Below are 124,385 nucleotides of genomic sequence, written 5' to 3'. Positions count from 1 at the left end.
CTGCTTTTGGAGAGGAGAATATGTGGTAATTTATTATGACACACAACATGGGATTTGTTTCTTTTGTCTTTTAAGATTTATTTACTCTAAAACTCTTACAAGATAAAATGCTAATAAGTTAAATCAGACAAGTGCCTTTACTAAATTAAATGTGTGGATTTTAATAAAATATATGACAAAAATAAACTATATTGAAAGATTCGACAAAATATATTGTTTGAGAGTTCAAAAAATGAATCATTTTAGTAATGAAAAATATTGGAAGAGTGAAATCCGATTTTTAATGATCTAAATTTATATATAAAATTCTAAATATATTGAAAGAATCGACAAAATATATTGTTTGAGAGTTCAAAAAATGAATCGTTTTAGTAATGAAAAATATTGGAAGAGTGAAATCCGATTTTTAATGATCTAAATTTATATATAAAATTTTAAAATAATATTTATTTTCAAATATAACAAATGAATTTTAATTCTATTCTAAATTTATAGATAGATAAATTTAATTAAATCTAAAAATAATTTTTAATTAGTTTTTACAAATACGAGGCTTATCAGCCTTCTTTTATCATATGTAATACCATTGTTTTATCCTCTCTCTTTCTCTTTTTTGTTTGTTCTTGTTTACACTTTAAAACTGCTGGAAGATGAAAAACTGGGCCCAATCTATTCCTGGTTGCAGAATCAAATTTGTTTCGGAAGCTCTGTATTCATGCATTCATGTATTTGGCATTTGGTAAGCTTTTTCTTCACTTTTTATTCCCAATTTTTGGCTTTGAGTGAATATAAACTCAGGTGGTGTAAACAAATATTGAACTAGGGTCCAAAAGTAATCGGAGGAAAAACTTACGTGTACTTATCAAAAGTAGAACGTTAACCTGACATGCGTTTACATTTCCGGATATATGGCAATAACCACTCATACTTTTCTTTCTTGTGAGAGTCAATTAGCACTTTCGTTACATTAGCTCTCCAAAAATTAAGGTAAAGGGAGCCAGAAAAGGAACATGTGTATTGCTAAGTAGAGATTGACTACAAGAAAACTATCATTGGGTGAACAAGCGACGCGTTAGCGCAATTTGAAAGGGCCGTGACTCTCCTCCATATCATGGTAATAAATAGCTCCTGAATATAGTTGATATTGATAGGCATGTATAGATTAAATGATAACAATTCAAGTCGACCAGAAAACTGAGAACTCTTTAAAAAGATCACAATGTTAAGGAGGAAAGTGGATTAGATGTTCCATGTCATGTCTGGACAACATTCGATTCCATAGTAGTACAGTGGTTGGAACAAAATATGACACTTTTCTAAGAAAGGGCCAACAAAATATGACACGTACAATTTTATATATACAAAATTATATTTTATCTTGGAAAATAGAGTGATTATTCTACTTGGATTCATATTTGAAAGGAATACTAATATATATCACTGTTAATAAAATTTTAAAATTATATAATTGTAAATATAGTAAAATTAGATTTTCCCTTGTTAATCTAAGATAAATGAGATGTCAAAAAAAAAAAATCTAAGATAAATGATAAATTACGATTAATAAATGTGTATGAGTTTCTTCCATCAATAGGCCTATTGGGTTTTGAACTTTTGACCCATTATCAAAACCCAATTTACAAATCTTGAGAAGTATTTGAACCACAACTACTCATGAGGTTATCCAGCGATTATTCTCCTCTCAGAATTGTACACAGGGAAATAATACTCCTATTGAACATCTACTAAGGAGTCCATTAATGTGATCTAATTTGTTCTTATTACAAACTAACAGATTATGATATGTAATTTAATCAAAAAGATGTCTTAACCCATTCACTTTATACGTTTTGAGCAATTACACATGTCGACCCAATGCGAAATCACTCACCAGGAGTCATGATAGTAACGAATAATGTTGCTTCTATAACCGATGTATTTAATTTCGTAATATGAACTTTTAAGTATTATCATTCATGACAGGAAACTCGCTGGTCAAGCTGGGGCCATGTGTACCGACTGGTAGGAACAATAGATGAAGAATACAAACATTGTAATTAGATCGTTATACTTAACTCCTAATGAAACTCCCATGTTCTCTAGCTAAAGGAGTGGGACACAGCTCAAATGAAATGACAACATTCATAACCATCGGTTTTGAAAAAAAAAAAACATTTATAACATTAAACATCTTGATATCATATACAAAAACATAACAAAGAGAGAATAATAGGGAAACTGAAAAAAAAGGAACAACATAAAAGCCAACAAACTTAAAACAACACAAAAGCAAAAGGATGATCACCACTCATCACAAAAACACACCATCATCATTAATCAGATTCCTTTTCCTTCTTCACCTCATCTACGGTCTTGGGATGGTACCCTGGGAGCTTCTCCTTGATCTTCTCCAAGATCCCCTTCTTCTCAGCCGGATGCGCTTCCTCCACCGGAGGAGCAACAACCGGTGCGGCAGGGGCGGCGGGTGAGGCATCTTCAGGCTTCTTTCCATGACCTGGAAGCTTCTCCTTCAGCTTGTCCATAAACCCTTTCTTCTCCTCGTCAGTTTTCACCTCTCCTTCAACAGTTGTAGAAGTAGTAGTCTTCTTCTTGTCCTTCTTGATCTTCTTCCTCTTCACACCATCTTCACCTTCTTCCTCGCTTGACTGTCATCAAAAGATAAGATCATAAACAACATATAAATACTTTTTATGAACCCTTTCAATATATTAATCAGATATAAAACTTACGGAGCTAGAAGAGCTGTCGCTTCGGTGAAGCTTCTCGAGGAGACTATGCTTCTTCTCTTCTTCCTCGTGTTTGACCTCAGGCACCACCGGCTCTGAGATATGAACCTTATGTTCAAACTCAGAGTCAATGGTCTCCTCTGGTTTTGTTTCCTCCTTCTTCTTCCCCAAGAAATCAAACAGTCCACGATCCGTAACCTCGGCTGATGATTCCTCGGTCGTTACCTTTGGCACATCTTGCTCATGAACTACGTTCTTGGTTTCTTCGGCCATAGTTATTATCAAGAAAACGTTTGCTAGGTTTTATGAGAATGTGAAATGATCAAAGTAATACTCTGAGATGAATGAGAAGAGAGATGAGAGAAAGTGTGGTTTTATAGTGTGAGGAACTGAGGACTATGGAGGGGTCCGATACAACGCGGATTTAACGCTCTCTATGATCATTTTTTAATTTTATTAAAATATTTGCAGATTTTAGATATATTACAAAATGGCCCCACTTATTTATTTTTCCTTTTTATAACTTCTTATCTTCTCCACCACGTAACTAACATTCTCTTAAAGAATACATTAGTTAATTATAAATAGATTGCTTACGTTACCAGAGACTAATCTATGTTAAATAATTTAAATGGATAATTGCAATGATTAACATAATTTTGGATGAGACTGGTAACTAGATAGAGTTGCCAAATAACAAAAAGAATTGAGAACTTATAAGTGGTTTAGGCATAGTAATTTAATCTATACTATTTATAAGTTTAGTAGTTATCAAATCCAGATAGCTTAAAGAAGGATATATCCCAATTTCTTTTAAGTTCTTTATATATATAACATATAGAGGGATGTAATTGTAAATCTCAGAAAATGGGTTAAAGAAAGAAGGGAGTTAGTACTAACTACTAACTATTTAACTCACCATAGATGGGAAGACACGCGTCGACCATCAATGAAAACTGGACGGCGAACAAACGTTCAGAAAAATAGAAAGACGACATAAAAGTGGGACAGAGAGAAAGTGGTAATAAGCAATTAAAATTCGACACGTGTCAGTATAGTATGGGATTTCTCTAATGTTGGACCCACAAGCGTGTACTGATTGGCGTAAAAGAAGTAATGTCGGTGTTGTCGGTCCATTTGATTTATTGACTACTGCTGACTTGTGCCACGCTGGACGAAGCTTAAGAGCATCCTTAACGCAGGACGCTAAAAAAGAGACGCTTAAATTTTTAGTTTTTTTTTCTTTTTTTTTTCTGTGTGATTTAAAAAAAAAAAAAAAATTAAAAAGGACCAATCGCGGGCCACCACGTGTCGGTGGGGCCCGCGAAAACACCAAACAACGCTGCTTAAACTAGCAACAAATCGTGTGTGGCTTGTGTTTTTTGTGGGGCCCACTCATTTATTTAATATTTTTGTTCTAAGCACCCTTTCTAAACAACTTGCGTTGATGATGCTCTAATAACGTTACTCTATATTAACGTTACAAAAGGAAAACAATAACATCCTCTAATGCTTATCCCGTGAAGTTAATAGTCTAGGGGTGGTGGCATGACCTTTGAAATTGTGTTAATAAATTTCAACGTAAAAAGGATATGTTCAAATGAATTTTCGAAAGATAACCTTAAATGTAATAATAAGTAACAGGAAGATAACCTTTAACCGGGCTTCGTAGCCTGGTGGTAATGGAACCTCGGCTGAGGTGCCCGCCACCCAGCTTCGAAACCCGGCCACAGCGATTTAACATCCTTACTGCTGGGGCGCTGGACCCCTTCGGGAGATATTTGGGAAAGTGGCTGCCCAGACACCAGAGATACCAAAAAAAAAAAAAAAAGTAACAGGAAGATATTTTAACATTTCCACCAAAAAAAAAGTAACAGGAAGATACATATATGAGTAGCATAACTTGAATTGCTTTTCACCAAAAAAAAAACTTGAATTGATACAATGAGATACGTACGTTAATATTTGAGAGAGGAAATGATAAGAATATTAAAATGGACCGATGGTGATCGGGAAGCATCGTCGTTCATCTCCTTTACGTAACAATGAACCGTGTTCCCATATCATTCGTAGTCTCTGGTCTCAAATTCGAATCGAGACGCAACACGAATACCAACACATCCCTCAAAACAAACCAGTATTTTTCATTTGGTCGTCTTTTTCGTTCATATTATATGAATTATGATATCAGTGATGGCGAAACAGACAACTTGTAACCGACATTCTCGCGATAATACATTGTGATTACTTTTTTTTAGCAACACAAAGTGAGTACTATAATTTGTATTTTTTAGTATATTTACATTAGAGGAATTGGTGAACATTTTAAAATATTGCAACGATGGTCGGTTTAAGGCTTTTAAATTAATGTAGTGTGTTATTATATAAAGAAACCCAATACAATCTTTACATTAAATTTTATACTTTTTTTACATAACTATTATAGCTTCTTAATGTTTTAAAGGTGGTTCTTACTATATTTCTGAGTGGAAAAAAAAAGAAAATGATTAAGAGCATCATTCCATTTGTTATAGTTATCTGTCTATACTTTGCTTTTCAGTTTTCACCGCTCCTCCACGTTAATGTGGACGTGATATTTGCCTCATTGTTGTCAAATCGTGAATATTCAACGATATTTACCACTCACTTTATTTGGTGGGACACGAGAATCGACCAGTGCATTGGTTAATATTTTCTCTAAGTTGATTTTATTTTTTAATCATTAAATTAACCGCTCGAAGAAAAGACTTTTCAATCATATAGTATAAGTTTTGTCATGATTTTTAGTTGGATATCAACTTACTAATGAAAAGGGCTAACAAGTAGAGGGCCCAATACACATCACATGGGCCTATATGAATTGGGTGATATGTAATTCAATTGGAATTTTGAAAAAATTCAATCTTGTAGCTGCTTGAAAATGAATAGTTACTACTTATGCTTATTTATCATTCAGGATGGATGTGGTACTGGATGTGGTAGTGTTTGTTATCTGGGAACTAGTGATCTTAGCGTTCCTGGTATTTTCAGCTGTCTCTTTGTACTTCAAGCAGTTGGAACTCGCATTCATCTTGGGTTGTGTCTGTGTACTGTTGCTTGTTTGTTTAAAAATCACGAAGCAAGTGAGAATAGCTAGGAAGAAGAAGCGGAGGATGCTTCTTCCTCTCTGTATGTTAAATGACTTTAAGATTCTTATACAACCAAACTCAACTGGTGAGCTCAGAATTGTCTCTGGTACGAATTACTTCTGGAACTTTGTAGAGTAGATTTGACCTGATATAGGTTATAAGTAGATGGACATGTGCAACTTCAGGGGGAATCAGAGCAGTCTACTGGAAACCGAAACTAAAGTGTCTGAAAAAGATTTTGTTTTTTTCTGTATTTAGGTGGTTTTGGAAACCTTTAAAACACATTATATCATCTGTGTGAAGTTAATTTGATTTTGTTGGCTGTTGAAGAAGTTTATAAAGAATGGTTTCATGTGACTAGAAAGGAGAACACACTCATGAAAGTAAAAGTACTTACATAAAAATAAAAGTATTAATCAACTTTCTCGAAAACCTCTCATAGTGTCTGCAACCATTAGTTTTGTTTTAAAACATTGGTTAAAGAGTGTGGTAAACATCTTGTATTAGACATAGTATAATGATCTCTTAATATATTAGCTTTGCTAGATTTGTTTCACTAGTACCAACCAATGAGACTTGGTCCCTCATTGCTTGGTCATGGTAAAAGAAAGTCTTAACCAAGTTAATAAGAAGGTTAAACCAAAGTATTAACCAATAAAACTGCAGTTTAAATGCGGTTTTAACTAATCAAAACCGAAAATAGTTAATGACCATGATTGTACTGTTTTCTTTTTCAGCTTCATATGTCGAAATAAAGAGATTTGTAAAAGAAGACTGTGAATTGCTTTTGTCACAACTTTGTAAGACTTGCTGCTTCTGTTCTAAGTTGCTACTTACATTACACTTCATTGATGTTATTTTGCTTTCTACAAATAAAGTAACTCGCAAGATTCATGTTAGAGTTCAAAGTACATACGAGTTACGCAGAAAATAATCATATATTTTATGCCTCATGGTTTAGTAAATTGTTAAAATTTACAAGCTTACTTATATTATAATGGTTTAGTAAACTGGTAAGAAAATGAATATAATGTACTAATGTTAATTCAACATGTCTGTTTTCTTGACATCAAATATAAATATCTAGCTGGTAAGAATATTAAGAAGCTTCTGAAACATGTTCGGTCCATTTCTCTTGTCCTTGTTGAGAAAAATATTCTCTTGTTTTTGGACAGTGGTCGAGGAGAGTTTGCGCAGTCGTGTAGCTCTCTCTAGCCCTCAAGGCTAATCTGTGTCATAATGATCTTATGTTCTTTGAGTTAAACTAACTGAGATATTTTTTGAATGTTTTGAGATGTTTAAAACGAAGATTAGTGATATGAGGCATAAAATATATGCCATACGTCCAACGGCCCTTATGTACGGACGTATGATATCTGGGGAACAGCTCATTTTGGATGTATTATAAAAAATTAATGATTTATATTATTCTTTTTTTTTGATCAAATGATTTATATATTATTAAAGAGAACCTTCTATATAGGTAAGACACAAAGTTGTGAATTTGTACGGATATTTTTTTGTATTAGTGCCGCAGCCGGTCCTAATACACCTGGCACCTAAAGCTGACTGAAAAAAATATGCCCCTTTAATTTAATGGCTCATACTTGGAATCCACCACCCTCAAACCAAACAGTCACTACTCAAACTATTAGACTAAAGAGCTCAGTTGTTTTGAACGTAATCTATTAAACAAACTCGTGCCTAGAGCTCTTGCTTTGTGAGCTTTAGGTCAGGCCGGGTTGTATAATATATAGTTTTATAGAATTCCCTGTATTATGTGATTTGAAGTTATAAGGTTTAAGTATATAGCATGCATGAGTTGTTCAAAAAAAAAAGCATGCATGCACGAGCTACGATTCCAGGCTGTATCGGGAAACTGAAATAATTTGGAATCGACACGATAATGCATCGTTGAATATCATGGCAATCTGTGATTTCAATATGCTATTCACATATATATGGAATGGAGCACCAGGATCTTGTCATGATACAGCCGTTCTTACAATGGCACAACAAAGCGATCCTGAATTTCCTTTGCTTCCAATGGAAAAGTATTATGTCGTTGACTCAGAGTATCCAAACATGCAAGGATTTTTGGCTCCATATAAGTCATACGAAACAATGTTGTCAGATATCATATGTCTCATTTCAATGTTTAATCAATATCATGCGTCTCTACGTTCAGTTATAGAATGACTTTTGGAGTTTGTAAGAAAAAATGGAGAATTCTTTGTGATTTTCCAAGATATAGTATTAAGATACAAAAGAGAGTGGTAATGGCTACAATGGGATTGCATAATTTTATCAAGATTTCAATTTTTTCTAATGCTGATTTTGCTGAAGTCATGTCAACGACATGAGGATTCAACACACATGGAAAAACTGATTTTCATACCGATTTAGATGATGTGGAAACAATTGAGGAAATAGATGGAGGACATATATCTCAAATAATAGATAATATTGCAAATCTTTTATGGGAAAATCAATAAATTAATTTTATTTTCTGAACGTAATTTATTTGTGCTTTATAAAAAATGTAAAATATATTTATAATATACAGTAAAATATTATTTTATATTTTCCTGCACTTTTTAGTTTATAATCACCATTCAAACATTTGTTCCGCGCTATCTATTACTTTGGTCACCATTTACATATTGTTTTGAACCGCTTCTTTTAGACGAACTGCATTTATCCCGCAGTATGCGTTTTGTTAACGTAAACCGTAGTTAAGCCGCACCGCACTACCCTAACCGCTTGTCTCGCACCGCTATCACCGTTCGGAGCCTAAATGATACATGAAATGTTTAGATTTAAGTTGCATCAGATTTTTAATATTGTACTACACGTTCTAGCACTTGACAGATGTTTTTTTTTTTGTATAAAAAACTATATATTTATTATCATTGTTAGATTGATGAAACCACACAGAAATACATATCAGCTGGTCTCGATGTTACTTCGAGATTGAAAAAGAGTGAATTACATCACTTAACTTGCATCACAAAAACAAGTGATATTACTTTAAATTACTTAATATAGAAATGATACAATTAAACATAATTTAAAATCAGTTATAATAATTGATGTTATTGTTAATTAAATTAACATCAGATTAATAAAATGATATAATTTCTATTAATTTGGTATCACTTTAACAAAATTGATACTATTATATAAATTTATATCATTTAAATAACTGATACATTAACATTTTTTGGTTAACATGTTATTCTAAATTGATAATAATCTTGTATCAATAATAAATTGATACTAACAAATTTGTATAACTATAATATACATTGGCATCAATTTAATAAAATGATATTGGTTTTTAGAAACTGCGCCACTTAAACATTTGTTTTAATATGAAAATTATTAAAAAGATTTAGCTGGATTCACGAGATGTAGTTACTATTTTTAGCTTTAATTAATTTTTGTGGTTTTAATTTAATTTAATTTCATGTAGAGAAGTCTTTCCAGATTCAGTTGACCAGCTGGTCTCAAAAATTATCCATCCACTTCTGGATAATCTCTCTGTTTCTCACCTCTTTCCCTTTCAAATCTTGAGCTTTATTATGAAACAATTACACTCAAAGACAGTTTTCAAGTTTCTATTACATTATAGAGCAGTTTATGCTACTAGGGTAGGTTTTACTAACCAATCTTACTTTCCACCTCAAAACTAACTAAATGAATTTTAATTAACTAAAGACAATTTACTAACAATATTTAATATGTATTTTTTTTTCTGACAAGATTTAACCACAAATGGGCCCATGTATCTCTCTTCATCTTTTTTCTCTCCCTAAGCTTTGAATCTTTTCTATAAAATGAAATTTGTTGTTTTCAGTTTATACTTTCCAAAAATTATATTTATTTATTATTTACATAATTTTGCGTATCTTTTAAGATTTGTCAAGCTATACCTTTGATAGTGTTTTATAATCGATGTACATCCAATTCACACACACCCTTTTGTACATATGGATATGTAAAGTGATGTACACATATAAAGCACTAAAACATTTAAACCTTTGCGATATGCAAATTAATACACAAATGCAATTTATACACCTAGAATGTAACTTAAAATGATTAAACTGAACTAACAAAAAATATTCAAAATCATTAAAATCATAAATTATTGGTGATTTGGTGATTTTGATTCTGTAAACACATTGGTGATTTTTATTATCATTGATATTTATGTACACATTGGTGATCTTGACGATCATTTCTATGTATGTACACATTGATGATTTTGACTATCATTCCGATCATTGTTATGCATTCTTGATTATCATATGTAAATATCATTGCAATAAATTTAAAATATTATCTGGTGTCTATGTATTATTATACAAGTTAGTTGATGTAAATGTGAATCATTGTACATGTCGATATTATAATTTGTGTACATGGTATAGTGTACACGCCAAATGTCTTTTAAATTTACGGTTTCATTTTTTAATTTTGGACAGAACTGAACGGTTTCATATTATAATTTGTGTACATAGTATTGTGTACATGGCATAGCGTACATGTAGATATATTCATTATTGAGCTACTTGTAATATTTCAAGATGTAATGCATTTCAAAATGTTTTCTACATTTTTAAAACCACATTTGTATTTCTTTTCTAAAATTTGTCCACCTTACATAATTTTATGTGTACACTATCATCAAAGTGTACATTATACATCACAATGTACATGTGTACATTATCATTATAGTGTACATGTGTACACTATTTATCCAAATGTACATGAATACTCGATGTTCCGCATCTATACAATTTTACTTGTACATGATACATAAATTGAGTGATATTGCATGATTTTAATGTCATTGTACATGTAGATAATAAAATCACATGTACACACTCTACAATGATATTTGCGTGATTTTTTTATTATCCACTCGGAGGAGACAAAGAGAGAGAGAAGAAATGGTTTTGAATGAGTTTGAAATGTTGGAATAATGGGCATTATATTTTATACACATGCAAAATATGGTGAGTGTGGGGTTTAGACAATGAAATTAGAGATGAAATATCGTGTTACAAAAAAAGACAATGAAATTAGAGATGAGGTGCACGTGGGATAAATTTTGCTACTTTTTGAGAATAATTACAGAAAGTTACGCACCCATTAGACGTTTTTTATAACCTAACGTTGTAATGTTAGAACATGTTTTTGTATCTGAATCCACAAAGAAACGATCCAGTTCATCAAGATACACAATGACTATTGTATCCATATAATCTTGCATTTTTTGACAAATCTAATATCTTTCATTATTCTAAGTGGTTATTCTCTTTAGGGTAAGGAAATGCCTTTTGTTCTCAATTCTTGGATTCAAGAATTCCTATATAATATAAATGATACAATTAAAACTTTTTCGATTCTTTTATTAACTGACTTATGTATTGAATTCCATTCGCTACTATGTTTACAGAAGCAATGACATAGACCCGGATAATTAGGAAATATTCATGTTCCTAAAAGACCCAGCTATATCAGAGTAATTATGATAGAACTGAGTCGTATAGCTTCTCATCTGTTATGTTTTGGCCCTTTTATGGCATATATTGGAGCACATACTCCATTTGTCTATATTTTCAGAGAATGAAAATTTTTTATATGATCTATTCGAAGCTGCCACCGGTATGAGAATGATGCATAATTGTTTTGTATTGGAGGAATAGCGGCGGATTTACGTTATGGTTGGGTAGACAAATTCTTGGATTTTGTGATTATTTTCTAACAGAGGTTGTTGAATATCAAAAACTTCTTACACGTAATCCTATTTTTTTAGAACGAGTTGAAGGCGTTGAGATTATAGGTGGGGAAGAAGCAATAAATTGAGGTTTATCCGAACCAATGTTACGGACATCCAAAATACCGTGGGATCTTCGTAAAGTTGATCGTTATGAGTCTTACGATGAATTTGAATGGGAAATTCAGTTACAAAAACAAGGAGATTTATTAGCTTGTTATTTAGTACGACTTAGGGAAATGACAGAATCCATCAAAATTCAACAGTCTCTGGAAGGACTTTGGGAGGCCCTATAAAATTTAGAAAGTAGAAGCTTCGATACAAAAAAGAATCCAGAGTGGAATGATTTTGAATATCGATTCGTTAGTAAAAAACCTTCCCCTACTTTTGAATTATTGAAACAAGAACTTTATGTAAGAGTTGAAGCTCCAAAAGAGGAATTGAGAATTTTCTCATAAGAGATCAAAGTGGTTTTCCTTGGAGATCGAAAATTCGACCACCGGGTTTTGTTAATTTGCAATTCTTCCTGAACTAGTGAAAGTGGTTTTCCTTGGAGATGGAAAAGTGGTTCAAACTTGTTCATCATACTAAAATCTCGTTCATACAATGTACATATATGATACTATTAACTTGCCGCTTTTTAAGCGAACTAGTTATTTTCTCTATTAACAACACTGTTACACTAGAGATTGTGTCTAGTAATAAAAAGCACGAGGGTGTAAGCTGGGACAGTGGGACATGCCAGTGAACGGCAGCTCCAACTATGCATTAAAGGATCAAAATCACTGTTTCTTGTTCACGAAACTTCCCTTTTGTCATACCACGATCACGGAAAAAATATTTGAGAATGAATAAAGTTGAGAGATAATTCCGAATTGAGAAAGCAAAAAAAGTATTTGAGAAACTCTTAGTGAAGATACTGCCCAATATGATGCTCTAATGAGTTTGTTCGTTTAAGAAGGAATATATTATTTCTCTATAATAAAATCCTTAGTCTTTTAAGTTTTGGTAACAAAATAAACTTGTTTGTAATGAATTGATATATGTTTTTTTTTGCTCGTGAATCAGGTCGATCTATTCTACGCAACGAACAATCCATACCAAGTGAGTAGACCAAGAGGTTTCACCGAGTTTAAGTTTATGGAAGAGACAACATATCTGTTCGTGAGGATTTATTTCTGAGGAGTCACCAAAGAGAGTGTTCAAATCTATCTTGAGCTAGCCATCAAAGAAGGCTGTTTCATGTTTGAAGATGCACTCAAAGATCTAAAATACGATGCTTCTTGCCGTAAATTCAGGACTGCCACTGGACTTGCTTGTGATTGTGATTTTTGTAAAATCAGTAATGTAAAATGCTTTTTCTGGGAGATGGTGTTCTCATGCTCATCCTTTCCAATGAGAGGATAAATTTTCATGTAGCTTAAATTCTTGTTCTAGTAATTTTGTAACTCTAAACCCTTTTTTTTCCATTGCATAGTATGCTAATTTTGTCACTTAAAACAAAATGAATTATCTTTTTTTTTGGTATTGTCCCAGCTGAAGCAAGAATGTTTGTTGTAGCTTTGTCTGGCCTAAGCATGCAGAACAAGCACATTGACCTCCTCTATCAATCTTAAGGTATATCTTCTAAATCCCTGCATACGTATTTCCATCTTTTCATTAGTTTTTTTTTGAATTTATCTTTTTCTAAAATTTTATGAATTGATTATTTTTTGCTTTCGGTTTCCTTTTATTTTTCTAAAATTCTGGTGCCAATAGGTGATATCTTTATTGAAAGATTTAGAGTTTTTCGGACCTTTATATAATTGTTCTTATACAAATGTTACGACTAAGAATCTTCATCATCATAACTTTTAAGTTTGGCTGTTAAATATTCAACTATGTTTCTTAAAACTATTTGTTCCACCATTTGATATACCTTAACATTACTTTTAATAGGTCATGTAACTGAAAAATTAGAGTTGAAAATTGCTTATTAGTAGAGAGACAAAATCTCAATCACAATTTATCAAGGTAGCTGTAAAACTAAAGTAGTCTACATTCTTGTACTTCTTAAATAATTGCGGTTTGAGTAATTGTCCAGCTTTTCATATACTTTTTTCTTTTACTAAATAATTTGAAAAACATTGTGATGATAATTGAAAAAAACTGAACAAAATATTGCATTTACATTTGAAGTTTAAATTCGAGAATGATTTGGATATAATCAAAATATGGAATGAAATTTCAAACATTAAGAGTACCAAAATTAAACAGAAACTAAAAATGAAGCACTTAGTTGAATTATGACAATTGACATTGTTTTCAAGGTAAATTTAATGGTTTTGATATTTTCATTTGTGATATTTAGAATTTAAGATTTATACTACTGCCACCAAAAAAAGATTTATACTACTTTAGCAATTTCTTATACACTATATATGAATATTTAATTTTATGGATTCATGTTATAAAATATAAAAGTAATGTTAGAATTCTGATCTAGATTTTATGTTTAGAATTTTAATTATTCCTCCTTGCTTTTACAAATGACTCCAACTTGAATATGAGTTTCCTATAATCTAAGTTTGTTATAAAATTAAATGTGCTTGATTGTTTCCAATCTTATATCATGATAAGTAATCATTTAAGTTTCCAAAACATTTTGTGAATGACAGCATTTTTACCTCTAGATATTTCTATTTGTATTGTTGTTAGTTTTTATTTTATTTTTTCCTCCTGGTTTCAAGTTTGCATTGTGTTTTGTGTTTTGGTTACAATCTCTTTAGCTAAACTTTTTTGATAGTTTATATAACTAGTTTTACATACATATCTGGTAAATTAGAATATTTATTATTTTCATATAAAATGTGAGTATAAAGGAAATCATTCATAAAACAATTTTGTGAATGAAAGCATTTTTTCCTCTAGATAGTTCTATTTGTATTGTTGTTACTATTGTTTTATTTTGTTCCTTTTGGTTTCAAGTTTGAATTGTGTTTTGTGTTTTTGGTTATGATCTCTCTAGCTAAACTCTTTGATAGTTTAGGCAACTAGTTTTACATACATATCTGGTAAATTAAAATATTTATTATTTTCATATAAAAATATGAGTATAAAAGAAACATGATTCATAACTTGTATAGTGATTAGTTTTGTTGGTTGACATAATTATTTTGATAAGAACTAACAATATCTCATAAATAGACTACATACATATGAAATGCTTAATAAGTTTATTAGTGAGGACAATGACTAATAATTTGGAGAAAAACGGAATTGAATAATTAGTGTACAAGTTAGTGAGGATTGATTTTCGAGGAGTCATAAAAAATAGTGTTAAGATTGAACTCGAGCGATCAAAGAATTTTTGGTCCGGGACGCTCCAAAAGAACTGGAATATGATGCTTCTTTCCGTAAGTTCGGATTGGCCACTGGCCTTCTGTGTGATTGCTGTAAAATCAGCGCTTATTTGGGAGATGGTGTTATGAGACTCATCATTTCCAAGGAATTGATCAATTTTCGTTGAACCTCTCCCTTCGTCAGTTCAAGAGGGACCAAAAATAGATTTCGTTGAACCTCTCCCTTAATTCCAAGGTAACAATGTGATTATACGTCGTTTGTGACTGTTCAGTGTATTATAATATTCATATTGCATATGTGAGTGTTCTTTGTATATTTTGAAACGAAAACGATCTTATTTAAATAAAATACCATTAACATACACATTATAGTTTATACAAACCATATATGTATAAAACATAACAAACTGCATATGTTTGAGAAAAGTTAAACCAATTATACATAATTGATGGCCAATTTTCAAAAAAATAATAGTGGTCAATAGTTGGGAAAAATATTAGTATTTAGCATTAAGAATCTAATAAGTCATAAATTAATGCTAATCAAGCAATTAACATTCTAAACATTCACTTAATCACTCTAATATATCTAGCCCATAGATAACAAGTTGACTACTCACTAATCTTCATGAGAATCCTTAAACAAATGTTAAGTTAAAGGCTAATCATAATAATAAGCAAGATAAACAAAAATTGAATTAAGTAATTCTTTAAAAGATCTAAAAGCTTCAAGATTATATGTGTTTTAAAGGCATTTATATATATATATATATATATATATATATATATATATATATATATATATATATATATATATGCTAAAAGATCCAAAAGATTCAAGCCTATATACTAATGTTATTCAAATTCTTAATCATTATGATATATAGATATAATTAACTGTAAGTGTACTAGTAATTAACTGTAAGTGTGCGCAATCGATGGTTTCTCCGTAAAAACTCTAAATTGTTATGCATTGATTATTTTTTACTTTTGTTTTCCTTTTATTTTTCTAAAGTTATGGTGCCGATATTTGATATCTTTATTGAAAAATTTGGAGTTTTTCAGACCTTTATATAACTTATCTTATGCAAATATTACGATTGAGAATCTTCATCATTATAGCTTTTAAGTTGGCTGTTAAATATTCAACTATGTTTCTTACAACTATTCATTCTGCCATCTGATATATCTTTACATGAATTTTTTATAGGTCAAATAACTGAAAATTTAGAGTTGAAAATTGCTTTTATTAGTGAGAGAAAAGCTCAATCACAAAGAGAAAATGTTAAAAGAGACAGCTGAAATACTTTTCACTCTCTCTTTATCTTCTCCTAGCGATTCTATGTCAAGCAAAACAATATTGTTTCTTTCCATGTATTGGGATATCGATCAAAATTATGGAAACACGAAGATTAAGAAGAATCTGGAAATATCAAGAAGAATAAGTTACAATATGCCTTAGTTTATATAGTGAATGATCTAACCTTCTTGATCTTTCCAGATTCTTCTTGATCTTCATGTTACCATAATCTTGATATGGTCGATCTTCTCCGCAATCTCCCAATACCATGAGTTACCATCTCTTTCGATTCAAATGATCACCTTTTATTTTGTTTTCATCTTGATTGGAACATCTTGATTGGAACTTATTTCTGTAGTTTAGGCCTTAATTTATGGGCAGAGATCGGAATCAGATTGTTGGCAGAATACAAAGAACACTTGCTTGTTTTGCTTCCAAGTTCTTACTATGTAGTACAACCTCCAACATGTTTAACAGTCCTGTGATAAAGAATCATGATTAGAAGATTCAGTCGTTATGAACATTCACAAAAAACAAAACGGTGGCACCATGTAAGCTCTGGTTGATCAACTCTTGAAGGTACAACTCCTGAAGGTGAAGAAGACTCACAATGTGGATTATGGATACATATAGATGAATAATAATATTCAGAACATGTGTCTCAATGATTCCTTGAGCTACACACTCCATTGAACTTTTTTCTTCAGTTCTTATACAACCTTCTACACAACAGACACTGATACTAATCAATCTCACCAGAAAAATCTAATAACTTTCAATTGAAACAAGAAAAGGTATCCCCAACAGACCATATCTGATACCATGTGAACCTTGTCCTCACCATCGAGAAACAGAATTATAGATATGTGCTTAACAAGATATCCTATCAGTTACGTTGGTTAGAGTGTCATGCTGATAATGCTAAGGTCACATGTTCGAGACCTGTATTGGCAATTTTTTTTTGTGTGGATCTTCCTGTGTCTCAAGAGGATCACCAAGCAATATCCCACCAAGTCTTGTGGATATTCTCGAAATGGTTTTTATTTTATTATTGACGTGTTATTTTTGTTATGTGATTGTGGAAACAAAGATGAAGACATTTTAATAGTAGCTGTGTTGGATTAATAAAGGCATTATATCATCTTAAGATACTTGAGAGAGAAGACAAACATTTAATATAACTTCAACATAGACCGGTTGTAGCAATGTAGTCCAATTTTAACGCAGAGCAGTGGCTCCGCATGCAAAGCATCGTTACATCAACAGTGCGATCCCGATCAGTAAATACACTGATGATCTGTGTTTTAATTTTCATACATAAACTAATAAAATTAGGCTAAATCATACATTGACCTCTTTTCTGTTAGTCAAATGTTTATAGATAATGACATGTCATTAACGGAAGCTGAGGTAACTATTACGATTTTAAATAATAATTATTACATTTTTTTGTCAATTACTCTTATGGATGGGAGGATTCGAACCTGGTTGGACATGTTACTACAATTATGCTCAACTACTGTGACAAACCGATTCATTTGTTGATATATTCTATGGTTCTAAATATATTTAATAAATTTTTAATTTTGACGTTTATCCCTTTCTTTCCATTTGACTTCTACTCGTCTTTTCAATTACATTTTTTTTAACGTGAACCCAATTCTTCTTTATTACTTTCTTAATCATTACAATTGATAGTAAAACTCAAATTAATATATAAAAGGAGCATCAAAGAAGAAAAAGATTCAATTTTTATAATCATGTGTTTAAAAAAATATAAATATATACTAGACCACGGTAAAAACAACCGTTGCCATCTATTGTTTTAAAGGAATTTACCAAAATTTGTAAAAAAGTATCATATTTTTATTATAAAATAAAAAATTTATGTGTGTTATTTAATTAATAATAGTAAAATAAAGATATACATCGTTTTAGCTAAAACAATTTAATCGGAATTGTCGTAAAAAACAGAAGATTCGAGTTTTCTGTCAAAACTATAAAAACAAAATTCACAAATATATAAAATAATTTAATCTTGTCAAGTTAAAAAATGATTTCTCAATATAACTGGAAATCATATGTGAAAACTTAATTTATACACTATATATTTTAGTGAACTATTAACTTTTTTTGAACATTGTTTAAACTAAAATATGAAAATATTCAGATATAATAATTATTCTGGTACAAGTAAAAATTTTAAGCGTATTTTTCGAAGATTATAATTAATTAATTAAAATAAAGTATGTTTTTAAACTATTAGATGTAATTATAAAAAAAAAACTAGGTATAACGAACGACACAAAGGAATAAATATGTTCATTAGGACCAATTGTTATTTAAAAAAAACATTTTCTCTCTCTTTCTTCGCGAGGCGATTCTAGACATCTCTAGGAGAACTTTTCAATTTCAATCTGATCTTCGATTCTAAACCAAATAAATCGAAATTCCAAGATGCAATCAGAAGATCAACAACAGGAACAAGAACATAATCACCAAATCTACCAACAAGCAGACCCTGTTAAGGTGATTTGGAAAGCGTTACAAAATCTGAAGATTGGAGCTGATAATTGAGATGGTCGGGTGCTTGAAGAAGCTCAAGAGAAGTTCGTTAAAGATCATCGACTCTGTCTTGTGGCAAAAGGTCTTAATATGTATCATCAAAATTCGCCTGGAATCAAGATAGCGCTTACTATGACCTTCCTGAAGCATATCCCTTTCAAAGTTCATATTCTCAACCAACCTTCCGGATGTTTACAGACGTCATAGTATTGGTTCGAAGCTGGGTCACGTGGAAGAAGTTACGATTGTGGAGCCTTGTACAGTCAAAGAAGCTGAGGTTACTGTCAACGTTCACTTCGATGTAGATGACCAACTTACCTTCACAAGGGAAGTGGAGCTTGAATTTCGATATGACGGTCTGCAGAAATTCCGTGCTCTATGTGGAAGCCTCAGGCATGACTTTGACGTCTGTAGTGAGAGCCCGAAGATGAAACAACGTCAGTTTGAGCTTCTGGATATTGGAAAAAACCCGTATGTTACAGCTCAAGAGAGGAATGCTGCTATTAAGGAGTATATATCATCTACAAAGGAGACTGGTGAATCGTCCGGAACTGTTATCCCTATGGAGACAGAACATACTGATATAATAGCAGTATCAAGGCAGAGACCACAACAAAGAACTCAAGGAATAGCCATCAGACAAGAAGGATCAACTTCTCTACAGGAAGAACAAGGAACCAGAGGAAGGAAACAGAGATGATCCTGCAGCTAAGAGAATTGAGACAAACCAAGCAAGTTTTCAACATCAACAAGGAACGGTGGCTCGGAGGGAGGAAGAGGAAGAGCCACCTAGCGCTCCATGAGGATACTGCACTGGAATTGTCAAGGGTTAGGGAGTACCCTACCCTGACAATTCCACATCTAAAGGATATCAGGAAAGCTCATAATCCTGATATCATACTCCTAGTTGAAACTAAGCATGACGATACTTATATGTTAATAACTTAGCTAAGGACTTAGAATATGACCACTGTATTATAGTATCTGCTAAGGGAAGTAGCGGAGGGGTAGCTATAATGTGGAAAGATGGGGTTAAGATTCATTTTTTGGGGAACCCATCTATGAATAAGACAGATATGGATGTGGAAGTGGAAGATGGAAGTAAACTCTTTTGTTTGTATTATATATATATGGAAATCCGGATGTTAAATACAGGAAAATCTTATAGGAGATTTTGCTGCAGGATTTTATCAACAAAGACCCGAGACTTATGCTTGGGGACTTTAATGATATTAAAAGTAATGAAGAAAAAAGAGGGAGGTATCATACGATCAGAAGCTTCTTTCTCTCTTTTCAGCTCTATGATCTCTATCTCTGGAATGCATGATTTAAAAACAATAGGGGGATACTTTACATGGATAGGAAATAGAGCTCACTATCATATTAAGTCACGAATAGATAGAGCAATGGCTAATTGTGATTGGCTTGATATGTATCCGACTGCTCATGTTAAATTATTGCCCTGGATAGGATCAGATCACAGACCCTTACTAGTATGCACTGAGGATATTAAGGTTAATAAGCATAGTCTTTTTAGATATGATAACAGATGGAGGTTTAACCCTGAAGTCAAAAAAGTTATTAAAGATGTTTGGGCTACAGAATGTACTAATATTCCTCCTAAAGAGTTCCATAGGATCATTGAGAAATGCAGAAGGGCTTTGTCGAGATGGAGGAGCAAGAACCAGACTAACACGGCAAAGAGAATAAACCAACTGAAGGATCAAATTCAGCAAATATATCAAAGCCCTACAATAGACTATGCTACTCTTAATATCCTTAAGGCTGAGCTTAATCTACAATATAGAATGGAGGAAGAATATTGGAGAACTAAAAGCAGAATCCAATGGCTTAATGCAGGAGATAGAAACAGCAAATTCTTCCATTTTAAAACCAAGCAAAGGCGAAGTCGAAACAGGATCATTTATCTAAGAGATGATCAAGGAAACACCAAGACAACGCCAGGTGATATTAAAAAGCAGATCATGAAATATTTTCAAACCTTATATACTAGTGAAGGGACTGTAATTAATGAAGATCTTTTACGAGGTATCCCTGTGACCATTACGGAGGAGATAAATGCAAAGTTAACTGCTCAAGTCACAGAGAAGGAGATAGAAGCTGCTGCCTTTTCTATAAATCCTGATAAATCACCAGGACCTGATGGTATGAATGCAGGATTTTATAGACATCATTGGGAGATCATCAAACAAGGTGTTATTCCTTATGTCAAAACCTTTTTTGATCAGAATCACCTTGACCCCAAGCTAAATCAAACTCATGTGTGCCTTATCCCTAAAATAGATTCTCCTTCTAGTATTAGGGATTATAGGCCAATTAGTCTCTCTAATGTTGCTTACAAGATTATATCTAAGATTCTAGCTGAGAGACTAAAACCCCATCTAAAAATGGAGCCATATCTGAGAATCAAACAGCTTTTATTCCTGGAAGATTGATAACAGATAATGTGCTCATTGCCCATGAGTTGATGCATTCTCTGCATACCAAGAAGCTTAAAACTAAGTTTATGGCTCTTAAGCTAGATATTTCTAAAGCTTTTGATAAGGTGGAATGGAAATTTATAGATCAGATCATGAGACGAATGGGATTTTGCGATACTTGGTGCCAATGGATTTATAAATGTTTGTCAACAGTATCGTATTCCATACTCATCAATGGAGAGCCTACTGATATAATCAAGCCTCAGCCTGGAATACGCCAAGGAGATCCCATCTCACCTTATTTATATATTTTATGTACAGAAGGATTATCTCAGCTTATAAAAGGAGCCATTAATCAGCATAAACTTCATGGATATAAAGCTTCTCGTGGAGGTCCGGCAATATCGCATTTATTTTTTGCTGATGATTCTCTTCTCTTCTGTAGAGCAACGGTGGAGGAGTGTAGATCTCTAAAGGAAATTCTCAACCTTTACCAAAAAGCTTCAGGGCAGGAGGTAAACTATGAGAAATCAGCAATTGCTTTTTCAAAAGGTATTTCCTCAACTGATCAGCAGCAATTAAAAGATGTAATGAGAATAAGCAAAATAGGAGGATTTGGAAGGTATTTAGGATTGCCTGAGCGTATAGGGCATAGAAGAAAAGAAGCTTTTGAATATTTGAAACAGAGGATAAAGAATAAATTAGATAGTTGGTACAATAGGTTTTTATCCCAAGCTGGCAAGGAAGTTCTCCTAAAAGCTGTCATTACGGCTCTCCCTACCTATGCAATGTCTTGTTTCCTACTGCCAAAAGGTTTACTAAAAGAAATAACTTCTTATATGAGGAACTTTTGGTGGTCATCTATAAAAGACAAGCATAACATTCCCTGGATAGGATGGAATTAAATTACTAAGTCTAAAAGGGATGGAGGATTAGGAATAAGAGATATGGAGAATTTTAATATTGCTTTGCTGGCTAAACAGGGCTGGAGATTGATAAAACATCCTCAATCCCTGCTGGCTAGAGTTTTCAAAGCAAAATACTATCGTCATTCAAGTTTTTTACAAGCTAAGAGTTACACTACATCAAGTTATGGATGGCGTAGTATTATTCAAACTCAAAAATTGCTAAAGCAAGGGAGTAAATGGATTGTAGGTGATGGTAAAGACATCAGAGTATGGGAAGATAACTGGATCAAAGCCAAGCCATCATCTCCGGCCTCAGGACCCGGATTAAATAGTCACCCTGGCCTCAAAGTTAATGACCTGCTTATAGAAAGAGATCGTCAATGGAATATCCAGCTACTTAAAAATCTACTCAATGAAAATGACGCCAACTATGCGATGGGTATACGACCAAGCAGAACAGGTAATCCTGATATTCTTGTCTGGTCATACACTAAGGATGGAAATTATAGTGTAAAGACAGGGTATCATTTACAATGCCAAATGGAGGAGCAGAATTCTTCTTTAAATCAAGTAACAATACCGGAGGAAGTAAGAAAATGCTGCTCAAACCTATGGAAGTTAAAAATTCCTCCAAAGCTAAAAACCTTTTGGTGGAGAGTAGCACACAATAGCCTTGCTGTGATGGATAATATAAGGAAGAGAGGAATCACAATAGATAATACATGCCAAACATGTGGAGAGAACATTGAAACACTCAATCATATGATGTTTGAATGCAGGGTTGCCAAAGAAATTTGGGAAATGATTCCTACTTCCTTTTCGGTGTCTACTAACTCCTCGGAAAATTTGATTGGAAATGTTAATTACTTGCTGGATAGAGTTAAACTTGATAAGAGAGAGGTTTTGAATTTCTTTGCAGGGTGGAATATTTGGAAAATGAGAAACAACATCTCATTTCAACACAAGAGAGATCACATCCTCAAAGTTATTCATGCAGCAATAAGAGAGTATCAATTCTGGAATGAAGCAATGGAAGCTGAAAATTCTCAAGAACAGAGTACTGGAGTACAGAACAATCAAGTTAAAACCATTCATGAGGTACTCCCGCCATTAACAGAATCATATTGTCTTGTTGATGCTTCCTGGAAGAGTGACCAAGAGCTGGCAGGAATAGGATGGTCCTTCCATATTAAAGAAGGCATCCAGAAGTTAAAGGGCTCCTCTTCTATCAAGCCAACAAACACATCCATAGAAGCAGAGGCAATGGCAATGTTAATGGCAGTTCAACAAATTAAAAACTTAGGATATGAGAATGTCGCTTTTATTAGCGACTGTAAGCAACTAATAGATGAATTAAATCAGTTCTATACTGAAAAAAACATCACCAGTATGCGTGTCACGGAGGCTTCCTCTATGATACGAGATATATACAGTATGTCAAAGCTATGTAATTTTACTTTTCACTTTTATGTATCGATCTCTTTTAACTGAAGTGGATGTATTAGCTAAGGAAGCGAGAACAAAAAATCAAAGCTATGTAATATCTTGGCTTTCTTAGTAAGAAAATGAAATATGTTGACAAAAAAAAAAATGTTCACTAGGACCGGCATTGGGCTTTTTGAAATTTAGAGAAGCCCAAGGCTATGTCGGTTAGTAGGGATCTATATATAAAGAAAGTGTGAGAAGTCTGGGGAGAGTTTATTCATTTTGTTTCTGGGAAAAGAGAGAGTGAAGGTAAGGTTTCTTTCGATCTACATTCTCGTTCATTCTTTCTGCTATTTTTCTTTTCTTTCTTTCTCTGCTTTCATGAATTATAATAAGTATTGTTTAGCCAGAATCAGTATCGGTGGAGTTAATTTTGTTAGTTTGATAAATATTAGTTATAGGGCTGGGTGAGAATGTCTGACGTGGTGATGAAGGAAGAAGACAGTGACACATTGAGTGTTAAGGTAAAACCTGGTGATGCACGTCATGTCCTTCTTTGTTTGAAGGAACTCGTTGCTAATCTACCGCCGCCGTACAAGCACGATGAGTTTATTCCACCACCATTAGAACATCCTTACACTCATTGTAGTTGGAAACCAGTGTACTTAGGCTTTCCCCGGACTCCCGTCTATCCGGATTACTTGGGTGCTATTCTACCGGTATTCCCCTTCTCAAGTTGTTATTATTATTACTTAAAAAAAAAAAGTATTAACTCAGTTTTGATGTTTATTCTCTGAAGGAACTCTTTGCCAATGCTCCAGAATCCGACATGCAGGAGGAACCTCCTTTAATATCACCAAATATGCTTGATTACGTACCTCCATCTCAGATTGAATATATACCTTTCATTAGTCCTCCCTTCATTCCTTGTCCATCTTATAGCCCCACTGCCCCTGGCGGCTTTGATTTCTCTCAATCTCTGGATGCTATCCATGCCGAGCCACTCCTCTTTGCTAAAATCGGTCTCCATTGCTACAATCTCGAAAATGTATCTCTCTTTTTTTTTTCCCTCTTACCATACATAATAATATACATTGATGACGTGTCTGATTTTGTAGGGGACACACTTTGAACGTTTGGGTCTGCCTCGGTCGTATGACCAGACCATAGAGGCAAGGGATCCAGTACGCAATAATTACACTTGCAGGTTTGAAACAAATGTTCGGCTTGCCACTGAGAATAAAGATTGCTTCCATGTTATCACAACCCGCTCCAGGCCCTCCTTGCCCCCACCTCCCCCTCCCCCTCCAGGTAATATAATTGCAAACTTGGTCTTATATCTTTTTTTTTTAAAACCCACCTTCTATGCCTCGCTCTTATATTGTATACTTTGTTGGTCATTTCTACCACAGGGGAAGATGGATTCCAATGTGGATTTGACACACTTTCTGTGGATGAGCTTTTCAAAGGCAACATGCCCGATTGGTTGCCTGATGACTATGCCACTAGCACGCTGCTGATGCAATACTACGAGGTCATTAACCCCTTCCTCCTTTTTTTCTCTTTAATTCCCAGCTTTTTGCTTTTTTTTTTTGTTTTCTGCTGACATTGTAAATTATTTATTCTCCAGATGAAAGCATCAGAGGTGGAACAAGCCAAAGAATGGCTTCATCTTTACGCTGAACTAGCCTTGTACACCAAGAAGCAGAAGGACACGGTGAGTACCCAGAACAAAAGACTTTGGAGGCAATTTTTTTTTTGTGTGTATAATATGTTAAATCTCTTGTTGGTGTTGTGTTGTGTTCCAGTTCATGTTTGAGCGTGCAAAGCCCCTGGAGCTGGGAAAGGTTGTTGTGCAAACCAGAGACTCTATGGAAGATGTCAAGCTATTGGATAATGCAGTCTTCTTCATAACCTTCAAAACAAGTGGCGGTGATGTCTGCAAAGGTATCATCAGGAGGACAAGGGATGGGATTCCAGAGCATCTATCCCTTGAAGCCAAGTGCTTCATGTGATGTGAACAGTCTCTGAGGTTGACTATGAGAGAGAGTAATTAAAAAACGATCTGAGTAAAAAAAGTCTGTAGTTCTATACCAAGTATATTTTAAATTGAAACTTCAAAGTCTGGATTTGTCTTTTTGGACATCAAACATACAAACTAGGAAGTAGGAGAGTCACATTCATGTGAAAAGATTTCAGACTCTCAATTTTAGAATATTACATTCTAGCCCAAATTTGATTTCAGTAGGCTAAAAAAATCCAGTCTCCACCCATTTAATCAGATGGGCCTCAAAAGAGTCCAAACTCAAACCATTTAGGGCCTGACTGGTGTAACCGCAGCGGTTGCGGGAGTTTGCGGGTGCGGGTGGTTGCGGTTTTAAGCATTTTTTAGAGATTTGTACGACTGGTATAATTGTTAGAAATTGTTGCGTTTGCGGGACTCTTATGACTGGTAAACTACCAAACGCAACATCTGTTAAATAATAATTTAACAATATTTACATTTTATGTAATTATAAAAATATTAAAAATCATAATAATATGATAAGTATAAAAATTATATTTATAAAATCATATTATTCAATTTTAAAAATTTATAGAAAATATTTTAGTTTTGAATTTTAAATATAAATTGAAATATAATATGAATACATTTTATAATTTCTATTATTTCAATTGAAAATTTTTATTGAATATTTTTAGTATTATTTTTATTTATTCTGTTTTTAAAGAAAAAAAATTTACCCTCCCGCAACCGCCCGCAACCGCAAACGCTAGCTGGAACCAGCTTTTGATTTTAAGAGGTTCGGAGCGATTTGTAGCGTTTTCTGTGATTGTTTTGAAACGCCAACAACCGCTATAAACCGCAAAAGCTGCGTTTGCGGGTGGTAGCGGGAAAACCAGTCAGCACCTTAGTTTCACTGGCGAGTCGTGGCAAAGAGAAGGACGACTTTGAACGACAACATGAATGGTCATATGTTGCTTTTGTTTCTCCTCACAAGAAGAGAGGTTTAACTGTACCAAGTAAACCTATCAAAACAGCAACCAACTCAATGTAACAACATCTTAGTAAACCTAAAACACAGAACTAGTCTCGCTCATTCTCTTGTTTAGTTGTTTGAGAAAGAAAATTGGTTAGTACCCACTACCCAGTATCATAAATACACACACCGATATTCAAGGTCGAGCAATTAATAGTCACAGAAGGAAGGAGACAACGTGACAATTATACTAGTACTATTAGTCCTAGGGACGGAGCCGATACCCAGACAACTTGCAGTATCTGTGATCCGGCCCAAACGAATATTTAGATTTGCAATTCGTTTAATCCAGAGAAATACAAAAATTCGGGTATATATATATTTTTAAGTAGAGTTAATTTGTTAAATATACATGAAAATGAATCAAATTAGGTAACTACCCTATGTGCTTGGAAACTCCTCTTTACTGTTCAATATTTGGTCTGCTCTACCGATATTGGCCCTACTCTCTTCTTTCTCATTCATTTCTTCCTATATTTTTCTTTTTCGTTGAAATCTTCCACCTCAAATTCTTACAAGTTTTTTGTACAACTCTCTCCAATCCTTACACTAATTCATCAAACTCTTTTTTCATTTCGTTGAGGTTTCTTTTCATTTCATGTCCCCAATGCAAAATATGTTTGCAACACCAATCTTCTGTAATTTACTTCTCTTTCTCATCTGGTTCTTGCCACCATGATTCAGTTTGGGAATATTTTATTATGATTCAAGAATCAAAATCAAAGGAAGGAATAAGGGATTGCGACTACAGTATCTCAATAAATTGGAAATCTACAATTTTTATAAGTTTTGATTTTAAACAGTATATAGATTGTTAGCTGATAATTTTTATTAAAAATATATTTATCAAGTTATAAAATGAAGTAACCTCTGAGCTTTTTACTTATATGGTAAACAATGTGTTAACGGGTCTCCAATATCATATCGTCATAGATGATATATGTTCTTTAACTATTACATGGTTTGTTAGATGACACATTGATAGTTAGCTGATACACAATTTGATATATGATTTGTTAAATGATACATTTTTTTGATAAATAATTGGTTAGTTGTTACATGATTTGTTGTTTGATACATGTTTTTGTTAATTGATATATAGTTCGATATCAAATAATAAATATTTACTAGTATGTAGAATAACACTTCATTTAACTCTCTATGAAAATAATTATGATTAATTTGTAAAGTGTCTAAATAATCAATGGTCAATAGCACAAAAAAAAAGAGTATTCATTGTTTGAAATCAAACAATATATCAACTAACAAAACACATAGCAGGTAACAAATCATGTATCATTTAACAAACGTGTTTCCAAATAACTATATAAAATTAAGATTCTAATCAGCATTAATAATATCCGGTAACTAGAAAAAAGCCGACTAACATTAATGTTATCCAAAATAAAAAAAAAAACAATTTTACGCACTCGCTCTCGCCTTCTTGACCTTGGTAGGTGTGTCACCATTTCTTTCTCTTCACCTATCTCAGATTTCACCGTTTTGACATCCGGTCTCCTGCTCGTTCTTCTTTGGCACAATTGAGCAAAAACTTATATCAATCACTCGATAAACCAGAGAATTTATGGGATAGTTTTTGTGATCGATGGAGGAGATAATGAAGACTTGCTGTGATTATAAGATTAGTTGGTAAATATGAACAAAAAGGGAAGATATGGCTCAATTTTTAGTAAATAGTATATTGACAGAAACAATAAAATCTGACAAAGAAAAAAAATTGCAGAAAAGAAGAGAACGAAGAGATGGTGGAGAAGTAAGAGAGGAGAGAGATACAGGAGAGTAGGGGTATCAGTGGAATTTAAAAAAATGAATAGTGGACATGGTATTTACCTAATATTGATCATTTCTATGTATATGGAGCCTAAATACTCTTTTAAGTATTACAGATTATTCGATTCGATCTGTCAATTATATTAAAAATAAAATAAAATAATATATATTTAAAATTAAATAAAAATACATTCATAATATCATAATTAAATAAAAATAAAATAATATCATACTAACAAAGATACATTTTTAGTGGAAATTGTAAAGTAAAACAATAAAAATAATATTAATAAACCTAATAAGAAATTTTATATTTTAATATTTGGCTCAACATAAAAATTAAATTGGATACATAATAACTCAAAATAAAATTTGAAAAACAAATTAAAATAAAATGTTACCAAATTTATATGGTAATATGTATATATATATATTGTATATACAATTGTATCCGTGCATGATCACATGAGAATCACCTAGTATATATAAGATAATAGGTGTTTTACTCCACCATGTGCAGTGATAAATTTTTTAAAATTAAAATTATATTGACAAATGAAATTTATTAATATTATATATTTTATTATTTTTGACCAATATTTAATATATGTTTATTTATGAAACATAAATCGAAGAGATAAATATTTTTTTTTATTTTAAATTATATTTAATAATATATATGTATATATTTAAAATTATAATCTTAGATAAAATAATTTATCTATTTCTTTTGTTTAAATATATTAAATTAACTTGTATAAAATTACTAAAATAAAATTCATATAAAAATTTTATAGTTATTAAAAATTAAAAATAAACAATATTTATAAAATTTCTAGATATATCTAAAAGATGTTGGACAAATATATAAATCCAAAGATCTCAGATTTTTTGGTTGGCTATGTTCTTTTCAAAGGACACACCATAAGATTGGCTATGATCTTTTCAAAGGACGCAACATAAGATATCACACAAAAGAATGGAGGAACTTGGTAAAAAAACAATTAATCTCTTAAGCTTTTAATCAAAATATAAAAAATATCTTACTCCTTCAATGTTCATTATGCAGAGGATACATGGCCCCAAATTATTCCTTGGAAAGGGTTACCTAAACTACCAAAAATATTTAGCTAAAAAGACTAATCAAAAACACAAAATACAGTAAGAACTTGAAACCATAGATGAACAAAATAAAAAATAATTATGCACAGGTAAGAGAAACTCTCATTCACAAAAAAATTTAATACTTAAATGGTAACTTATCATAACATAAGATTGGAACCACTTGATCTCATTTATTTTCATAACGAACATAGATTATAGGAAACTCACTAGTCAAGGTGGATTCTGTTTTGAAGACTAAGAGCAATAACTAAAGATTATAAACATAAAATCTAGATCATTGTTCTTATCTAACTTTCATATTCGATAACATGAATCCATAAAACTATACTAACACTGTTTGAGTAACATAAAGAATCTCCAAATCTAAATATCTCAAATGAATACTCAAACAACTAACAATACCTTGAAAACAATGTCAATTGTTATAGCTCAAAGAAGTATTTCTTTTTTAGTTTTATTTGAATTTGTGTACTCCTAGTTTTGGAGATTATGCTTTATATTTTGGATCCGGTCCACATCATCCTCGGGTTTGAGACTTCAAAAGTGGATATAGTCCAACTTTTGTGCACTCGCTATATATTTGCTATTTTAAAGTTTACAGTAAAATAAATCTAAAAGATAGACAATTACTCAAAACCAATTTTTTGTTGTTGTCAGCTAAATCCACTAAATCCAGAAGTTATCAGCCAATAACCTTTTAAGCAAATGTTATGTTGTTGTCTCTTCAAATTGCTTGCATTTTGGATTATGCTCATCAATAGTTCTGTTCTAAACACTTGCTACAAGATTAACATGAATGAATTGTTATGAGCAAGAAAAAAGAATTAAGACACAAAAGAAAGAACTGAAATTATACACTTACGTCACTAATACAGCTGTAGTCTGGTTCAAAGATGGGAATGCATCCGGCAACATGGTGTTTTTGTAGTGTATGCAGATGTGTCTCATGGCGCTCACAAGCTCAGCGGTGACAAATGCCCAGCAAATATCTATTGAATACAAAGGATGTTAAAAGAGTAAAGATACATAGAACTCTTAATTGGAAATTAAGAGAATTACCGTGTTCAAGTTGTTTTTTCACGGGTCCCATGATTTCACCCATTCATTTTCTGTTACCATTGAAAGAAAAACATTTTCCTCTTCTAATTTCTCTATGGTAGTGTGAAACAAACTAGAACCATCCCACTTTAATCATGGAACCTCTTCTATAAAGTGATAGGATTTGTTAAGAGCAAGAAGCTTCGGCTTCTGCTAGCTGCCCAACCAGTATCTGATATCACTATTGTCGAGTACCACAATCAAGTTCAGTATGCATATTTAACAATGGCCGAGGTATGTGTAAGTTTAAATTTTGCATCTTATTTCTAATACTAATAGGGTGAAGATATGGTTGGGGTGGAAGATCAATGGGTAGCAATCACGGCACCTGTGAAAAACCCAATTGAAGCACTGTAATTCAATTAATTTTACAATAAGGGTTCTGAATACCAAAATTTTGTATCATTTAACACTTTATCTTTAAGGTGATATCTTGAAGACCCATTTTTGCTACCTGGCCAGTACGTATACCCCGAAGGTGTTATATAAGGAAGAAGAGGAAAAGGAGAAAATAAAATGAAACTAGATAGATCTCTTGGTATGACAGAGTTCTTATCTCACTTCTTACTTTGAAGAATTCTTAGTTTCACTCAGATTTATCTTTCTTCTTTGGACTTTCAGGAGGGTGATTTGGCAGCCAGACAACTCATCCTACGAATTGAGTATTCTGTGGGAGTGAGACCACAGTTATGGATCATAAGCTCTTTTAATTATTGTTATGTTTTTCTACTCTGACCTGATCAACGCTTATTGTTTGTCTGGATTTGAAAAATGATTTTCTATGTTTATTGTATTGCAGATTTTTAAAACCTTGTTCTGAGTAACGACCTTTTATTCGCAAGTGAGAACAGAGAAGCTATTACCTAAATATAACATAGGTCTCTGAATCCTGAGATTCAAGGATTAGAAGATCTAACAACTTTACTTTGTTGGTCATGTCTACCACAGGGGAAGATGGATTCCAATGTGGATTTGACACACTTTCCGTGGATGAGCTTTTCAAGGGCAACTTGCCCGATTGGTTGCCTGATGACTATGCCACTAGTACGCAGCTGATGCAATACTACGAGGTCATTAACCCCTTCCTCCCTTTTGCTCTTTAATTCCCAGCTTCTCTTTTTTTGCTGACATTGTATATTATTTATTCTCCAGATGAAAGCATCAGAGGTGGAACAAGCCAAAGAATGGCTTCATCTTTACGCTGAACTAGCCTTGTACACTAAGAAGCAGACGGACCCGGTGAGTATCCAAAACAAAAAGGCTTAGAAAAAAAGAGAAGGGAATCTGTTAGGTTATAATGAATCTCTTCTTGGTGTTGTGTTATGTTGCAGTTCATGTTTGAGCATTCAAAGCCACTGGAGCTGGGGAATGTTATTATTCAAACCAGAGGAGTTGTCGACTCAATGAAAGAGGTCAAGCTGTTGGATAATGCAGTCTTCTTCATAAGCTTCAAAACAAGTTGCGGTGATGTCTGCAAAGGTATCATAAGGAGAACAAGAGATGGGAGGCCAGAGCATTTATCCCTTGAAGCCAAGTGTTTCATGTCATGTTAGAGTCGTTAAGAGTAATCAAGTAACGTTTGTCATTCTGTCTAGCAAGTATTTAAAGTTAATTTAACGCCTTGTCGAATCATCGTAGTTGTTTCTAATTAAGATATGATAAGCTTTTTTGTGTCCATTTTTATCCCCAAAGATTCTGTAATTGTGTCTCTAGACTTCGTATCATATGGTTAGCTCTCTATCTGGTTTAGCACAGAAGGATTAACGTTAAAATCTTATGTATGCATGTGATGTGTGCACATAACATGTATGTTTAGTGGTTACTTTTTGTCTCACAAGAAATCAAAGGCCAATAAGGTCGCCCCTTTACAAACTCGAAGACACATGCGATGACAAAAGTTTGAAAGCCTACTGAGCAATAATATAGAACTTTGAAGGGCTAATTAGCAATAATAGAAGTTTGAGAGGTTTATTACCAAGAAAGGGAAAATTCAGACAAAATCTAAAATAATGTGCATGCAAATTCTTTCTTCTAGTTCTTCCCCAAGTCTTGGAGAGGCTCTTATGTTGAGATTATCCACAATCTTTGAGATTGGTGCATTCTCTTTGATGTCAGACTTTTAGATTTCACGTGTGTTCTGAAACCATCGTTGGTTTTGGTCTTACTTGCTCCGCAGACTGCTACTTCTATTTTTTTCTTTTGGAAAGGCTACTCGTTGTTTAAGCTTCTTAGCTAACAATTGTTGAATTTAAGAAGCAGAAGATTTGTATGAACTATGAACTTCTTCTTTCCTCTCTTGCTGCCTTGTGAAGCAAGTAACCACTAGCTTTTGCCTTTTCTTTTCATCTTCTTTTATTGCTAAAATTTTCTTTTCATATTGAACAATGAAACTAAGTTAAGGTTTGCACATGTTTTTTTCTTCTTTTTTTTTCTTTTGTTCCAATATAAGAAGTGAACAATCATTGGCACAAAAGAAAAACATAATACAAAACAAGAAAAATGTATGTATCAACTTTAACTAGGGTCATCGTTTTGGTTCAGTTATTTCCTCTGTTTTTTCATCTTCTTGCTCTGTTTTTCCTCTGTTTCTTCCTCTTCCTCAATATTTAAACCAGAAATCCCCTTACCAGTTACCTTTCTTGGGCATTGTAACTGTTAGAGTCACATCTTCCATTGTAGATGTGCATTGAAAATGACTATAAGAGAAGGAATAAGTTTAGTTTTTTTATTTTTCTTTTTGAGCAAAGAAGGAACATTTATATGATGAACCTTTTGAGATGAAGACTGAGGAGTGAGGAGGAACATCCAATCAGTATCTCGAGAAAGCGAGACCTGACCAAAAGAATCTATGCAAACCCTGAAGTGGACTGTAAAAAAATTTAGGACTTTGAGGACTTTAAATTTTAAAAATGTGATTGGAAAAAAATAGACTTTGAAGATTTTAGCCAAAAGATTTTGCTCGATCATTAGTCCAGGAGGCGTCCACCTGACATCTCCATCTTCCCAGGTCTTGCTGCTGAACTCGGTATTAGTACTCTCCGGGTGATCAACTTCAACGTCGAGCTCGGTTACTTCTGCTTCACACTGTGCCAACTTCCAGCTCTCCGCTTCCTGCAAAACTAATTGGCCTTTTCCCCTATTCCATTCTGTCTGGTCTAGGGGGATATTGTTTTTCTCATAGGGTCTTTTGTTAATTCGTATTTGGTCTGATCGATTTTTTATATACCACTTCGTAACCAACTAAAGTTTTTGGGCTTTTTATTTTTTTTGAAAAGTCCAATACCGGTCCAAATTGAACAAATTTACGGGGAATCAGTTTTTATAAACGTTGTATGTTGTTATCTACGATTCACGTCTCTCTTCGAAATTAGGGTTCAGTTGAATCTAGCCCTGTAAAATTGCGAGAATGTCTTACGTGGTGATGAAGGAAGCAGACAGTGACACCTCGCGTGTTAAGGTGATCGGATTGTTTCTTTAGTTGTCCTTTTCTCTCTTTCAGTATTTTTGTATTTAATGGGTGGATATTATTATCATTTGAAGGAACTCGATGTTGTTCTACCAAGTTACAAGCCGATTAAGGGATATACAACACCCTTCGAATTTATTTTACCACCGCACAAACAGTTTCCTGGATCATTAAACTCTGTTAGAGGTATTTTTTTTTTGCAATTAAATCCCTATATATATATATATATATATATATATATGTTCTTTGAAGGACTAAAGTTTGTGTTTGGCTTTGCACTTTCACAGTTTGTAAACCTCCTCCGCAACAACAAGAGCCAATTCCCATTAAGGAGGCCGAGGCAGAGCTTGAAAACTTGCACCTTCCTAGTTCTGAAGAGGTATTAGTATATCCCTTACAATCCGGTAAATGGATTACTTTATGTTAGTAATTGGATTCTTTCTTTTTTTTTAATGAAGGAGGATATTGTTGCTGTTATATCACCGGATTTAATGATATCACCATCATATACTCCGATGATCTCTACACCAGATTTAGACTTGTCCAGTCATCCTCCGTTTATTCCTCCTCCTTGTCCAGTAACTTATACTCCCACTCCTCCCGGCGGTCACTTGGTTTTGCCTTACAGCAGCCGTAGAGATGCTGTGTATGCGGAGCCACTGCTCTGCGCTAAAATTGGACTTCATTGCTACAATCTCGAAAACGTAATGTTTGTTACTCCTTCTTGCCTACCAAATATATATATTTTGTTGATTTATTTATTGTGAAAATATTAAATTTTTTTTTTTTTTTGGTAGGGGACTGAGTTTGAACGTTTGCATGTGCCTCAAGTAGCTGAGCACACCGGAGTGTTGACATTAGATGCATGTGATCCAGCCAGAAAATGCCTTTGCAAGTTTGAAACAAAAGTTTGGTATCCCTCTGAATACAAAGATTGCTTCCATGTTATTACATCCCGCTGCAGACCCTTGCCCCCACCTACTCCAGGTAAACTAACTAATTGCGAGAGTGGTCTTATACTTGTTTATGGTTCCTTTTTTTTTTTAAAAAAAAAAAATCTAAAAAAGCCTCTATTTTTTTTTTTTTTATTATGTTACCTCAGAGGAGGAGGAAAGTGGATTTGACATACTCTCCGTGGATGAACTATTCAAAGGTAACATGCCTGATTGGTTGTCTGGTGACAGTAAGCTGCAGTACTACGAGGTCTCATGAGCCCCTCCCTTTTGCTCTTTATTTCCCAGCTTCTTCTTCTTTTTTTTTTTTTTGCTGAAATTGGTCATTTTTTCTCAGATGAAAGAATCAGAGGTGGAACAAGCCAAAGAATGGCTTCATCTTTACGCTGAACTAGCCTGGTACACCAAGAAGCGGACGAACCCTGTGAGTTTTTTTTTTCCTTTTTCAAAAAGACTTAAACGTGTGGAATTTGTGTATATTAAGGCTATAATGGGTCTCTTCTTGGTGTTGTCCTGTTTTGCAGTTCATGTTTGAGTATGGAAAGCCATTTGAGCTGCTAAAGATAACTGTTCAAACCAAAGAAGTTGTCGTCGACTCGATGAAAAACTTGTGGCTGGATAATGCAGTCTTCTACATCACCTTCAGAACAAGGTGCGGTGTTGTCTGCAAAGGTGTCATCAGGAGAACAAGGGATGGGAGGCCTGAGCATTTATCCCTTGAAGCCAAGTGTTTCATGTGATGTGAGAGTCACTGTATGAGAATAGTTAAAATCGGTCTAAACATTTTTATTGATTGTTTGTCTTCATTTAGCAAGTACCTATTGGCTGAGCAAGTCTCCTAAGATGATTTGACGCCTTATGAATCCAACACAATTCATATCAAACTTCTTTGTTCCTTATATCTAGCTAGGTGAATCACATAACATTATAACAAAATAACACGTGAATAAGAAAGAAAATACAATATCGAGAATATGCAAAAAAATCGTAAATGCCTTGATTTATATATATAATTTATATATATATATATATATATATATAAGTATATGTTTTTGCTGTTTATATAACGGGTAATTCTACTCTTCTTTTAATTAATACGGAGACATACAGATGCCGACTAACTCCGCCGCTTCACAGGGTCAGACGCCGCCGGCCTTGATTGATTACCTTTTTTTTTTGGAACACAAATATATATATTTGATCGTATAATTTGTGTTTTTAGCTCAGCTCTCTCTCTTGCCCCTTCTCGTGGACTCCATCGTCGAAGCAAACCTCTCAGCTCTCTCTCTCTTGCCAAGCAAGCAAAGCTAAGATTTTTTCCTGAGTTACTATCTCCTTGGATTGAAAGGGATCAAGCGTCTTGTGCTTTTTACCCATCTTCCTGATTCTCAAAAGGATCACGACACTATGCTTTTCAGTCTACCAAGTCTTGTCTACCTTGACTACTCTTCTTTTGTCTTTGAATACCATGACTGTGATGGTTTGGATTTGCTCGTCGAAGCCAGGCTCAATCTCAAGTTATGGGAGGAGTCAACTAGCCATTATGATTATTCTGATGATGATGATGATGATGATTATATCATTGATGATGATGAACAAAAGATGCCTATCTATGGTGATGTTACAAAGCTAGTTGCGGGTATAACCAACATTACCCACCCTTTACTTGTCTGCTCATTCCCTTGAGGTTTGTTTCCCTTCTTTTGCTTCTTGCTATTGATTCCCATTTTCCCTCTCCCACACTTTTATATATATGAATGTTTGTTTGTTTGTTGTTGTGATCATATTATTATAAATCAGACGTTTCACTTCTGTTGCAAATCCATGCCGGTGCTCAACAACCTCCTCAATTTGTCTATTGAGAGTGACAAAGAAAAAGGTTGGCAAGTAATGCCAGCTTTGCTCAAGAGTTGTCCACGTCTACACACTTTTGCTATCAAGGTATTATATGTTATCAACCCTCATTCTTTCCTTCCTGTTGTTGTTGTTGCTGCCCATATCAAAAATTAATTGGTCTATGGTTTCAGGGACTTGTGCACAGAGTAACAAATAAGTGTGGAGATGCATGCGCTTGCACTCCTGTAAAGCATAAAAAGGAGGAGGAGGAAGTGGTATGTTGTCTGTTGACATGTCAAGTGAAGGTGCTTTAGATATCTGATTACAGAGCTTCTTCAGAAGAGGTGAAGCAGATGAGACATTTTTTGGGAAAGTTGAAATGTCTTGAATCTGTGAAAGTGAGTGTTGACGCACAAGACGACAATAGTCAGGTCTTGAAAGATAATCTACTGGCTCTCCCAAGAATTTCATCAAAGTGCAACATCCAATTCGTCTGATGTTTCTTTCCTTACTTGTTTTTTTCTCAGCTGTAAAATACATTTCAGTCAGTAGTTTCAGCACTGCTTTTTGCTTTCTATTTATTTACTCTCGTTTCTATTTAAAAAAAAAAGGTGGAAGTGTTTCCAAAACTTCTAGTAGAGTTCCTCTGAAACAGTCAAAAGGAACACTACTCTTGGCACTTGGTTTTTGATGGTTATGTATCAAAACATATTTCATGCACATTTTTAGTGGAACTATGAACTCAGTTTGATCAAAGAGCATTTGCCATGAACACGGTGTGTTTGTAGTTAATGCTCAAATCTGGTAGAGGAAGTTGCATCCTCAAATGAGTGGAATAGGATAGCATAGATATGTGTATGAGTGTGTATCATAGTTATCATAGTGTTCTCTCCAGAAGAAATCAGGTTAGAGCTTTGGTATATGGCAGTGGTGTTTAATACATATGTAGCCTCTGATGAATTATATGGAAGAGAAAATCCTTGGATCTTCTGAAAGCATTCTTAACCCTTCCTTTATTTTTTCATTGTAATTATTCCTTTTTTTTGTTCCAAAAGGAATATAGTAGCTTCGTACTGTAACTTAATAATATCACATCTGATTCATTCATCTGCTTTAAGCAGATTAAGAACCATTTATATAGAGTTGAAACTATATTATATATAGAGTTGAAACTCACCACATTATGCAACAGTGTTAATCTATTTACAACAGTCTACTTGGGATAGCATGCCGCATTCACATTAACCCAATTGTGAAAACTTGGACAGCACGGTTGATCCAGTAGGAAAAGTAACTGAAACTCAGAGTGACTGTATAAATTAACGGAAGAGAAATAATCTACACAAGATGGACACAGACAACAACTCAACTCATATTGACAAGACCGAAACTTTTCTTGTGTAGAAAGATAGAACAGAACAGTAGCCTATATTTCTATGGCATCTAGTTACAACTTTATGTACTAGAAGAATAAACAAACACCGAATGGGTCTTTTCCACAATCCTACACTCCAAATACAGAAGATGGCACATGAAACAGCTCTTGAAAAGGCACTACTGAAGTAAAAATATGTCATTGACTTAACTTTTAGAAGTGCTGCATATGTTACCCAATGCCGAGTCGTGGCATAATTATGGCAATTACATAATTATGGCAATTACTACCGGGGTGGCAGACATTCTTCCCAACTCTCCGTTGATCCATCAGTTCCAGACATATCTACTAGCGTAATAACCATTTCTAGTTTTACACAGACTCCATCAAATTAATTTATACACTGGCAGAAGAGGAGAGAGATACACTATCATTCTTACAACAACATGATCTGCTGTCCAAACTGATTTCAGAGTACAAGCTTACATATAAGACCTATCCAAGCTTATTTTATGTGGTCAAATACTCGAGAGACGATTTCTACAAGAGGCCATACATACCAACTATACTAGTTAAAACGACGACCATAAACCGGCTACACAATCAATCTATAACTGAGAATCGATTAAAACTATCATCCTGAGAGAGTGACACAAGTAAAGGTCCATTCCTCATTTCTAACTTGAAGGTCTTTCAAATCTCAGACAGTAAAGGGTCATTCCTCATTTCTAAGCAAGAAGAACTTCGCTCTTGGATACGGAGGAGCATAATTTCAAAAGATATATGTTTGTGGAACTCCTTACTCTTTATGTCATCATGCTCTCTTCTTCCACATCAAACAGCTTAGCCAGCCGTGTTTGGCTTCTTCATCACCTTTCACCTCTCAAGCTCCTCCTGACCATCTCCACAGGGTATTGAACAGTCTCTATTTAAACAATCACACACAGCTTATTAGCTTACTGTTATTATCTAGATCAAAGTACAGATCCAAGTGCAAGAATGAAAAGAGCGGTTTACCTACCTCTCTTGACATTCTCAAGACACCTCGGCTCCAATGTCATCCCAAGAAACATTTGGGAACCTCCACATCCTGATCTGTGGCTCCTCCTCACATGATTCATAAGCAAGAGCAATGCAGACAGTGCCCCTTCCTCTTCTTACCCTAGAAGACAATAAATAATAATTCACAACTCTAATCGCATAAATCAAACTAAACCCAGATTAACAAAGTCAAATCGATTCATATATAATCAAGATCAGATATGAATACTCAAACTGGGACTGAGTTAAGCCAAGCGAGTCGTATCAATCAAACTAGACTAAGGTTTACAGTACGTAGAATTGAGAGGAGGTGAAGTGAAGAAGAAGATACCTCTTGACTTGTTCAGGGAATGTTGTTTGATCTCTTCGCCATAATCGCTCTCTCTCTCTCTCTCTCTCTCTCTCTTGCAGATTCTAACCTCTTCTTGCTATTGTTCTTCGTAAAGAGACTGATGAAGTGAAGAAGGCGAGAAGAGCTCTTCTTATAAAGAGGAGCCAACGGCTCTATTCCAAACGGTCATATTTTTGTAGCCGTTGGATGATTCAAGTGTAGATCTAACGGTTGATAGATAGTGTACGTTGTTGGGATACGTAACGTTGGCACGCGCAGGATGATATTTATTACCTACTCAGCGTTCATTTCCGGAAATATGACCGTTTGACTCTGAAATAATTAAAAAGGTAAGAAAGCCTATTCCAAATTACCTTTTCAATTAAGATTTTTTAATTTAACAGCGTACATATACTAAACTACAAATTCTATAAGAAAATACTAAAAACGTAATAATAGCAGCCAATAGATGCGAGTAACAATTGAAGAAATGTTAAAATATATAAACTAAAACCTATAGTATTATGTTTACACAAATTCTATAAAAAGAGGAACCGATGACAATGAGTGTTAAGAAATGAGTAACAATTAAAGATAATTAAAAATTAAAATTTTCTACTTCGGTTACCTATGTGATCAGCGCGTAGTTTCTTGAATTAACACGCGTGTTTCTAAGATGTTGGAAACAAATAATATTTATAAACACAAAGTCCTTTATTTATTATGTTTTGTAGTCGAATTATAGCATGCATGTAATATGATACGTTGATTTATGTCTTAGTATTCCCGATATCATCGCCGCCCGTGCAGCTTCCCGTTAAACTTCCTCTATTACACCGTGAATGATACGTTGACCCATCTATAAATTATCTGTAAAAAGATTAAACACGTTTTGACGTTTAGCCTTTCTTTCTTCAAAAATACGAGGATTAAACACATTTAATTAACCATATATATATTATATAGGCAAAAAATATTATATATTATCATCTACTAATATTTTACACCAGAAATCGAATGGCCATGATGAATGTAACCACACTACTATAAAATATGAACGTCAAAGGAGTAATCCCTTTCGTAAAGTTTTTTCTATAATGCCATGAATTTTTGTTCTCGGAAAAGCCAAATTGTAGGGCTTAACAGATCTTATCACTACAATTAAGGAATCAATATAATAATCCTTTATCAAAGAAAAACTAACTAAACCACTACCAAGAAATTAACTCAAGAAACTGATTGTAGCTCATCGTATAGATTTATCTTTACAAAACAAACAAGCGTCTGGTGTCTTAACTTATAAATACGAATTTAAAAATGTGTTAAATCATTAAAATATATGTTTTAAACTTACTTAAAAAGTGAACTTGTAGATAAACTAACATTATATAACCATCATAAATACACAAAAACTATTAGTAACAGTAAATAATATTTAACGCGAATACTTACCATCACCTTCACCATCTTGCATTAAGGTTCGCACTCCCCATTTTCCACCATATCCTACATATTTGTCGGTTTTAAAATTCACATTTATTTAGTCTCTAGCTCCATTTTTAACTAAATAGAATCATTTGAAATGTATCAAAAAATAATGTAAAACAACACTTAATTTGAATCATATGGAATAATAACTTACAAGAATATGTTAGCTTTTTGAAAAATAAGAAATTATAGTGACTTCTTTGGATAGTGGTAAAAATCTAACAACTTTAAAATACACAGCCTTTAAAACAAAAAGTGATTTGTAAATCGTTGGTTTAGAGCAGAAGAAAAGAAACCTAGCCGGTTCAGTTCTTGCAAAACCTGGTTTTGTTGTATTTCCTGTGAACACCTGTTAACTTCCCTGTTCCTGCCTTGTAATGCAAACCATCCATCTTTCTCGAACATTCTCTGCGTGATGATTGATCAACAATCTCAGAACATGTGATGGGATTTTCAAATTTATAATACTAAAAAATGACTTCTTACATAAGCTTTTCTTGGATGTAGCCTGTGTTACAATTCACATTTTTTTGCTCCAGTCCTTAAATCCTTTAAGCGTTGATTGAGCAGTGTATAGAAACCACCTCGCAGAAATTGAATTGCAAGGTAATCGCCATTAACTTCTCCTGCAAGAAAACAAACCCATCAACACAATTTTCACCGTCCATGGTTTATGATCATCTATATTTACCATGTCAATAACTTATCTCCTCGTGTAAGCCTTTGTCAGAGACCCAGACGAGATCGTCTACAACAAGACCAGAGTAGAGAAACCTGTCGATGCGATTGATTTTGAGGTAAAGCGTCTCTTCCATCAGCTTAAACTTGTAATTTACCTGCACAACTGGTCCAGCTGCTAAACTATCTCCAAGAAACAAAAGCAGAGTAGATATCAACCTTCAATCAACCAATCAACAAGAATTGCTCTCATCCTGTCGTCAATCAACAAAAGCAGAGTAGATATTCATCACTGTCTCTTCTATTTTGTCATCAATATCATTGGGGCCTTCCATTTCCAACCATTCCTGTATGAAGAAAAGAAAACTATATGTTACTCTTACGAGTATAACCTGTGAAGATCTTACTGAAACTTGTAAATTACCTGCACAATTTCACAGTTAAACAATGCAGGTCCAGTAGCTAAACTATCTCCAGGAAACAAAACCTTTATACTGTTCCGCATTTTTGTTTTTGTTGGAGTCAACCATCATGTACACATCATGTGTTGGTTGGATGTGGATTAGTTGCAGCATATATGCCTGGTGGTTACTGGCAATGGGTGGTTCCGTGGTTTGACACCAAAAGTCATGCTTTACTGACCAAAACAATGCTACTAAATTACATGTGTTAAGACAAAATGTATATAAATTTTGAGTGGTACAGAGGAACCAAAGTCTGCCTATCTTTGTGGTGCAGTCTCTTGCTCTTGATTTCTTGAAGCCATGTCTCGTTGCTTTCAGGCAAATTGTCAGATGGTCTATGCTTATTCTTATGCCTTACTACCATTTCAGGAGACACTTGCCATGCTCCAATAGTGGTTTGTTTGAGGTCAGACTTGTTTATATATTTTGTTCCCTCCTAATATTCTAAAACTTCTCACCATAATCGACATAAACTATTAATCTCTGTGATTAATTGGTTCTATACATTTTTTAAACATTTTCTGGTTTTCTCTGACTGGCTCAGGAACCATTTCAACAGTTGTAACTTATAAAGCTTAACTCAATTTAAACCAGCGCAATGTTACGGTTTAGATACATACCATTTAATTAACGTGACCAGTTGCAGATAATATATGTTACCAAGACTAAAACACACCATTACAGATTCTTGAAGAAAATAAACACAACAAAAGCATCCGTACGTTGATTTTAAGTACATCACACAGTGTTCAACATGTCTAAGATCACGGGAGGAAACGATGATTCGCAACATCCACTGTGAATCTGGTCTTCGGAGGCAGTCCAAGGATCTCTGCCACAGTGTTGATGTAATTTTTCACACCACCTTTGCTAGTCATGATGTGGTCAGCTAAATCCTCTAAACCCTTAGGATATCGACCAGTAACCTAGTAATTAAGCAGCAAATGTTACATTTCAAATTGTTCTATCATTCAAACATCAGGAATATAAAAACACACACAAACCTCTTTGAAAAAAGCAGAGGTCTTTTCGGAAGTTAAGTCTTGAATTCCATAGTAAAGATGCATAAGCCTAAAGTCTAGCACGATCTTCACTAACCCCATCTACACAAAAAAATACCTCAACGAAGTCAATCCTCGGCCCGGAATCATTAATAAAAGATTTTAACAAACCTGTTCACGAGACAGTGGTATGCCAACATCAATAACGAATGTAGGCGGTTCACGAGTAAACTCCACTTGGAGATGCGAGATGAGTGATACGAGACTGGACTTGTCTTCATCCCAGTTCGACATGTAAGGAATAGCCACGAGGCCGTTGGGAGCTACGTTCGTGAGGTCAGGGTTGATGGCGGAACCGTATTGGCAAACTATCCACACGTGAGGAGGATCTTTAGGATAAGAAGACGGGAGATAAATGTTGACAAAGTCTCTACCGTTCACGGCACCAGCTAACTTGAGGAGATTGGTCTCTACTTTGGGACGTAGCTCCGGATAAGCAGCGAGTGCTTCAGTGACGTGCCTGTAGACAACGTTCTTGTCCTCATAGTCAAGATCGTGCATAATGCCGTCGAGGTTATGTTGAGAAACTTGTACCTGTGGATATGGGTTTGATGAGAGTTAAAGCTTCAGGATAAGTTGAGATATTAATTTCAAACTACAATCACACAACTTACAGTAGAGTCTTCATTCACGGATAGTGAGGAGGAGAAGGAAGCCATAAGGTGTTTCTGTAAGATCTCGGTAGCAATCAGTAGAGAGGAGGAGGAGAAGATAGAAACTAGGGTTTTTGATTGATTGTCGCGGATGGGGAAACATATGTATTTGCTAAACCGAAATTGGATAACCAAGTTACTAAACCGGACACTAGACCAATGAACCGTAAATTTGTTTCCTGTTTTATTTACAACGTCCTCCTCGTCTTGTGAAATCTTGTAGGTTTTTAATAAAAATAAATATTATCATAATTAATATATGTATTTTGCATTATATATTATATTATTATACTATTTATAGTAAATTCAAAACTATTTCAACTTTTATATGTATTACTAATGTTATAAATAGTTTTCATTTAAAACAATATTTTTTGACTGAATCAAGAAAATCTGAATTTTTATGTCATATTTTATATTAGTTTGTTATTTAAAATAAGAAATTAAATATTTTTCTTAAAAATAATATCTAAAGCTATAAAAGAACAAAATCAAAAGGGATATATTTTTTAGTCTAAATTCCTGAATTAAGCTTGATTTTAATAAACAAAAATATCCTATAGACGTAAAAGAGGAAGAAAAAAAAATGTAAACTAATCAAGAAAAAATTTTGGTAGTATTTTAATTTAATAGGTTTATTTATTTTTAATTTTATTACACTAATATATATTTATTTTTTATATTTTTGTTGGTTTTTTATTAGACTATATTTACTAGGGGCCAGAAATGTTTTTGGGTTGGGTTAATATAGAATATTATATAATAACTAAATTAGTTTTCCAAATTTTATAGAGATCACCTGACCCCACCCCCCCCCCCCTTTCCTACAACCAACAAAAACATTTTATGTATATATATTAGTGCATTAAATTTTTATATTTATTATTAATGTTATAATATATTTTATCTCAGACAATATTTTTGATGGGTCAAGAAAATCTGATTTTTATGTAATATTTTTTATGTTGGTTATTTAAAATAAGAAATTATAATATTCTTCTTAAAATAAATTCTAAAGTTATAAAAGAACAAAAAAATGATATAATTTCTAATCTAAATTCCTAAATTAAGCTTGATTTCAATATATACAAAATATTCTAATAAAAGAGACAATAAAAAATATAAACTATTCAATATAAATAACTGTGTGTGTTTCAATTTAAATAGGTATATATTTTTCAATAATAAATTATTACACTAATATGTATTTAGTTTTTATATTTATGTTGGTTTGTAGTTGGACTAAATTCAGTAGGGGTCAGTAATGTTTTTGGGTTATGGTCAATATAGAATATTTGATAATAACTAAACTAGTTTTCCAAGTTTGATAATAACTAAAGTAATGATTGTGGCATGTACTTGACCAGCTTCCTTGGAGCATGTGGCAAGACACTTTCATGAAGAATTTTTGTTCAAATGTACATACAAGAATTCAATAAGAGGTGATTGAAATTGATAAACAAGTTTCATCATAGAGATGTTCAGTGGATGAGGTCTTTGTGAAATTGATAAACAAGTTTCATCATAGAAACAAGTTTATTGTATTCAAGTATGTTACAAATATTTATATACATTTTGCCTAAAAGAACAAATGTCAATATGTCCGAGTGGTTAAGGAGACAGACTTGAAATCTGTTGGGCTTCGCCCGCGCAGGTTCGAACCCTGCTGTTGACGAAAATTTTGTTTTTTGCTCTTTTGGGATATATTAACTAGTCTGTAATTTATGTCCTGTGAACAGTTCTCAACGTAAAAAGAAAACAAAGTAAATCATGTAATCAGGGTCAACTGGTCAAGTTAATTATAAACCGAACAAATGCATATTAACAATCATCGTATGAAATTAAAACAATCATAGGTTCAAACGAACAAATGCATTTTTACTGACCAACGAATAACTGAACAAATGCATTTTTACTGACCAATGAATAACGCAGTACTCTTACCTCCTCCGAGTTACAAAATAATTGCATAATCCACTAACTGCTATATAGTTCCACTAAGTGATGTGATGGTCCAAACGCATCAGCTCCGACATTAACTGTCAACTGTTGATTGGCGGCGGAAGCAATTACGACCATCTCGGCAGATTTCTGAAAGGGAAGAGTGAGAATCATGATTTTGTTCAGATTCAAACATCAATCTATATCTAAGCTGTTAGTTTCGTGTTCTAGGGCAGAGCAGTTAGTGAATCATCCTCCAACGTCGAGTATTTCCAGTCAAATGGTAGTAATACTCCATATCAATTTAACTAGCATGTATGTCTCTCCTTCGCAACAGAGAGAGCTAATGTTCATGGTGCTTATAGAGGAAGAAACTACAGAGAGAAGGAGAATCGCGTGCTACACATAGGAAATGGTGATTTGATACCAAGATAGTTTCTAATATGTGAAAAGTTTAGAATCATGTGCTACACATGAGGATATTAGTTGCTTGCTACTAGTCCTTTAGTACATTGTTTTCCAAGTGATCGTAGATCAGATCAACCAACAAATTCACTGTTAATATATTTTGGAGATATGGATTTAAAGTATCTTGATCTTTGAATAATTTTTAGTGTATTTCCTACCTAATATGTTTACGGAGCGTCATGCTTATGTGTATTGTTTCCATGATATAGATTTGTTATGAATAAACAAAAAATTATATTCAATGTAGTAAGTATAATTATGCTAATTAATATCTAGAGGTGAGAATATGATTATACTGATTAGAGAATGAAGAATTATACCCAAAGTTTTGTAGCACTAAATTTATTAGGTATTAATAAGACAAAATAAATTTATTAAATTTATATATACATATATATATATATATATATATATATATCCTAAATATAATTTAGTATTAAAACAAATAATATCATTCACCTCACTAAATTTATAAAACGGATTAAAAAATTTTAATAAATACTATTTTGTATATAATTTTTATTTTTTATGTTTATTATAAACAAAAAAATAAAATCATATAAAATCATATACGTAAAAAATAACAAATCTTAAAATTTAATTATATATATATTTCAATTTTTTATAAAATAGAAAAACATAAATAAATTGAAAAATAAGTGTTATTTTTGTAATGAAATATTTTCTTAATATGTGTGTGAAATTTAGAACGGTAATTAATTAAAATAAAACAGGGGAGTGTAACTAACATATTTTATACAACTAAGCTAATTAAACTATATAATATGTAGATCTTTTATTAGAAACTTTTGTCAAATATTTATTTCTTTAAAATATACAATTATTATAATAATTTTGTATAATCTCCAAAATTTCTTTTTTTGCATAGTCTCCAAAATCTCTAAACTGGCTCTGTCTCCAAAAGTAGAGGGTAAATTAGAACACCAACAGCAATGAAGATGGGAACAGCTGAACGCAAGACGATGGAAATGTCGACATTTGCATGGAGGAGAAGCTCTCTCTTGGCGAAGAGAGACAAGTAGAGATCATAGCTGCGGGGAGGAACTTCCACATGGTTAAGAGGGTTAGAAAGTCGTGTTCGATGAGGTTCATCTGGGAACAGAGGAAGACGACGGATGCGGTTAGGGCATTTTGTGATTTCCCATTTTTTGATGATATATTGAGAGACGAGAGGTGGAGATGCAGTAACCGGAAGCTATGCTGTAGATTGAAGCTTGACGAAGGAGAAGACTAAGCCAAGTCTCTTGCTTTGGTGATGGAATGTTGTGCGGAGAGATGCAAGCTCTGCGACTACAAAAAAGATGAAATTAGCATTTTACGTGAAATATTTGAATGGATGGATCTTTGTTTGCTCAGAAGAGAAGGATCTTTGGGTTTGAATCCCGGCCACTGAGGAATTAACATTTCGGTATCGCCAGGGACAGAGGACCGACACGTAGCAATACGTGACTAGTCTGGACCACTTATGTGAGGCCAGGATACCTCTATATAATTCAAAAAAAAAAGGATCTTGTAACGCAATATTTCTGGTTACGATTATCATTTAAACCGGTTCAAATCCAAACGAGTATCCAAAACTCAAAAAAAAACAGAAAAGTCCAAAAAACGAATCACTGTTAATCATAAAATGTATATTATTCATTTAATGCGTTTTAATATAATTAATCAAAGAGAATTTATTGTAAAATAATTATACAATTAGTGTCAAGATTAGTCAATTTAAGAAATGGAACCCTTCTGCTGATCCAGATGGATCTTTCTTAAAATATTAGTTAAGATGAATAAACCATCTTGTTTACCTTATGCATATAAGTGGTTAGTCTAAGTTTAAGCCAGGTACAAAATAAACTTCAATTTACATTCACCATTGAATTTTAACTATTAGATTTGTGTGGGTTCAAATAGAACTAGGAGTGTTACATTTATACAATTTGCTAAAACTTGTACTGATTGCAAATTTTTACTTTTTATACTATTCGAATTTTATAACTGATCATCAACAAGGATAGGTATACGGCTTGAAAATTGATCGCAATAGTCAATATGTCCGAGTGGTTAAGGAGACAGACTTGAAATCTGTTGGGCTTCGCCCGCGCAGGTTCGAACCCTGCTGTTGACGAAATTTTTGTTTTCTTTTTGCTCTTTTGGGATACATAATTAGTCCGTACATGTTCGTTTTGAAACTTTTGACATAACAGTAATGAAATCAAAGCAATCATAGTTCCAATCACATCGAGATGTAAACATAAAAACTATATTTATTTCACTAATCATATGTTTTTTTACCGAATAACGCACTACTCTTTACCTTCCTCCTAGTTACAAAAGAATTGCAGAACCACTACCTACTCTATATATAGTTCTTTACTCAATGCCATAGAAACTCAGCAGCAAGTTACCCTCTAGCTCAGAAAATAAAAGGATCTCGCAACGCAGTATTTCCGGTTATGATTATTTATATTGATCTCCGATTTGACAATTTGTGAGAAATTATCATTTCTTTCTTTTACTATATGCTGATTAATCTCTTCGCCGGAAACTCTAGCCGTCTCAACGTGAGGCCGAACATCTGAAGTTCTGAACCCAAAACGGTTAATCACGTCATCACTCTCGTCGCTCTTCCTCTTATCCTTCTTTCGTTGTCCTTGCTACCACTATCTACATTGGACGCTTCACTATCGTTAACGTAATCCTAATCACACTTTTTTCCTCATGTGTCATGTCTCTATTTTGTTTGTTTGCTGAATGCCTTAAACAAAACAAAAAAGTAATAGACAGAGAGAAAAAAAACGTAAGTATGATGGCTTGACATAAATATTCACAAGAAATCCAGTTACAAGGACAGATCACTGAGAAATTGTTTAAAACGTCCTTACCGGTTAACTCCAAATAAAATTGTTTATGATGTACTGAAAAGAGGCAAAAAGTCTGGGGTTTATACCGAAGAATGCGCACTGATTTTCGCTCAACTGAATTATATTTGTTGGATTCATTATTATACACTTAATTTGATTGGCCTCCATGCAATATTGCTTGTCAAAAGATATTTAACTATATTTGATTAGTTATTGTAACGGTCATTATGTCGGGGTGGTTAAGGAGACTGACTTGAAATCTGTTGGGTTTCGCCCGCGTAGGTCCGAACCCTGCCGTTGACGGAATTTTTTTTTTTTGGATCTTTTTGGATACATACTTAGTCCGTCGTACATATTCGTTTAGAAACTTCTGTAACTTATATCCTGAGAACAGTTCTCAACGTAAAAGAGAATGAAAGTAAATTATCTAATCAGGTCCAGAAAAACCGAACAAACGCATATATGATATACCACCACGTCTTGAAACTAAAGCTATCATAACTCAATCACAGAAAATATTAACATAAAAGCTATATATTATTTCACTAATCATATGTTCTTTTTAACAAATAACGCACTACTCTTTACCTTCCTCCTAGTTACAAAAGAATTGCATAACTACTACGTACCTACAATATAGTTCTTAACTCAGAAAAAGAATCACATAATCAATGCCAAAGAAACTCAGGCAGCTTAGCAAGTCACCCTCCAGCTCAGAGGATAATGAACTAGTATCAAAAGTTCAACAATCAACCAAGAGAGGACCGGTTCAATAAAGATGAACTTGTTCACCATCTTCACTGGATGGATATCGACCATCATAGTTTTTCTCTTTTGACTTCAAAGTCTCCTTCATTTCTATTATGCTGTTGCTGTTTAGCTTCTTTGTGCATCATCATTTGGTTTCCTGATGGTAGACTGCTGCATGCTCATGCATAACCCCACCAAACATACAAATCAAAAGCCTCAAAGTTCCAACAAACGTAGTATGTTTATCCCACACAAACAAATTAATCACAACTGTCAACAACTTATTCAAAATCACAAGCACAGTAAACCCTATTTCAGAAACCACTTTGACACGAGAGTCCAAAGAACCAAACCAAACAAACACAATAACCCCACAGGTAAAAAACCACTTTGATCTCATACCAATCAGACTCTTCACTGATCTCATGCTTAATCTTCTTCAACTCGAGAGGAAACAAAAGCAGAGCGTTACTGTAAAGCACAAGTCCTCACGTGTTCAAACCAACCATCATAACCACATGCTTGATAATGATGTACAAAGTCTATAGTTATGCTCACAAGATACGCAAGCGCCACCATAAACTGATAATCAGTCAAAACATAAAGCAAGCTTCCACGGTTCCACCATATATAGTACCCAAAGACCTTAATGTTCTAACAGAAGGCCATGGCTGATGCAAAAACAGAGTATTGATAGGAACAGAAGACGATGAAGTGTCTGACAATTATGTGGAGGAGATTCTCGCTGTCAGTGAAAGAGACAAGTAGAAGATCATAGCTGCGGGGAGGAACCTCCACATGGCCAGGGAGTGGTGAAGATGAGTCGTCGCAGAAAGAAAACAAAAATAATTGCCACCGTAAAAGCTATTTACCACATTAAACCGGACCAAAAAGACTCATTTTGAATGGTGAAATATTTAATTGGATCTTGCAATGCAGTATTTCTGGTTATGGTTATTCTTTAACCGGTTCAAATGCAAACGAGTATCCAAAATTCAAAAAATAACAGAAGAAAGAAAAATCCTAAAAATTGAATCAAGGTTTAATCATAAATTGTATGTTATCAACTAATGTATTTAATTAATCAAAGAGAATTTATTGTAATACAATTGTACAATTAATGTCAAGATTGGTCAATTTAAGAAATTGAAACCCATTTGGAGAAAACTGAATAAACCTTCTTGTTTACACTATACATTTTTAGTTAGTCTAAATTTAAGCAAAGTACAAAATCAACTTGAGAAAAGTAAACTTTCCATTTACGTCGACAATTGAACTTTAACTATTACATTTTTTGTGCATTCAGAAAATATGATAAGAATTTCAAAAGACACTATGATACAAAATCTTTGGTGATTAAAATAAAAACAACAAAGCTAATCGTGTTGATTTAAGTACATTAACAGCATATGAGTGTTGTGCATTCATGCCAACATCAATGACGAAGATAGATGGTTGAAAAGTAATTCAACACACATATGCAAGATAAGTTGTAAAAGATTGGAACTCTAGCTAGTCCAATAATTACTAGAGGATATTTGTCATTAGTTTAGATTTTATTCACGGTTAACGAATGAGTGTTTCATAAAGATGAACAAAGACAATATCCATGTGGGCATAAGCAAGAAATTGTTTCATGTCGTCAAAATACTGAGAAAGTTCTACATGCATATAGATTTGTAAGCACTAAATGATGAAATTTTTTAATACTAACTTAATAATTATTTCGTTAATTTGTAAGAATTTTGTGTTTAAATTTTGTATTTAAATCAGTGCTCTTATACTCGATCCGGACCAGCGGTCAAATCGGCTAATCCGATGATTCGTAATTTGGTTTAGGTTTTAAAAATATTCATATTTAAAACCTCTAAAAATCACTATAATCTAAGAGTAATGGACTGAATCGATGGATAATTGATATGTAATCCAATTTGATTTAAATTGTTTTAGTTTCATAATTTATCATCTTTTAATTGAATTTTAAAATTCACTGTTTTGCAATTTTCTGAAATTATAAGGTTTCTACAAAATTTGGATAGAAAAAACGATAGATAGAAAATAATTAATAACTATAAATATGTCTTGATCATATTACTCTTTTTATATAGCTTGATTAACATTATTATAATTTTATCTTGTTAATAATTTGGTTCATATTATAATCGGTTTAAATTTGTTGTTTAAAATTAGTGTTAAAAATTATTCAGATAATATATATTTTGAAAATTTTTCATAATTATTTTTGTTATTATATTTATTATATTTATTGTATAAAGTGAAAAAATGTACTTAATGTAAAAACTTGCAAAATAAAAAGAAATGCTAGTTCTAAAGGTAGAATGCTGTATAGCCTGTATTAATAAGATAGATCTTATAAAGAATCACAACTGTACGGATGAGGAGGTAACTATAGCTGGATTGTGTTCCTGGCAACTCTTAAAACAATCAGAGTCAGGTGCATCACTGATCACCCACGGGAACCAAAGAATGTTAAACTCTTATGGCATCAGCATTAGTGAACTCTACATGGGTTCGCAATTTTTTTTTCTGTTTGACTTTTAAAAAAGAGAAATTTAATAATCGAACCAATCACGAACTGTCACGTGTTATGGAGCTCGTAAAATAGTGATAAAACAAGTTTAATGGGGAGAGTTTGCCTTTCAACAAAATTAGATTATTTTAATATTTTTCTTTATTGGGAATATGTGAACTTTTGTTCACCGATGCAGATGCTCTTGTACTGGTCTTTATAAGCTCTGAGACTTTATCATAAAGTTTCTTTTTTTTGCTAGACTTTATCATAAAGTTGTTGGTTCATTATCATTGATCTCTGATTTGATAATTTGTGATTGTGAGAAATGATCGTTCCTTTGCCGGATGCTAGCTAGCCGTCTCAATCGCGAGGCCGAACATCTGAAGCTAAATAGAAAAGCACAAAACTCTTCTGATATATTGCCCATTATCGCTTGCTGATATGTCAGTGGATGCGTTTCCTGACAAGGAGACAAAGATATCACATATAGTATGTGTTGTGTAAGCATTTTTCATAGTTTAAACTATTTTCAAAATTACAAAGATTATCACATAAGAAAAATTAAAGATTTTACGTATGTTTGTGTATAGACTATCGTAGTGTGTACATCATAATATCACTGATCCAAAGGCAAAGGGACACGTTACTATCTGGTTCGACCGGTTCTACGGACGTGCGGTGAACCATTTCGATTAATCCGGTTATTATCTGGACCACCACTGCTTCGTTTACGCTTCTCTTCTTTTGGTTCATCTCTCATAGACCTCACGATTTCTAACTCTCTGAGTACTTCGTCCATGGGCGGTCGGTTCTTCGGGTCTTCCTCCAGACACCGTAGAATCAGTGCGGCCGTTCTGATCACCGCCGAAATTGGATACTTGTGCTCGAGCCGTGGGTCCATCATTTTCTGGATCTTCTTTTTCTGGGTCAAACTCGGTTTAGCCCATTCCACTAGATTCAGCTGCATAGGTGGCCGGTTCGGGTCGAGTGCTCTTAGACCGGTTAATATCTCTAAGAGGACAACTCCAAATCCGTAAACATCACTCCGTACGTATAAATGACCTATGATATGAAAAAGAACAGTTAATGTAATCCAAGATTCAAATATAAATTAGTATATACTTATTACAGATGCTGTTTTTTTGCCAAACCTAATAAAAGAAAAAAATTTGATAACCAAAATGAAAAAAGAAGTTGAAACGTGTTTTTCAAACAAAAGGGCACGTTTTTTATTACCTGTAGCCATGTACTCGGGAGCTGCATAGCCTTGTGTACCCATGACACGTGTGGTCACGTGAGAAACTCCATTAATCGGACCAAGTTTGGCTAGACCGAAGTCAGAAAGCTTGGCGTGGAAGTTCTGACAGAAACGGCAACAATTTTCTTTTAAAAATAAGAATAAGTCTAGAAGAAACATGCATGCAGTAAACATGTGGGAGCTATAGATGACAAGAAACGACACCGTACGGAATCAAGAAGAATGTTGGAAGCCTTGAAGTCTCTGTAGATAACACTCTTCTCGGAGTTGTGCAAAAAGTTAAGTCCTTCAGCTGCTTCAATGGCTATCTTCAAACGCGTATCCCATGTCAACGCCTCTCCTTCTGCATTCACATTTACATGCACACACAAATGATATAAATATATGCATAAGGTTTTTTTTTTTTTGAGAAAAAGGAAGTATAAAATAAGGTGATTGGTGGTTGAGTGAAATCGTACTTGAGAAGAGGTGATTTTCAAGGCTTCCTTTGGGCAAATACTCGTACACCAAGAGGAACTGATTCTCTTCCCAGCAATAGCCCAAGAGCTTGACAAGATTTGGATGATGAAACTTCCCTAAAAATTTCACTTCACACTGCAATTTTACAATACATAAAACTTTATTTATTTATTCAGTTTTGTAGGTTTGGAGACTTGGAGTTATTCAGGAAGCATGTCTCAAACATATTTGAAAAGTCAGTGGTCAAAGGTATCTATCATCATTTCTTGTCAAAAACCAGGTCAAGATTTACTATTTATTTGTTGATAAACAAGATTACTTGTTTCATTATTTTCACAAGTCAATATTACATATTCTATTTATAAATATAAATATATAAACAAGGTCGTGAATGTTGACAGTTTTTATTTGATATTGCAGCTATGACGGAAATTTCTTGCTGGAGACAATATACATAAAGAAGAAAATAATTTCTACTCATCAACAGAAGAAAGCATCCAACCTTTTTTCTTTGAAAAAACATCCAACCATATCATTAAATATTTATGTTCATATCATTGACTATTATATACGTATTTTTTCTTGATTGACTAGTACGGTTATGTGATAATTCATCGAACTCTTCTTCTTTTTGGCAAAGTGTTGTATTGACTTATTCTTTTAGGTGATATATATAGATCAGATGAGACGGGTAAAATTAAATTCAATTATAAATGATTTAAAATATAAATATTTTTAACACGCCACTGAATTATTTAATACCGTATGCTTTTGTTGTCAACTTTTTGTTAGTGACAACTAAACCTTAAATTGATTTGTAGTAAAAGAAAACTCCAAAATTAGTATTGCTAAATTTATAGCATATGATTTGTTCGACTAATCAGTACTACTAAATCATACTATGTTTCAAAAACTATCATTTAGATTGATCAACCTAGCAACGAAGATATAATTAGTAAGCTAAGATGTTTCGAGAGAATGTTTTAAGACTACGTTTATTTCATCAGATGTCCAAAAAGTTATATCTACTTGACCCATGTACTTGTGCTTATACCTTTAATACTCCATCGGTTTTAAACAGTATATATATATATTTTTTTTTAAGTTTGTGTTAAGAAAAAAAAAATTTTATAAGAAAAGATGGTATTTTCTATTCTAATGTGAAATTTATTGACGTTCATATTGTATGACTATTTATATTATTAATTTTGTTTTTATTAATTAAAATATGTTGAGTTTGATAATTGATGATGTTTTTATTCAGAAAAGTAAAAGTTAAATATATTCTCATCTATGTGTTTAATTTTAAAACATCACGTAATAACAGTATAAACAATCATTACTTAAAACGACCAGTCTACTAATTTTTGTTATTCCTTTCACAAATAGTATCCATCCCAGTATGTAAATTCCCCTAATTATCTCCAATATAAATCCACCAATGATATTTCCAATCTATTATTCCCTAAATTAGAAACTTTTAATGATTTCAATGCAAAAGGAAAGTAAAAAGAAACTGGAGGTACTTGCCTGCCATTCATGTAACCCTTGAGCACTATCAGGATTTGATTTCTTAACGGCCACCGGTATTCCGACACCGGGCTTGGACGGAGCTAACGTCTTCTCATCAAGCCATCCCTTAAAAACCTGTCCGAAACCGCCTTCTCCGATTATAGACTCCGGTCGGAAATTCTTTGTCGCCGTCCTGAGATTCTCCAGTAAAAACATCTTCAGGTTCGGCGTCACTATCTTCCCGCTCGGCGGCACTGCCTTCTTCCGCATGCCCAACTTCTCCACCGTCTTTGACGGTGGAGTGTCCACGGGTCTCGGCGTCTCCTGCGGTCTTTCACGAGGTGGGTCATCGATGGATCTTGGCATCACCTGCGGGTTTTCACGAGGTGGGTCATCGATGGATCTTGGTTGCCGTCCTGTTTCCGCCGCCCGAAACTTTGGTTTCAAACCTCTAGCCGGCGACTTTGCCACCAACGGCGGCGGAAGCTCTTTGTTTACGGGACTTTGCACATGTCTCGCCGCTGTCAGATCAATAAACGATATTAGATTGAAAGTTTTGAGATTCAAAAGAAAGAAGATTAAAAAAAAAACATAGCTCCACGGTGTTTGGAACTGACAGAAACATAAACAGAGAGATGTGTGTGTGTGTGTGTGTAAGAACCTGGGAGGGGCTTGGTGGACGCAGGACTCTGTTCATGTCGAACACTAGAAGATCCACCGGTACATAAGTTACCCATCAAGACACAGATCAATTTTGACTTTGGATTATCTTTGCTTCACTTCACGGCTATGTGGTCACATAAGATAAGAGAGACCTTTTTCTCCAAGAGTCCTCTTTCCTGAGGGTTTTAATGGAAAGATGGAGGAAGGAGGCTAGAAACAGAGAGGAAAGACCAGGCATAAAAAAAACTCTTTGGGGACATATTAATATATATTATCAATTTTGATTTAAAAAGTCATGATTTATTTTGATTGGCTGACTATTGATATCTTTTCATCACCAATATTTTCGACGTTAGTTTGGTTCCACAAAAAAGGAAGAAAACTGTTATGTTTTTTTTTTTCATTTCATACCTTTACAATTATAAATCTTTACAAATATTAGTGAAATGAACTGAAATAAATTTTTCATAAATTAAGTATAGAAAGAGTTTTAATAGATTAATCATGTTTTGTTTTTTCTAGTTATATTTTACTACACCAGTTATATATAGCAAAATCATTTTCCCACAACATGAAAACATAAAAAAAATTAGGAAATACTATAAATGGTACAAAAATGAAATCATGTTTTCGTAACAGGAAAACGTATTATTTATAATAACGTTTACTGTCGTGATAGAAACCATCAACTCTCTCTCATCCTCTAGTGAGAGAATTTTCTCTCGTTTTCTTCAGCCTTCTTATCAAATAAAAAAATCTTTCAGAAGGTTTGGAGTTTGGTTAAAGGGAGAGAGAGTCCGACGTCTTTTGGTTTCCGGTTTCGGAGTTTCCGACCGGCTTTGCTTCCGGCGATGCATATGTCCACTCGATGATTGTCCGGTTTTTGACTCTGGGAAGCGGTGGCTTCTATAGCATCTGCTTCACCGGCTTTGTTTCCGGGACTCGGCGGCTTAGTTTAGCGTCGTTTGCGCCGGCTCTGTTTGATCGTCGATTCAAGTCCTTCACTTTCCATCGACTCTTGATTTCATCCTCCGAAGCCTTCCTTTCCTGCGTTTAGGTCGTTTCATCTTCAGGCAAATTTGTTTCTATAAAGATGATTGCTCTTATATCAGGAAGATCAGAGGTGTTTAAATTGATTGAAGACGGTGGTTTACCTTTTGAAGAGACGATCCGGTTGCGTTAAGCCTTCTGTGAAGAATACTTCGTTAGGATGGTCTTTCACTGATCTATCTCTGTTGATGGCGGAGTTCCGACGTGACCCTTTCCGGAGGAGGTGGTGGGTTCCGGCTTGACGCGTGTCTTCGAATCGTGTGTCGATCGGACACGTGGTGGTTTGGGACGATTACCTCTTCGACGGTTTTCGTTCTATTGGGCTGACGGCCCATGGAACTTCTGTAGTTATGGTCCGTTGTTTAGGCCTACCGTTTGTAGTTCGTGTTGGGCTTAGTCCCCTGTTGGCTTTGGCCCTTAATAAAATTTTCAGAGGAAAAAAAAAAAATAATAACGTTTACTGTTTGTTAAGCTTTATAGAACTTCATTTATCTCCTTTGCGTGCATGATTTAACCTTTTGTAAATATGAATTTCTGTATTAAAAAGTCCGGGTTCAAAGACTATGAATGAACCAAAGGAAATTATGTCAGCGGTAAGTGGCTGGGTCGCAGATCAGGGAACAGTCGCAGCCAGAGGCGGACCCACGTGAAGAGGTGTGGGTTCAACTGCACCACAAAAAATAAGAAGATTTAGTATTTGTAACCCATAACATAATTACATCACAGCTAAGTTGGTAAGAGCATCTCCAATAGTGAGACTACCATTGGAGTCCTTAAGTTGTATTTTAATAATTTTTTTTGTTTTAGAAGAGTTAAGGATTCTAATTCAAAAAGTCAGTCCAATGGTGTACTCCATTTAGGAATCCTTAAGGAAAAAAAGATTTATAATGTGAAATGTATATGTTTAGAAGTGAAACAATATTTTTCAATTGCATTGAGCTAAAAATAATATGAAACAACCATTCATCATAGTCATACATTTTCCATGAAAAGAAACTATAGTGGAAACAGAAAACTAACCAGTTGAAGATCCTCTTAACTTAACTAATGCATTACACAAACATCAATGCTTGAAGTTAGACTTGTTCTTAATATGCTTGAAGTTAGACTTGTTCTTAAGATAATCTCTATAAGCAGCATTTTTTAGAAAAAACCACATCAATCTCAGGAACGTAAACGAAATTAAAAGAACTATTGAGGAGGAAGACGATTCAGACCTGGTCTTATGTTGTCGTCTAGGCGCCACCTCTGTTCTCTCTGTGGCTGCAAAAACAGAGTATTGGAGAGAAGTGCAAGGATGGAAGAACATGACAAAGGACCTGTGCGCAACACATTTTCATGATCACTTGGTATCATCATCAATCTGATTTTAGCCTGAAACAAGAACGAAACAGGATACTCGATCAAAAGCAGAAGCAGTTGACTCAACAACATCATCAGCATCATCTTCCATAGCGCCAACAGTAGAGCTTGATTACTCTTAAATCAGATTGGAAATCTAAAAAAGCTTGATTACTCTAATACATGGATCAATCTCAAAGACACAGGAAACAGTGAATGAATCTATAAATGTCGTGATGATGTTTTCATTTGAATCAGATTTATGAAAGAATAACATTTAATGAATCAATCTCCTGAGAACAGAGGATGGCCCCAATCATGTTTGATAACTAGACCCAATATTGAAAGCACATCCATTTCTTATCACAGTCGAGATTGATCAAATGTGAGTAAACAACACTGAGACTAAATCGACAAAAGGTAGATCTCCATAATCAGACAAGCAAGCAGAACCAGGAAACACAGTAAAAAGGTAGATATTGTCAGTGGATATTGTAATGGAGAGAGAGAGAAAGAGACTGACTTGGCGCTGAGAGTGGGAGAAGAAGAAGAAGAAGAAAAGCCGAGGAAGAGAATCTGTAGGGCTGAGTAGATGCCAAAGGGTTAAGCTTTAAAGCCATTTCTTTCAATCTAGGGTTGGGCGATGAAGAAGAAGAAGAGGAAGGTGATAGAGGAACCATGGTGGGAGATAGAGAGAGAGCGAGGGAGGAGAGATTGAGGGAGAGCCAGGGAGGAGAGATTGAGAGAGAGACACGTGTACTAAGGATTGAGTCCTTCCAATCCTTCTCCAAGGATTGATCCTTCACTAATTAAGCCAAAATATTATTATTATATTCATTAATCCTGCTAAGGATTTGGGAAGGATTCCCGTTAGAGATGGTCTAAGAAACTTTACCACTGACCCCCAAAACCCGAGTTCGACTCCCTCCTGAAGCACCTTTGATCCCAGAGATATTTTTTGCTGGGACAGTCGCAGACTCGCAGCGGTAACAATATCGATATTTATATATTTATTTTCCTTTTCTATGGTTAGGAACATGTTAAATTATGTTTGTAGTGACTAGTGAGTTAGGTTGCATTCAACTAAAGTAATAACCCAAAGTTCATAATATGAAAACTTATAGATCTATTTTAATCTGTAGTAACTGCACTAACTACCACTTTAATTAAATTAAATAAATGATTACAACTCCTGTATTGTTTGCTAAAAGTATCAACATTTGTCAACAAAAACAAAAAAGGTGTCAACATATTCGGTGGTTATGAATTTTGTAGTTGTAGACTTATTTTCACTCCCTGGATTCCTATTTATTATTAGTAAGCTAGTTGTGCTTTTGCAAAAATATCTAAAATTGGTATAGTTGTACATAGTTTCTAAGAGGATTCTAGGATGTTAAGTGATTTGGAATTGAAGCAATTTAACGACACGGTCATACAGATATAAGACTCTATTTTGGGTCTCATTTGAATAACTAAAAGGTATCTATGAATTATATTTACTTTTATGATTAATATTGGTCATTAAAAAATTCGAGATATCCTGAAATTAATAAACGAGTTCTAAGAACATATATCTTTAAACTGGTCATTTGCAAAAAAGCACATAAACGTTTTTTATGTCTTATAGACTTATCCTATCGGTTTCATGAGGAATACCTTTAATATTATAGAGTGAATTGATTACTATATTACTTAATCCAAGTTTGGAATGTCTTTCAACCAATATTAAGAGTAGCTGGATAATTTGTTACCAGACTGCCAAGTAAACTGCATGAACCTAAACTCAAACCAAGACTTCTAACATAACTGCAACTTTGTTTCAAGGAAAACTCGAACCCGGAGAAAAATGTTGTAGCAAATTGATCTTATCTACTACGTGACCACAGTATGCGGGCCCCATACACATGGTTGCTGTTTTAATACCGTAGGTTATTTAGGAAAAGTAACGCGTAACTAACCTTCTTTTAATTAGCAACTAGGATAGAAGCGCGGAATTGTTTTTTTTTTTGTAGGTTTATAAACATATTTGTTTGTTCGCTAATATGTTTAGGTACGGAGGATCGGTTTCAGTTTGTTTCCGTATTATATTCTCTTGTTCAAGTTTGATTGTGTTTTTGGTTTTTGGTTCAAGAAATATATGAATCATTTGATTATTTATAAATTTAAATTTACTTTGGTTTTAATTATTTTGGTTTTTGGTTTGGTTCAAATAATAATATTAAAACCCGATAAAATTTTGAATTCACTTAAAAGGTGTGGATCTGAATAGGAATTTAATTTGAGTTTATCATATTTAAATTATCTTTAGATACAATTTTAGTTCCAAAATTTATATTTTGTAAATGAAATATAGAAATGAATGTTTACTATTCATATGTTAAAAAAAAATCAATGTGCGTTGCAAAAATTTAATAAAATATACCATATGTTCAGTTTCATGTAATATCCAACTACTTAATTTTTTGGGTCCATATTTAATAATTTTGTAAAGCTGATTGTCGATGTTAGTATTAAAACCAAAAAGAATCCATTGAAGAAAAATTTGTTATCTATCTTCTTTGATTTAGTTTTATGATAATATTAGGTAATATTTTTTAGTTAGGATTTAGAAGTTGTATCGTTTATTTGTATCTTTTTGATTTCGAAGTTCAAATTGTTGTTAGGATTTAGAAATTTGGGTTTGATATAGGGGCTGACTGGTTTTCCTGCTACCACCCGCAAACGCAACTTTTCCGGTTCATAGCGGTTGTTGGTGTTTCGAAACAATCACAGAAAACGCTACAAATCGTTTCAAACCGCTCTGAACCTCTTAAAATCAAAAGCTGGTTCCAGCTAGCGTTTGCGATTGGGGGCGGTTGCGGGAAGGTAATTTTTTTTTTTTAAAAACAGAATAAATAAAAATAATACTAAAAATATCCAATAAAAAAATTAAATTGAAATAATAGAAATTGTAAAATGTATTCATATTATATTTCAATTTATATTATAAAAATTTAAAACCAAAATATTTTCTATAAATTTTTAAAATTTAAGAATATGATTCTATAAATACAAATTTTATATTTATCATATTATTATGATTTTTAATATTTTTATAATTACATAAAATGTAAATATTGTTAAATTATTATTTAACAGATGTTGCGTTTGGTAGTTTACCAGTCATAAGAGTCCCGCAAACGCAACAATTTCTAACAGCTGTACCAATCGTACAAATCTCTATAAAATGCTTAAAACCGCAATCATCCGCATCCGCAAATTCCCGCAACCGTTGCGGTTACACCAGTCATAAGAGAATATTCATTGATAAATAATTTAATTTGTATATGAATTTAGTTAATTATACTATTTGTTAATAGAACCGATTTGATTTACAAAGAAAATAGTTAAACCACTGATATCGTCTTCTTCACTTACTACTACACCTGTGACTAATGATAAGATAGCAATTAAAATTATCTTCTTAAAATAGTCACTACAAATGCTGAAAATGTGAAGAAGATTCTGAGATATGGACTACTGATAATTCATTGTGAGAAGTTGAGCAGGAGAGAATTTAACCACAAGTTTCGAATGATTAACCGAAAGAAAATTAGAATATAATATTACATGGTCGAAACCTTTCCATGAAACATGGATTAAAAATGATTCAATGTTTCTTATCATTTCAATTCTCATAGCGATTAAATGTGAAAAGATGAGCTTCATTGTGAGCACTTGAGTGTCGTTTATGTTTATGTTACTGTTAGTAAGTGAAGTAAACGACAAAGTTGTTTTTATTTAAGTCAAAATTTGTTTATTTAGTTAATGGCCTGCATAATAAATAATAACATAATTTTGTTATCATGATATAAGTAGAATATATTTATGTTTGGTCACAACATATTCAATGAGTCCAAATAAAAATATGCCATGGTAGAATTCAAATAGGACCCTAAATTAATAGATTAGATTTAGCATACCAAATTATCATTAGCATGGACTACGCTGATTATATATACGTCACCTTGATGACGTAGCAGTCGGAGTAAAATTCACAGAAATTCTTGATCTTGAGTGGTCATGAAAAGCAAACAAATTTAAGATACTAGTAAATTATGCTTTATCTCGAATCATACAAAATATTTGATTTATTCGTGTGAAAACAAAACAATAAATTTTACTACCAAAGGAAAAATGAACGAATCATTGTCACCTAATTTGTCATATAGTGAAGTACTTCAAGAAATATGATAAATGCATATTACATCACCTAATGTATCATGGTTATTATGAAAACAATAGAAAATATCAGTGGGAAGAAGCCAAACAAGAAGAAGTGTTTAGCTATAGAGGGTCCAAGTAGTCGAGTACACATGTGACAGACTGACAGTATATAATATATATGGAATAGTTAAGGAAGATGAAAAACGAGCGTCAAAACCTTATATCTTCCGATCTCCATTTTTTTAGCAACTATACATATCGCCCATTAGAGTATCTCCAATGGTTACATTCATTTTTTTCTTCAAATTTTTAAATTCTTTAAAAATGAATTTAACATATTTTCCAGTGGTTTGCTTTATATTTTTCTTCAAAATAAAATATTTTAAATATATTATATCACCACTTTATAATTAATTATTAATAAGATCTTACATTTTTCAAACTTACTAATTTTACTTATTTGTTTTGTTTTGTTTTAACATTAATTCGGCCCAATTACTATTTATTAAAATTAAAAATTATTATATAATACAACTATTATACATAACACAAATAATTAAACAAAATATTTTATAAAAAGCATTGAATACATCTTTAAAGTGATTAAAATGTATTTTAAAACAAAAATTGAGCTTATTTTATTCTAAATTCTTCTACATCAAACATAAAAGTCTTAAGAAATTAATAATTTCATGTTTTTCATCATTAACATTCAATTAGATAAAAGTAATAATGTAAACTTTGAAATTAATGGGATGACATTAACACTTCTAATATGTTTAAGTGCAAAATAACAATAAATAAAAGTTAAGGATTATCTTGTAAATAAAAAAATTCATCTTCAAAAAATTGAAAAACTGAACAGTATTTTTTAAATTTAAAAAAATATTGTTCAATTCTTCAAAATTTGAAGAAAAAAAAGAAAAAATTGAAGTACCAGAATAAAAAAATGAATAAAAAATGAAAAATAAAGCACCATTGGAGATACTCTTACATTCAATTATTGCATAGCCACACCGATTATGAACATATTGTGTATAGTCCATTTAAATATTTGAAGAAACTAAGAGAATCATGAAATAAGTAAAAAAAAGAGGCTAAAGGTTCATTCATGGGTTACATCTCTTTCTGAAATTAGTGTGAACCCCTTTTATAAAACAATGAACTTGATATTTGGCAATATTGGCTTTTCTCCGTGTTTCTCTGGTCCTGCTACTCACATCTCCTGCTCTTCGCCTGCAATAGTAACTTTTGATTATCAATGTTTAGTGTGTTTAATGTATTGTTTTTAATGTTGGTAATTTTCTATGGCTCCAGAGGATTAGATCCTGCTGGCTTGGTTTCCTTAAAATCGTTAGGGGCTTTAGTTTCTCGCAAATCATTCGGGCTTTGTATCCGGCGCTGTAAAATCTTTGTTTATGTTAAGACAAATGTTCTATAGTGAAAAAGATACTTTGACAATTATAGTTAGAAGCTTAGAAATGACAAACGCGGTTCCAAATAAAGCTTTAAATATGCATAAGATAGTAATAAGACATTACGACCGATGAAAGAGACTATGAGAGGGTTATTTCGATCTGATTTTTGTTTCGGTTATGATTATCTATTAACGAGCTCACGTTTAAAACACTGCAAGAGGTCTCTTATGAAATAGATAGCTACTCTAATTTCGCATGGGCAAATGTTTTTATTCTTCCTAAAGCATAAACTGGAATATGCAAATAGAATATCTATATCGGTTGGAAATAATGTGTAGATCGGGTTAAGCTGTGAGATCATCAAGTTGACATAAAATATTAGAACGTCCGCGTAATTCTACTCGTCACCTACTTGCATTTACTTCATTTAATTTATTTTCTTGTGAGAAAAAAACTTAAATACTTTCACGGTTGACTATACGTATGTTGATGTGAGGAAAACGCTGCGTTTTGGCTCTGGAGAAAAATTAGGCGATTCTGAGTGCGATCGAGTGTCTAGGGTTTCTGATGATTTCGGCTTCGTCGCCGGGCTCATCTGGAGTGCCGGAGAGTAATCGGAAGGTTCTGGAGGTTGATAGAAGCATGGAGAATGATAAACAAGGGGTGGTAATCGAATCTAAAGAGGAGATTTCAAGGAAGGAGATTGAATCAAACGAGGAGATTTTAAAGAAGGGGATTGAATCAAACGAGGAGATTTTAAAGAAGGGGATTGAATCAAAGGAGGAGGTTTCAAGCAAGGGGGTAGAATCGAAAGAGGTGATTCCGAAATGGGTTTCTGTTGCGCAAGAAAGGAGATGTCTGAAGAAGTATGATGTGGAGGTCAAAGCGGTGGATGGTAAACAAAAGGTTGAGATCCCGGTTAATTTGTTAGTGGATGCTACTCCTCTTTGGGAGGATTTCATCTTTGGCAAGTTTCTGGATATTTCACCCCACATAGCTAAGGTTCACATGGTTGTGAATAAAATATGGAGCTATGGAGATCCAAACTCAAAGGTAGAAGTCTACGATGTTAATGCGACTATGATGAGGTTTAGGATCATGAATCCGAAGATAAGGGAGAAGGTTATTAAGCGAGGCATGTGGAACATAGCTGGAGTTCCTATGATAGTCAAGAAGTGGACTCCTAAAACTGAAGAGGAGAAGCAGGAAGAGGTGTCTATTCCCATGTGGGTTCACCTTAGGAAGGTTCCGTTGCATATGTTCTCATGGGAGGCATTGAGCTTCATGACAAGTACAGTGGGTTCTCCGGTTCACTTGCATCCAGAAACATTAGCATGTTCAAACTTTGATGAGGCTAAAGTTTTTGTTAATGTGGATGTATCCAAGACATTGCCAAAGGAGATAGAGTTTACCATTGATGGGAAGGAGTTTACTGCGGAGTTCTATTACCCATGGTTGCCATCAAGATGCAGTTTATGTGAGAAATGGGGTCATAATGACAAAGTTTGTGTCATGAATAAAAAAGAGAAGATACAGGGTGAGCTGGGTAGTGGTATAAAGGGAGGATCCAAGGTTATTAGAGATCAAAATATACAAGGGGGAGATGTTGTAAAAGAGAAGAATATGGGAAGTAGTTCTGCAAAGAAATCATATGAGGTGAACGTAAGTGAGATGAAAGGAGGTGAGCAGGATATAATAGTGAAGTCTGGAGGAAAGAATGAGGAAGATTGGGCGTTGGTATCACCAGATAAAGTAGGAAGATCATCATCTCTGGTTCAGAAGCAAGTGGTGGAGATCTCAGCGTCTAAATTTGCAGTTCTAAGTTTGGAGGTTCAGGAAGAAGGTGAAATTATAGTTGAAGAGGCTAAAGAAGATGATAATGAATACATGGAGGAAGAGGAAGCGAATGATATAAGGGAGGAAGACCTGATAGAGGATGAGTTGTTGGAACAAAATGAGAAGGTTGTGGAGCAAAAAGGGGGGAAGAGAGTCCAGAAGACAAGAACTCAGGGTGTAAATCCTAGAGGAAAAAGGTCTTCTAGACGCAAGACTTAATTATGGGGAGCTTTTTCTGGAATGTGCGCGGATTGAATAAAGTTGTGAAGCATTCCGTTATTAGTGAGTGGGTAAACAATAAGGATTTGAAGTTTGGTTGTTTGTTGGAAACTAGAGTTAAGGAGAATAAGGCTGGGAGAATCTTGAATAAAGTGTTTAATGATTGGTCGTCAGTAATGAATTATGAAGAAAGTAGTGGTGGAAGAATCTGGTTTGTTTGGAGGGATTCAGTTCGGGTATCTCCGGTTTATAAGTCAGATCAGATCATCACAGTTCTAGTGGAGATGCAAAATGAGGAGTCTTTCTTCTGTTCGAGTATCTATGCTAGTAATCAAATTGAGGAGAGGAAAGGGTTATGGGAAGATCTTAAACACCACCATGAGTCGCCAAGCTTTAAAAATAAGGCGTGGATGTTAATGGGAGATTTTAATGAGATATTGGAAGGGGAAGAGAGTTCAGCTTATGTTAATACAGGTAGAGTTCCAAATGGGATGAAAGACTTTCAGAGTATGGTTCTTCACTGTCAGCTCACCGATATGGCTTATCAAGGTCCTTTATTTACTTGGTGCAATAAGAGGGAAGAAGGTGTGATCTGTAAGAAATTGGATAGAGTGTTGCTTAATGAAGAAGCTTTGCATCGGTTTAGTAATGCGTATTCAGTCTTTGAGTCGGGAGGTTGTTCAGACCATCTTAGATGCAAGATTCAGTTACTTCCGCCGAGTGAAAAGATCAGGAGACCTTTCAAGTATGTTAATGCTTTAAGTAGCATTCCATCTTTCCTCCCAATGATCCAAGAGTATTGGAGTTCCACAGAGAGATTATTTTCGTCAACTTCAGCAATGTATAGATTCTCCAAGAAGTTAAAAAATTTGAAGCCGTTAATTAGGGAATTGGGGAAAGAAAAGCTTGGGAACTTAACGAAGAGAACTAAAGAAGCTTATGGGAATCTTTGTGAGAAACAAGAAGCTACTTTACAGAATCCAACTGATGGAGCTATGAAGGATGAAGCTGATGCGTATGGTAAATGGATTCAAGTTGCAAGTTTAGAAGAGGATTTTCTGAAGCAGAGATCGAAGCTTCACTGGTTGGATGTTGGAGACCAGAATAATAAAACTTTTCACAGGGCTATCAGAACAAGGCAAGCTCAGAATATGATTAGAGAAATCAGATGTACTAATGGGGCTGTGGTAAATACGCATCAAGAGGTGAAGCAAGAGGCTGTCAGGTTTTTCTCTGACTTTCTCAATAGAAGACCAGATAATTATCAGGGTACTACAGTGGAAGAGTTGCAGGGTTTGTCTTCTTTTAGATGCACGGCAGATGATTGCAGAGGCTTAGAAGCTGAGGTTACTGAGGAGGAAGTTCGTAAAGTTCTTTTTGCTATGCCAAATAGTAAATCACCAGGTCCAGACGGTTATCCAGCTGAGTTTTTCAAGACAACATGGTCTGTTCTGGCTAGTGATTTCACTATTGCTGTTCAGTCTGTGTTTAAATTTGGATTTCTCCCCAAAGGTGTTAACTCTACTATTCTGGCATTGATCCCAAAGAAGTTAGACTCATTGGAGATGAGGGACTATCGCCCAATAGCCTGCTGTAATGTACTCTATAAGGTAGTTTCGAAAATCTTGGCTAACCGATTGAAGCTTATTTTACCGAGGATCATTCTTGAGAATCAATCTGCGTTTGTGCATGGGAGGTTGTTGATGGAGAATGTTTTGTTAGCTTCAGAGTTGGTTAAAGATTATCATAAGGAAACAGTGTCTTCAAGGTGCGTTATGAAAATAGACATCTCCAAAGCTTTTGATTCAGTTCAATGGGATTTTTTATTACAAAGTTTGACTGCTTTGGGGTTTCCGGAGAGATACATCCATTGGATCAGATTGTGTATAACGAGTCCTTCTTTTTCTGTGCAAGTGAATGGGGATTTGGCAGGCTATTTTCAAAGTGCAAGAGGGTTGCGTCAGGGTTGTTCTCTATCTCCTTATTTATTTGTTCTTTGTATGAATGTGCTCTCATGGAAAATAAATAAGGCAGCTATAGAGGGGAAGTTCAAGTTTCATCCGGGTTGTAGGAAGCTTTCATTGACGCATCTCTGTTTTGCTGACGACTTGATGGTTTTTGTCGAAGGGTCAAGAGCATCAGTTCAGGGAGCTCTTTCTGTTTTTGAGGAGTTTGAGATTTGGTCTGGTCTGAGTATAAGTTTAGAGAAGTCAACCATTTATATGGCTGGTGTATCTGCTGTGGAGAAGAGTAGTATCCTTTCAAATTTTAAATTTGCAGAAGGTGTTCTCCCAGTTCGCTATTTGGGTCTTCCTCTAATGACTAAAGGGATGAGCAAACAAGATTACCTTCCTCTTGTTGAGCAAATTAAAGGTAAAATAAGCTCCTGGACTTGTCGATACCTGTCTTATGCTGGTAGACTCCAGTTACTCAATTCTGTTCTCTTTAGTATTATAAATTTCTGGATTTCTGTATTTCGCCTTCCCAGTGGTTGTATTAAGGAATTAGAGAGAATCTGCTCTGCTTTTCTCTGGACTGGTCCTGTTCTGAGGGCTACAAATGCTAAGGTTTCCTGGCAAGATATCTGTAGTAAGAAAAGTGAAGGGGGTTTGGGGATAAGGAACTTAAAAGAAGTGAACAAAGTGTATGGGCTCAAGTTGATTTGGAGGATGCTTGCAGGAGTTTCTCTGTGGGGTAAATGGATTCATAACCATCTCCTAAAAGGGAAGAGCTTCTGGGAAATTAGAGTCAATACGCAATTGGGATCATGGATGTGGCATAAAATGCTTAAGTTGAGGGATTTGGCTAAATCATTTTATAAAAAAGAGTTGGGGAATGGAAGATTTACTTCGTTTTGGTTTGATAACTGGTCTAAAAAAGGAGTGTTATTTGACTTGCTTGGAGATCGTGGTGTGATTGATATGGGTGTTAACAGAAATGCAACAGTAGAAGAAGTAGTGTTGAGCCTTAGGAGGAGAAGAAGAAGACATCGTGTGAGTGTTCTGAATGAAATTGAAGCAGAGATTACATCTATTGCGAATTCTCTTAATCCGGAGAAGAATGATATTATTCTATGGAAAAGAGAGTCAGGTTATAAAGAAAGCTTCTCAACTCAAGAAACTTGGGAGATGATTAGAGTAAAGAAGCCGACTGGAGCTTGGGTAAAAGGTGTTTGGTTTGCTCATGGTACGCCAAAATTTTCTTTTATTACTTGGCTTTCAGTTCGCAATAGATTATCTACGATGGATAGAGTAGCTGTTTGGTGCTTGGGGGTTGATTCTACTTGCGTTCTTTGTAAAGCAAGTCAGGAATCTAGAGCTCATCTATTCTTTGAATGCTCGTATACTTCTAGTCTCTGGGAGTACATTGCCAAAGGGATTATGGGAAATTCTTATACAAAGATTTGGTCTGAGATCCTTTTCTTTTTGAGTGACTCGACTTGGGAGAAGAAGAGACTGTTTTGTTTTCGCTATGCTTTTCAAGCAGTGATCTATGGGATTTGGAGAGAAAGAAATAGGATCAGACATGGTGAAAAGATTCTTCCAATGCAAGTGCTTCAAAGAATGATCGATAAGAGGATAAGGAACAGAATCAGTTTGATGAGGTCGAAGAAGGTTAAAGGAATGGAGGAGTTAATGGTCTACTGGTTTAGCGCTAGACATTAAGCTTTTTATCTTCGATGTGAGGTCTTTGAGTTGGGTAGTAGAGTGTGTTTTAAATGCTGGAGTTGCTGTTTTCTTATCAAGATTGCTATCCCCTTGCTATCCCCTTGCTATGAGTTTTCTTACTCTTTTTCCATCAATAGAGTTTTGTCCCATTTGGGTTTTCTCTATTGATGGTTTTAATGAGGAGAAACTCATAGCACTCCCAAACTCAACTTGTGTCTCATGGTTAGTTTGAGGGGGATAAAGGGATTGGAGTTGATGTTTCTTAGAAGTTGTGTTCTTTGGAGTAGAGTTTGTGATTGTTTTTAATTTGATTTGTTAGTTAGCTTGATTGCTTGTTGCCCAAGTTAAACAGTATGCACTTGTTGTAATAAGGCTTTTTTGATGAATAAATTTAACATTCATTCAAAAAAAAAAAAAAAGACTATACGTATGTCACATTCTAACATTTAATTTGAAATCGATGTTTCGAATTGGAGATGGATATATATTGAAAATTTTGGAGATGTATAAGAAAATAAATATCTGGAAGAAAAAGAATGTATACCAAAAATTAAATCTGGAAAAAGAAACTCTTATCAAATTTCATGACTACTACATCTTTACACAAAATGTACATATATTTCTTATATTTATTTATTGAATTACAACGTAAGCTTTAATAACTAAAACATTATAAGAGCGTATATGGTTTTGATTATAATAAATCATATATGTTTCATATACAATTTTAAAAGTATTTTTTGTCTCAAAATATAAGTTATTTTCACATAAATGAGAAAATAGATGAATGAAGAATATCTGCAGAAGTCGTTCATCTTGTCATTTACTTCTATTGAAGTTTTTTATGGGTTATACTTAATTTCTTTTTAATAAGCAAGAAGAGTTTATTTGACAATTAAAGCAGTTAAAGCTATAAAAACAACCAAAGTCAATGGAAGTCAAAACAAACAATACCAGTATAAATTATACACACAAATGTAAGATAGAGGCAATTTTACAAAGCAATATATACTTATTTGAAATGGTTACACTACACCAATAATTATAGAACAAAAATTAAAGACTAGTGAAGCATAGGCAAAATCTAGATGTTGCAACAATCAGTCAGTCACACATTTCTTCTTCTTCCTTCCGGTATAGCTTTCAAGATTAGTAAGTTAAGCTGTAATGACAAATCCAGATGCTGCTGCGATGGACCTGCCTGAAGGTTAGAGACAGGTGATGACGCGACCGCGTCTCTTTCGAATATGATAAAATAATTCGAAATAAATAAATAATAGTGCAGCGGGAATAATAATAATAATACGGATAATAAAATCCACGTCATACCATAAAGTCAAATCCGAAAATAAACATCCGAAATATAAATAACAACATAAGCCCGAAGGTCTGAAAATAGGAAGTAGCGGAAACGATATAAGTCCGAAGGCCTAAAGGCCCAATAACGATAAAAAGATAAAACGATAAAACGATAAAGCCCACGAGCCCAAATAGTAGCACTAGTCCGATATGATCACTCCTACTCATCGGTCTCACCTGAAAGGAGAAAGAAAGAGGGGTGAGCAACAGGGGAGTCGCTCAGTGAGGTATGGGATGCTAAACCGCAAACCACTGACTCAGTGCATAGCACTACGATTATGTAGGCCTAGCTCTAGCATGAAACAAACACGGTGTCTACACCACAAAGAACAATCAACAAGCGACTAGAAAACTATCCAACTACAACCCATGCGCTTATAGTACACAGCTACTCTCTGCACCACGCATCTCCTCATAAGGATATAGATAACCGCTGCGTCGCTAGTACAGTATGTCTCTGTACCCCCGCACAACCACCCGCTGCGTCGCTAGTACAAACGTCTCTGTACCCCCGCACAAATCCCGCTGCGTCGCTAGCTCAGACGTCTCTGGGCCCCCGCACAAATCCCGCTGCGTCGATAGCTCGGACATCTCCGAACCCCCGCACAATCACATAGTCCCTACTATATAACTATATATATACATACATATATAACAGTTCTCAGCATCAAACATTTCACACAACCGTTGAATCCTCTATTATCCTATTTCCGGTTTAACAATCAATAACAATTATGAACACGCAAGACTCTCAAACAAACTCAAACAGACTCGATTCACAGAGACTATCATGTTTCGAAACTAAACTTTTCATAATAGCAGTACTAAACTAGCTCGGGATTTAAACGGAGTAGCCCTCACCTTAGCAAATGAAGAGAAGTGGTATCTATGAACTCCAGCTGCTCAAATAGACTCCAAATCTGAAACCACGGCGAAAATTCGAGTCAAAACGCCTTTCGAACGACTCAAAACGGGTCTGGTCAAAGTCTACGGAAAAGTCAATCCGCTGGTCAAAGGTCAACCCGGTCAACCCTTGACCAGAAATCAATTTGATTTAACCAATTGGTTTTCCTTAACCGATTTCGAATTGATTTTAACCGATGGTTTACGCTAACCAACCCTAACCAAATCGCAATTGATTTAAACCAATCAAACCGACCGGTTAACCGAGTCACCGAGTTGACTCACCGGGTCGACTCAGCCGAGTTGGCCGAGTCGCCGGCGAGTCACCGGTGGCGGTCAACGGCGGCGACGGCGGAGGGCGGCGGTGGCTTACCGGCGGAGGACGGCGGAGCGGCGTCGGAGGAAGACGGTGGCTGGCGGCGGAGAACGGCGGTGGCCGGCGGCGGAGACGATTTCCGGCGGCGGCGAAGCGGTGGTCCGGTGGTGGCGGAGACGATTTCCGGCGAAACTTTGGAGGGCGCGTACGGCTTCGTCTGAGCTCCGATTATGGCGATTCTGGTGTCTACGGATTCGTCTCGACGAGAGGAACACGATGGTGGGTTTGCATGCACGAGATTCGCAACTGTTAGAAAGTTATGGACGATTTACTAAACGCACGAAACTAAACTCAAATGCATGGCGGTTTCCGGCGCTTACCGACTACAACGAAAGGTGGTGATGAGCTTGACGAGATCACTGGACACGGTGGCTCCGGCGACGACCTCAGGCGACTCTCTCTCTGCAAAATGATCACAACTCCACTCACTATCTCTCTCTCTAAAACTTTTCTTGATAACTTGGTGGAGAAAACAAAGTAGACGAGCTGGTATTTATAGGCAAATATTAGACCTTTGGGTGAGTGCATGGGCGTTAGCATGCTAACGAACTCTGTGGCCGAAATCGGGTCGTTACAATTCTCCCCCACTAATAAAGAATTCGTCCTCGAATTCGAGTCGTCCGCTGACTGTCCAACACCATCCTGAAACAGCTCTGGATAATCAATCCTCATCTGAGGCTCAGACTCCCAACGAACCTTGACCAACATGGTCATCATTCCCTTAACTGCTTTCACTTGGCGATCCAAAATCTCCACTGGCTGACAAGGCGCACATAAATTCTTGCCAAGATCACTTGGTGGCTGCTGCAAAATGAGCTCTGGCTCTCTAACAACTTTTCTCAAAACGGAAACATGAAACACATCGTGGAAGTCAGATAACTCTGCCGATAAATCCAATCTCTAAGAACTGCTCCAATCCGCTCCAAAAATAAGATATGATAACATGTACTTCGGTTTAAGCTTCATCAACTTTTGTGTCTTAGCTCCTCCTTGAAATGTCTTCATTTTAGATATATTCATTCACTCGCCTGAAACTCCAAATCCTTACGACGCATATATGCATAACTTTTTTTTCACGGTCATGGCCTTCCCAAGGCCAAACTTGAGCACGTTCATTTGCTCTACCATCTCTTGATCCATTGCGGTTTCTACCTCACGTCGCTCCCCCACTTTTGTCTTCAATAAAGCGGTGTGTAATAAAACTTGTTGTAAAGGACTTCATACGATGCCATCTTAATACTCGAAAGACAACTGGTACATCGCGATGAATACTGATTGCTCTCAAATCCTCTTTGTCTTCTTTTAAAGATACACTGAAAATGCTAAGACTTGACCACATGTGAACTCACAATTCTGTGGGAAGCTCCGTGTCGAACAAGATGCGAACTAACTTACTTTTAACCAAAACCGAACTATACGAGATTTTTGCTAACTACACAGATAATTACGAGACCACAATATTCAAACACAAGTAGTATGAATAAGATGCATACCCGCTATCGGCTCGGCTCCCTGGGCATCTCCAACCGTGAACACACGTGGAGCGATGGCTAGGCGCTTCGGTGGTGGTGGAAGTGCTGCATTGCCCCTCCTCGGGCAATCTCTGAAGATATGACCTGGCTGGTCACAACCATAACAGTTCCTAGTTGCTGCTACTGGTGCTGCTGGCGCTATAAACTGGGTAACTAGTGGCTTTCGGCAATTTCTAGAAACATGCCCGAACAACCCACAATTATGACACTGGATACTCGGCCGATCCCATGTCCTCTTATGTGACTCTGAAGCTCCTTCAGACTTATGCTGAGCTGCCTTGTTGAACTTCTGCCCCGCTGCAATACATTTCTCTTGCACAACGGCCTTCTATACCAGATCCTCCAAACTGGTATAGGTGACCATACTGCACCTACCGTGAAGTTCTACTCGCATTCCTTTTAAGAACCTCCTGATAAGATCCTCCTCATCCATACCAATTCCCGCAAACCTGTGAAGCTGGCGAAACTCATGCTCATACTCTCTGACAGACTTTCCACTCTGCCTCAAACTCTCAAAATCATTCTTCTTCTCATCCAAAGCTTCTCTTGAAAATACTTCTTGTTGAACGCATACAGGAAATCCTCATAAGTCATCTCGCCGTGGTGCATCACTCGCACTCCATCCCACCACACTGCTGCATCTCCGCGTAAATACAACTCAGCAATCCTAAGCTTGTGCCTTGATGGGCACGAGATAGTGTTTCAAACACTTATCCAAACTGTGCCTCCAATCGTGAGCAAGTGTAGGGTCCGTGGTACCACTGAAATGCTCCAAGTTCACATACTTCATCTGTGACAACACTCTGATAAATGTTTCATCAACCTCGGGCACATGCACTGGAATGACGGGTGGCGGCGGCGGAACCTGAAAGACACCTGGAACCGGCTGAATAGGAACCTGCGGATATTGTGGCGCTGGGGCCTGCTGAGCTGGAGCCTGATGATCATGCTGAACCTGAACGGGCGGAACCTGCTGCATATGAATCTGCGGACCCTGCTGCACATGAATCTGAGGACCCTGCGGAACCTGCTGAGCTGCAGCCATCTGTCGAGCAACTTCCTGAGCAGCTACCCGGGCAGCCTCTTGAGCGGCTTGCCTGGCTGTCTCTTGGGCAATCTGCTGAACTGACTCCTGAATCATCTGTCTCATGGCATCCTGATCAATCTGCGGAGCAACGGGCTGCGGAACTGCGGGCTGAACATGCTCGTCCTGAGCCTCTCTAGCATCTCTAGCGATCTGAGCACGGGTAGCTCTCCTCGGCGGCATCTGAAATGAATGCAATCGAGTTAACTTCTGACTAAATCCAACAATTAAAGGAGTGATATCAAACGGAAAAGTGCTATTTTATTTTATTTTTAAAATCCCCACATCCCCATAAACATTTGAAAACCGATTAAAACCGAATAAAAACCGAGTCTCCAAAGATCGCCATCCCGGGTCGGAGCCGGGACGGAACACGGCTCTGATACCAAAAACTGACGCGACCGCGTCTCTTTCGAATATGATAAAATAATTCGAGATAAATAAATAATAGTGCAGCGGGAATAATAATAATAATACGGATAATAAAATCCACGTCATACCATAAAGTCAAATCCGAAAATAAACATCCGAAATATAAATAACAACATAAGCCCGAAGGTCTGAAAATAGGAAGTAGCGGAAACGATATAAGTCCGAAGGCCTAAAGGCCCAATAACGATAAAAAGATAAAACGATAAAACGATAAAGCCCACGAGCCCAAATAGTAGCACTAGTCCGATATGATCACTCCTGCTCATCGGTCTCACCTGAAAGGAGAAAGAAAGAGGGGTGAGCAACAGGGGAGTCGCTCAGTGAGGTATGGGATGCTAAACCGCAAACCACTGACTCAGTGCATAGCACTACGATTATGTAGGCCTAGCTCTAGCATGAAACAAACACGGTGTCTACACCACAAAGAACAATCAACAAGCGACTAGAAAACTATCCAACTACAACCCATGCGCTTATAGTACACAGCTACTCTCTGCACCACGCATCTCCTCATAAGGATATAGATAACCGCTGCGTCGCTAGTACAGTATGTCTCTGTACCCCCGCACAACCACCCGCTGCGTCGCTAGTACAAACGTCTCTGTACCCCCGCACAAATCCCGCTGCGTCGCTAGCTCAGACGTCTCTGGGCCCCCGCACAAATCCCGCTGCGTCGATAGCTCGGACATCTCCGAACCCCCGCACAATCACATAGTCCCTACTATATAACTATATATATACATACATATATAACAGTTCTCAGCATCAAACATTTCACACAACCGTTGAATCCTCTATTATCCTATTTCCGGTTTAACAATCAATAACAATTATGAACACGCAAGACTCTCAAACAAACTCAAACAGACTCGATTCACAGAGACTATCATGTTTCGAAACTAAACTTTTCATAATAGCAGTACTAAACTAGCTCGGGATTTAAACGGAGTAGCCCTCACCTTAGCAAATGAAGAGAAGTGGTATCTATGAACTCCAGCTGCTCAAATAGACTCCAAATCTGAAACCACGGCGAAAATTCGAGTCAAAACGCCTTTCGAACGACTCAAAACGGGTCTGGTCAAAGTCTACGGAAAAGTCAATCCGCTGGTCAAAGGTCAACCCGGTCAACCCTTGACCAGAAATCAATTTGATTTAACCAATTGGTTTTCCTTAACCGATTTCGAATTGATTTTAACCGATGGTTTACGCTAACCAACCCTAACCAAATCGCAATTGATTTAAACCAATCAAACCGACCGGTTAACCGAGTCACCGAGTTGACTCACCGGGTCGACTCAGCCGAGTTGGCCGAGTCGCCGGCGAGTCACCGGTGGCGGTCAACGGCGGCGACGGCGGAGGGCGGCGGTGGCTTACCGGCGGAGGACGGCGGAGCGGCGTCGGAGGAAGACGGTGGCTGGCGGCGGAGAACGGCGGTGGCCGGCGGCGGAGACGATTTCCGGCGGCGGCGAAGCGGTGGTCCGGTGGTGGCGGAGACGATTTCCGGCGAAACTTTGGAGGGCGCGTACGGCTTCGTCTGAGCTCCGATTATGGCGATTCTGGTGTCTACGGATTCGTCTCGACGAGAGGAACACGATGGTGGGTTTGCATGCACGAGATTCGCAACTGTTAGAAAGTTATGGACGATTTACTAAACGCACGAAACTAAACTCAAATGCATGGCGGTTTCCGGCGCTTACCGACTACAACGAAAGGTGGTGATGAGCTTGACGAGATCACTGGACACGGTGGCTCCGGCGACGACCTCAGGCGACTCTCTCTCTGCAAAATGATCACAACTCCACTCACTATCTCTCTCTCTAAAACTTTTCTTGATAACTTGGTGGAGAAAACAAAGTAGATGAGCTGGTATTTATAGGCAAATATTAGACCTTTGGGTGAGTGCATGGGCGTTAGCATGCTAACGAACTCTGTGGCCAAAATCGGGTCGTTACAATTCTCCCCCACTAATAAAGAATTCGTCCTCGAATTCGAGTCGTCCGCTGACTGTCCAACACCATCCTGAAACAGCTCTGGATAATCAATCCTCATCTGAGGCTCAGACTCCCAACGAACCTTGACCAACATGGTCATCATTCCCTTAACTGCTTTCACTTGGCGATCCAAAATCTCCACTGGCTGACAAGGCGCACATAAATTCTTGCCAAGATCACTTGGTGGCTGCTGCAAAATGAGCTCTGGCTCTCTAACAACTTTTCTCAAAACGGAAACATGAAACACATCGTGGAAGTCAGATAACTCTGCCGATAAATCCAATCTCTAAGAACTGCTCCAATCCGCTCCAAAAATAAGATATGATAACATGTACTTCGGTTTAAGCTTCATCAACTTTTGTGTCTTAGCTCCTCCTTGAAATGTCTTCATTTTAGATATATTCATTCACTCGCCTGAAACTCCAAATCCTTACGACGCATATATGCATAACTTTTTTTTCACGGTCATGGCCTTCCCAAGGCCAAACTTGAGCACGTTCATTTGCTCTACCATCTCTTGATCCATTGTGGTTTCTACCTCACGTCGCTCCCCCACTTTTGTCTTCAATAAAGCGGTGTGTAATAAAACTTGTTGTAAAGGACTTCATACGATGCCATCTTAATACTCGAAAGACAACTGGTACATCACGATGAATACTGATTGCTCTCAAATCCTCTTTGTCTTCTTTTAAAGATACACTGAAAATGCTAAGACTTGACCACATGTGAACTCACAATTCTGTGGGAAGCTCCGTGTCGAACAAGATGCGAACTAACTTACTTTTAACCAAAACCGAACTATACGAGATTTTTGCTAACTACACAGATAATTACGAGACCACAATATTCAAACACAAGTAGTATGAATAAGATGCATACCCGCTATCGGCTCGGCTCCCTGGGCATCTCCAACCGTGAACACACGTGGAGCGATGTCTAGGCGCTTCGGTGGTGGTGGAAGTGCTGCATTGCCCCTCCTCGGGCAATCTCTGAAGATATGACCTGGCTGGTCACAACCATAACAGTTCCTAGTTGCTGCTACTGGTGCTGCTGGCGCTATAAACTGGGTAACTAGTGGCTTTCGGCAATTTCTAGAAACATGCCCGAACAACCCACAATTATGACACTGGATACTCGGCCGATCCCATGTCCTCTTATGTGACTCTGAAGCTCCTTCAGACTTATGCTGAGCTGCCTTGTTGAACTTCTGCCCCGCTGCAATACATTTCTCTTGCACAACGGCCTTCTATACCAGATCCTCCAAACTGGTATAGGTGACCATACTGCACCTACCGTGAAGTTCTACTCGCATTCCTTTTAAGAACCTCCTGATAAGATCCTCCTCATCCATACCAATTCCCGCAAACCTGTGAAGCTGGCGAAACTCATGCTCATACTCTCTGACAGACTTTCCACTCTGCCTCAAACTCTCAAAATCATTCTTCTTCTCATCCAAAGCTTCTCTTGGAAAATACTTCTTGTTGAACGCATACAGGAAATCCTCATAAGTCATCTCGCCGTGGTGCATCACTCGCACTCCATCCCACCACACTGCTGCATCTCCGCGTAAATACAACTCAGCAATCCTAAGCTTGTGCCTTGATGGGCACGAGATAGTGTTCAAACACTTATCCAAACTGTGCCTCCAATCGTGAGCAAGTGTAGGGTCCGTGGTACCACTGAAATGCTCCAAGTTCACATACTTCATCTGTGACAACACCCTGATAAATGTTTCATCAACCTCGGGCACATGCACTGGAATGACAGGTGGCGGCGGCGGAACCTGAAAGACACCTGGAACCGGCTGAATAGGAACCTGCGGATATTGTGGCGCTGGGGCCTGCTGAGCTGGAGCCTGATGATCATGCTGAACCTGAACGGGCGGAACCTGCTGCATATGAATCTGCGGACCCTGCTGCACATGAATCTGAGGACCCTGCGGAACCTGCTGAGCTGCAGCCATCTGTCGAGCAACTTCCTGAGCAGCTACCCGGGCAGCCTCTTGAGCGGCTTGCCTGGCTGTCTCTTGGGCAATCTGCTGAACTGACTCCTGAATCATCTGTCTCATGGCATCCTGATCAATCTGCGGAGCAACGGGCTGCGGAACTGCGGGCTGAACATGCTCGTCCTGAGCCTCTCTAGCATCTCTAGCGATCTGAGCACGGGTAGCTCTCCTCGGCGGCATCTGAAATGAATGCAATCGAGTTAACTTCTGACTAAATCCAACAATTAAAGGAGTGATATCAAACGGAAAAGTGCTATTTTATTTTATTTTTAAAATCCCCACATCCCCATAAACATTTGAAAACCGATTAAAACCGAATAAAAACCGAGTCTCCAAAGATCGCCATCCCGGGTCGGAGCCGGGACGGAACACGGCTCTGATACCAAAAACTGACGCGACCGCGTCTCTTTCGAATATGATAAAATAATTCGAGATAAATAAATAATAGTGCAGCGGGAATAATAATAATAATACGGATAATAAAATCCACGTCATACCATAAAGTCAAATCCGAAAATAAACATCCGAAATATAAATAACAACATAAGCCCGAAGGTCTGAAAATAGGAAGTAGCGGAAACGATATAAGTCCGAAGGCCTAAAGGCCCAATAACGATAAAAAGATAAAACGATAAAACGATAAAGCCCACGAGCCCAAATAGTAGCACTAGTCCGATATGATCACTCCTGCTCATCGGTCTCACCTGAAAGGAGAAAGAAAGAGGGGTGAGCAACAGGGGAGTCGCTCAGTGAGGTATGGGATGCTAAACCGCAAACCACTGACTCAGTGCATAGCACTACGATTATGTAGGCCTAGCTCTAGCATGAAACAAACACGTTGTCTACACCACAAAGAACAATCAACAAGCGACTAGAAAACTATCCAACTACAACCCATGCGCTTATAGTACACAGCTACTCTCTGCACCACGCATCTCCTCATAAGGATATAGATAACCGCTGCGTCGCTAGTACAGTATGTCTCTGTACCCCCGCACAACCACCCGCTGCGTCGCTAGTACAAACGTCTCTGTACCCCCGCACAAATCCCGCTGCGTCGCTAGCTCAGACGTCTCTGGGCCCCCGCACAAATCCCGCTGCGTCGATAGCTCGGACATCTCCGAACCCCCGCACAATCACATAGTCCCTACTATATAACTATATATATACATACATATATAACAGTTCTCAGCATCAAACATTTCACACAACCGTTGAATCCTCTATTATCCTATTTCCGGTTTAACAATCAATAACAATTATGAACACGCAAGACTCTCAAACAAACTCAAACAGACTCGATTCACAGAGACTATCATGTTTCGAAACTAAACTTTTCATAATAGCAGTACTAAACTAGCTCGGGATTTAAACGGAGTAGCCCTCACCTTAGCAAATGAAGAGAAGTGGTATCTATGAACTCCAGCTGCTCAAATAGACTCCAAATCTGAAACCACGGCGAAAATTCGAGTCAAAACGCCTTTCGAACGACTCAAAACGGGTCTGGTCAAAGTCTACGGAAAAGTCAATCCGCTGGTCAAAGGTCAACCCGGTCAACCCTTGACCAAAAATCAATTTGATTTAACCAATTGGTTTTCCTTAACCGATTTCGAATTGATTTTAACCGATGGTTTACGCTAACCAACCCTAACCAAATCGCAATTGATTTAAACCAATCAAACCGACCGGTTAACCGAGTCACCGAGTTGACTCACCGGGTCGACTCAGCCGAGTTGGCCGAGTCGCCGGCGAGTCACCGGTGGCGGTCAACGGCGGCGACGGCGGAGGGCGGCGGTGGCTTACCGGCGGAGGACGGCGGAGCGGCGTCGGAGGAAGACGGTGGCTGGCGGCGGAGAACGGCGGTGGCCGGCGGCGGAGACGATTTCCGGCGGCGGCGAAGCGGTGGTCCGGTGGTGGCGGAGACGATTTCCGGCGAAACTTTGGAGGGCGCGTACGGCTTCGTCTGAGCTCCGATTATGGAGATTCTGGTGTCTACGGATTCGTCTCGACGAGAGGAACACGATGGTGGGTTTGCATGCACGAGATTCGCAACTGTTAGAAAGTTATGGACGATTTACTAAACGCACGAAACTAAACTCAAATGCATGGCGGTTTCCGGCGCTTACCGACTACAACGAAAGGTGGTGATGAGCTTGACGAGATCACTGGACACGGTGGCTCCGGCGACGACCTCAGGCGACTCTCTCTCTGCAAAATGATCACAACTCCACTCACTATCTCTCTCTCTAAAACTTTTCTTGATAACTTGGTGGAGAAAACAAAGTAGATGAGCTGGTATTTATAGGCAAATATTAGACCTTTGGGTGAGTGCATGGGCGTTAGCATGCTAACGAACTCTGTGGCCGAAATCGGGTCGTTACAGGTGAGTTTGGTGAGACGAGCTTAGCGTTGAGATCAGGTGGAGTGCCGTGTGCCTCCCTTTCTTATAAATAAAAATTTCGTATGTTTTTCGAAATCTAAGCCCATATTAAAGCCCATTAGTAATATTTCAGAACACGTGGCAGGGATATATTGGCTGACCTTAGTAATGCAAGTGTTTAGCTTTGGCAGTGTAATGCTCTCTGGGTTTAGTTGAACTTGTTTTGTGTTGACTAGTTTCCTTGCTTTGGAGCTTAAATGCATGAACTTTTGTGTAAAGTTTCAGATTTTATCTTAACCTGAACTTTTGGTTAAGATCAAAATGGGTACGGCCTTTGAACTTGGAAGCAGTTATATGGAGTATGAAGCCTAACTTGAGCGAAATTACTGATAATCTGACCTGATATATGTTACTTTGAGACTTTGAGTTGTAGTTGCAGACTTGCAGTAGCCAAGTTGACGCTTGGTTTTTGGTATAGTGTTTCACTATACACTTCCCCTGCTTCAAGTTCTTGCCAAGGTTTTGAGTTTTGAGCTCGTAAAAATGTGTTTTAGTTTAGGAATAAGATTTGTCTGTGTGGTTAAATTCCATCTTCACGGTCACTGTGAAGAGGAATCCCTGAATCTTGAGTCATTAATGTAACTCATAGATCTTCCAAATCATCTTCATTACTATGCTGAGATTGTTATCCAAATGTGACTGTTCCTATGTTTGATTATATGACTCGTATCTACTAGGTTTGACTTTATGTTTGGACTTAAACATTCCTCAAAGCTGGATTGATCCTGAGCCGAGTAATATGCCAAACTGAATCAGTAAACATGTTGAACCAGAGAAAACTAGACCGAATAAAATGTCTTTGCAATGCTTAAACTAAAATCATTTTATGAGCCCATTTACCGATTCCAAACCAAGATCATCAGAGAACCACCTGTATCTCAAATCGGGTTGGTCTGGTTTGTATCCATGTTTGGTTTATTTTTAGATGGTTGTGCTGCTCCTCAGAACATCAACATCAGTACCAAAACATGAGTTAAAAAGTCCTCACAAAGTGTGGATCTTGAGAATCCAACTATGGGGTATACTAAAGATTTGCTTACTGATCATCATCACTCAAAAAGAGAAAAATAATGGAAGATCGTTTTCAAACAGTAAAAGAAAAAGAGGCTTCGACGTTAATTAGATTTGTTAGTGGCTTCAACTATAAAAATCCACGTGATCTCTATGCACATTTAACTCATTATCTCAATAATGTTTTTATTACAAGGCGGCCGTATAGTAAAGCTTTAAGTGATGAGGTTCCTTTTCGTTGTTTGTTTGTTAAACAACTTTAATTTGTTTGTTAATAAAGAAAATTGCACTAGATGTAACAAGTTTTATCCCAAATCTTTGTTACATACTTTTAGTTCCCCAACCTCTAAAGTTATTTTCGGAAAGTAATTGCAATTATCTTCTTTTCCATGTATGTGATTCATATTTTTAGTATTTATCATCTTTGTATGTAAATGTTGTCAGCTGATAAGCCGTTCTAGCATGTTGTAAACTCAATGTCAAATAATTGTACGCATAGGAAAGTTGATATATCCAGCATATCAGATAAGACTTGTTCCCTATCACCTGATATCAATTAGTGTATGTTCAAACTATATATCAACAACAATGTTAGGCTTCTAGATTCGATTTCTATATATATACATATATGTGAAAAAATGATAAAGAAATGGATGAAATCTTTTGAAATTTGCATAATTGAAATTTTCTATGTAATATATACATATAAAGAAATGGATGAAATCTTTTATTTAGTGAAAGGCTAATCACTATAGTCACCAAGATCAAAACGTATGTATGCAAGCTTGGATTATAAAACTGTTCTTCGTTTTATATATTCTTAACTTCTTGAGATATCTCTTACAACTTTGATCTCTTTATATAGGTTTTTATCTTGACCTATTACAACTCAAACTAGGAACATAACTTCATCCTAATCCTATTGTTATTCTACTTATCTTAATGAATAACTTATTGTCTAAGTAAGCTCTTTTGAAGCTTATCTAACATTCTCCCTTCTAAGCTTCAAAGCTCATTTGCTTAAATCTTGAACTTGAATCAAATCCCTCATCTCCTTGAACTTGATCTTTGCTAGTGCCTTAGTTAGAATGTCTGCTTTCTGTTCTGTTCCGGGTACATGCTCAACGTCGATCAGCTCTCGTTCTACACATTCCCTGATGAAATGAAAACGCTTATGAATGTGTTTGCTACGCCGGTGAAGAACTGGATTCTTTGCCAAAGCTATGGCAGACTTGTTATCCACACGAACCAGTGTCCTTTCGTTCTTTCTTCCTGTGATTTCACTCACTAACTCCTGAAGCCAGATAGCTTGTTTAGCCGCCTCTGTTGCCGCCATGTATTCAGCTTCACATGAGGACAGAGCTACTACATCTTGTTTCTGCGAGCACCAAGATATTGGTGTATCTCCGAGACAAAACAAATGGCCAGTTGTGCTTCTACCGTCATCTGGATCAGTGTTATGGCTACTATCACTGAAACCAACGAGCTTCTGTGATCCTCCACATTTGAACACCAAACCGTAGCCTTGAGTTCCCTTTAGATATCTTAATACCTTCGTCAATGCGTCACCATGAGACTTCCGTGGAGAGTGCATATACTTACTTAAGATTCCTATAGAGAATGCTAAGTCAGGTCTTGAATGCATCAAGTATCTTAAGCATCCTATCCTTCTTCTGTATAAGGTTGCGTCAATCTCCGGTTCATCTAATGCCTTAGAGAATTGCAGACCAAATTCCATCGGTATATTGACTGAGTTGCAATCATCTAGTCCAGCTTCCTTTAGTATCCTCAATGCATACGCTTCTTGCTTAATCGTAATGCCTCGTGGACTTTGCTCTACTTCCATTCCGAGATAGTAAGTCAACACGCCTAGATCAGACATCTCAAACTGCTGCGACATTGACCGTTTGAATTCTTTTATCTCCTTCACATTGATGTTACTCCTATCTATTAGCTAGAATGAGCAGAGTATCTTTGTCCTCTCGCCGATATACAGAGCTTTCTTTGCTGCACTTTCTGAACCTTAGCTTCTTTAATACTTGATCAAGCTTCGTGTTCCAAGCTCGTGGAGCTTGCTTTAAACCGTACAAAGCCTTAGAGAGTTTGAAAACCTTACATTCTTCTCCCTTCTTTTCAAATCCCTCGGGCTGAGATACGTAGACGTCTTCATTCAACTCTCCGTGTAAGAAAGCTGTTTTGACATCTAGATGATGTATTTCCCATTGATTTGATGCAGCCAAACCAATCAACAGTCGTATGGTCTCTAGTCGAGCTACTGGAGCGAAAACTTCATCATAGTCAATTCCGTGTTCTTGAACGTATCCTTTAGCAACCAACCTCGCCTTGAACTTTATGATTGTGCCGTCTGCGTTCCTTTTAATCTTAAACACCCACTTGAGACCTATGATCTTTACTCCAACAGGTTTATCAACTAGTGTCCACGTTCTATTTTTGTTGATAGAGCCTATTTCATCTTCACAAGCCATTATCCATCTCTTATCACCTTTTGCTTCGTGAAAATTCATCGGCTCATCGTTAATAGATAGGAGTAACATCTCACACTCTACTTCTGCGAGTAGGATGTAATCCTTGAGATACTCCGGTTTATTTACTTGTCGAGATGATCGTCTCAACTCCGGTACTTGATCGCTTTCTTCTACCACAACAGAGTCAGTTTCCTCTGTTTCGTATGACTCTGTTTTTACTTCTGCAGGACTCTGTTCGGTTTCAACCTCTTCTGGAAGTGAGACTGTTTCATGTTGTACTCCTCCAATGTAAGGACCACTTCCTTTGTCTTCTGTTGATCCCCATGACATGTGAAACATACCTGGTTCACTCTGAGTTTCCTTACTTCCTCCCTTCCAATTCCAGCAAGCTTTTTCATTAAAAATCACATCTCGACTTACTATTATTTTCTTCGTATTCGGGTTGTAAAGTCGATAAGCTTTGGTTCCTGGCTCAATACCAAGGTGTACCAAAGCTAGTGATCTGTCGTCAAGCTTTCTTAGTTGACCAGAGTCTATCTTTGCATGTGCCACACAACCAAACATTCTTATATGAGACACACTTGGTTTCTTGCCTCGTATACACTCATAGGGAGTTTGATTCTTTAAAGCCCTTGTGGGGACTCTATTGATCAAATAAGTGGCATGACGAACTGCCTCTCCCCATAAGTAGTTAGGCATATTCATAGCTTTTAACATACTGCGAGTCATCTCCATAAGTGTACGGTTTCTTCGTTCCACCACTCCGTTCTGTTGCGGCGTGTACGGAGCAGACAAGTGACGTCTTATGCCGTTGGTGTTGCAGAATTCTTGAAACTGATGTGAGGTAAACTCACCTCCTCTGTCGGTACGTAATGTTACTATCTCTTTCTCAAAATCCTTCTCCACAAGGTTCTTAAAAGTCTTGAATTTACCAAACGCTTCACTTTTTTCTTTTAGTAAAATAGACCACATGTACCTTGTGTAGTCATCAATGATGACAAAGATATATCGGTTCTGAGAGAGAGTAGTTGGTGATATAGGTCCACACAAGTCAGCGTGTAACAGCTCCAAAGCACGAGAAGCTCTAAACGATGTTGCTTTTGGGAAGGGCTGTCGGGTCTGCTTTCCTACTAAGCAAGAGTCGCAGATTTGCTTTACTTCATCAATCTCTGGTAGACCATTAACCATTCCATGAGTCGCCATCGTTTTTATAGTTTTGAAGTTGATATGACCGAGTCTAGCATGCCATTGCCATGGTTCTTCCTTAATCTTAGCTAAAAGACACGCTGCTTGGCCAACTTGAAGTTTTATCTTGTACAGTCTGTTAGAGGTTCTTTTCACTTTAGCTAATAATCTTCCGTTTGGATCTCTTAAGGTCAGGTAGCTGTCCTTCATTCTTATATCACAGCCTTGCTCAGTTGCTTGGCCTAAACTCAAGATATTACTCCTTAGATTAGGTATATAGTAGATATCAGTTAAGAGTTTCTGTTCACCATTCTTTGCTTCAAACAGGATTGAACCCTTTCCATTGATATCCACATAGGATCCATCTCCGAACTTCACTTTGCCTTTGATGTTCTCGTTAAGCTCTGAGAAATAAGACCTTTGTCCTGTCATATGATTACTAGCTCCGTTGTCTAAATACCATACTTCATCTTCTTTCTTATCATCTTCAAACACCTTAGGTAATATTTTATCTTCATTAAGGTACACAAGCTCGTGTAGATACAGAGCCGCCTCTGCTGTCTCTGTCTCAGCTTTGTTCAGTTCCTGTGTATCCTCTTTCTTCTCAGGGCACACTGATTTAAAGTGTCCCTTTTTCTTGCAGTTGAAGCACACAATCTGAGAGTAGTCCTTCTTTTCTTTGTTTTCTTCTCCAGAATTGCTTTTTCCGCGTCCTCTGCCACTATTACCACGACCACGACCACGATTCCAACCTCTTCCTCGTCCTCTTGAATTCTGATTGTACGAGGCTTCTGAACTTGCGAAAAGCAGGTTGTTTTGTTGATCATATGCCGTCTTGCCTTTAACACGTTCTTCGTATGCTTTGAGTCTTCCTGTAATATCTTCAAAGGAGGTTTTATTTAAATCCAGCATCTGTTCTATCGAAGCTGTAATGTGAATGAACTTCATTGGTAGACTGTTGAGTAGTTTCTTCACGAGCTTTGGTTGATCAATCTTCTGTCCTAGCGAGGCCGATTTTGATGCAAGTTCAGTTAGCTTGCTCGTGAATGCATCAATATTGTCCGAGTCTTCCATGTTTAAGCGATCGAACTCATTCATTAGTGTTAACAATCTTGCTTCTTTTACTCGTTCAACACCTACGTTCTTTGTTTTGATTGAATCCCAGATTTCCTTAGGAGTATCGTCATCTCCAAATTGCATTACCAGAGTTTCAGGTACTGATTGATACATCAGTACAATCGCCATATTTATCTTGTCTTCATCCTCTGTTCCTGGATCAATCACCTCCCATACCTTATGAAGCTTAAAGAGAGCTTTCATCTTTTTCACCCAGACATTGTAATTTGTCGTCGAAAGCATAGGACAGACCACTGTACTTGGAACATCTTCTCTTCTTCCTAGTGCAGTCGGAGCCTTAACTTCTGTTAAATCTTTAGTATCAGCCATGATTTCCTTCTTCTTGTCTTCTCAAATACGAATAACCTAGTGCTCTGATACCAAATATAGTCACCAAGATCAAAACGTATGTATGCAAGCTTGGATTATAAAACTGTTCTTCGTTTTATATATTCTTAACTTCTTGAAATATCTCTTACAACTTTGATCTCTTTATATAGGCTCTTATCTTGACCTATTACAACTCAAACTAGGAACATAACTTCATCCTAATCCTATTGTTATTCTACTTATCTTAATGAATAACTTATTGTCTAAGTAAGCTCTTTTGAAGCTTATCCAACAATCACAAGGCAGGCCACTTCTTCGATTGGAAGAATGTCATGTCGGCTTTTATATGAGAATGTGGAAAAGTTGCTTATGCCACTAATAAAGATAATCTCATGGCTGAAATTAAGTTAATTTGATCACATTCGCTGCATTTTCTTTAAATCCATTATTTTCATTATTTTAGATTTAGGTTTACCTACATCTATATAATATCGAACCTTTCCGCATAATCAAAATCTTAAATATAAATATGTACGATCATGGACAATATACAAATGATTGGACCATAAGGTCCGAGAAGGGTTTATCTAAAAATGTACTTTAAAGAAAACTAATTCTTTTTAATATTGGAAAAATCGCATAAAAAACTTCGAAAATAGAACTTACTTACACTTTAAACCTTGAAATTTTTTCACTAACATTTTTAACCTTCAAAATGACATTGTATCATAAAAAACTTTTAAACCAAAAAGTTGACCTATTTAATAGGTAAAAAAAATTAAAAAAATTAAATAAAATTCAAAAATTAAATAAAAATTAGAAAATTTATAAATTAAATAAAAATTCAGAATATTAAATAAAATGAAATTTCAGAAAACTAAATAAAGTTCATAAAATTATATAAAATGAAATTCACAAAAGTTAGCCAATTGAAAAGTTCAAAAAAAATAAAAACTAAAAAGGTATTTTTAAAAAAATTACAAGATTATTTTTCTAAACGGACATATCATCGTTGATAATTATAATTTCAAACATATAATTTCATAAGATAATAATTTCTCACCTAACCCAACGATAGTTTATGACATCGCAAATAACGGTAGATATGTCAATAACAACATTTTGATAATCATCATTGTCAACACTGATATGCATAATGCTTGTATTACACTAACTTTTAAACGATTAAAATGTCAATTTGATGGTTGTTAAAAACATTGTTATTGTGAATTTCATGATTTTTGTTTAATTTTATGATTTTATTTAATTTATGTCTTTTGATTTAATCTTAGTTATTTATTTATCTGAAACTTTATTTAACTTCTGATATTTAGCTAGTTTTCTGATTATTTTTAATTTTCTGAATTGTATTTGATTTTTATGATTTTTTACTAATTTTTTCAATTTTTATTTGATTTATGATTTTTTATTTAATTTATATTTAATTTTTGAATTTTTATTTAATTTTATGAATTTATATTTAATTTATGTTTAACTTTATGAATTTTCTGAATTTTTTTTTTAATTTTTATTTATTTTATGAATTAAATAAATATTTGTTTTGAAAAAAAACGGACACATCACTATTTTTACCTCTTAAACAGGTCAATTTTTTAGTTTGGAAATTTTTTATAATACAAATATTATTTTGAAGATTAAAAATGTTAGTGAAAAAACTTCAAGATTTAAAGTGTCACTAATTTTTTTTTTTGTAAACATACTAAATCATATTTTCATGGTTTTTATGTGATTTTCCCTTTTAATATTTGTATATGTATAATCCTCGGCAATGCACATAAATTTAAACGTTATATACTAATAATATGAAGTATGAACTATTACCCAAACTTACACGACTCGTAAGTCAAGCGTTGTTGCTAACCTACTAAAACTACATCGACTGGTACAAACAGTTTATAATTACATGAACTTGTTTAATATTTCCTAAAATCTGCCATGAATTCATAGATTGTTTGAATAACCTAATACTAATCTTATCATGTTGAATTAAAAAAAACATGCGTGCTTATTGATGCTTGTAGCATCAATAGATTTTGGTACTAAAGATATAAATTATCAGAAACTTTATCATGCATTGAAAAAATCGTTCACAAGTGTTTAAGAATCTCTCAAATGAGATGTTACTATATTTTTACAAAAATTTAATTGGTGAAAGATATTTTTACAGTTTCACCGATGATAATGCTCTTAAAGCTAAAACTTGTTTAGCATCAAGATATAGTATATATTTTACAAAAGTAAATGTATTTTGCGGTTATGATAATATGAAAATTGTACGTAGTGCAGTTTCTTGAAGAAACAATCTTCATATTTATAGACTTAGTCACAAACTTCACTTTTAAAACGTGTTCTTTGAACAACATATATGTAATGGGTTTAAGTAATTTTTGTAAAGAAATGAGTTTAAATTATCTCAGGAAATGTATGAAAAAATGGAATAGTAATCTGATAAAAAGGCGGAGCATGTGATGGAAAGCAAAAATGGCTGTGAGAAGTCGGAAAGTGGGGAGTGCACTAGATGATCGAAAGCGTCAATAAAACTAATAAGTGGTCTTTTAGAAGATACTATAATTGAACTTTTGTCATCTATCTCTATTTGGCAAATCAAAATTTCACACGTTTGCTTCTTCTCCACATTGTTTCATGTGTTATTTCTCTTTTCCATTTCTGTAAATTTCTTGCAAATATTTTAATCGGTTCACTTCCTATGCAGCGATACAGTACATTACTAGCAATCTTTAACAAGATCATTGATAATAAGACGCATCTACGTTTTCAAAACGTGTTTACCCAAAAAAAATAAATTGTTTTCTTGTCGCTTAAAGTTTTGAGACGGCAAAGTTATTACAAAATGGTTATCTTTTAAACTGTACAATATGGTTTCCATCTTAGCAAACGATTTCTATTCTGCTGTTGCTGTAATAAAATTTTGATTACTAATTAAAGCAAAAAACATATATGATAGTTCAGAATAAATTAAAAACAACCAAAATATTGTGAATAAGAAATACACTACAAGAAAACAGATATTTAACGAGGGCCATTTTCCTCGTTAATTCCTCGTAAAAGGATGTTTACGAGGAATTAACGAGGAAAAGTGTTTCGTCGTTTATCGTCCGTCGTAACAAAACTTTCGTCGCCATTTCCTCGTACAATAGCGAGTCTACTATTTTCTCATAAAGACGAAGTTAATATTTCGTCGTAAGTTCCTCGCCGCTTTTCCTCGTAAATCACTCGCGGGCTTTCCTCGTAGAAACCACGCGGAACACGCGTCGTTACTTACACGTAAGATCCTTGAAAATAAATCCTCGTAAATTCGATGTAACTTCCTTGAAAAGATTCCTCGTGAATTCCACGTAGAGTCCTTGAAATATTTTTCTCGTAAAAACCTCGAAAGGCTTTTCTCGTAAATTCCTCGGAAATCTTTTCGTCGTAAATAACTCGTAGAATGCCAATTTTCGAATTAATAAAAATATTATTTGATAAATATAATAATTATTAATTTAATAAAATAAAAGTATTTAAATATTGGGTTTATAAATAAATTTTAAATAAAATTCAGAAGTAACAAAATATTTTATATATAATTAAGTTTTGGATTTTATAATACATAAACCGAAAAAAAAACTAAAAAAACTAAGGCTCGTTCATCGCCTCGTAGAATTCCTCGTTCCTCCTCGTAACATCCTCCTCGTTATGTGTGCCCGATGACTCGCCTGGAATGGGATTTTGTTGTTTCATGTTCCTCAACAAAGCTTCCCATTCCGGATTTGTGGACGCTATAACGTCGATGAAGGCCTCGAGTCCACTCACACGGCTTTTGGTCGCGCCCAGCTCGGAACGCAACTGAGTGACTTCTTCGGTCTGTCTCTGAGCATAAGACGATGTCGCTCTCGGACATCATTGACGGAACCGATCCCCAACGTACGTCCCTTTTTCTTAGGGACAACCTTAAAAACAAAAAAATTATATTTGTTAGATAAATTTAAAAGGTAAATTTAATGAATTAATAATTAAAAAGATATAATGTTAAAAAATTTACCTCCTCGTAAATCTTATCCACTTCAGTTGTGGATAAGGTAACCGGTAATCCGTCGGCGGACTGCTGGGTCAGCTGAGTCTGGCGCTCCTCAACCCGAGCAATTACGTTGTCGTAGATTTGCTCGGACTTGCCATCTAAAAACTGGCCCGCCTTGTTCTTGTGGATCCGCTCGTAAAGTTCCGGAAGAGTCGGGAGACGTCCCAACTCTTTGGCCTAAAAACATTTAAGAAAATTGTTAGAAATATATTTAATTATATTAAAAATAATAATTAAAAATTAAATATTTAATTAGTACCATTTGCAAACGGACACCGGCATGGGGTTTTTGGCCCGTAGAGTGTTGCATCGGGCCGTTACCGTGCTCGTCTACCGTGTTACGGGCGGTAGCACAAATGTTTGCGATCCTAATGGAGTTGGGATCCTTCCAGTAACGGATGAGGCCGTCCCAAACATCCGTGGTAAGCTCAGCGGGTTTGCCACGGGTGTACCTCTTGACGATCCAGGCACCCTTCCAGTTGCAAACCGTGTCCGACAAGCGAACTTGCGCCTTCTCGTAAAACGCCTTCCTCACTCTCTCACTGACCCCGATGGACCAATGATACTTTTGCTGCAAAAAAAAATTAATAATTGGTTATTAAAAAAAAAAAAATTAATTAATAGAATTACTTACAGCGTAAATCTTGAACCACGTCTTTCGGATGTAGATCGGCGTCAATTTCCAGTTTGGATGCGCCATGGAGAAGTAACCTTTAATCGTCTCGGTTACATCTGTCGCAAGGCAATTGTCAACCCCAAACCTGGAAAAAAATGAAAATTTAAATTATTTAATGAAGTTATAAATTAAAATAATTATTTAAAAAATGCACTTACCACAAAGTCTCGTCGGGTCTGTCGGGGTCTATGATTGGTAAACCAGCTCTGCCTGGCATACCGAGAATATCCTCGACAGTGTACTGCGAGAAGGGAACAGTAGGTGGCACCATGAGATCGGAATGAACAGCGGCGGGGATCTCAGGAGGAGCCATCGGAGGAGGCACCGGAGGAGCCATCAGAGGAGCCATCGGAGGAGCCATCGGAGGAGCCATCGGCTGAGCCATCGGAGGAGGCATCGGAGGGAAGAAATGCTGAGTCTCGGGAACAGACTGCTGATCCGAAGAACCTGAACCGCCGGCACCTGAAGAAGAACCTGGCGGGTCTAACTGACTACCAAGCTCACCGAATATCTCCCTGTAGTGAGCAGAAAGCATGCGCTGGCGAACCTGCAAAAATATATTTTTTTGAGATTATGATCATCAATAATTAAAAAACTATCATCAATAATTAAAAAATCTATCTAACGAACATAAAATCCGTAAACCTATCTAAATTCACTAAACTAACCACCTAAACTAACCACCTATCTAAATTGTCTAAACTAATTATGGGGGCGAGGAAATTACCATTTTCGGAGGAGAGAGGAATGGGGGAGGAGTTGGAGACGAAATGGGGAGGAAGTGGAGAGGAAGTTGGGAGGAATGGAGAGTGTGAGGTTTGTGCGGTTGTATATATAACTTACGAAGGTCTCGCAATTTCCTCGTAAGTTTACGAGGAATTTAAGAGGCACGTGTTCCTGTTCCTCGTAAAAACCACGTAACCTTACGAGGAAATTGTGAGGCCCGTCCCAAATCAAACGATGAAATAGCGAGGCCCGTCTTTCTGTTCCTCGTAAGTTACGAGTTATTAACGAGGTTATTTTCTAAACCTCTAAAATCGAAACCCCAAACCTTAAACTCCATCTTTCTTATATTCTACTTCATATATTCATAACATATCTTCTTTTTAACCTCAATATTCTTAACATTTCAAACCTCAAAATTTATAACCACAATTCTTTAACTTCTAATATCAATCTCTTCTTTCTAATATAAACTTATACAAAATCAAATTATTTATTTAAATTTTTTTATCTTAATTGCAACAAAAATATAATCCTTTGAAGATTTGAAAATATAATCCTTTGAAGATTTAAAAATATAATCCTTTGAAGATTGAAAATTATAAAATTATTAATGGGGTTTGGAGTTTGGGATTTAAACAAAATAGATAAGAAAGATGGGGTTTGGGGTTTAGGGTTTAGGGGTTTAGAAAACATATCTCGTTAAAACCTCGTAAACCCACGAGGAAATAACGAGGAAGAAAAAAAAACAGAAAGCCTCGGTAATTCCACGTAAGCTTACGAGGTCTTTACGACGATTCTGTCTTACGTGAAATTAACGAGGTCCGTGTTTTTCTTTTTTTCTATTTTCCTCGTTATTTCGTCGTAACCTACGAGGAATTAACGAGGTTTGCTTTCTAAACCTCTAAAATCAAAAACCCCAAACCTTAAATCCCATCTTTCTTATATTCTACTTCATATATTCATAACATATATTTCTTTTAACCTCAATATTCTTAACATTTCAAACCTCAAAATTTATAACCACAATTCTTTAACTTCTAATATCAATCTCTTCTTCCTGATTTAAACTTATACAAAATCAAATTATTTATTTAAATTTTTTATCTTGCAACAAAAATATAATCCTTTGAAGATTTAAAAATATAATCTTTAGAAGATTTGAAAATATAATCATTTGAAGATTTGAAAATATAATCTTTTGAAGATTTGAAAATATAATCTTTTGAAGATTTAAAAATATAATCTTTTGAAAATTATAAAATTATTAATGGGGTTTGGAGTTTGGGATTTAGACAAAATAGATAAGAAAGATGGGGTTTGGGGTCTAGGGTTTAGGGGTTTAGACAACATATCTCGTTAAAACCTCGTACACCCACGAGGAAATAACGAGGAATTAAAAAAAAAACAGGAAGCCTCGTTAATTCCACGTAAGCTTACGAGGTCTTTACGACGATTCTGTCTTACGTGGAATTAACGAGGCCCGTGTTTTTTCTTTTTTTTCTATTTTCCTCGTTATTTCGTCGTAACCTACGAGGAATTAACGAGGTTTGCTTTCTAAACGCCTAAAATCAAAAATCCCAAACCACAAACACCATCTTTCCTATCTTCTACTCTTCATATTCCAATCCCAAACCTCAATCTTTTATTTTTCATTCAAAACCTCAAACCTCAATATTTTTTTTCTTTATAATCGAATCACATGCATTAAGTCTGAAAATCAATCATATTAAAACACAAATACATCAATCGGATACATTTTCGTCATCACTAGAAACATCATCATTTTCATTAAACTTGTCTTCAACAGCTTCGTCTGTGCCATCGTCGGTAAGATCTTCATACTCATGATTATGCGGATCAATGGAAGAATGTCATCAATTTGTTGTTCAGGTTCCTCGACTTCATTTATCTGTTCTTCTTGCAATGGTGGTTCTTCTCCACTAATGATTCGTCCTCGAGGTGTAACTTTGATCACGGATAACCAATTTATTCCCGATTCTCTCATCCGAGGGTATGGAAGGTAGCTAACTTGATCTGCTTGTGAAGCTAAGATGAAAGGCTCGAATTTGTTGTACCTGAAAATAAAGAAAACATAGAAGTAAGCTTATTCTGCTCATGTATGCCAAATAAAGAATTTGTTGTACCTTCGTCCACCATTGACATCAACTACACCGAATTTGTTAAACCGAACACCTCTGTTGACGACGGGGTCGAACCACTCACATTTGAAGAGGACGCATTTCAGCTTCAATATCCCTGGAAATTCCACTTCGATAATCTCTGTCAAGATACCGTAGAAATCGGTTTTCCCTTTCACACATATTTCATAGTTACTGGTCGCCCGCTGTCTACCATACTCATATGTGTGAAAAGTATAGCCTCGTGTGAAATACATCTGTGAAATGGTGACCTTTACATGTGGAGATTGAATTACTTCATGTAACCACTTAGGATAATCTGCATCGTCGTCAAAATCAACCTGCAAAAACAAAGTGAACGTTAAAATACAAATCATTTATGAATAAAGAGTTTGAGTTAATACCTGACTCTTCAACCACTTTATAAAGTGTTGATCTTTCCTTTTGTCTACGTCAGTTGTGGATATAACAGGGAATGTTTCTTCGACTTGTGAAACAAATAGGCTGTAAAATCACATTTTATATTAATTAATATTTGGCAATATATATATATATATATATATGTGTGTTAATTTATACGTGTCCATTTATGTTACCTTTCAAAATAACGAATCAATGGATCCTCACAATTGAGTAGAATATAGGTGTGTGCACTATGAGCGTCTTCTTCACTCGACCACCAAACCTCTTTTGATTTCCCACCCAGTCGCCCAATCTGGCTAAAGATGTCTGGAACACCAGCAACTGCGTATGTTGGCGCGACACCACCATCATCATATCTCCTTGGAGCTCTTTTCCGAGTACGTACTTTTGACGCAAAGTAGTACGATGTGAAGTGAGAAGTTTCTTCCGTCAAACTTCCAGCAATTATAGAACCTTCAACCTTTGCAAGGTTATTTGCTTTTCCCTTCAAATATTTCATGGCTCGCTCATACTGATACATCCATCCGTAATGTACAGGTCCACGAAGCAATGCCTCATATGGGAGGTGGACAGCTAGATGCTCCATTACGTCAAAAAACCCAGGAGGAAATATCTTCTCCAAGTTGCACAATAAGATGGGAATGTTCTCTTGAAGCTGTTCCACGACTTCTACTTTAAGGGTGCGGGTGCTCGGATCCCTGAAAAATGCTCCAATGCCTTGTATATTCCAAAAACAATTATACACATATTAGTCATATATATTTCAAACTAAATCATTATATATAAAATAACTGCAATATATAATATAGTACCTGCAAGTGCTTCATGTACGTTTGTAGGAAGTAGCTCCGCAAAAGCAAAGGGAAGTAGTCGTTGCATAAAGACATGACAGTCATGACTCTTCATCCCGAAGAACTTTTGACCCTTTTCAACGCATCTAGACAGATTTGAAATATACCCATCGGGAATTTCACTTCTGATGCTACCCAGTTGAATAACACCGACTTTTTTTCTGAAGACAATCTGAATATCGGAACAGGAACTTGCCCATTGTTGTTTATATGTAACTCGCTTCTTGAGCAAATATCCGGCAAGTCTAACATCGATTTTATGTTGTCTTTTGTCTTCCCCGGGACATTCAATATTGTATTCATGATGTTCTCAAAGAAATTCTTCTCTATATGCATCACATCGAGGTTGTGGCGCAGAAGAAGATCCTTCCAATATGGCAACTCCCAAAATATACTCTTCTTGTGCCAGTATTGATGAACACCGTAAGAATCAGGCATATTAGGGGGAACATGCCAATTACCACCACGAGGAACTGTTTCCAAAGCTCCATAGTAATCGAGTTGCTTTTCAGTTTCTTCTCCAGTTAAATATGGAGGAGGAGTGTCTCTCACAACCCTTTTGTGCCTAAACAATGTCTTGTTTCTTCGGTACGGATGGCCAATGGGAAGAAATCTACGATGACAATCGAACCAACTTGTCTTCCTCCCATTCTTCAGTTGAAACGCATCTGTCGCTCCATTACAATATGGACAAGCTAATCTCCCATGTGTAGTCCATCCCGACAACATCCCATAGGCAGGACAGTCACTTATGGTCCACAAAAGGATCGCTCGCATCGTGAAATTCGTCTTCGTTGAGCAGTCATACGTCCTCTCCCCTGTTGACCACAAATCCTTCAACTCTTTTATCAGTGGTTGCAGGAAAACATCCAGCGACCTTTTAGGATGTTTCGGACCAGGTATTAATATGGTCAAGAATAGCAACTCCCGTTGCATGCACATCTCCGGTGGCAGGTTGTATGGCGTAAGAAAGACTGGCCACAATGAATATTGTCTCCCTGACATTCCGAATGGACTAAATCCATCTGTGCATAATCCGAGATACACATTCCGGATATTGCTAGCGAATTCCGGATATACTTTGTTAAAATGTTTCCAGGCTCTTGCATCTGATGGATGTGTCATCTCACCATCCGTCTGAGTATGCTCGGCATGCCATCTCATCTTTCCAGCAGTCTGCTCTGATTGGTACAATCTTTTCAATCTGTCTGTAATTGGTAGGTACCACATCCTTTGGTACGGTACCCTATTACGTCCCCGTCCTTGCGGCTTGAATCGTGGCTTCTTGCAGAATCGACATTCTTCTAACTTCTCATCATTTCCCCAGTAGATCATGCAGTTGTCGATGCAAACATCTATCATCTCCGAAGGCAACCCAATACTATAAACCAGTTTTTGAATCTCATAATAAGAATCAGCAGACACATTGTCTTCCGGCAAATACTCTTTAAACAAGTCTGCCCATTCATTCATGCAACTTTCAGGTAGATTGTGATCAGTTTTAATATTCATCATTCTAGCAGCCAACGACAATTTAGAGAGACCTTCTCTACAACCACTGTAAAGTGGTTGATTCGCCGCATTTAACATTTCATAAAACTTTTTTGCATCTATGTTAGGTTCTTCATCTTCATCATGAGCTACGAATGCATCAGTTACCATATCATGAACCCTATCAAAATCTACCATCTGCTCCTCCTGATGGTAACTATGTTCATTATGCAAATGATGAGCAACCGGTTCTTCCTGAAAATTGCTATTACTACTACTAGCTTCATTCTGATCATAATTATTATAACCTTCTCCATGTTGAAACCAGATATAGTAATTTGGCGTGAAACCTCTATTTATTAAATGCTTTCAAACATTTTCACGATTTGCCAATTTCGAATTGTTGCATTTCCGACATGGACAGAACATCTTACCGCTTTCTAGGGCGAGCGGTGTGGAATCTGCTTGATGCATAAATGTCTCCAGTCCCGCAATGTATTCTTTCGTCACTCTCCCGTTAGCATCTCTATGCATATACATCCACCTCCGCAACTCGTAGACATTCCCAGAGCCTGACATTTTTTTCCTTTCACGTTTTTCTTTTTTTTAAAATGATGTTGAAATTTCCATATTTATAGAAAATTTTCGAATCTGGTAGTTGAAGTTTTGCGATGAATTTGCGAGGAACATGTAGGTAGCCAAAAAAAAACGTGCTTCAAAATTCCTTGTTAAGTTCACGTATATCATTTCCTCGTAAAGGTGACGTAATCTTACGTTGATTTAACGAGGAAAGTGTATTTCCTCTTTTCCTCGTAAAGATAATGCAAGCTTTACGTGGTCTTTACGAGGAAAGTGTATTTCCTCGTTAAAACCACGTAAAGTTACGTTGGTTTTACGACGAAATATTGTCTTCGTTATTTTACGAGGAAATAACGAGGTTTACTTCTTTCTTTGTAATTTCCTCGTAAATTCCTCGTAAAGTTACGAGGATTATATTTCCTCGTTAATTTTCCTCGCCAAAGTGTTGTTTTCTTGTAGTGATAGACAAGCGTCCCTCGTCGCCAAATCTTTAATTTTAGTCTTTTGAAGCATGTTTTTCAGTTAGTTGTTATTATCACCTTTCACACAAAGTATCGTCTATATGGTGTGGTGGCCACTGACCAGCAGGAAAAAAGTTTCACAGGAACTTTCATTTCGTTCTTTACATATTAGGCCGATTAGGTGTTTGTTCTCCACTATAATCTATAACTGGATTAGTATCACTATTTAGGAATATTTTTGTTAATTTTGGCCATATGAATACTTTTGTTAGGATTATAGTTCTGTGAAATGCTACCAAAATCGCTTTCGTTAGTTAGCTCAGTTGTTTGTTCTGTGTGTACGTGGCATTAATCTCATGGCTAAAGAGTGTTTCGAAAATTGCAAGTCCTCCTAAACTTTTTTTGAGACTTGGACAGCAAAAACTTCTGTAACTGTTTTTACTATATCCTTAAATTTCCATATAAGTAATTTAAATTCATCTAGACTTCTAGTTGAAATAATTTTTTGATGGATTTAATTTTTTTTGGCATCGGATTTAAAATTATTTATATGAAAAGTTAATAGATATAGTAAATAGTAGACAGAAGGTTTTTTCTTTGACGCATACGTGATTATTTTTCATTAATTATCCTTTTTGTTCCAGGAAAGTATGAGATTATGGTTGGTGATACCTTACAAGTTTCTCTGGTCAACAGATCAGACCAATATTATATTTTCTTAATGTATAAGATACAGATAAGATTTAGAAGTGGTACAGTATCAAAAAGGCAAAGAGAGAGATTTTTTTCTTTCCTCGGATTCATTGTTCATTGAGGTAATTGTGTGGGAATTGGGATTATAAACAGAAAGATTTCATTTCCTGTCTTCATATTTATTTCGAAAGATTAAGAGATGATTGATCTTATCTAAATATTTTAGAAAGTATTTTAGTGAATTAGTTTTTATCCCAATTCCAAATGCCTGTTAGCTTTACATTAAAAATCGTCTTCGTAGTTTATTACAACCTTGTTAATTGAGATTATTTGGAAATAAATTATTGAGTATTTTTTTATATCCGGTTACATTTTGAACATTTTTATACTCGATAACAATGTTTTTACATAAATACATAATTCTCGGTAGAACGACTATAAACGTAAATCATCTTTTATCCAAAAAAGAGGTAAATCATCTATCTCTGATAACGTTTTAATTATAGGTTATATAACAAATGATCGGGTTTGTGGTTTCTAAGCTGGCTAGCAGCCACTCTATAAAAACAAAATGTTCTTTTGGTGATTTCAAAGGTCATTATTGTAAGTTTTAAAAAAGGTCATTATTGTACGTAGAGAATAACAAAATGTCAACGTCGTTAAGTTTTTCGTAACGTATGTATCATCTTGAGGCAAATATATAAAGTATACTACAATATATAAATAACAGTTAATCAAAAGAGTACTAGTAGTGTTAATTAAGAAGTATTAAAACCTTTTGAGTGCAAATTGTGCATCTAACAAATCGTTGTACGTACGTGGTCGGTCTTTCTTTACCAAGACATCTTTCTTAAATAAGACTGTTTTTTCTTAAATTTGTCCAATTTCTCCCACATGTAGGCTCTAACAACAATAATAAAGTCATAAAGAACGATAGCAGAACTTAGCCTCTAGCTAACGATTAAGTTCATTTTGCATGTTTAGACGACTTTTACTAAATCTCAAGTCCATATTCCATATATATACTGTATATGTAACAATGGAAGAAATTAGTCAAGTCACCACAGCTGAGTATGGTGTTTTAGCTATTGATGTGGAAGACAAACTGGCGATTAATAGTTTGTGTAGAAGTAGAACATGGCCAACGGAAAGAATGTTAGGATAGGTGACAGACACCATCTCAATCTAGAGTTGTCCTCAATCTATCTCGTCGTTTGGTGTTCAATGGTACAAAGCAAAGACATCGCATCACACATACATCATACATGCTTCTGCCTCCACACGCAATACCATCTTATATAAACTTCATACACCAGAATCCAAATGTTTCAATCCAGCAAAACCATGAATCATTCCATACAGTTATTTATTATGTTTGTTATGTTTAATCCAATCGTCTCGAAATTCTAATTAATATGCATATATTTCTAATAAATGATATTAAATATTTTGGTGTAAAGGATGTTAGGTAAACTATAAAGAGCAAATTTGTTCAAAACCCTTACAATAGCTAGATACCATTGGTTGGGGGGAAAAAAGTAAAGTTGTAGGGGAGAATTTGGGGGGGAATTAGGGTAGGGGATGCAAATATTGGAAAAGGGGAGTGTATAGAGTACAAATACTCAACTATAAAACTCTCCCACAACTTTGGGTAGGAATTATATAACCAAATAAAAATTGTGAGACTTTTTTATATATTCGTATGTAAAGATTATGTCATATTCCCATATATTCAACTTCAATGAAAAAAAATCATCTGAAAAGTTGAAGAAATGCATAAAAATATAAAACTTTGGTTAATTGTTTTTTTTATCAAAATTAGAACAAAATATATATTTTTATAATGAGAAAAAGAGAGGAACATAAAAGAACTTACGTGTCTATGATTTGATTATATTTCCAATTTTGATTGGTATTAAATTTTTAAAATAAAAAAATGCATCATATTTTTTTTCTTAAAATAATCAGCGGCCATCATCTAACAAAACATTGGGGGAAAAAGCATAGAATACTAATACCCATGACTCTTTCGAGTCATTGATAAAAAAAAACTTTAATTGATAAATTAACAAAATAACCAAAAGCGATTTATAAATAAAAACAAATACGTCGTAAAAAAAACAAAAAAAAAACAAATACCAAAAAGACCGAACTCTCACTATAAATACCTTCCCTCCTTGCCTCCACAAAGAAACGCTCACACTCCTAAACCCTCTCAACTTTTTTCAAACCAAACCTCTCTTCTCTCTTTAGTCTCTGTAATGGCGCGTCTTCTCTTTCGTCTTCTCCAAGAAACCAATTCTCCGTCGTCACCGGCCTTATATTCCGATCTCGTACTCGTCATAGCTGCTCTTCTCTGTGCACTGATCTGCGTTCTCGGCTTACTCGCCGTCTCTCGTTGCGTCTGGCTCCGTCGTCTCGCCAACAGATCCGCCGCGAGTTCCGATCAACCGCCGGCTAACAAAGGGCTGAAGAAGAAAGTCCTAAAGTCTCTGCCGAAGTGTTGGACTTTTCCAAGCCCATGTCCAACTCTCTATTGACCGATTAGTACGATATTGTCCACTTTGGGCCGAAGCAGTAAAGCCCGCATGGATTTGGTTTTGAGCTCCTTCCCAAAAGGCCTCGTACTAATCAGAGTTGGACATCTCTTTATATACTAGACATTATTTGTCTAAACTTACAATGTGGGACTTTGTTTGCATTCACAACAAACTTCCTCTCAAACCAAGTACCACATGAACCCTTAGTTTTCAACTTCCAGCGAAACTTGGCACACCTCTTGTACCGCCGTAATCACCAACGGGCCTCTTCACCTAACCCTTGTTACACCATTAGGATTTATCCACCTAACCTTTACTGCACTATTAGGACATTCACCACCTAATCCTTACAGCACCGTTAGGAATATCCACCTAATCTTGTATCGTTGTTAGGGAGAGACTTTCGATATAAGTTTCCGGCACCACTTAATCGCGAAGTCACCTTGAGGATTTTCCTCCCACAACTGAAGTTCCCAGGATCTTTGACTGGCCTCTGCTACGCACCCCGCCCTTCCCATCGAAGTGGAGACTCTTCGAACTTGAAGGGTATTTTGGTCTTCTTACAGATGTTCGTCAACCTGGCTCTGATACCAATTGTTGGACTTTTCCAAGCCCATGTCCAACTCTCTATTGACCGATTAGTACGATATTGTCCACTTTGGGCCGAAGCAGTAAAGCCCGCATGGATTTGGTTTTGAGCTCCTTCCCAAAAGGCCTCGTACTAATCAGAGTTGGACATCTCTTTATATACTAGACATTATTTGTCTAAACTTACAATGTGGGACTTTGTTTGCATTCACAACACGAAGCTCACCTACTCGCCGGAATCTCCACCGGCTGAGAAACTCGCCGAGTGTGCCATCTGTCTCACGGAATACGCCGCCGGCGACGAGCTCAGGGTGTTGTTGCCACAGTGCGGTCACGGCTTCCACGTGTCATGTATTGACACGTGGCTAGGGTCTCATTCTTCTTGTCCTTCCTGCCGTCAGATCTTGGTGGTGGTTGCCAGGTGTCAAAAATGCGGCGGGTTACCCGGTAGCTCAAGCTCAGGACCGGAGCCTGATACCCAAATCAAGCAAGATGATCCTAATAGTAATAATAATGATAATTTATTAGCTTAATTGTTTTGTAGAAATTTCCATTAAAAGTGTTCCTTGTGTTATATTTACATTTATTGTGATGTCGATTATAGAAAGTCTTGCTCACCAAGATTTACTTGTACTTGGTCTCCAAGCTAAACCCTCTCATTGTATCACTATATAAAGAGTACATTATTCATGGAATAAGACACACCAATTCCTCTCTTCTCTTCTCTTCTATTCTTTACTCAAAACACGTTATCAGCACGAAGCTCTAGCAAGCCAATAGGTATAGATTTTTTTTTTTTTACAGTTTTATTTTATTTCTATTCCTTCTTCAAATCATGTTTATTATCAATTCATGGTTTGTAAGAATGGTTTCATACACAGTATGAGCTTAGGAGCTTTAGTCGGCAATTTTGATCTATCCTTGTTCCAAGGAAAATCTTTTGATTTAAAGAGATCTTGTCGATGTTTATAAGCTAATGCCAGTATGTGTTTAACCATATGTGATGTTTATATTTATTGTCATCATGTTAACATACACGTTTATAGTTTATTGTTTTCATTCGTTTAGACTAGACCAAAATTAATATTATTTGCACACCAATACCTACGAGTTGGGATTGTGAGCAAATAATTTGGGATTGTGAGCCACTGCAATATATGAGTGTGTTTAATGTCCCACTAAATATGATGAAACGAAAGGAAGCTGGCCTTTTTCTCCGTTCCTCGCTTCGTTTTGTTTATTATTATTTTGAATATTGTCCATAATTTATTAAATGGCTGCATCACATACGTAAGATAATATTGTTTGACTTAATTACACTGCAATAACTTGAGAATATATTATTTGCATCAAATTTTGAATCAATATTCCTTTACATGACTTGTAAAATCGTGAATGCATTAATCATAGAATATTGATATTGCTTTATTATTTTATTTTATTTTCTCTCTTATTCTATTTAAGAAATTTGATTATTATTTTATTGTTTCAGTGAACTATGTCAAAGTTTACTAGTCTTGAATTTGAAGTTCTTGATATCACTGGAAACAATTACTTGGCTTGGGCATTAGATGTCGAATTTTCCCTTAGTGCAAAGGGACTTGAAGCTACAATCCTAGAAGGAAATAAATCTGAAAGCCAAGATAAAGCAAAAGCTATGATACTCCTTCGTCATCACCTCCATGTAGATCTCAAGAATGAGTACTTGACGGTGAAAGATCCGCAAATCCTTTGGAACAACTTAAAGGAAAGGTATGACCACCAGAAAAATGTGATTTTACCTAAAGCTCGATATGAATGGACACATCTGAGGTTACAAGACTTTAAGTCTGTAAGTGAGTACAACTCAGCCTTGTTCAAAATTACCTCCAAATTGGAGTTATGTGGAGAGAAAATCACGGAAGCTGATAAGTTAGAGAAGACATTCTCTACTTTTCATGCAAATAATCTTGTCCTGCAGACACAATACCGTGAAAAGGGATTCCAAAAGTATTCCCAACTTATATCTTGTCTCCTTGTGGCTGAGCAAAACAATGAGCTTTTGATGAAAAATCATGGACTACGTCCAACTGGTTCTGCTCCATTCCCTGAAGCGAATGTGACTGAACAGAACAACACGGGCCGCAGAAATGGCTACACTCGTGGTCGCGGTCGTGGTCGTGGACATGGTCGTGGAGATACATGTGGACATGGATATGGTCACATTCGAGTCCGAGGAGTTTCTTTTAAGAACTCTAACTCTTACCAGAAGTGGGAAAACAAGGATGGTAACAAACAAGCAACTGAATGCTACCGATGTGGAAGTAAAGACCATTGGGCTCGTACGTGCCGTACACCAAAGCATCTTGTTGACCTGTATCAAAAATCAGTGAAACAAAAGGGAAAGAATGTGGAAACAAATATGGTGTACGAAGGTGGAGAGGGAGACTTTGATATGGTTGATGCCACCCACCTTGACATTTCCGATTTTCTCATTGACGAAGAGAAAAAGTGATCGAGCAATAACTATTAAAGAAATGCTTTGTTTTTATTTATTTATGAGCTTTTAATTATTTGGCTTTTGATTTTATTTATTATGGTGTTGTTTCTTTGCATTAATGAATTTAATATATTTTATTATTTTATGAGATTATAATTTATTTTATTTATTTACTTGAATAGAAATGGATGGTGGAGATTTATGCTTGGCAGACAGTGCAACTAGTCACACAATTCTGAAAAATAAGAAATATTTCTCTCATTTGATAAATAGAGAAGCAAGTGTGAGCACTATAACAGGAAGTGCAAAAATAATTGAAGGCTCTGGAAAAGCAAATATAATACTTCCTATGGGAGCACAACTTGAAATAGTTGATGCATTGTATTCCCCTAAGTCTCAAAGAAACTTATTGAGTTTCAAAGATATTCGCCGAAATGGATATCATATTGAGACAATGAATGAAGAAAATATTGAATTTCTTCATATTACAAGTATTATCCATGGCTCTAAGAAAGTAGTAGAAAGACTACCAGTATTCTCCACTGGATTGTATTACACTAAGATTAGTACAATTGAGGCTAATGCCATTGTAAACCAGAAGTTTACTGAAAACATTACTGTTTGGCATGACCGGTTAGGCCATCCCGGTTCAACAATGATGCGAAAAATAATCACAAATTCATGTGGGCATCCACTGAAGAACCAGAAGATTCTTCCCAATGATTTTTCATGTGCTGCTTGTTCTCAAGGAAAATTGATCATAAGGCCTTCACCAGCCAAGATAATTCATGAATCAATAAACTTTCTGGAACGTATTCAAGGAGACATTTGTGGGCCGATTCACCCACCATGTGGAACCTTCAGATATTTTATGATTCTTATTGACGCATCAACAAGATGGTCACATGTTTCTTTGCTATCAACTCGCAACCTGGCGTTTGCGAGACTGCTTGCTCAGTTGATCAAATTACGAGCACACTTTCCAGATTTTCCCTTAAAGGCAATTCGCCTAGACAATGCTGGTGAATTCATGTCTCAGGCTTTTAATGATTATTGCATGTCTATTGGAATAAGTGTTGAACATCCTGTAGCACATGTTCACACACAAAATGGTTTAGCTGAATCGTTAATTAAACGTCTTCAGTTGATTGCTAGACCATTGCTTATGAAATCAAAACTCCCAGTCTCGGCATGGGGGCATGCTATATTACATGCAGCAGCATTGATTCGCATAAGGCCAACGAGTAATCATCAGTTCTCCCCATCACAATTGATTATGGATCAAGAGCCAAATATTTCTCATCTTAAGATATTTGGATGTGCAGTATATGTTCCAATTGCTCCACCACAGCGAACTAAAATGGGACCTCAAAGGAGGTTAGGAATATATGTTGGATATGATTCTGCATCAATCATTAAGTATTTAGAGCCATCCACAGGGGATTTATTTAAGGCCCGATTCGCAGATTGTCATTTTAATGAGTATGTTTTTCCAACATTAGGGGAAGTAAATAAACAGTTGGGAAAAAATATTAACTAGAATGAATTATCATTATCTTATCTTGATCCTCGAACTAAAGAATGTGACTTAGAAGTCCAAAAGATAATTCATTTACAAAGCTTAGCAAACCAGTTGCCAGATGCATTTACTGACCCAAATAAAGTGACCATGTCACATATCCCAGCTGTAAATGCTCCAGTTAGAATGAATGTCCAAGAATGACAAAATCAACCTGCTAATGAGTCTAAGACACGCCTGAAGCGTGGTAGACCTGTCGGTTCTAAAGATAAAAATCCTCGAAAAAGAAAAGGAGCAGAAATTGGCAATAATGAAATCGAGGTAATAACTACGAATGAAAAATCTCCAGAAGAGAACATGACACTAAAGGAAATTCAGGTACCTGATAATGAAGAGATCTCAACCAACTTTGTCATGTCTGGAATAAAATGGAACCGAAATCAAATCGACGTCGATGATATTTTTGCATACAAAGTAGCAGTTGATCTTATGGATGAGGATCATGAACCAAAATCTATTGAAGAGTGTACACGAAGAAGTGATTGGCCAAAATGGAAAGAAGCAATAGATGCTGAATTAAAATCTCTTGCAAAGAGAGCAGTTTTTGGACATGTAGTCCGTACACCTAAAGGTGTGAAACCAGTGGGTTATAAATGGGTTTTTGTACGAAAGAGAAATGAAAACGGTGAGGTTGTGAGATACAAAGCACGTTTAGTTGCTCAAGGATTTTCACAAATACCCGGAATTGATTATGAGGAAACATACTCTCCTGTGGTGGATGCTACTACATTCAGGTTCCTTATCAGTCTGGCGATAAAGGAAGGACTTGATTTACGCTTAATGGATGTAGTCACAGCTTACTTATATGGCCCACTGGATACTGATATTTACATGAAAGTCCCTGAAGGATTTAAACTGCCTGAAGCAGAAAATTCTAATTCTCGAGAAAGTTATAGCATAAAGTTAAATCGATCTCTTTATGGACTGAAACAGTCAGGACGTATGTGGTATAATCGTCTAAGTGAGTATTTGTTGAAAGAAGGCTATAAAAACGATCCCATCAGTCCATGCATCTTTATAAAGAGATTTGAAAAAGGATACGTTATCATTGCAGTGTATGTTGATGATTTGAACATCATTGGAACTCCTGAAGAGATCTCACATACAATGGAATACTTGAAGAAAGAATTTGAGATGAAGGATCTAGGAAAAACAAGATTTTGTTTGGGACTACAAATTGAGCACCTCAAGAATGGAATCTTAGTGCATCAAGAAACTTACACAGAAAAGGTGGCTAAACGATTTTCTATGGATCAAGCACATCCTTTAAGTAGTCCAATGGTTGTAAGATCACTCGATGTGAATAAAGATCCCTTCCGCCCTAGAGAAAAGGATGAAGAAGTTCTTGGTCCTGAAGTACCATACTTAAGTGCAATAGGGGCATTAATGTACCTTGCCAGTCATACAAGACCTGATATATCATTTGCAGTGAATCTATTGGCAAGGTTTAGTTCATGCCCAACTCGTAGGCATTGGAATGGGATAAAACATATACTTCGTTACCTTCAAGGTACGAAAGACATGGGTATATTCTTTCCTAATCCATCAACAGAAGATTTGATTGGTTTTGCAGATGCTGGGTACATGTCTGATCCCCACAATGCTAGATCACAAACAGGATATGTGTTTACTTGTGGTGGAACTGCTATCTCTTGGCGTTCGATGAAGCAAACCATTGCAGCTACTTCTTCCAATCACGCAGAGATTTTAGCCATTCATGAAGCTAGTCGCGAGTGTGTATGGTTAAGATCAGTCATTCAACATATACGAGAAGATTGTGGTCTACCTACGGGGAAAGAAGACCCTACAGTCATGTATGAAGACAATGCTGCATGTATCGCTCAACTCAAAGATGGATACATCAAAGGAGACAAGACAAAGCACATTCTACCAAAATTCTTTTTCACTCATGATCTGCAGAAGAATATTGGTGATGTTCGTGTTGTTCAAGTTCGTTCAAGCGACAATCTGGCTGACTTATTCACCAAGGCGCTACCCACTGCTACGTTCAAGAAGTTGGTTCATCTTATCGGATTACGTCGTCTCAAGGATCTTGACGTCTGTACACATGAGGGGAAGTAATTGCGCACTGCACTCTTTTTCCCTTAACCATGGTTTTTCCCATTGGGTTTTCCTGGTGAGGTTTTTAATGAGGCAGCATCTTACGCGCATAATAGACATCAAGGGGAAGTGTTATATTTACATTTATTGTGATGTCGATTATAGAAAGTCTTGCTCACCAAGATTTACTTGTACTTGGTCTCCAAGCTAAACCCTCTCATTGTATCACTATATAAAGAGTACATTATTCATGGAATAAGACACACCAATTCTTCTCTTCTCTTCTTTTCTCTTCTATTCTTTACTCAAAACACCTTGTCATTTTAAAGGATAGTGTTAATCGCTCAAATGTATATATTTACTTATTGTAAATGAATTATGTAATGGAAAGTTGATGTCATTCATGATTCAACACTTTATTTCTTTTTATATTGCAATTTACACAGGGATTAAATTTCTTTTATCAGTATATAGTCTAGTTTTAGACATGACATGATTTTGTGAACTAACTAGAGACCATGAAAGTGTTATAAGAACTTGACAATCAGACGTTGGACCACACAATTTACACGCGACTACAATCCAAATTAAATTACCAGAATTAAACATTTGGTACCAAACCAAACAACTAGAGGCTTGAATCCATTTTTTTGTTTGAACGTATCCACTGGCTTATGGTGTGGGACTATGCGATGGTAACGTGAATGTATCTATTAATGGTACCGGTTTGTATGTCTTATGGTTCCTTGTCGTGCCAAATTAATTAAGATCGACTTAATATCATAAATAAGGATCTAACTAGCTAATCATATATTTTAACCACATGCATATCTTTAATCATCATATAGTGTCTATAAATCAATGTTTCCTTTTTAAAGATTTGTTTTTTCTAATAGAAAATGCCAGTTATGTATATTATTTCATGTAAGTTTTAAAATACATAACTTGCCTTGTATAAAGGCATCAATGGACTTCAACTAATCTAATTGAACGTTGGTTGTTGTTCGTCGCTACGAACTCGATTAACTAATGGAATATTTGGGAAAGTGGACAGATGGACCAGTGTGCGTGGAACATATGGTTTGATATGTATTGTGAGTTTTCTCTTTTCTCTTTTCCACTAATAAAGCAGCAAACTATATATTATAGTAAATTTCGGGTTTTATAACTTGAAATCATTCGTGTGTTTTAGTTTTATAATTATTGGGAGCACGAGTCTGTATCCCACTAGATTATCAAACGCGAATTTAAATAATTAGGACTTCGAAAAAGACCACGAAGATGGTCTTGTTTTGTCGTCGACCATTGACCTAACAAAAGATCGCCAAAATCTCTAGAGTACAACTAAAGTGACAATTAAGACAAATGAGAAATTAATTTGATAATGATTAGTCAAGATGTAGATAATTACACACGCTAAAAATAAAACTAATAATATTGATTGTTTTCTCCATGTTGCCATTAAATAAAATACGTACGAACAATGATGGTCCACCTTCTCGCGAGCTATTCCATCACGAGTTTTTCCACTATGGAAAGGAGAGTGCACTGCGTCCATGTGCTAAGTGCTAGTCTTGTTTAATTGTTGAATATAGAATGTGCAAAAGAACTTTGTAATAAAGTAACCTAAATTGCATAACTGACGTTGAATATAGCATCTTATCACAAAAATATCCATCAGTTTCTTTACTCTAACAGCAAGAGCTTTGATGATGGCTCGGAGTGGCAGTTAATGCTCAGTAATTTTAAGCTTTTCGAGGTGAAAGATCTGTTACCACTAACCTAAAGCGGTTGTTTTAATTGTACCAATTTAATTTTATTGAATTTCATTTTTTGCACAAACAAATTCAGTTTTCAACTTTTTTCCATACTAGACAGTTACCTTTCAACTTTTCATACTAGATAATTACCTTTTCAACTTTTCATACTAGAAAATGACTAGTTGGCATTATCTGTTTCATGCACTTACTACTGGCTAATGTCTGATCGAAAGACCGAGACAACGGATAAATCATATTTAAAAACGTAATTTGAATATTATATACGTAATATGGTATAATATACAAATTTAAGGTTCCCCAAATTTAAGTATCCATGTTCTTATATAGTACCAATGTCTTGTTGCGTGTTCATGAAGAGAAATTCAAAGCTATCAACAGAAAGAACACATAAAACAATGTCATCAAAATAGTTACAATTATATCATTCGTATTTACGCATCATACCAACAGAGAAATGCCCACCAAGAGCTTTTCCTGCAAGCTATTAAGCCATATTACTTCTGTATAAAAGTTCAAATAGCAAGTCCTATCTAGAAAAATCTGGGATTTTAAGAATAATAATATTTATATAAATAAGTATTTTACAAAAGCTTAAAATATATTAAAAAGTAAAAAGAAATAAAAGACCAAATATATTATCCAAAGGCCTGGATTCGACAGCTGAAAATCTAAAGGACATATGGAGAGTCTAATACAGCATAAGAGGTCCAGGAGAAGACGAAAGACCCAACAGACTGTAACCCGCTTCCTGAAAAAGAGGGTTCTCCAAGTAATCTCGTACATCAAGATCGGTATTGTCACCGGTCGAATATTGCTCTGTCTTCACGCCGAAGTTGTCGTTTTTGTCGTTATTGTAGTAGTTGTTTTCAGGAGAGAAGATGACTCCGTTGAGCTGAGACACGACAGGGTTGATTAGAACTTTGAGCTCGTCGACGTTGTGGCCTAATGATTCATGGAATAGGTTATTGTAATTTTGGTGTGTGTCATCGTAGGGTAACGGTGGAAAGTTGGTTAGGGTTTTGGAAGGTTCAAGAAGAGTAGGCAAGATTTCAAGATGATGATGTTGTGTTGTTGATAGTGAAGTGTTATGGAGGTAGCTGATTTTGTTATGGATTCCAACATTCTTTCTGTCTCCTGGTTTGTTAAGCACTCTGCAGATCACCCATTCCTCCTATGTCATCACCACAAATTAAACATAAATATTAGACATTATGTTTCAAAGTAATATATAAAATATATAGCTATTTAAGCATATACATATTTCATTCTATTTGTATTGTTTGTAATAAATACACCTAACCAAGATCGATAGAGATCTTGTTCGAAATGTGAGCCTGGCCAGATTCATGAAGTTAATTAAAGAAAGCAATAGTGATGAAAACGATACAACAGTGTAGCATGGAAGAACAGGAAACGGCAAGGTGTTTGGTATTGACATCCACACAAACAGGTTTACATCATATCTATCACATCTAAACTGCTCTCTCCCCTGCCCTCCCCATGCTAGCCAGACCAATTGACCAAATAATGACAATACTATTGGTAAATAGTTTTAACGAAATAGAAGAAATGATTATGGGAAAAGTGAAATATTTCAGTTAAACCTCTCTTTTCAAGTCATCGTCTCATAAAGTCAACTCATTAGTTGAAGTTCATATTAAATTTGCAGTGCTGAAATATATAATCAAATCTTGAGATTTAAATTTTAAGAGACGCACGGGTGGGTTTAAAACGAAGGTAAACTATTAAATCAGTAAAAATGTTGTAGTAAACTCTTTGTTTCAAAAGTCAACTCATAAAAATACCAAAAACATAATTAAATTAATGTGGTAGTATGCACGTGTGGGACTAAAGTGACAAGAGTTATCATGTACTACCTTACAAGTGTGGCGGTGTGAAAGGTCGGTTTCGAGGCGATACTCATGCATGACCCACTTACTCTTGAGACCACGTGGAGCTCTTCCCTTGTAGAACACCAGCGTCTTCTTCATTCCGACAAGCGCTCCTCCTCCGCCGCCGGAAAATATCTCCTTATCTTTTCCGGTAGCCTTCCAATATCCAGCAGTCGTGGCTCTATTAGTCCTTAGCCCCGTTGGATACTTCCTATCCCTTAGACTGTAAAAGTACCACTCTCTCTCCCCCATCTTTGCCATTTCTTCATAATAAAAGAAGAACAAGAAACGTCAACGTTTTTATAACAAAACGTCAACGTTTTTATAACAAAACGTCAACGTTTTTATAACAAAACGTTAGAAACAAGAATAGGTTAAGTTCTTTTTTTTGGTAAACATGTTAAGATTTTATTTACTACCATTTTAGAATTTTTTTACCCAAGATATAGAAAGATAGAAGTAGCATAACACAACAAAAACGCAAACTAAAGAATAGGATAGATCAAGTTGATTTTTTTTTCTAGGGTCAAGTTAAGTTACCTGGAAGTTCCCAAGGCTCGCAGCGATTGAGATCAACTTCAGCGATGTGTAGGCCACAGAGACCTCCATGGAAGACTTTGGAAGCTAAGTAGAATGTTATGAGCTCTTCGTCCGTCGGGTGAAACCGGAAGCCTGGTGGCAATCCTCCATTGTTTTTTTCTTCTCCGGCGAGCTCGCTCAACACATCTTCCACCGCAAGCATGATTGTGTAATTATTTTAACTGAAAATGAGACTTTTTAAATGAAAATCTTATTACTCGAAGAGACACGTACGAAAAGGGAGAACAAAGAGAGCAACGATGCAAAAGGTGATGGTGATCAGGTGTAATCTTATTGTGTGCAAGATTATATATTTATATACAAAATGGCACATAGATCGAAGATATAGTGGAGAGAAAGTGTGTGTAGAGAGGTGTGGATTTTGAGTGTTTGAGGTAAGAGGAGCATTGATGATAAAGGCTGTGAAATTCAGGTAGCAGTGGCTGCTATTTGAGCTTTCACGAGTCTCTTTCTATTTCATGTCTAAATAATCAATTTATAACATTCCAAAGACAACTCTTTGCCGTTTTGTGTTTCATCACTATACCGCTTTAACGAAAATTCTTATGGTCTTTGGAGTTTTGATTGAGACAATGTGATGTTAAGTTACGATCTTTCGTTAATGACTACTCTATTGGTCAATGGATCATTGAAGTCACATTTATATTAGCTCTGTTTTATACAATATTTTATCTAAATGGAAAATGTAGGATATATGATCATTAGTAATATGCTTTTCAACAAAAACCATGCATCTCCCCCCCCCCCCCGGGTGTTTCGACGGAAAAAATAATATGTTTGATAGTATTTTTGGTGGATATAAAGTTGAAATATATGCCGACACTCATTCAAATTAGGAGTTTTCATTAATACATTTGTTTCCGTATATTATTCATTATATATCATCTCTTAAAGCGTATCCTAACTGAAATTAGGGGTGGGCAAAAAACTCAATCCGAACCAAACCGAATCAACCAAACCGAAGTTAAACCGAATCAAACCAAACTGTGCTCTTTATGTAATTCAATTGATTCATGTTTTACTCAATCCGAATGGTTTGGTTTGGGTTTAAACCGAACCAAACCGATAATCTAATATATATATAGTAAAAATATATATGAGATATATATATGTATTAACATATTGTAAATTTTAGTTAAAGTTTCGTTTTTCAATTTTTCATAACTTACATATCTTTAAAAAAATTATAAATACGATTCAAATAATACTATTATATATAAAATTATGTAGCATAAGTTTTTATATTTTTCACTCTCTCGTTTATGAGTTGATTATTTTTTAATAAAAGTATAAAGCTGATGCTTTCATATTTTATAACCAATCCGAACTACACAGAACCAAACTAGACCATAATAATATAAACCGAACTAAATCTAAACTAAACCGAACTGAACCGAACCGAATTAAACCAAACCGAACCCAAGCCAAAGCTATTTTAGTTTTAATTGGTTTGAGTTTTATAAAACCCAAATTACCCAAATCAAACCGAACCCAAACCGAACCCGAAACTAAACCGAAACGCCCACCTCTCAAATGCAATAATGCGCAGATTTAAATGAGTAAACCGTTATGTTTAACGATAAACTGATGAGTGATTATAAGGTTATCTCATACCAATCGATTTCTCTACCGAAAATAATTGTTGCGGCAGTTGAAATTTTCAGATTTCAAGAAATGTCAAATAAATAATGTCTTTTTTTGTTGAACAAAAAATAATGTCATTTATAGGAGATTGCATTTTATGGTTATCATCAAAATGAAAGCAAATAGATTTATTTTTAAGAAGAAAAGGGAAAGGAGTGTGCAGTAAAGATGGCAGAGGTTTATGCGTGCGTGTGTAAGCATATCATTATACATTCGTGGAGTCAGACCTTTTTATTTATTGGAGTATTATATACACATTCTCCCCTGATATCCATTTCCATTTTTTTCCTTTAACAGCTTTCTTATATACTCTTCTCAACTTTTAAATCAATTAGATATTAAAATTTTAAATGGTTTTGTTTGATACTATTTCCTCCTAATTGAAAAAAAAACTTAAAATCATTTCGGTAAAAAATTTGGAATAATAGCTTACCAAAAAAATATCTAAGATGTTTCAGATTTTAAAAGAAGGAATATAATATTATTAGAAGTAAATTTATGTTTATGTTTAGTAATTGGATGTAAGTTTATTTCATCTATGTCAAATCAAATATTCAATTATAAATATAAAGGAAATTAAATAGTTGAAGATATCAGATTGCCGGCGGTGACACGTGCGTAGACAGATATAAAAATCAGGTTAAACTGTAGTAAATGCTAACGTACCACACTATCTATCTCACTTAAATATTAACTTCCCACACGATCTTATGATAAATCTTCCAATTCATTCTTTTACCCTAAACCGTAGACAACCCTATAATTAACATATGTTTCATCCAATAATTCAAAACCTGCTGTACTTTCTTAGGCTTACCTAAGCCTATCCATTATTATAAACTTAGTATATAGTTTATGTACCTTTTAAGATGTAAATTATTTTTCTTCAAGGGGCCTATCTCTCTAGCTCTGATGATATATCTGTGACACTCTTTTATCCTTTTTCAGTTGTTATTTTTTTCCTATTTCCGTTTATTATTGCACAAGTAATACATGATACCGTCGGTCTACTAAACTATACTGCTGTTCCTCTGCATCACAAACACTCTTATTGGCTCTGTCAAAAAAAGGTCAAAATTTCATTTAGTTTTTCTTTTTTAAATTTCATTTAGTTAATATATTAAATTAATTTGTCTGGTATATATATTAGTATATTAAACTTGGCAGAACATCAATTAGTAGTTTTTTTGGCTAAAATTTGGAACATCGATTAGCAGTTAAACACAGTAAGGGTTTAGAGCATCTTCAACCATGACACCAAATTTGGTGTTGAAATTACATCAAATTTTATGTTGGTGTCAAACATTTTTTGTCATCTCCAATCATGACACCAATTATTACATCAAAAATGATATTATTTAATATTTTCTGTTTTAATAATTTTTTTTACTTTTAGTATTTGAAATTGATAAATAATTTTTTATCACACTTTGATATCATGTTCATTAAATTTAAGTAACTATAATTTATAAAATTTATATGTTATGGTTTAATAATATTATACATATTTAATTTACATAAAATATTATATTCAAAGTTACAAAACGTTAATTATGAAAAGCACATAACCTAACAATATATTTATTTGAATAAATTGGTACTAGTCAGTAATACATGTTTAACTATATTATAAAATAAAAAAATATTATAAAGTTTGGTGAATTTAATAGTATTAAATACAATTTAAATAAAAAATATAATCAATATTTAAAATAAAATAAATGATAATAACCATTTAGTGATTTTTTATTTAAAAATAAATATAACGTTCTATGATATTTTATTTTTATAACATAAAAATTATTATAATAACTTAGTGATTTTACCTGAATAAAAAAAATTAATTATGTAAAAATAATTTAAAAAATATAAGTAATACTATAGATTTATGTTTAGTTACAAATTTGAAATGATTAATAATTAATAATAATAATTAGAACAAATTTAAACTAACTAATACTAATAACTAAACTATATTGTTAAATGAAAACACAATAAAATGTGTATATAAAATATTTGGTGTAACACTATTCACTATACACCAAATTTGGTGGAATGGTGCAATTTTTAGTGTTCCATTGGAGATAAAATTATACCAAATTTGGTGTTTTGGTGTTCCATTGGAGATGGCCTTAGGCTAGTCTTACTTATATCAGTAACACTATTTCTTGTAACTTATGTTTAAAATAAGTTAATTGAAGTTAAACCACATTATTACAAGAAGAAAGGGTACTGGACACTGTGTAACAGAAATAATGTAAAAAGTCATAGTAACTTTGTTCAGAATTACTATGCTAGTAAATTCGTATATAGTTTATGTGACACTACACTTTGAGATATTAGGTGAAACAAAAATCACAAAAATTAAAGTAAAAGACTGTTTGTAACACCTCTCTTATAGTATGTGTCAATCAAATGACAAAAGGGGTCCATTCCTCGTCTTTGTCTGTTTGTATGTAATATATGTCTGTATCAAATATAATAGCTTCGAAAATGACAAAGAAAGAAAAATAGCAAGTTGCAAAATATATCTAACTGGAAATTGTTAACTGCGATTAGGAGTAAAATATCACTTACACCTGTTAAAATCAATCTGCACAACGCACAACATAAACGTCTCGCGTAAGCACATACATGGGTGGCAATCTTGTTTCTTTTGCATCACACAAAATTAAATTAACTCTTTTAAGTAAGTCACTCTCTATCACTAAATGTTTTTGAAAAAATGTAGAGAAAATAGAAAGAATAGAAAGTAGAAGCCTAGAAGGAGAAGGTGAACAAATAATAAATGAAGGAGGAAGAGGAAAGGATAACAGCAGCACCGACCCGCCCCACCAGAGAACGACCTCTCACTCATTTCCCTTCACAAGCAATCCCTTATTTTCTTTAACTCTACGAGATTTAAATTTATATTGGTTTTACATTTACCCAAAATTTCATTTTTATTGTTAATAATCTGTTTGAACTTAGAGCATCTCCAACTCATCTCTATTATATCTCTAAAATAGAAGAAAAAATAAAAATGGTGTTTTTACTCTAATGTGTTTCTCTATAATAGAAAAATGATATATTTGCATCTATAAATAGAGGAATGCTATTTTTTCTCCCAAATATAGAGGAAAAAATAGCATTCCTCTATTTATAGAAGCAAATATAGTATTTCTCTATTATAGAAGAACACATTGGAATAAAAACACCATCTCTATTTTTTCCTATATAAGATCCAGTAAATGTAAGTTTATTCAATTCTAAATAAAGACATTTTAAACAAATAAATCATTATAAGAAGTGTAAATTCATTTTAGAAAAAGTGAAACCGCTATATGATTGATAAGAACTTACAAATATAATAATCATTGCATCATTCATCTTGGGGAATAATCATAGCCTATTTATATAAAATAGAAAGTATTATCACGCAAGTGAAAATTCATTTTTTAAAAGTGTAAATTCATTATATAAGAAATGTAAATTCATTTTAAAAAGTGAAATCGCTATATGATTGATAAAAACTTACAGACATAATAATCATCGCATCATTCGTCTTGGGGTATAATCATAGCCTATTTATATAAAATAGAAAGTATTATCACGCGAGTAGTCTGATTCTTGGAGTCTTAATGGCAATTTGTTGTGAAATTTTGGTTGTGAATACTAATAGGACACTGAACGACGTACGTCCTTTACCATAGATGGGCAATATATATATGTGAGAGGTCTTGAGGACGTTGAGACAGACGAATGCTTCATAAATATGAACGAGAAGTTGATAACTCGGGGAGGACAAATCAAACCTTGCATGCATATACTGGCAAAAGGTGGGGTATTTGGATAATATGATAAATATAAATGGTATCGAACAGGGGCGGATCTAGGAACTCTTTTAGTCGGAGGCACAATATTATAAATATATTCATAAATTCAAATATTAATATATATATATATATATAATGCTGTGTATTAGCTAAACAATAGCTACATTTTTATTTTTAAATATTATCATTTTTTTTTGTTAATCCTTTTGTTTACAAAAAGATAACCTAAGTTGTTCTAGAATTTTTTTTCAACAGACTAGTATAAAAGAAATGAAAAGAAATGGTCTCATCTTATTTTTCAAAAAGAAAAGTATGAACTAGTTTCAAAGAATAAGAAACAAAAAGAAAATCATGCATAACAAAAAAAAACCAGATGTTTCTTTTTTTTGGGACAAAATGATGTTTTAAAAAAACAAAAGGATCCACGGATAATAAGATGAGACCAAAAAAAAATATTATAACCAACGCGTGTTGGCCTAGTGGTAAAGGAATTCCGGCTAGAGTGCCCGCCCTGGGTTCGATCCGCGTTGACCACAAGAGCATTCACATGGGCTTCTCTCGCCCTCCAGACTACTTCGCGTAACCAGAGGTCCTTAAGTGGAGGCTTAAAAATCCTGTAATGGCATGGGTATAAGTCCGGTGGGCTAGTCGATCACGCTTAGTGGTCGGATACTGAATTATCAAAAAAAAACCAAATATTATGTTAAAAGCTTCACTAATGGGCAATCGAACCCGTCACACAAGCAAAAGACCAGGGCACGCTGACACCACCGAGATACAAGAGAAAAATATGACAGCACCAAACGGAAATTATATGTAATCAGTAGGGGGCAAGTGACCCCGTACCCACCAACGTGGGTCCGCCCCTTGTATCCAGAATGTTTACGATAAGTCAGCAGATATATCTAACTCAAATGTGAATATGTAGAGAGGCACAGTGCGCATGTGCCAGGGATGGATCTAGGTGACCCCATTGAAGGCATTGGCTAATTAACCAGTCAGAGTGTCACAATCGGAAGGGTAGAGACTTTCAGTTCCGTAAGGGTGAAAGTTAAACATATATATTTAACCGTTTACTATATTCAAGAATTCAGTAATCAACTTGAAAGAATTATTAGATAGTACTCTTTTCTTGAGGTCTTGTAACATTGTCTTGGCTATGTGAAGGGCGTGTTTAGTGGGTGCGGGGACGATCTTGATCACCGTGTAGCCGCGGTTGGGTACCGATCAAGCAAGGGCATGAATCACGTTATAGTCAAGAATTCTTGGGGACCAAAATGGGAAGAAAAAATGTTTCATTAGGGAAGAGGAACAACACTGGTAACTGGTAAAGCCAGAATTGTTTTCTCGATTCGGTTCGGGTTCGGTTCGGTTTGGTTAATTCGGTTCAACAATTTGTCCAACCAAAGTAAACCATAATTAATTCGGTTTGGATCGGTTTCGGTTCGGTTTGAGTTCGGTTCGGTTTGAGTTCGGTTTGGTTTTAGTTCGGTTCAATTTTAAAACAAAAATGCATTGTCACAAAATCATCATGTTGGCAACTATGAAAAATTAAATTATGTTGACTAACTCCAATATAAAACCAAAACAAAAAAACTTTCAAAAACCCAAAACATTTATAAGAGTACAATCAAATCAAAGTTAACTATAGTAAATAAAAAATTAAAAAAAACATGGTAAATAATGCTTCTTAAAAATAAATATGTAAATTAAATCTAATATAAAACTGAAGCAAAAAAAACCCTTAATAAACTACAAAAAAATTTATAAGAACACAATCAAACAAAAATTAACTAAAGTAAATAAAAAGATTAAGATAATTTTTAATAAAGTTAACAATGACTTTAGAGCTAGGATTTAAGTATTATATATTGCTGGTACGTTTTATTCAAATAATAAAAAAGTACATTGGTTACGGGTTCGTATTAATTTGGTTTTGTTCAGTTTTGGTTCGGTTCGGTTCGGTTTTGGTTCGGTTCGGTTTCGGTTCGGTTTGTTCGGGTTGGAAAAATCTTAAACCTAACTAGTTGATAATAGACTTTGGTTCGGTTCGGATCGGTTTCGGTTCAATCGGTTTGGTTCGATCGGTTCGGTTCGGTTTTTTTGCCCACCCCTATTGGTAAGCCAAAATTGTTCCCAGCCAAAACTAAAGTGATATTCATATCTAGTCATGTTTTAATATCACATATCCTCAATTTTAACTTTATGTTTGTTTCTAAACTGGATAAGTAAAAAAAAATGAATAAAAGGATGATACAACATCTAATATACCCCACCAATTTAAAAAAATGAAAAAGAAGAAAATATTGGAGTAAACATGCGGATGTGAGTATCAAACATCAAAAGCCAACAAGAGTTTAGAGAATGTGATTTCAAATATCAAAAACCAAATCACTATTGTCTTGGACGTAACTCACTAGCAGACAATGATCTTGGTGCTGAAATGGTATCAATCTCGTCCTCCCCGTTCTCTTCTAACGATCTCCCCATAGTCTCACGCGTGAAGAAATACGTCACCAACACTATCCTCACGCGTTTCATAGAATTGAACAAGACGTTAAATTAACTTTAAATACTTTCTAGATAGAAAGACAAACGTTACTTGATAACTCTTAGCAACTCTCACATCACATGAAACACTTGGCCTCAAGGGATAAATTCTCGGGCCTCCCATCCCTTGTTCTCCTGATGATACCTTTGCAGACAACACCGCACCTTGTTGTGAAGCTAATGTAGAAGACTGCATTATCAAGCTTCAAGTTTTTCATTGAGTCAACAACTTGTTTGGTTTGAACAGTTATCTTATGCAGCTCAAATGGCTTTCCATACTCAAACATGTACTGCAAGGCAAGACGAGACAATACCAAAGAGAGATCCATTATAACACAAAAAAATTCACCTCTTTTTATCTAAGTCAATTTTTTTTAAAAGAAAACTCACCGGGTCCGTCTGCATCTTGGAGTACCAGGCTAGTTCAGCGTAAAGCTGAAGCCATTCTTTGGCTTGTTCCACCTCTGATTCTTTCATCTGAGAATAAATATTATTCAATGTCAGCTGGGAATTAAATAGAAAAAAGGAGGGAGGGGCTCATGACCTCATAGTATTGCAGCTTACTGTCACCAGGCAACCAATCGGGCATGTTGCCTTTGAATAGCTCATCCACGGAAAGGGTGTCAAATCCACTTTCTTCCTTTTCCTCCTCCTCTGTGGTAATATAATAAATAATAATACAGGTTTTTTTTTTATGATTTGACAAACAAACAGAAATAAATTAATATAAGACCATTTTTTTTATTTACCTGGAGTAGGTGGGGGCAAGGGTCTGCAGCGGGATGTGATAACATGGAAGCAGTCTTTATTCTCAGTGGGATACCAAGCTTTTATTTCAAACTTGCAAGAGCAACCTCTGTCTAGATCATATGCATCTAATAACAACACTCCGGTGTGCTCAGCTACTTTAGGCACACACAAACGTTCAAAGTTAGTCCCCTACAAAACCAAAAAAAAAAAGAAAAGTAATAATTTCAGAATTAAAAAAAAAAAACCAACCATATATTTGGTAAGGAAAGAAGGAGTAACAAACATTACGTTTTCGAGATTGTAGCAATGAATTCCAATTTTGGCGCAGAGCAGAGGCTCCGCGTGCAAAGCATCCTTAAGACTCTCGTAAGGCAAAAACAAGTGACCGCCAGGAGAAGGGGGAGAATAAGTTACTTCAGGAGGAGGACTCAACTGAGCATATTCGGAATAGTCCACATCTGGTAGTGGTGACATCATAAAATCCATCGGTAGAACAGCATCAATAATATCCTCCTACATTGAAAAAAAATGAAGAAAGAATCCAATTACAAACATAACGTCCGGATTGTACTGAAATAAAACTTACCTCTTCAGAACTAGGAGGAAGGTGCCAGTTTTCGAGCTCTGCCTCAGCCTCCTCAATGAGAGGTTCACAAACTGTGAAAGTGCAAAGTCAAACACAAACTTGAGTCCTTCAAAGAATATATATATGAATATCTCAGGGATTTAATTGCAAAAAAATATATATATATACCTCCAACTCCAACAGTGTTTGATGATCCATGAAACTCTTGGTACGGTGGTAAAATAAAGTGCAAGGGTGATGTATATCCATTAAACGGCTTGTAACTTGGTAGAACAACATCGAGTTTCTTCAAATGATGATAATATCCACCCATTAAATACAAAATACTGAAAGAGCGAAGAGGACAACTAAAGAAACAATCCAATTACCTTAACACTCGAGGTGTCACAGTCTTCTTCCTTCATCACCACGTCAGACATTCTCAAAATTTTACAGCGTTTGATTCAACTGAACCCAAAACCCTAATTTCGGAGAGAGACGTGAATCGCAGTTAACAAACAACGTTTATAAAAAAAATTGATTCGCCAAATCAGGGTTTCCTCAAATCAACCTCTGAAACTCATTCATAAGAGCAGATCGAATTTTTTTTTTTTTTGAAAATACGATTAAACAAGAGACCTCAAATTAACGCCCAACTTTCATTTATATATAGATCACTTCATAATCAACTAAGTTTTGGGGCTTTGTAATTTTGAAAAGCCCAATGGCGGTCCAAATGAACAAATCTATTTTCTGAAAATCTCAATGGCGATCCAAATTTTATTTTATTCATAACAAATTAATTATTTTCGAAAATGTATTTAAAACTTTATTTGTAACAACAACAATTATTATTTCTGAATAGTCTTCACGTTTAAATTTAAATAATTTTTTTAAAAATTTAATTAAAAT

At 35.4% G+C, this 124,385-nt stretch overlaps 12 protein-coding genes, 2 long non-coding RNA genes, 2 other non-coding genes and 2 pseudogenes across 21 annotated transcripts; 7 read left to right on the top strand and 11 right to left on the bottom strand.

Annotated features, from left to right (window-relative positions):
• Positions 1 to 2,155: 2,155 nt before the first annotated feature.
• On the bottom strand, positions 2,156 to 3,108 carry LOC108842314 (dehydrin ERD14). Its single transcript, XM_018615182.2, has 2 exons — positions 2,751 to 3,108; positions 2,156 to 2,666 (listed from the first exon to the last, which is right to left on the bottom strand). The coding sequence occupies exons 1-2, from the start codon at positions 3,018 to 3,020 to the stop codon at positions 2,334 to 2,336; spliced, it is 603 nt and encodes a 200-aa protein (XP_018470684.1). The 5' UTR covers positions 3,021 to 3,108; the 3' UTR covers positions 2,156 to 2,333.
• A 20,998-nt stretch (positions 3,109 to 24,106) lies between these two features.
• LOC108840592 (UPF0725 protein At2g20620-like) lies at positions 24,107 to 25,817 on the top strand. Its single transcript, XM_057002701.1, has 7 exons — positions 24,107 to 24,167; positions 24,210 to 24,362; positions 24,443 to 24,691; positions 24,762 to 24,954; positions 25,056 to 25,177; positions 25,274 to 25,360; positions 25,452 to 25,817. The coding sequence occupies exons 1-7, from the start codon at positions 24,117 to 24,119 to the stop codon at positions 25,656 to 25,658; spliced, it is 1,062 nt and encodes a 353-aa protein (XP_056858681.1). The 5' UTR covers positions 24,107 to 24,116; the 3' UTR covers positions 25,659 to 25,817.
• Positions 25,818 to 30,923: 5,106 nt separating this feature from the next.
• Positions 30,924 to 32,251, top strand: LOC108830999 (UPF0725 protein At2g20620). Its single transcript, XM_018604560.1, has 6 exons — positions 30,924 to 30,932; positions 30,978 to 31,051; positions 31,320 to 31,360; positions 31,647 to 31,768; positions 31,851 to 31,937; positions 32,030 to 32,251. The coding sequence occupies exons 1-6, from the start codon at positions 30,924 to 30,926 to the stop codon at positions 32,249 to 32,251; spliced, it is 555 nt and encodes a 184-aa protein (XP_018460062.1).
• Positions 32,252 to 34,018: 1,767 nt separating this feature from the next.
• LOC108840591 (UPF0725 protein At2g20620-like) lies at positions 34,019 to 35,887 on the top strand. Its single transcript, XM_018613425.2, has 8 exons — positions 34,019 to 34,155; positions 34,239 to 34,350; positions 34,452 to 34,543; positions 34,623 to 34,868; positions 34,962 to 35,151; positions 35,267 to 35,367; positions 35,455 to 35,541; positions 35,642 to 35,887. Exons 1-8 carry the CDS (start codon positions 34,105 to 34,107, stop codon positions 35,855 to 35,857), a joined length of 1,095 nt encoding a protein of 364 aa, XP_018468927.1. The 5' UTR covers positions 34,019 to 34,104; the 3' UTR covers positions 35,858 to 35,887.
• Positions 35,888 to 36,227: 340 nt separating this feature from the next.
• LOC108830989 (F-box/LRR-repeat protein At1g48400-like) lies at positions 36,228 to 37,555 on the top strand (annotated as a pseudogene).
• Positions 37,556 to 38,707: 1,152 nt separating this feature from the next.
• LOC108840912 (uncharacterized) lies at positions 38,708 to 39,821 on the bottom strand. The gene is made up of 3 exons (XR_001948019.2): positions 39,701 to 39,821; positions 39,350 to 39,490; positions 38,708 to 39,253 (listed from the first exon to the last, which is right to left on the bottom strand). It is a non-coding gene; the product is annotated as an uncharacterized LOC108840912 (long non-coding RNA).
• Positions 39,822 to 42,921: 3,100 nt separating this feature from the next.
• LOC108840342 (uncharacterized) lies at positions 42,922 to 44,119 on the bottom strand. The gene is made up of 4 exons (XM_018613173.2): positions 44,006 to 44,119; positions 43,503 to 43,925; positions 43,335 to 43,433; positions 42,922 to 43,256 (listed from the first exon to the last, which is right to left on the bottom strand). Exons 1-4 carry the CDS (start codon positions 44,048 to 44,050, stop codon positions 43,095 to 43,097), a joined length of 729 nt encoding a protein of 242 aa, XP_018468675.1. The 5' UTR covers positions 44,051 to 44,119; the 3' UTR covers positions 42,922 to 43,094.
• Positions 44,120 to 45,637: 1,518 nt separating this feature from the next.
• TRNAS-UGA (transfer RNA serine (anticodon UGA)) lies at positions 45,638 to 45,719 on the top strand. Its single transcript has one exon. It is a non-coding gene; the product is annotated as a tRNA-Ser (tRNA).
• Positions 45,720 to 48,511: 2,792 nt separating this feature from the next.
• Positions 48,512 to 48,593, top strand: TRNAS-UGA (transfer RNA serine (anticodon UGA)). The gene has a single exon. It is a non-coding gene; the product is annotated as a tRNA-Ser (tRNA).
• A 1,631-nt stretch (positions 48,594 to 50,224) lies between these two features.
• On the bottom strand, positions 50,225 to 51,503 carry LOC130504541 (GDP-mannose transporter GONST3-like; annotated as a pseudogene).
• A 1,603-nt stretch (positions 51,504 to 53,106) lies between these two features.
• LOC108843702 (probable serine/threonine-protein kinase PIX13) lies at positions 53,107 to 56,755 on the bottom strand. Its single transcript, XM_018616958.2, has 6 exons — positions 56,503 to 56,755; positions 55,860 to 56,362; positions 54,329 to 54,464; positions 54,080 to 54,213; positions 53,849 to 53,972; positions 53,107 to 53,674 (listed from the first exon to the last, which is right to left on the bottom strand). The coding sequence occupies exons 1-6, from the start codon at positions 56,576 to 56,578 to the stop codon at positions 53,259 to 53,261; spliced, it is 1,389 nt and encodes a 462-aa protein (XP_018472460.1). The 5' UTR covers positions 56,579 to 56,755; the 3' UTR covers positions 53,107 to 53,258.
• A 14,799-nt stretch (positions 56,756 to 71,554) lies between these two features.
• On the bottom strand, positions 71,555 to 74,944 carry LOC130499214 (uncharacterized). Of its 2 annotated transcripts, XR_008938099.1 has the most exons (3): positions 73,393 to 74,944; positions 72,878 to 73,282; positions 71,555 to 72,521 (listed from the first exon to the last, which is right to left on the bottom strand). It is a non-coding gene; the product is annotated as an uncharacterized LOC130499214 (long non-coding RNA). The 2 variants fall into 2 exon arrangements; XR_008938101.1 differs by having other exon boundaries at positions 71,555 to 73,282.
• Positions 74,945 to 75,109: 165 nt separating this feature from the next.
• LOC130508441 (uncharacterized) lies at positions 75,110 to 82,202 on the bottom strand. Of its 5 annotated transcripts, XM_057003970.1 has the most exons (7): positions 82,051 to 82,202; positions 81,728 to 81,976; positions 81,313 to 81,371; positions 77,626 to 80,104; positions 77,303 to 77,551; positions 76,888 to 76,946; positions 75,980 to 76,203 (listed from the first exon to the last, which is right to left on the bottom strand). In XM_057003970.1, the coding sequence occupies exon 4, from the start codon at positions 80,102 to 80,104 to the stop codon at positions 79,166 to 79,168; it is 939 nt and encodes a 312-aa protein (XP_056859950.1). In that variant the 5' UTR covers positions 81,313 to 81,371; positions 81,728 to 81,976; positions 82,051 to 82,202; the 3' UTR covers positions 75,980 to 76,203; positions 76,888 to 76,946; positions 77,303 to 77,551; positions 77,626 to 79,165. The 5 variants fall into 5 exon arrangements, 4 of the variants coding, with proteins under 4 accessions (XP_056859951.1, XP_056859950.1, XP_056859949.1 ...); XM_057003971.1 differs by lacking the exon at positions 75,980 to 76,203 and adding an exon at positions 75,110 to 75,679 and having other exon boundaries at positions 77,303 to 80,104; XM_057003969.1 differs by having other exon boundaries at positions 77,303 to 80,104.
• Positions 82,203 to 91,241: 9,039 nt separating this feature from the next.
• LOC130504231 (uncharacterized) lies at positions 91,242 to 93,599 on the bottom strand. Its single transcript, XM_056998826.1, has 4 exons — positions 93,426 to 93,599; positions 93,226 to 93,352; positions 92,851 to 93,162; positions 91,242 to 91,280 (listed from the first exon to the last, which is right to left on the bottom strand). The coding sequence occupies exons 1-4, from the start codon at positions 93,578 to 93,580 to the stop codon at positions 91,242 to 91,244; spliced, it is 633 nt and encodes a 210-aa protein (XP_056854806.1). The 5' UTR covers positions 93,581 to 93,599.
• A 2,263-nt stretch (positions 93,600 to 95,862) lies between these two features.
• Positions 95,863 to 97,500, bottom strand: LOC130508448 (uncharacterized). The gene is made up of 5 exons (XM_057003980.1): positions 97,367 to 97,500; positions 96,728 to 97,271; positions 96,536 to 96,635; positions 96,404 to 96,472; positions 95,863 to 96,068 (listed from the first exon to the last, which is right to left on the bottom strand). Exons 1-5 carry the CDS (start codon positions 97,458 to 97,460, stop codon positions 96,018 to 96,020), a joined length of 858 nt encoding a protein of 285 aa, XP_056859960.1. The 5' UTR covers positions 97,461 to 97,500; the 3' UTR covers positions 95,863 to 96,017.
• A 5,328-nt stretch (positions 97,501 to 102,828) lies between these two features.
• LOC108825221 (RING-H2 finger protein ATL8-like) lies at positions 102,829 to 104,473 on the top strand. Its single transcript, XM_056994343.1, has 3 exons — positions 102,829 to 103,129; position 103,265; positions 103,979 to 104,473. The coding sequence occupies exons 1-3, from the start codon at positions 102,891 to 102,893 to the stop codon at positions 104,288 to 104,290; spliced, it is 552 nt and encodes a 183-aa protein (XP_056850323.1). The 5' UTR covers positions 102,829 to 102,890; the 3' UTR covers positions 104,291 to 104,473.
• A 7,730-nt stretch (positions 104,474 to 112,203) lies between these two features.
• LOC108840581 (protein CUP-SHAPED COTYLEDON 3) lies at positions 112,204 to 118,518 on the bottom strand. The gene is given in 5 exon segments (XM_018613419.2): positions 112,204 to 112,350; positions 112,352 to 112,828; positions 113,535 to 113,812; positions 114,090 to 114,310; positions 118,371 to 118,518. Coding segments are annotated over 4 exon segments (1,059 nt in total). The 5' UTR covers positions 114,292 to 114,310; positions 118,371 to 118,518; the 3' UTR covers positions 112,204 to 112,248.
• A 3,369-nt stretch (positions 118,519 to 121,887) lies between these two features.
• On the bottom strand, positions 121,888 to 124,116 carry LOC108840752 (UPF0725 protein At2g20620-like). Its single transcript, XM_018613580.2, has 9 exons — positions 123,863 to 124,116; positions 123,663 to 123,780; positions 123,495 to 123,565; positions 123,197 to 123,421; positions 122,908 to 123,097; positions 122,703 to 122,812; positions 122,549 to 122,635; positions 122,235 to 122,448; positions 121,888 to 122,130 (listed from the first exon to the last, which is right to left on the bottom strand). Exons 1-8 carry the CDS (start codon positions 123,911 to 123,913, stop codon positions 122,236 to 122,238), a joined length of 1,065 nt encoding a protein of 354 aa, XP_018469082.1. The 5' UTR covers positions 123,914 to 124,116; the 3' UTR covers positions 121,888 to 122,130; position 122,235.
• Positions 124,117 to 124,385: the final 269 nt, after the last annotated feature.

The sequence above is a fragment of the Raphanus sativus genome, chromosome 2 (assembly GCF_000801105.2).
Source record: "Raphanus sativus cultivar WK10039 chromosome 2, ASM80110v3, whole genome shotgun sequence".
NCBI lineage: Eukaryota > Viridiplantae > Streptophyta > Magnoliopsida > Brassicales > Brassicaceae > Raphanus > Raphanus sativus.
This window is presented reverse-complemented; position numbering and strand designations above follow the sequence as displayed.

Excerpts from the sequence above, each read along its gene's own strand:
- LOC108842314 (XM_018615182.2), bottom strand. The coding sequence starts at position 3,020 with ATGGCCGAAGAAACCAAGAACGTAGTTCATGAGCAAGATGTGCCAAAG. Across the intron at positions 2,667-2,750 it reads GCGACAGCTCTTCTAGCTCC|TCAAGCGAGGAAGAAGGTGA; the intron begins GTAAGTTTTATA and ends TTTTGATGACAG.
- LOC108840592 (XM_057002701.1), top strand. The coding sequence starts at position 24,117 with ATGTCTGACGTGGTGATGAAGGAAGAAGACAGTGACACATTGAGTGTT. Across the intron at positions 24,692-24,761 it reads ATTGCTACAATCTCGAAAAT|GGGACACACTTTGAACGTTT; the intron begins GTATCTCTCTTT and ends CTGATTTTGTAG. Across the intron at positions 25,178-25,273 it reads TGCTGATGCAATACTACGAG|ATGAAAGCATCAGAGGTGGA; the intron begins GTCATTAACCCC and ends TTTATTCTCCAG.
- LOC108830999 (XM_018604560.1), top strand. Across the intron at positions 31,361-31,646 it reads CAACTCATCCTACGAATTGA|GGGAAGATGGATTCCAATGT; the intron begins GTATTCTGTGGG and ends TGTCTACCACAG. Across the intron at positions 31,938-32,029 it reads CTAAGAAGCAGACGGACCCG|TTCATGTTTGAGCATTCAAA; the intron begins GTGAGTATCCAA and ends GTTATGTTGCAG.
- LOC108840591 (XM_018613425.2), top strand. The coding sequence starts at position 34,105 with ATGTCTTACGTGGTGATGAAGGAAGCAGACAGTGACACCTCGCGTGTT. Across the intron at positions 34,156-34,238 it reads GTGACACCTCGCGTGTTAAG|GAACTCGATGTTGTTCTACC; the intron begins GTGATCGGATTG and ends TATCATTTGAAG. Across the intron at positions 35,152-35,266 it reads CTTGCCCCCACCTACTCCAG|AGGAGGAGGAAAGTGGATTT; the intron begins GTAAACTAACTA and ends ATGTTACCTCAG.
- LOC108840342 (XM_018613173.2), bottom strand. The coding sequence starts at position 44,050 with ATGGCTTCCTTCTCCTCCTCACTATCCGTGAATGAAGACTCTACT. Across the intron at positions 43,434-43,502 it reads TACCACTGTCTCGTGAACAG|ATGGGGTTAGTGAAGATCGT; the intron begins GTTTGTTAAAAT and ends TTTTTTGTGTAG. Across the intron at positions 43,257-43,334 it reads CCTCTGCTTTTTTCAAAGAG|GTTACTGGTCGATATCCTAA; the intron begins GTTTGTGTGTGT and ends CTTAATTACTAG.
- LOC108843702 (XM_018616958.2), bottom strand. The coding sequence starts at position 56,578 with ATGGGTAACTTATGTACCGGTGGATCTTCTAGTGTTCGACATGAACAG. Across the intron at positions 54,214-54,328 it reads TGAAAATCACCTCTTCTCAA|AAGGAGAGGCGTTGACATGG; the intron begins GTACGATTTCAC and ends ATGTGAATGCAG. Across the intron at positions 53,973-54,079 it reads CCAACATTCTTCTTGATTCC|AACTTCCACGCCAAGCTTTC; the intron begins GTACGGTGTCGT and ends CGTTTCTGTCAG.
- LOC130508441 (XM_057003971.1), bottom strand. The coding sequence starts at position 80,104 with ATGCCGCCGAGGAGAGCTACCCGTGCTCAGATCGCTAGAGATGCTAGA.
- LOC130504231 (XM_056998826.1), bottom strand. The coding sequence starts at position 93,580 with ATGGCTCCTCCTGAGATCCCCGCCGCTGTTCATTCCGATCTCATGGTG. Across the intron at positions 93,353-93,425 it reads AGACCCGACGAGACTTTGTG|GTTTGGGGTTGACAATTGCC; the intron begins GTAAGTGCATTT and ends ATTTTTTTCCAG. Across the intron at positions 91,281-92,850 it reads CCGGTGTCCGTTTGCAAATG|ATGCGTCTTATTATCAATGA; the intron begins GTACTAATTAAA and ends TTGAAAACGTAG.
- LOC130508448 (XM_057003980.1), bottom strand. The coding sequence starts at position 97,460 with ATGAAGAGTCATGACTGTCATGTCTTTATGCAACGACTACTTCCCTTT. Across the intron at positions 96,473-96,535 it reads TAAAGTGGTTGAAGAGTCAG|GTTGATTTTGACGACGATGC; the intron begins GTATTAACTCAA and ends TTGTTTTTGCAG. Across the intron at positions 96,069-96,403 it reads TTCAATCTCCACATGTAAAG|GTACAACAAATTCGAGCCTT; the intron begins GTCACCATTTCA and ends CTTTATTTTCAG.
- LOC108825221 (XM_056994343.1), top strand. The coding sequence starts at position 102,891 with ATGGCGCGTCTTCTCTTTCGTCTTCTCCAAGAAACCAATTCTCCGTCG.
- LOC108840752 (XM_018613580.2), bottom strand. The coding sequence starts at position 123,913 with ATGTCTGACGTGGTGATGAAGGAAGAAGACTGTGACACCTCGAGTGTT. Across the intron at positions 123,566-123,662 it reads AAACACTGTTGGAGTTGGAG|TTTGTGAACCTCTCATTGAG; the intron begins GTATATATATAT and ends GCACTTTCACAG. Across the intron at positions 122,813-122,907 it reads CTTGCCCCCACCTACTCCAG|AGGAGGAGGAAAAGGAAGAA; the intron begins GTAAATAAAAAA and ends ATATTACCACAG.